The 129,191-nt window shown below is 45.5% G+C and overlaps 7 protein-coding genes and 3 non-coding genes across 19 annotated transcripts in view; 6 read left to right on the top strand and 4 right to left on the bottom strand.

The window, feature by feature from the left end:
• The window catches only part of kiaa2012 (KIAA2012 ortholog), a 28,635-nt gene extending 19,004 nt beyond the window's left edge, over positions 1–9,631 (top strand). For both annotated transcript variants that reach the window (XM_023806067.2, XM_023806068.2), the window contains 10 exons: positions 3,195–3,256; positions 4,092–4,184; positions 4,285–4,874; positions 5,492–5,657; positions 5,744–5,852; positions 5,936–6,327; positions 6,452–6,657; positions 7,210–7,382; positions 7,489–7,708; positions 8,535–9,631. In XM_023806067.2, coding sequence (XP_023661835.1) covers positions 3,195–3,256; positions 4,092–4,184; positions 4,285–4,874; positions 5,492–5,657; positions 5,744–5,852; positions 5,936–6,327; positions 6,452–6,657; positions 7,210–7,382; positions 7,489–7,708; positions 8,535–8,721 — 2,198 coding nt within the window. In that variant the 3' untranslated portion in view covers positions 8,722–9,631. The remainder of the gene's footprint in view (positions 1–3,194; positions 3,257–4,091; positions 4,185–4,284; positions 4,875–5,491; positions 5,658–5,743; positions 5,853–5,935; positions 6,328–6,451; positions 6,658–7,209; positions 7,383–7,488; positions 7,709–8,534) is intronic.
• LOC111840804 (small ubiquitin-related modifier 1) lies at positions 9,146–13,216 on the bottom strand. The gene is made up of 5 exons (XM_023806070.2): positions 13,056–13,216; positions 11,880–11,954; positions 10,763–10,840; positions 10,595–10,666; positions 9,146–10,481 (listed from the first exon to the last, which is right to left on the bottom strand). Exons 1-5 carry the CDS (start codon positions 13,065–13,067, stop codon positions 10,413–10,415), a joined length of 306 nt encoding a protein of 101 aa, XP_023661838.1. The 5' UTR covers positions 13,068–13,216; the 3' UTR covers positions 9,146–10,412.
• A 2,728-nt stretch (positions 13,217–15,944) lies between these two features.
• nop58 (NOP58 ribonucleoprotein homolog (yeast)) lies at positions 15,945–22,262 on the top strand. The gene is made up of 15 exons (XM_023806042.2): positions 15,945–16,102; positions 16,591–16,667; positions 16,935–16,987; positions 17,691–17,815; positions 18,439–18,575; positions 18,776–18,840; positions 19,001–19,135; positions 19,278–19,423; positions 19,646–19,772; positions 19,989–20,152; positions 20,271–20,405; positions 20,541–20,602; positions 20,941–21,080; positions 21,386–21,516; positions 21,914–22,262. The coding sequence occupies exons 1-15, from the start codon at positions 16,058–16,060 to the stop codon at positions 21,971–21,973; spliced, it is 1,602 nt and encodes a 533-aa protein (XP_023661810.1). The 5' UTR covers positions 15,945–16,057; the 3' UTR covers positions 21,974–22,262.
• On the top strand, positions 17,411–17,499 carry LOC111840850 (small nucleolar RNA SNORD70). Its single transcript, XR_002837527.1, has one exon. It is a non-coding gene; the product is annotated as a small nucleolar RNA SNORD70 (small nucleolar RNA).
• On the top strand, positions 19,478–19,561 carry LOC111840851 (small nucleolar RNA SNORD11B). The gene has a single exon (XR_002837528.1). It is a non-coding gene; the product is annotated as a small nucleolar RNA SNORD11B (small nucleolar RNA).
• LOC111840852 (small nucleolar RNA SNORD11B) lies at positions 19,812–19,894 on the top strand. The gene has a single exon (XR_002837529.1). It is a non-coding gene; the product is annotated as a small nucleolar RNA SNORD11B (small nucleolar RNA).
• A 619-nt stretch (positions 22,263–22,881) lies between the features above and the next one.
• carf (calcium responsive transcription factor) lies at positions 22,882–31,117 on the bottom strand. 2 transcript variants are annotated; one of them, XM_023806038.2, is made up of 15 exons: positions 31,013–31,117; positions 30,102–30,252; positions 29,707–29,886; positions 28,018–28,132; positions 27,795–27,918; positions 27,095–27,176; positions 26,751–26,940; positions 26,380–26,500; positions 26,033–26,176; positions 25,663–25,941; positions 25,402–25,564; positions 25,216–25,285; positions 25,014–25,123; positions 24,616–24,913; positions 22,882–24,148 (listed from the first exon to the last, which is right to left on the bottom strand). In XM_023806038.2, exons 2-15 carry the CDS (start codon positions 30,174–30,176, stop codon positions 24,066–24,068), a joined length of 2,034 nt encoding a protein of 677 aa, XP_023661806.2. In that variant the 5' UTR covers positions 30,177–30,252; positions 31,013–31,117; the 3' UTR covers positions 22,882–24,065. The 2 variants fall into 2 exon arrangements, with proteins under 2 accessions (XP_023661806.2, XP_023661808.2); XM_023806040.2 differs by lacking the exon at positions 31,013–31,117 and adding an exon at positions 30,502–30,931.
• Positions 31,118–34,617: 3,500 nt separating this feature from the next.
• ical1 (islet cell autoantigen 1-like) lies at positions 34,618–51,407 on the top strand. Of its 7 annotated transcripts, none has more exons than XM_023805945.2 (17): positions 34,618–34,683; positions 36,064–36,178; positions 36,492–36,601; positions 37,053–37,093; positions 37,188–37,359; positions 41,172–41,244; positions 41,546–41,669; positions 42,149–42,347; positions 42,678–42,803; positions 42,923–43,021; positions 43,169–43,254; positions 43,728–43,771; positions 44,390–44,458; positions 47,757–47,954; positions 48,712–48,987; positions 49,346–49,447; positions 49,821–51,407. In XM_023805945.2, exons 4-17 carry the CDS (start codon positions 37,077–37,079, stop codon positions 49,934–49,936), a joined length of 1,701 nt encoding a protein of 566 aa, XP_023661713.1. In that variant the 5' UTR covers positions 34,618–34,683; positions 36,064–36,178; positions 36,492–36,601; positions 37,053–37,076; the 3' UTR covers positions 49,937–51,407. The 7 variants fall into 7 exon arrangements, with proteins under 7 accessions (XP_023661713.1, XP_023661714.1, XP_023661718.1 ...); XM_023805946.2 differs by having other exon boundaries at positions 34,622–34,683; positions 36,492–36,662; XM_023805950.1 differs by lacking the exon at positions 47,757–47,954 and having other exon boundaries at positions 34,665–34,683.
• A 158-nt stretch (positions 51,408–51,565) lies between these two features.
• On the bottom strand, positions 51,566–80,069 carry LOC111840651 (protein FAM117B-like). Of its 2 annotated transcripts, XM_072714643.1 has the most exons (9): positions 79,411–80,069; positions 79,033–79,119; positions 74,249–74,418; positions 68,655–68,747; positions 66,176–66,289; positions 55,599–55,736; positions 55,252–55,498; positions 55,027–55,147; positions 51,566–54,896 (listed from the first exon to the last, which is right to left on the bottom strand). In XM_072714643.1, the coding sequence occupies exons 1-9, from the start codon at positions 79,832–79,834 to the stop codon at positions 54,611–54,613; spliced, it is 1,680 nt and encodes a 559-aa protein (XP_072570744.1). In that variant the 5' UTR covers positions 79,835–80,069; the 3' UTR covers positions 51,566–54,610. The 2 variants fall into 2 exon arrangements, with proteins under 2 accessions (XP_072570744.1, XP_072570742.1); XM_072714641.1 differs by having other exon boundaries at positions 79,033–80,069.
• A 3,564-nt stretch (positions 80,070–83,633) lies between these two features.
• Positions 83,634–128,977, bottom strand: LOC111840727 (bone morphogenetic protein receptor type-2-like). The gene is made up of 18 exons (XM_072714633.1): positions 127,616–128,977; positions 103,486–103,668; positions 103,002–103,388; positions 102,735–102,908; positions 99,649–99,831; positions 99,381–99,554; positions 98,446–98,628; positions 98,188–98,367; positions 91,362–91,469; positions 91,183–91,274; positions 90,833–91,063; positions 90,498–90,612; positions 88,827–88,987; positions 88,483–88,630; positions 88,267–88,403; positions 88,004–88,176; positions 86,559–87,913; positions 83,634–84,827 (listed from the first exon to the last, which is right to left on the bottom strand). Exons 1-18 carry the CDS (start codon positions 127,689–127,691, stop codon positions 84,544–84,546), a joined length of 4,344 nt encoding a protein of 1,447 aa, XP_072570734.1. The 5' UTR covers positions 127,692–128,977; the 3' UTR covers positions 83,634–84,543.
• Positions 128,978–129,191: the final 214 nt, after the last annotated feature.

The following is a 129,191-nucleotide window of genomic DNA, read 5'->3' as shown; positions in this document are numbered from 1 at the left end:
CCTGCTTCTACACACTGTATGTATTTTACAGCTCACTCTCTCACTCTCAGTCAGATACACACACACATACACACACACTCCTGCTTCTACACACTGTATGTATTTTACAGCTCACTCTCTCACTCTCAGTCAGATACACACACACATACACACACTCCTGCTTCCACACACTGTATGTATTTTACAGCTCACTCTCTCAGTCAGATACACACACACATACACACACTCCTGCCTGTACACACTGTATGCACATTTATACACACAATCTCTGTGCTGCTTTCTCTTGCGCCCCCCCCCCCCCCGGCTAATCCACATCTGGTTGTGTTTTGCCCTACTGAGGGACCACACCCACAGGGCGCCAGGTTGGGCCTTAAACCCGGCTTGCGCTGGTGACGGACACAGGCTGTTTTGGCAACATGAGGCCTCTCGCAGCTCTCTCTCCTTTATCCCGTCACTGCTCCGAAACCCGAGCCCCATCTACCCCCTCCACCTGGAATCTGGGCCTCTTCAAAACCTGACACTTTCTAAATAAAGGTTTCTCATGTACAGGATTATTCCGTGTTCAGCCTGTCCACCCCCCAGCCCCCTAATTCCCTGGTTCCCCAGGTTGGCAGTAAAACGCTGGATGTGTCTGAGTCACAGAACCTTCCTAACTGGTGAGCTGATGCTGCTTCAGTGAGCTTCTCCTCCATGTTCCTGCTGGACCTCCAGCGGAGAACATGGGGAAAGCACAGGGAGACTCTCTTATGTGTAGGAGTCATTTTCTGTAACGTGTGCAATATAATTGTAGGTTTTCAAAAATCTCATATTAATGAACTAAAGATCACACTCAAATCAGTTGGAGGATATTGATTCATATGTTTTATCATATTGTTTTAGGTTTTGGTTAGCCGATCCATTTATTAAATGGCCTTTTGTTTGGCCACGGACCATCTATGTCAGGTGTGGCCAAACTTATCCAGAAAGGACTGTTGTATGTGGGATTTTGCTGCAACTCCCTAATTAGATTATTAATTAGAGGACTGATTGGCTGAAGAGTCCTCACACCTGGGTTTGAACAGCTGACCTACAGGTTATCCCAAAAACCTGCATACACAGCGGCCCTTTGCGGATAAAATTGCCCACCCCGATCTATGAAGAGGAGCCAGTCAGTAAAACTGCATTTATTAAGCATAGGCCTATATATCCTTAAGAATAATAAAACACGCAAATGCTAATAATGAAACAACTTTTGGAATTCAACACTTAAAAAGGACAGTAACGAATCAGTTTATTGGGTGTGCATATGAAATTTGCTGTCAGGCCGAGCCTGATTTGATAAATATGAACAATGGGAGGCTGCATTGCACATATTTCCAGTGCTGTCGTCAGTCAGTGAGGTTGGGTTAGGGAAGAACCACAGTGCAGAACATTGCAGGAAGATTGTGAAGCTGCTTCAGATCAAAGCATTCTCTCTATGGCACCTGCTTTTTGGCTCCTGTTTTAACAAGGGGAGACTTTCTAGGTCACGGACACCATATATCTTGTTACCCACGATCTATTTCTCCCTTTTTTATGCCACGTATTGCCATGCAAAGGTATCTCGGCATGTCAAACAGAATTGGGTCAACCATCAAAACCAGGGAGTTGCTGCCCCCTGTTGGCCAGCTCTGGTACAGTTACTCTCTTTGGGAGGCTACACAGTCCACCCTACCCCCCCCCCCCCTTCCCAACATCAAAGGCTCCCTGGAAAGCAGTATGGCTCAGCAGAAAGTTAACCTGGAGAGAAAATGGAGAGGGACTAACACCCTCCTTTTGGGGAACAGTCCTGGATGGTGTTCTGGTTCAGCAACTGATCTCTCAGTGGGCTACATGAAGAAAGCACCCCCCCCCCACACTGGTAACTCTTCAGACAGGAGGGCTGCCTGTAGCTCAGAGCCTCCTTTCAGCCTCATGTGGGCTCATACGAGGTCAAAAGCAGGGTGTGATCAGATTACAGTGCGCTTCTTTTCAAGGAATGTAAGGTTTTCAAGGTGAAACAGTTTCATGTGTTGATGTCAGTAATACAGGCTACCTTCTGTCATGAGTAATTATACAAAAACTGAGAAAAGTTTAAAAAAAAAAAAGAAACATGTAGTGTAATGTATGTCACGCCAAGTCCTGTGGAGCACCAGATTTTATTGTCAATCAGCCTGCAAGCTAGTTCCAGAGGGGAAGACATGTGCAGGTTAGAGACTCCTCACAATAATTATGACATGTTGCACCTGTTTCCACAATCTGGAAATCCAAAATGATGACAGCTCTGCAAATATCAGAAACTGAACTTACATGGTGGGAAGCACACAGGTTTACTGGTAATGTACATCCTGGCTGGGTATGGACTTCCTTCAGCAGCAGAATTTAATTAGCACTGCCCCCCCCCCCACACACACACACACACAGCAGGAGGGCCCTCATATGAGTGGGGCGTCTCTCATTTTGTCACTGAATCAGAATTTAGCCAGACTTGTGTTGGCGCAAGTGAGATGTAGGGAATCACTTGACAAGGGCATTGATGGACAGGCCTGGTAATTAAGGTAGACAGCTTGGCCCAAACATGGTTCTGAAATATTTATGTTTGTGTAAAATCTGAGGGAAAGATATCTAAAATATATATGTTGATCTACATGGAATTTTGAATGCATTTTTTTGTGATGCAGAAGCCTCATCACCCTCTTTCCCTCATAACCTCAGCTTCGCATTACAGTATTAGAAAGCAGCAGCACTGGAATGCCAGTCGCCTCCTCTGCACGGCCCCATGTGGTAACTCAGCCTGCTGGGTGGGTTAAATAAACTCAGCAGGGTCACAGGTCATGGGTCACATTGGCACTTGTTCCCCCTGAATGTCTGAGAGTGGGGAGTGTGTTGAAAATTAATACAAGTACTGTTTACTTTCTTTGGCTTAAGACATTAAATAGATTTATGTTTTTCCATATGTGAAATGTACCAAGATTAATCAAGAAAAATGGCTGTTTACGCCTAGAAAATACTGAAGTGACAGTTATGAGAAATTATATTGTCAGTGCTTTTCCAAATGTTACTTCCTGGTATAGTGGTTCCAGGTACCCTTATATACACCAATGACAAAAGATTCTTTGGAAAATGTTCCAACTACACATTTAAAGAAATAAAACAGTCTGCTCCCCCTTGTGACTGCTGGCTTTTTTATATTGCAGCTGAGGCGAGGTTTATTGACACTACCCTCCGCTACACAAGCCCTCCTCACCCAAGGAATCGGGTATGTAACAGACACTTATGTCTATAGTGACATACAGGTGAAGTTATCCAGTATTGGGGAGGTTACACACAAACGTATCCCATTGCAGACAGAGGTGGAAAGTTCATGTCCAGGTAGTACAAATCCAGACCAAGATTTTGTTTCAACCAACCAGCTGAATATAAAGAGTCAAACTCACATCAGTACTCAGCTGCTTGGTTGGAACAAAACCTTGGTCTGGATTTGTACTTTCTGGGCCTGAACTTTCCACCTGTCTGTAATGGATGTCTTTTGTGAGTAACTTCCCCAACACTGGATTTCTGAAGGAGTTAACTAGGTATACGTATGTACTAACAGACCCCAGATATGTACTACCTGGTATGTACTAACGGACCCCAGGTATGTACTACGTGGTACGTACTAACGGACCCCAGATATGTACTACCTGGTACGTACTGACGGACCCCAGGTATGTACTACCTGGTACGTACTAACGGACCCCAGATATGTACTACCTGGTATGTACTAACGGACCCCAGGTATGTACTACTTGGTATGTACTGACGGACCCCAGGTATGTACTACCTGGTATGTACTGACGGACCCCAGGTATGTACTACCTGGTATGTACTAACAGACCCCAAGTATGTACTACCTGGTATGTACTAACGGACCCCAGATATGTACTACCTGGTATGTACTGACGGACCCCAGGTATGTACTACCTGGTATGTATTAACGCACCTCATTAAAAGAGCTGCTGGCCGTGCATGTCTTTGTCTATGTTGCTGTATTATTTTTTGGGATAGTATGTACTATTACACATTCCGAGGAATTATCTTTGTGTGTCTTGCAGATGATTGACAGGGAAGATGATCTTGATGTACAGCGGGAAGCTGTGAAGAGCCAGGCTGCGGAAGCTGATCGCGAGGTTGCTGTACAGGGAACGGTGAGCTACGGCTTCTCCACTTCATATTTACATTCCAGTGCAGATATGTTTCTGTGGACAGAAGACCAGTCTAAACCTGTTACCATTTCCCTCTGCCCAGGGAAAAGGGTCTGCCCACAAGATCCAAGAACAACAGAGAGTCTATGCCCAGGGTCATTCCACTGGGGAACACGGTCGGAGTACCATTCCATCCCACAGTCTTCCTGTTGATGAACAGGAGACCAATTATTTCTCTGGTCAACGAGATCCAATGAGCATTGCTGCCAGTAGTCTTCTGCCTGAGGAACAGGGGCAAAGGACCGTATCTTTAAATGGCCGACAATTTGATGAACAAAAACACAAGATCGGTATTGCTCATGGTCATCCATTTAAAGATCAGGAGCAGAAGATCATTTCTGACACACCTAATGTCACGACAGCATATATAAGAAACCAACTTTCAGGGACAGACCATTCTACAAGCTTTAATACAACCATTACTCTGTCAGTACTTCAAGTGGAGGAGGAGGGGGAGGACCTCTCTGAAGAAGGCACACAGGGGCATGGAGAACAGGGCAGCTCCTTGGTGGTATCACCAACAGAGAAGTTCCATCATATCAGCCATCCAGTATTGAAGCCAACCACCAGTAGTAGTAACTCCACAGTGGACCTTAAGAGCAGCATGAGGACTGCAGGAGCCCTGAGTGCCAGGTGAGTGCTGTCTGCTCAACCAAGCAGTGGTATAATCTGACTTTAAATGGTCCATTTCAGTGAGGGCATTAATGCTGAGCTTGAGATGGAATGGTCCTTTAGATGTCTCCTGGTTTAGGCCTTAGCAGAACAAAGACGTGTGTATTCGCTGATCCCTCACTCTTTTAGTGTCCATCTCACTTCTCCTTTCCAGAGCTTCCCTTCCTTTATTCTTCCCCACTCTTCCATCTTCATCCTTCCTCCCTATCTTTATCCTTCTCTCGTAACTCCAGAGACAGGGGTGGTCTTCATGTCTGCACCCAGGCACGGGTCACAGGAAGTAAAGCTCTGCGGAGCCTCAGATCTAATGAACATCCTGCCTAATTACCGGAGGCTCTCCACCCTCGCTCTGCCTCTGCACTCCATCTGGAGTCTGTGCTTGGTGGCTTTGATCACAGGTCCGGTTTCAGTGCCGTCCCTAGGTGTCTGTGCTACAGTCTGACCTTTGCACTCTCCTTATCATCTCTTACTGTCCGTCCACTTTCACCCGTCTCCACTCTTACCTTCACTCGACCGTGGCATCCCTCCGTCTGACACGAACCCTATACCTCTAACTTTATTTACTTTTCCTTGCTCAGGTGGACTGAAGAGCCCAAGCAAACAAACACATCTGCAGATGTAGACAAAGCAGAAATCAGGGGGCAGCAAGAGGAAACAAAATATACAAAGAGGAAACAGGAGCTTATAGAGGAAGGATTACGCAAAAGATCAGCTGCCCGGGTTCCTGTGGGTGACCAAACATCAGTGAGTGTTATTATAAAGAAACTACAATGCTCAAATCACATGGCATACACTGAATTTTATACACTGAAGTTTTCCTCATTTTCCAGAAAAAAGCAAACCTAAAAGGACAGAGGCTTCAGAAAAGTTCTAGTTCAGAAACAGGGATGGTGATGAGCCAAAGGAAAAAGATGAAAAGCCAAGAGGAGTTTGTTGTTGGTGAGTATGGTGCTCTATGTCAGAGAGGTCAGCCAGAGGCCCTCTCACCCCAGCGCCTGATCGCCTCCTTCCCGTGTCCACAGGAAAGCCACGTGAGCGCAGCGTGAAGACTGACAAAGCTGAGAGAAATCTCCATTTAAAGAAGAAACTAAAGGCCTCCACCCTGAATAAAGCAGCTAAACACAGAGACCTGGGGGCAGAAGAATGGACTGAGAGCAGAATGACACGGGACAGTGATTGTGACAGGGACTGCACAAGCGATGAAGACGAGTGCCAACTGTGTGGCTCTGTATCACACAGCTCTGTGGGAGGAGCCTCTTCAGGAACACCCAGCACAGGCAGGACTGACCAGCAGGAGACCACAGCGCCATACTGCCAAGGGGTGGCTTCTCATGATTACCTTCAGACATCTGGCGATACTGTGGTGACAGAAGACCAAGCGCAGCTTCTTAGCTGTGAGGCTAGCAGTAGCATGGTTAGCAAATAATGCAAAAATCTCTGCTATTGTGTATTTTACTACTGAAATGCTGCAGTGAAGTATGCATGTGTATGGGACTGGGAGAACTGGGATATACTCGCTGTCTTTCCATGTGTCCCAGGATGACAGCGATGGAAAACTTGCATCCTGTGTGGAGCAGCAGAGGGCAGGACCAGCCGAGCGTGCAGAACGCCGCAGAATGGAAGTGGAGAGGAAGAGAAAGGAGAAACAGGAGGAGAAGCAACGGCAGCAGGAACGAGAGGAGAGGGAGGAGCGCATGAGGCTGCAGCTGGAGATCGAGCAACAGCAGCGAGCAGAGGCATTCAAGTACTCCTCAACAAGAAGCTTCCTGTTCCTTAAGCAAGCAACAGCACCCTCAAGTGGCTATTAACTGCAACATCCTCTTAGAAATACTGCTAATCAAATCAAAGCTCATCAGTTCAACAATTCAGCATATAGCAGTAGATGCATGTAATAAAATGAGTTTCCCAACGAGGTCAATATATTAAAATAATTTACTATAGGATGCATTGCCAAGTATTACAAAATTGCCTGTTGACGTGTGTCTTCTAACATTACTATAACAGATATCTTGGAATTGGGGGTAGGAGGGTTGAAATTGAGGGAGTTTTCTGCAGATGGCTTAATTTTGCACCATTGTGTAGCAGATAAGCTGAATACAGAACAATGATGAGCAATTTAAGAAATAATAATAAGAATAATCAATTTCAGAACAAAAAATATGTGCATGTGACTGAGATAATAGATGCAAAATTGCTAGGAGCCCCTTGTTTGAAATTACAATGATAAAACGTTGTAAATAATAAATAGAGCATGTTGTGTACATACTATTCAAAGTGTGTGCCTGTGGTTTTGCAGACTTAAGCGGCTGAAAGAGCAGGAGGAGCAACAGAAGCTGGAAGAGGTTCAGAGGGAGAGGGTGAGGAGAGAGCAGGCTGATAAGGAGGCAGAAAAGAGGAGACAGGAGGAGGAAAGGCGGCAGCTCCAGCGCCTCCTGAGGATCAGGCGAGAGGAGCAGGAGCGCAGGGCAGGTATGCAAATGCTAAACCTTCAGACTTCCTACCGGGAAATAAACTAAGGAGAGCAGTAATGGGCAGCCGAGAATGGGGGGGGGGGGTCACACCTGTTTACGTGCAGTGGAGCTGGAGAGCCAGCGTGCAGTGAAAGAGGCACAGAGAGAGGAGGAGAGGAGGAAGCTGCAAGATATGGAGGAGAGTGAGCGGACGGAGTACCTGTACAGACAACTGAAAGAAGAGGAGCAAAAGCAGAAGGCAGAGGAGGAGAGGAAGAGGAAGCAGGAGGAGGAAACGCAGCAGGCTATAGAGCAGGCTAGACTGCAAGCAGAAATATTTGCCAGGTAAATCATTACACTGGGGTAAATATTAGTGCACTGGAGATGTTGCTAAAACCTGCCCTGTTTGATTAGTCACATAGGTCATGGAGCAGAGGACTGCCATGGGGCAGGACACAGAAGAGCACAGCTTAAAATAAAGGTTTCATGAAGCAAATATCTACATAAATATGGAGAGGAAGGCTGTTTAAGAAAGCCAAACCGCAAAACAGCATAAACATACAGACACAAATTATAACCCATACAGGCAGACCACGTGGAAAAGCTGCTTTCCTCACTTTCAATTTATATTTTACACATTTAGCAGGTGCTTTTGTCCAAAGTGACATACAGGTGAGGCAAATAGCACATTACACACATACGTGCCATCAAGGTGTCAACTAGGCTACATATTTAAGCAAAAATGGTCCATTTAATTAGAATAGAAGAATAGAACAGCCACTTTTATTGTCATTCAGAAATACACCGGTTAGTGCACATCAGAACGAAATTTCGTTGCATGTTTTTGCTCACCATCGGCCTGGCAGAGTGTGTAAAAAAAAAAAAAAAAAAGATTACAAATAGAAAAATAGACTACAGAGCCAGGGCTGGTGATCATGTATCCATACCCAGCCTTGGGCCTGCCTACTGCTGCCTACGGGCAAAATACCACCTTTATCCCAACTACTACAGACACTATTGCGACACAGTGTTTTAATCATCATGGTTAGCATTGTGCGGTTTTACTGCCGCATCATGAAACTCAGTGAAACGGCACTATTAACTGATGCATTTTCAGAAAGGCAGCGGCTGTGTTATCTTTCTGGGAACTCGTGTCTCTGGCCTCCCCTAGGCAGTGTGAAGCCCTCGAGAAGCAGATGCAGTTCCGGCGGGGTTTGCTGCTGGAATCCGAGGCACTGGGGCTCACTCAGGACATCTCGCGCCCCTGGGTCTACTCATACTTCACCTTGATGGACGCTCTGGGCCTCACGGCACCACCCACGGCCCCAGAGGAGCTGGCAAGGGACAGCACAGCATAAATCCTGCCCAGCCCCCTCCCCAAGTAAGATCACACCTCATTATGGTTACACAATCGTGCAAGGCTGACAAATCCAGCAACTGTCACTGATCGAAAGTGAGTACTACTGCTCTTCATAAGTCAGTGATTGGATTCAAACATTTTTGTCATCATAAAGAACATCCACAGCCACTGCATCAATCAGCGAACTGGAAAGGTTTGCCTACAAATAAATGGAAGGTGGCATATAGAGTTTAACGATTTTAAGCAAACCAATCACTTCATTTGAAATGTATATTTGCAGTATTAAAAGGATAAAAAATTTTCTCCAACCAATGCAGACTGGTTTAGATGCTCAAATTTGTTCTACCATCACTATTTTATCAGAGAGCAAACCTTTGCCAGGGGTGGGGGGGGGATGTCACTCAAAATTCCAGAGAACACCATGAGTTTCAGAACTTTTTATTTAAAAAATAAACATAAAGAAACATCATCAAGAGGTGAAAACAATCCAGAAATTCTCATAGAAATAAAAACTGAAGAATATCATGCTTCAGTCTGCAAATCTCCAGTATATCATAGCATGTTCATGGTTTAACAACAGAGAAATTCTCTTTCCTGACTTCTGGTCTTATGTGAAAGAAGCAGAAGAATGAGATGGATGAAGCCCTAAAGAAGGAGATGCAAGGAAGAACATGGTAACAAGACAGACTTTCCTGTATAATTAACACCACAAACAAATGCTTGCCAGATCCTTTTGCCGGGGAAATAATCTTTTCATACAACTGATATTTCTTTATTTTTAGGGGTGTTCCACCACGCACTCTTCAGCTGTGTACTCACTAAACCATCTGCTGCACTATTTAAAATGTGCCAGGTGGAGTACTGTCAAAATAAACAGGTTAATAAAACATACTGGTTGGAAATACTGGTTTTGCTTCAAAAATTCATATTTTTATCATCTATCCATCCATTTTCTGAAATCGCTTGTTCGATTCAGGGTCCGGGGGGTCCAGAGCCAATCCCGGAGGCTACACAAGACAGGGAACAACCAAAGGTGGGGCACCAACCCATCACTGCTATTCCCATCACATATTCCAAAATCAAATTTATTAAAACCTTTATTGTCCTATGAAGAGGGCTTTGACATCTACAGATATACTTTCGATTACACAGACAAGCATGACTTTCCATAAGAAAATGGAAATGCTATGTTTTTCTTTTTTAAGATAAGTATGTCTATTGACTTGATTGGTAAGCTTCAGAGCCTTGGGACAAGGTGGTGGCTTCTAATAATCTCCTGAAGAAATAAAATTTCAACCATATTTCACCTTTCTGGTATTAGATGGAAGGAACATATCTCCATTATTTGTACTTACTGTGGAAAGCAGATCCCTCCAAAAATGGCAGAGTGAAGAATGGAGCCTTAAGCCAATTCTGATGGCCAAGATCAACAGGCCATATTGCATTGTCACCCATTTAGTGCCCATTATCAGCAGTCAAACACTGAGGGTGAGAAGGTGTTGAGGCTTGGGGGGCAGGGGGTAGGGCAGGGCGACCCCAGCCACTACTCAATCCTCCACAACCTCCATACCTGTCCTAATTTTGGCTCACAAAAGCCCTCTGTGAAGATGTTTCTTAAAGCCTTCTATTAAGGCTAACAAAAAACAACATCATAATTAAAAATAATTAAAAAGATGAGATATAGAAAGTCTAAATGATCCAAAGTCCACCAGTCTGTTCCTGATACACTTCGATGACATCCTCATCTTCCATTCCCAGCTGATAAAAGAAGGGAGACCAGGAAGTGAAGGATAACAGAATGTATAGATAACCATATTTGGAGAACACGTCATACACAGGGATCAAAGCTGACATCCAATGATGTAACGCACCTCTTTTGGAGTGTGGTTGTCTGAGATTCTCTGTCCTTCAAAGAGAAACCTTAGGGAACTCATATGCACACCCTGGGGAGAGACAAAGCAGTAGATCACAAAAATAATCTACATTTGAATAGCCGATTCTAATTGATAAATAATCATGCATCTCTCAGTTAGAATTACCTGTCTCTGGCTGTAGGACTCCTTTAATTTCTTTAGATGCGTCGTCATTTTGACTTTAAAATGAATTTCACTGTTATCCTGAGAAAATGAAAATTACAGAATAGTACACATTGGGGATGGGCTGATCCACATTTATTCAGTTCTGGTCTGATTCCAATACACAGCTGCTAATACTGATACAGAATCTGGTTAAAAAGAGTTCTTTTTACTTTACGATTTTTTATATATATATTATATTATATGTTATAAATATTTATTTAATATTTTGGTATTCTGGTAACATACATAATGCAGTGTTCCAGCTCATTTGTACGTCTAGTTTTAAGCGTTTTGGAAGCATATGCAGTTGAATATGCAGAATATGAATATCTTCCAAGCGCTTTGCTAAATGCTTAAAATGCCCCACATTCTTCTCCCACTGGCAACACATCATTTACAGTTTGTTGCGATAGCAGCTCCTTGTGTATCACAAGCTGTAGCAAGTGTGCAAAACAGCCCAAGCTAGCAAATCCCAAATCATCCATTGCTTTTTTCCCATATTACTTCTGTTATCTCACACAATTGTGTGATTTTCCACTAAACGCTACTTCTACTTCTCAAAACCTTGCTTTTATAAAGATTGCCAATAGCTGTACTACTAGTTGTTGTTAAAAGCTTAATACACTTCCAGGTCGTCACCCTCTTATCTGATGTTTTTACGCTCCCTTGAACTGCAAAGTGTATGAACATGACATCACTGCAGGCAGAAGTCACTGCTCTCACACCCACAGAGTGGCAAAAAAACTGAGTGGCAGCGTTAGTGTTCAACTTGAATGCTGCAAAAAACATATCTAAAATGGGAAAGAGCTGTCGTTGTGCAAATCTATTTAATAAGAAATAGGAGTTATCAGTCTGTATACTGCAGAAAGCTAAAAAAGTAAGTATAGGACATGGACAGGTCACATATGCATCTAACAGGACTGCATCGGTGCTGATCCGAATACCGAATAGGAGCATCTCTAGTACACATGGTTCACTGAAAGGATTTAAACGTACAAAGCCATCTTTTCTCCTATGTTTTGTTTTCTCAGAACCTTCACTAAGGGTTTGTCCATTCATACATCCACACACCACTCACCTGTCCAATCACCTTCAGCTTTATGTACTCCCCATCCTTCTTGTCTGCAGAATCTTGGCTTGAGGGTTTTGTTTCCTGAGATAATTTTAAACCATGATATTGTACACAATAAAACAGTTAATTGTGTGTCCTCAACAAGATAGTACATTAGCAATAAACACTAACAACAAAAATTAATATGGTAAAAAGGGCATGTTTAAACTTGGGCATTTATGCTGATCTACCTCAAAAAGGCCAATAAAGCATAACTTTAGCTTGTTCTATTATTCTACTACGGGACAAATATGACAATGTTTGGCTTTGTGTACAGTGAAGATATTAAAAAAGCAAACCCTGAACACTCAAAAAACTACTTCCGATTCAGTGTTTACTTTTACCACATTCTCAAACCAGTTTTAATCTGTGCGATTGAAATAATGTGGTAATATTTCAGTTAAGAAACACTGTCGTTTTTTTTGCTGTATGGGTCAACCAACAAAATGCAACCCCCTCAAGGCTTAAGTGACGTTTTCTTTCTTAACGTTAAAGAGTCGCATCGACACACCCCCTCAAGGCTTAAGTGGGAGAACTGTGAATACATAACACAATTATATTTTATATCAAGCAAAAAAAAAAAAAAAAAAACTACTACCGTGATACTATACAAAGTACAGATTTGTGATTCACATCATGATCATACAAAACCGCTACTACTACATGATCGTACACAAAGCATGCCAGGCTGTATTTTTCAGGGTAAGTATGTAAGGGATTGAGAACTGACTGCTAGCAATTACAATCAAAACACGTAAGTCAGTAGTTTCAGATTCGTTTCTTCTGCCAGCCGATCGACAGCACAGCAGCCTGCACCACACCTCCGCAGCCAAGAGGAGAAAGTTAACGCTGTTTTTGCTTACTGGAATCTGTTTAGCTAGCTACAAAGACAACTGGCTGACTGGCTGAATAAGTGGGGGTTCAACACAGCTTTCCCCATTTATAAAAAAAATACTTTTTACAATACAGAAACGGGAACGTGGAGACATACATAATCATACTTCGTTGAGTCAATATAAAAATCATTTAGTTACGTCGCGCATTCACTGCTAACAAGCTATCAGTAACAGCCTAGCTGGCTAACCCAGTTTAACTTAACACTCATCACATTAAAATGCAATTCGACATGCAGCTCTCACTTACCGTGTCTGACATATTCTTTGTACTTACTGATAACACAATCTACAGCGCAAACTGAAAATTTAAAGACGGTACACTTCTGTTTATCTCCGATCGCCAATACAGACAGAAGGTCTGACCTGATTGGAGTCGGGGCGGGACTTCCGCCGGAAATACGTCCCCTACACGTAACGGAGCCTGGAAAGTTTCAGTTCTGTAAAACGCGTTGCGGTGAACTTCCAGTTTTAAGTTTAAGTTAGTCTTACAGAAGTGTCTGAGGTGCGATGTAGATTTATGTATGTTATCTTGTAAAAACCGAGGCAAGGGTAGGACAAGGCGGGGTGGGGGTTCGTGTGCCCCCTAAATTTAATTTAAATTATTTAATTCTCCTGATGAATAGACCCTTGTATTTAAATTATTACGAGTAAATTGTGCCCATTGGATTGGGGTATTAAAGCTTCCATATAGTCTGCACATATCATTGTTTAATATATTTCTTTAATACGCGCGTGAATATTTTAAAATATAATTAATGTTTGATGGTTTTGCATTTGGTTATTAAAATAAAATCACGGATACCGGCACGCGCGTTCCTCCTATTGCTGTGCCCTACATAATCAAAACAAAAGTATTCAGGAATTAACTAATCAGTGAAACTCGCTTGACTCATGCATATGTGACATTTAATCATATATTGACTCATATGGAGTACACGTTAAGCTATGAGAAACACATTATATGGACAGAAGTATGGGAAGACACATCTTAATCATTAAATTCAGGACTTTCATTCAGAGCCATTTCCACAGGTGTATAAAATCAAGCACCTAGTCATGCAGTCAGGTTTACAAACATTTGTGAAAGGATTGGTTGTTCTGAAGAGCTCAGTGAATTCAAATGTGGCACTGTCATACAATGCCACCTTTGCAATAAGTCAGTTTGTGATATTTCTTCCCTGCTAGACAGTCCAATGAGCTGTAAGTGGAAGCATTTAGAAACAGCAGAAACTCAGCCACAAAGGGGCAGACCACATAAAGTAAGAGTGGGGCTGCTGAATCGCATAGTGTGTAAAAGTTGTCAATACTCTGTTGACTCAATAACTGCAGAATTCCAAACTTCCTCTGGCTTTAACTCCAGCACAAAAACTGTGCACTGGAAGCTTCATGGAATGGGCTTCCATGGCCGAGCAGCTGCATGCAGGCCTCACATCACCAATGGTAATGCTAAGCATCAGATAGAGTAGTGCAAAGCACATCGCCGCTGGACCCTAGAGCAATGGAAACGTATTCTGTGCAGTGACAAACCACACTTCTCTGTCTGGGAGTCTGATGGACGAGTCTGGGTTTGGCAGATGCCAGGAGAACTTTACCTGCCTGATTGCATTGTGCCAACTGTAAAGTTTGGGAGGGATAATGGTATGGGGTTGTGTTTCAGGGGTTGGGTTAGGCCCCTTAGTTCTAATGAAGGAAGTCCCAGAGGTCTGGAGGCAGCCGTTGGTGCGCCCCCTCCGGCAACCATGGAAGCGAGCTGTTAATGAGCGGTGGGAAGCTGGGGACTGCTGGCCAAGGTGGGCTGCTGAGCAGGTGCTGGCGAGACTGGGGAGACAGGATGACTGGCGGACTCTGTGCTGCTAGCGAGAGATAGCGGTGCAGGTCCCCCTAGGCGTTGGCCTTTGGATTGCATGGCTTTGAGGGCACCTGATGCTGACTGTCAGGCTGTTTCCCCTGCTGACATTCCTGCTGCTCTTTGCAGCCTCAGCATGTTGCCGCTGCTGGTCGTGCCCCGGCTCCCTGCAGCTGATGCACTGAAACACCTCTCTGGCAGGGAAGCAGTTGGAGCCCCCTTGAGCTCCCGCCCTTCTTGGTTGCCAACGTTGTCTCAGGCGGCTGTCGGTCGGGCTGGCAGTGGAGACTTGAGGTTGGATCCAGGGCAACTGTGACTCCTCTGAGCTGGGCTCTGCTGACCAAAAGCATATGGACAGATGTAAAATACTATTTATTTGTTCAATTTGTGTATAATTGTTCAGACTGTTGTTCAGACTGCTAAGGTGAGGGACACGCCTCTGCAGCCTCAAGGGCCAGATGGAACGCTTCAGGAGAAGTTTTTATCCACAAGCAATAAGACTTCTTAACAGCAACACATAAAATGGACAACCAGAAACTGCACACACGCATACACACTCACTCTCTCTCCTCTTAATATATCTCACTCCTTTTTCACCTCAATTGTATTTTGCACACTCAGCTACCCTTGCACCGACTGTCACAGAAAGTCGTATTGCGGTCTTTGAACTTTTTTCTTATTGTTTTTTGATATTTCTCTAGTTGTACATTTAGTGTACATACACTCCTCTACTTACAAACTTTCAACTTACGAACTTTCAGACATGCGAACGAAGAGGACTGTAAGTCCAAATTGTGTTCCTTGGGCTCCCGTTTCCTGTCCGCAACATCATTTTTTTTTTCTGCACGCTAATCCGCCTAGTACGACTTCAGGCCGCTACTCCTGCCGCGCAGCAGCGTAGCGTGCGTACTCCCTGCATCCCAGTTCTTTGTGCATGCGTAGGCCTATACCCTTAAAATAATGGTGAATAACGACTTACGAACGGCCGTTCAGAACGTAACTCATTCGTAAGTAGAGGAGCGTCTGTAAATGCAAATGTGATTTATAGAAGAATAGCAAAAGGATAAAATTAAATTTTAGACGCTGCTCACTGGTGAGTCGTGCTATTTTTAGAACAGGTCCGTGGGCGACTCGTGGTCCTTGGGGGCGTCCTGGTGCCCGCGGGCACCATGTTGGTGACCCCTGCAGTAAAATAACTCTAGGCTGATTCACGTAGGATTATTTTTCGTGAAAGTGGACCTCACAAAGATGGTGGATTCCTTGCGTCTTTCGGCGCGCACGCACGTGTGACGTAAACACGCACCGACTTAGCGGCCTCGTGGAAGTTTGCGGGCATTTTTCTTCTCCAGTCAGGGCTTGGAGTAGGGTTGGAGTCCGGGGAAGGAAAATAAATATAATTGAAGATGTTGGTGCTCTTTGAGACTGCTGCGGGCTATGCTATTTTTAAAGTAAGTTATTTCCTTTTTTGTAAAGAAACCTGTGTATATAACTTGAAATAAAAAGAAATGTACTGATTAGCGGTTGTCGCTAACACATGTGGCCCACGTATTTGAACACGTGAGTTCATCCTTGACTACTTTCGAATATACTTAGTAATGCAATAGAAATTTTATCGGTGTCTAAATTTTAATAAGATATTATATGTTTTAATAACATAATAAGAGATATATAACAAAATGCGGAATGGATGTTCGAAAATGTAGGCCTTGTGGTTAGGGTAACTAATTCTGATTGAAATTACGTTATTCTGGTTTCTTGCAATAGATCGAAACTTTAGAGTTACAGATTTGATTTATGGTGCTGTAGGCTTTACAGCGATTGTGATCGTTTACTTTTTATAACCCATTGTCATTTATGCATCATGGGTTGGTAAGATGCATGTGTCGGTATCACATGGCGCGAGGGAACGAGTTCACTGAAGTATTTTCTTTTTTAGGTCTTAGATGAGCAGAAGCTGCAAGAGGTCGACAGCCTTTGGAAAGAGTTCGAAACGCCAGAGAAAGCGAATAAAATGTAATTAATTCACAACCTCTGTTATCTTTTTAAGCAAGCCTGTGATTTTGAAGTATGGAGATTGAATGTAATGACTTGCCCTGTGATAATTTCGCGATAGACCATTACGAAGATTTGGGAAAAATTTTGAAAGCATATTTTTAAAAATTCAACAATGGAACCCACATGTACTGCAGTATGTGTTTTCACATTCAAATAACTTAATGCTTCCTCTAATTTCTGTTGTTCCTTGGTTAACTGCTAACTAGTTTTGTTTTTTCTCTGCAGAGTTAAACTAAAACATTTCGAGAAGTTCCAGGACACCACAGAAGCATTAGCAGGTATCAGTCACTTTACTATCTGTCCGTATTTCTTTGCACTTTCACCACTGACGGGCAGAAGGTCATCATTGCTTTCATCATGCAGTGTAACTGATTCTGCATGGTGTTCCAGATGTGAAACTTTAAATCATCACTTTGGTTTAAAAGCTTGATCATTTGGAGTTACCTAAATGTGAAAATTACTGAAGCAAACATCCTCCCTTATAGCTGTTCTCACTTCTGTGCGTCACATTGTATTTTTACTTTCTCTGCACTTGTGTGCCGCACGTCATTCTAAAAGCAGCTCTGGTAAACTGGCCTTACGTGTGGGGTATTCACGCCTGCCAGTGGGAAAGCTGAAGATGACCGTGGGCACATTCAGTCCCAAGTGCCTGTCTGTACACCATTAATGTTGATGCTCCTCAGTGCCCCTGCCATTCCACTGGGGCTGTCATCAGTGATGTATCTCTGTGTCTGAATCAGCCATGATGTAATTCAGCAGTATTCGTCACTACCACTGAGATGACAGCCGGCCGCATGTGGAACTGCTGTGTAATATATGCAGTGGGGTTTTTCCAGTAGTATTATTGATTTATTTGTATTTAGCACACTTCATACATGACATGTAGCTCAAAGTGCTTCACATATGGGATTAAATTAAGAGCCAAAGATTGGCGATGTGCTGTTTTTCCCTGACAGTCCCCATTGCACATTTTCTCTGCAGCTGCCACAGCACTGGTGGAGGGGAAGATTGGGAAGAGCCTGAAGAAAGTCCTCAAGAAGGTTGTGGCCAAAGAGGCCCATGAGCAGCTGGCCATCCATGATGCCAAACTGGGTGGAGTCATTAAGGTTGGTGGACTTTTCTGCTGTAATTGATTTCCTCACACATTACATTGGATGTCACATCTTTGTACCTTGGTAAATGCCCGCATACAAGGGGTCTCCAACCCTGTCCTGAAGAGCTACTCTCCAGAGGTTTTCTGTCCTGCCTGGCTTCTGATGAGTGACACCTGCTCCTAGTATTTACCTATGAAAGGTGTGGCTCGTCCGAAGCCAGGTAGGATAGAAGACCTACTGGACTGTAACTCTGAGTTGAAGACTCCTGCCTTGTACTAACCGAATTATGGTGTTTACCTCTTGGAACCAGTTATTTGTCAGGATTTAAGGCACTGCAATAACTTTTAAGGCTGGGCAGTCCAACCCTGCAGAGCATAGGTGCAGCCCTAACTGAACACACCTGATACAGATAATCAGACTCTTCAGTGGCCTCTCAGAGCCAGCTATGTTGAAGCTAAGCTGGCTCCAATACTGTATTTTCAATTAGGGTTGCAGCTAAACTCTGCAGGGTGCTTGATCTCCAGGAGTAGGGAGCTACTATTTTAGGCCTGAACCATTGAGCTTTGACTGTATGTACTCACTGTACTGGCTGTCTGTTGTGATTTTTGTGTTAAGAGGCTATTCTTCCCTGATAGGAAAAGCTGAACCTGAGCTGTGTGCACAGCCCCGCTGTCGCCGAGCTCATGAGGGGCATCCGGAATCAGATGGAGGGGCTGATCACGGGGCTGCCCCCGCGCGACTTCAGCGCCATGTCCCTGGGTCTGGCGCACAGGTGCGACTCGCTCCTCTGCCGTAGCCCGAGCTGCTCTCTGTGATTAACTCTGCTGGCTGACGACTCGTGAAGATTCCCTTCAGCATTCGTCACTACCACTGAGACAGCAGCTCTCATTACTGGCATAACCTGCTAACCACTCACTGGGATTTGATTCTTCATTTACCCCCCTTTTCACTCGAACCCTGTTTCCTTCGCAGCCTCTCTCGATACAAGCTCAAGTTCAGCCCTGACAAAGTGGACACCATGATTGTGCAAGCCATCTGTAAGTACATCACACTCAAAGATGCTGTGCCCATAGTCAATGTCAGCAGTCTAAAACTGAATATGGTCTTACTGCCTGCGAACACCTCGCTGTTCTAAGACTATATGTTCAGTGTAAGTAAGTGTTCTGCTTGCATCTCCTTGCCTGCAACCCCCCTCAGCTCTTCTGGATGACCTGGACAAGGAACTGAACAACTACATTATGCGCTGTAGGGAGTGGTATGGCTGGCATTTCCCTGAGCTGGGAAAGATTGTAACTGACAACTTGGCGTACTGCAAGGCCATCCGTAAGATCGGTAAGAGCCTCATCTCGAGTCCTTTCTTGCAGTTAGTAGGAATGGTTGGCTTATGGTTCTGGTGTGATTGAGTATACATGTGCATATTCGACTTATTGCCTTCTGAATTATCTCTGGTTTGGCTCTTTGTTTTGCCACCTAGGTGACCGCACCAACGTGGCAAGTACCGACCTTTCGGACATCCTACCCGAGGAGGTGGAGGCGGAGGTCAAGCTGGCGGCAGAGATCTCCATGGGGACAGAGGTGTCGGAGCAGGACATCTGCAACATCGTGCACCTGTGTGACCAGGTGTGTGGTTTCAGGAATGGAATATCCGTTCTGTCGTGATCCCCTGATTGCGTGTGACAGTGGTGATGATGACGACTTAAGTCTCTACCCCGAAAAAGGACATGTGGGTCTTTTGTCACTACCTCATCTGAACTTCCGCTCATCAGTCCCGAGGAGCCTTCTCCGCCAGCTTAGCTGCTGTTTTCTCGTTGGTCGCAAAATTAATGGTTGGCGTCTGTGCAGGTGATCGAGATTTCAGAATACCGTGCGCAGTTGTACGACTACCTGAAGAACCGCATGATGGCCATCGCCCCCAATCTGACGGTCATGGTGGGGGAGCTGGTGGGGGCTCGGCTGATTGCGCATGCAGGTGGGTCCCCAGTAGGCAGCCGGAATATTAGAGATGTGGGACAAGCGGTGATGATAAGGACATACTGTCACAACCCCGAAACAACATGTGGGTTTTCTGTCACTACCTCATCTGAGCTTTAATCTGCTTATCTCTCATAGGCACGTCCTGTTTCGTTTTCCGGTTCTGCTTTGGATGGGTGCTGTTGATTCTAAAGCCCCCCTCTGTTGTTGGCAGGGTCTCTGTTGAACTTGGCCAAGCACCCGGCCTCCACGGTTCAGATCCTGGGGGCTGAGAAGGCCCTCTTCAGGGCACTGAAAACCAAGCGAGACACCCCGAAATATGGGCTCATTTACCACGCCTCTCTCGTGGGTCAGACCACAGCTAAGAATAAGGGCAAGGTGAGGTCCTGCTCTGCCAGGGGTTAAGGCGCTGAAGTGATTACCGAGGCTAAGACTCAGGAAGCTGGGAAGGCGAGTCGCAGTCCTGGCTTTAGCTTCAGGTGTCATCCTTCTGCAGATCTCCAGAATGCTCGCTGCCAAGGCGGCACTGGCTATCCGCTACGATGCTCTCGGGGAGGATACCAACGCGGAGATGGGTGTGGAGAACCGCGCCAAGCTGGAGGTCAGGCTGCGGCAGCTCGAGGAGAAGGGGGTACGTCTCGGTCTTCTATCACACCCACCAGCTTGCAGTGTTGTATTACATGCAGAAGATGATTGTAGTCTTATCCAGAATTATGGGTTTAAGCTCGAATCAGGGCTCCAGTGACTAACTGACCTCCTCCTCCAGATCCGACGTATCAGTGGGGCAGGAAAAGCACTGGCCAGGGCTGACAAATACCAGCACAAGAGGTGAGTTTCCATCACCATCCTGCAACTGGTAGGTTGCTCTCGCTTTACCTCCCCGAGAATGGCAAAATTGTACAGTGAGTAGGATAGAATAGTTGTGTGGTGGTAGTAGATGGCTATCATGCATTGATATTAGAATACTCTGCCTTGCAATCCTTAAAGGTTACTGTAGTTTGTCACTGCAGTGTGCCGTATTGACCGAACGGTTTTCTCCAACACTCCTGAGTGTGGCACTGTAGGGTGTCTGCATCCTCTTCATATCCCAGTGACAGTAAATTAAAGGCTGCATTACTACACTGAGCCTGTGTCCCGTGGATTCTTCACGCTGCGTTTCCCTTCAGCGACGTCAAAGTGTACGATCCCTCTGCTGACTCCACGATCCCCACGGCCTCCAAAAAGAGGCGGTTTGAGGAAGTAGAGGAGAGCGAGGAGCCAGTGGAAGTCAAACCCAAGAAGGTTAAAAAGGAATCTGTACCACAAGGTCAGCTGCACTTTCTCATTGGCTGTTTCTTTGACATTAGAGTTACTTGAGTCTTATTGCAGACTACATACAACACACAGCTGCTGACAGTCAGATTGGGATTATAAAGGATCACTTTTGCAACACTTGGGGGGGAAAAAAACTGGCCATACAAATAATGTCCGTAGAACATCAGTGATGGATTATGACCGCTGTGACTTTCAAATTTAGTCAATGTTTTTTTTTCGTCACCACTTATGAAACTAAAACAAGGCTCAAACCAGCGCTTAGCCTTTGGTGTTACTGAGATCACCTTCCTGTTACAGAAGCTGAGGCAGAAATGGAAACGGAAACTCCCAAGAAGAAAAAGAAGAAGAAGAAGGAAAAGGCAGAAGTGGTGGAGGAGCCTGAGGAAGTGGCAGAGGAAGAGGTGGAGGTCGCCCCGGCCAGTGAAGAGGTGAGTGCCCTGACGGATGTACTCTGGCTGCGGGATGCTGGCCGCCTGCATTCCCTGTGCAGTCAGCACGCTGGCCGCCTGCATTCCCTGCGCAGTCAGCACGCTGGCCGCCTGCATTCCCTGCGCAGTCAGCACGCTGGCCGCCTGCATTCCCTGCGCAGTCAGCACGCTGGCCGCCTGCATTCCCTGCGCAGTCAGCACGCTGGCCGCCTGCATTCCCTGCGCAGTCAGCACGCGGGCCGCCTGCATTCCCTGCGCAGTCAGCACGCGGGCCGCCTGCATTCCCTGCGCAGTCAGCATGCGGGCCACGCACTCCTGGGTTAACCGTAAGAATGCAGCGCTGCCATTTTAACTGTCAATTGTGCCTTGTGCTAAAAGGAGCCTCCTGGTCTTTCAGACAACAGAAAAGAAGAAAAAGAAGAAGAAAAAGAAAATCAAGGAGGAGGAAGAGGACTGAGCGAAAACTGACTTTAGTTTTTGTTTGCTATTGCACATGCCCAGATATTTCTGAGGTGAATTTTAGGACCTGAATATCTGGGTGCTGAATACAGGACGTTGGATCACCTTCTAGATCAGATAATACATAATGGTATTTGGTTTTTTGTGTTCAGTGGACCGAAAAGCATTGTGTGAATGACCTTTATGCCATGTCTTAGTGCAGGAGACCAGAGTTTGCCCCGGCGGCTCATTTCCTATTTTGGCTGCATCTTTAAATATATGTTTGAGAACTTTTTTCCCCTCCACAATGAGTCCTGATCTCTTTTGGAATGTTCTGGGGTGTTAGAGAGGCTTTAATTTCACGGTGAATGTAAACAGTGTTCAGTAAATACGGAACCTCCGTCGTTTCAGTTTGAGACTTCCAGTCTTATCTCCTCCGGGATAGGTGGATCTCCTGAGACCTGGAGTGGTCATCTGGAATTTAGTAGTTGTAGTGTACAGGCTGTCCTCCAGTTAATGTCCAGCTTACAGATAACTCATACTTACAGGATGCCATAAAGCCTAGATTATTAAACATCTGAGTGAAGTACAAAGGTTCATAAGGTACCCACACACTTTGAGTCATGAAAACATTCCATGGCTTCAACGGTTCATCAGCTGGGGATACAGTACAGCACAGTACCATATATAATCGATTTTACTGTGTTGTGTTTAGCTATAAATCTGACAGACTTGGGGAACAGATCTTGTAATTTGTAGTAATAAACTGCCCCTAAGGCTATAAATTTAAAGCTTTTTCAGTTGATGTTAGGCCAGGTAATGAGCTAGTGAACTGCTTCCAGGAGTATTTACATGGTTCCAGAATAACTCCTATTTGGATATTGTGTTGTGATGATTAGTGATATACCAAACATTAACTTAGACAGCAGCTTTTCACCAATTGATTATTAAAAAGGCTGCAGCAGTCCAAGCGAGGTGCCCGATTCCACACAGTTAATCCTTTACACCAGCGTTTCCCCGTCTGGTCCTGAGGGAGCAGAAATGTGGATCATCTGCAGGTCCTCACAGACCATGTTGGGAAACCCTGCTTTACACTATAAAGCCAGATGGGAGTTACCAGTTTACCTGTATTGTGTATCTTTGGCAGATGGGAGATGATGGTCCAGCACTAGTGCAAATCAGTAATAAGATTAGGGTTCAAACTCGCATGGGTGGCACGATCCTGGGGGGCCACGGAAGCAGAGTGGAGGACCAGCTACACACTGGGGATCATGAGCCAGGTCTTCCAGTGTCAACGTCTCACTCATTTTAGAAATTCACATTAGTCCATACTTGTTTTATAGAAAAACTACATATCAGAAAGCCACTAGCCTTTAAAGACCAAGATGGAAAGATATCCCAATACTTTTGGCCAGAGTATGACTGGCCTTTGCACCACTGTTTCCCCAACCTGGTCCTTGGGGACCCCCAAACAGTCCATGTTTTTGCCCCCTCCCAGCTCCACATTTTTGCTCCCTCCGCACTCCTGTAAAAACATGGACCGGCTGGTGGTCCCCAAGGACCGAACTGAGAAACACTGCTTGAGAAGATCCGGCGCACCCTACAAAGCTTCCAGGACCATACCAGTGTACCACTCAGCATCACACAGCTTCATGTGCCATTGACCTTTAAGTCCAAAGCTCAAACTGCAAAAATAAGATAGGTGTCCTTTGCCAGATGTTAAGTTATAAACTTGAGTTGTTTACAGTGCTGTAGATGCCAGTTAGGCAGCTGGAGGAATTTATAGTCTCTGATGGGCTGTGAAGCAACATCTTTACCAACAGAGAGGAAGAAACAACGTATGACAAACGCCACTCCATCTCTGCGATAGCTGGAGCAGAATGCAGTTGCATAGTTCATTGGTTAATCCCTCTTCTTCAGCAAGGCTGTCCGCATCATCACTGCAGACCACTGGTAGCAGTGGCCTAACATCCCGGACGTCTGGTCCTGAGAGAAGTGCCGTCTGTCGTCTCCGCCATATCGTGGGGGTGGGGCAGCCTTCCACACGCTCACTCCGCCCCCAACGCGTGTCCGACGCTGAGCCTGCAGCTCAGTCACACCGCGGCCGCTTCTCAGTCCCCAGGAGAATGTGGCGGGTAGATGCTGCTGTCTTCTGTCTCCTCCTTCACCTGAGTGTGTACCAGCTGGTGCTCCCCTGCGTAAGTGCACATGTGTGAGAATGATATTCATACCCCAAGTCAAAGTACTTATAAGCAGAGAAAGTATTTTTGATTTTCATTCGCCAGATCGGGGTTCCCAGCCCCTGGTCTGCAGACTGGTACCAGTCTGGTCCGTGGTCAGTATTACACCGGACCACAGAACACTGGGGGTGTGGTTGCCACCCGTCCCATGTACTTAGGGATCATCTTGTATTTAGAAGGAAAAAAAAGTCATAATCCACAAATTTTCGTATATGTATTTTGTACCCCACGGGCTATTTGCTGAAATACCCCCCTTAACATCCACATTTATTTCCTGCAGAATATCGTCATCGTACTTTGTTTTTACACTGTGTTCATATCTGCACACTTTATGTACCTCGTGGCTGATCAGTAAAGTATATCGTAACTTCCTCTGCCCTCCCTGTGTCACCACGTCATGGCGGAATGCACTCTGGCTTACCAACGATGACTGGCTCCACGATTTGCACTGGGATGGCCTGCGCTTCGCCCAGGAGGATCTGCTGCACCCCGGCATCGGCGCCTCCTTCCCCCAGGACGGACACGCTCATTAGCTGGCCCACGCCCAGCAGCGTGGAGGTGTCTGTCAGGGAGATACCCTCAGCGAGGGACGCGCTGGACTGCAAGAACTGGGTGGGACTGGACGGGCCCAGAAGATCAGATCCGGAGCATGGTGGTGCAGAAGGTGATTGAGCTGGATGTCCTTCACTTGGACATAAGACAGGCTGCAGCTGGATACTCTGTCAGAGCAGGAGCATCGAGGTTACTGACAAGCCGGCAAGAGCAGCTGTGATGCTGCATCTGACCGTACCCATAGACCTGGGACGGGGTCTTACTCACACGCAGCTGAGCGAAGATCTTTGGCTGCAGGGAGGTGAGGGAGCTGAACAGCTGGACAGCCTCCGAGGACAGCGTGTCACTCCCCTCCAGCACGGCAGCTTTCTGGCTCTCTGACACACACGGCGACACAGACAATGGTTCTGAGCAGTGCTGCAGGTTTCTATCACCGTTTGCTGTATTAGACTGAGCGGGGGAAGCTGACCTTCCACAGGAGCAGAGGTCAGCGTCAAGGTCACAGTCTCGGCCAGAGGGTTTTCGCTCTCTGCTGTCCACTAGAGGGCAGAGCAACAGGAGAGCTGGATCATTCAAGGTATCAACAGTTGGTAGAACTGTACTGTATCTTTTTCCTCTAGACGTCAAAACCATCCAAAGGGTTAAGTGCTCTGACCTGCGTCTCCGCGGCAGCAGCACTATGGTCAGCCCTGCTCTGCTGCAAAGCCTTCTGGGCCTCGTGTATGTGGTTTTTGATGTCATTGACCGTAGGAAAGTAGCAGAGGTTGTGCCTCTCGGGGACCTCGTCCGACTTGAACATCTCTCTCTCCACAAACTTCCTGCAGCACAGTGAAGTGAAGGGGTTGTACCAGCCAAAATGTTTGGGTCTACAGAGCTCCAGGACTCCGGGTGGTCATGAGGATGACAGATAACCGACCTGAGCTGCTTGCGGACCATGTAGACCTGGTGGTGACCCTGTGCCACCAGCTCACAGATCTTCTCCGCGACGCGGGGGTGCAGCCGTGACGGCACCTCCACCTGCTCACCGTCACCCGTCTCCTGTTCCATCCTGCCATCTGGCTCCTTTTCCTCCTCCTCCTCCTCCAGCAGCTCCTCTTTGTGAGGCAGGGGGAGCTGCAAGGGAGGTGGGGGCAGGGCCGGTGCGTCCACGTCATGGTACAGATGGGCCTTCATGGTGGGCAGCTGAACGTAATACCTGTGGGCATCCAGCACACTTTCAGGGGTGACATCGTGTGACACGTACGCCAAAGGTGACCGCCGACTCCAGAGACTCTTACGTCCTCTACCTCAGGACTCCGCCCGCTTCCCACAAGTTTTTCTTCAGGTTGAAAAAGGCTTTCTCTTGCTCTTGACGGACCACCTTCTTGTCTACCTTGGGGTCAGTGGACACCCTGTATTCCGGAAACTTCCGGACCTTTTTGATATAGATCCTACAAGAAAAAACAAAACATTATGAGAGAGATTCTGCTTATTACTAGTCTGAAGGGACTACGAGCTTTTAGACAAGTTGTTAAATGAAAATTGCAGAATACTCCAAGTAATCGAGTAACCTCTTCGTATTCAAACTAATTAAATTAATTATTAGTACAGTGAATTTTCTTCCCCGCCATACAGAGATGTGTGTGAAGTTTACCTGGCAGGACAGGTAGCCTTGTACTGATAATTCTGGCCATCCTCTGGCTCAGCCACCTTCTTGGGCTGGCACCCTTTCCTCCGCGGGCCAAACTGGCACTCCATGACGATAGCCCTGCTGCCTGGAAGGTCACACAGATGGGACACAGGCAGACCCATCCTGGCACCGCACGAAGCAGTCATACATCACTGAGCGGGACCCATGATGCGAGTCTCCAACCGTGACTCGTTCCAAGTACAGGGACTGTTCACACATAACCTGGCACTGAGTCACAAAGGTGACACCAGCCCAGTTACTGGGGACCCATGACTATGTCAATATGGCCCTAATGGCAGGCGATACCCGTCACGTCACGGCTGCCAGCGGCTCACCTGCGTTGACAAAGGGGATTCCGTCATAGGGCACGTACTGGGACTTCCACATAAGACGTGTGGCAGGTTTGGCAGGGGATGGAGACTGGCGGGTCCCAAACACACTGTGGGTCTGCTGTTTGTGCAGCATCAGCACGGCCTCCAGCTCCGCCTCGGTGCTGCAGAAACCACGGTAGGCCTCCCCGATCTTCTGCTCAAGGAAGTACCAACACAGAGGGCTGAGCACACATACCTCCCATTCATTACATGCGCTAGCGAGTGCAGACATATAACACTGTGTACATCTGAAACAGGTGTGCAATTCCCTGGCCGTGTCTGTGTAAGCAGTGCTCGCATGTGCTGACCTCACAGCCGCACAGTCTATGAGCCCAGCTTGGGGCACTGGGAGGCAGGGGCCGTACTGGGGCCATGAAGCAGTCAGGGGAGCTGGGTGAGACGGAAAAACACAGAGGGCATGAGACATGTGCCATGCCAGCGGGGCCATTCCCAGCACAACATACACCCAGTGGCCACTTTATTAGGTACACCTAGCTAATGACGGACTGAGCCTCCACCACTCTGCACACCACTGGTGGCTGCAATCCTTCCTCTTAGCTTTAATGAATCTGGCCATACTCCTCTGACCTTTCTCACTACCAAAGTGTACATGCACATGACAGTCACACCATTCTCTGTACACCGTACTCTACAGAGATCCTGAATTGTGCAAAAGAATCCCATTTAGGATGGTGAGTTCTGAGATGTGGGACCATCACGCCTGGCAACAAGAATCAGATGATCAAAACTGGATCAGTAAGTGAACTTCGTGATCCTGTCTGTGGGCTGCATGTATTCAGTTGCAGCCACATGATTTGCTGTTTGCATTAGTGTACCTAATAAACGGGCCACTGACTGCATTTAATTTGGTTAAAATTCACTCATGCATGTACTGCTTTGACTACCATCGCAGTACATGTACTGCTTTGAAGTTTGGCCAATTTTACTAGTATAAACACTGTATAATATGCCAGTGATTTTGGGAAACAAAATGAATTGTAGGCACACCTTGATTCAGTTTTGCCGGGGGCGACGGGAGATGATGTCATGGTTACACCGCAGACACCCTCGGTGACGGTCGTCACAGCGGCTGTCTGTATCTGTTCTTGAATCGGCCTCTCATTACAGGGCCCTGATATGTAACAAATGATAGGGAAACCCAAGATTTGGCCTGAACGTCTCCATCACACGAGCAAAAAGGGCACGAAAGACAAGATGAAGAGGGTGGTACCCGTTGCCTCGGCAACATCCATGGGCTGTCCTTGGGGAAGCAGCACCGGTGCCTGCTCCAGCTGGCTGGAGGGTATGACATACAACCCGCTCTCTGGCTGCCCTGTTAAGATCACCTGCATCAATGGAGACGTGGGTAAGCAAAAGGCATCGGCAGTCATTGAAGGCTGAGTTTAAAACAAGCGTCTCTCTATACCATCATACCACTACATATCAGAAATCCACTAGTCTCTAATGACCAAGATGGAAACTTCATGGACAAAAGTACTGGGACACCTGGTCATTACACTTACAGGAACTTTTCAACATCCCATTCTAAATCCATAGGCATTAATATGGAGTTGGTCCCCCCGTTGCAGCTATAACAGTTACTACTCTTCTGGGAAGGTTTTCCACAAACTTTTGGAGTGTGTGGGAATTTTTGTCCATTCACTCAGGAGAGTATTTGAGATGTCAGACACTGATGTTGGATGTGAAGGCCTGGCTCACAATCTCCATTCTAGTTCATCCCAAAGGTGTTTGATGGGGTTGAGGTCAGGGCTTTGTGCAGCCAGTCAAGTTCTTCCACACCAAACTCACCCAAACATGTCTTTGTGGACCTTGCTTTGTGTACTTAGCCACAGTCATGCTGGAATAGAAAAGGACCTTCCTCAAACTGTTCTCACGAAGTTGGAAGCACAGAATTGTCCAAACGTCTTGATATGTTGAAGCATATCACTGGAACTAAGGGGCCTAACCCAACCCCATACCATTATCCCTCCTCCACTAAACTTTACAGTTGGCACAACGTAGTCAGGCAGGTAACGTTCTTCTGGCATCTGCCAAACCCAGACTCCGCCATCAGACTGCCAGCCAGAGAAGCGATTCGTCGCTCCAAAGAACACGTTTCTACTGCTCCAGAATCCAGTGGCGGCGTGCTCTACACCACTTCATCCAACACTTGGCATTGCACTTGGAAGCCCATTCCATGAAGCTCCCGGTGCAGTTTTTGTGCTTAAGTTAATGCCAGAGGAAGTTTGGAACTCTGCAGTTATTGAGTCAACAGAGCACTGGCAACTTTTACACACTAAGTGCCTCAGCACTCGGCGACCTCACTCTTACTTTACATGCTCTGTCTCTTCATGGCTGTGTTTCTGCTGTTCCTAAACACTTCCACTTTGCAATAATACCACTTACAGTTGACCATACAGTTTATATTTGTGTGTTTCCCAAGGGAACACTGAAAAGTTTTATATAATGTCTATTTGAATTTTATCTTAACTATTTATTATAATATGATAATACAAGGCTACCCTTGGAATGAAAAGTATCAATTATCAGGAGTTGTAGTCATAATGGTGTTTTATTCTTCTTCATTGTTGTTGGGTATCTGGAGAACCAGGACAGTCTCATTATGGGTGTGCTGCTGCTTAGTCCAAATATTAAGGCTTACATACTTCAGAGATGTGCATTGTTTTAATTCTACTTACAGCTGTTTGATTTTATACACCTGTGGCAATGGGTCTGAATGAAACACCAGAATTCAATGATTCAGACGTGTGTCCCAATACATTTGTCCATACAGTGCATCTTCATAATAATCCTCACTCAATAAAACTTAAAATACTTTAAGTTTCTTCTTCATAGTCGTGAGCATAGTGCAAATATTTTTTCCATATTGAATTTCAATGTTCTGCTTCTGAAATCTCACCATGTGTTCGTACTGCAGAGGCTGCCCATTCTGATCAAAGACGATAAACTGCTCCGACTGGGTTCTCTGATCTCCACGTTTGATAAATTTCTGTTCTGGTGGGAGACTCTCGGAAACCAGCAAGGTGACAGGTAGCTTTTGGGAGTCAAGACTGGTCTGAGCAGAAATCTCACCAGCCACCTATCGTGCAACATAAAGTCAGCGCCTTAATGTTAATTTACACGTCTGCGTAGAATTTATGTTGATACGGGGTAGCCTGACACACACCCCAGAAATCTCAGTTTTTAAATATTATTATGAATGATATTTAGATTACAGTGGTTTACAGCTGCGGCTCACAGGCTACATCGTTCACTGATTATGAAGCAGAACCGATTGCGTGGACGGTGCGGTACCTGTGCAGTGTTGTGCCGGCCGGCCGTCTCCGTGTCTGGGGGATCCCGGGCTCCCATCAGCCGCTCCTCATCCATGTCCTGCACCTGACCGACAGCCTCGATGCAGCCAGTCCACACGAGCAGCGGCCACTACGCAGGAGCATTAATGAACCTAGATGCAAAAGGGAAGGAAACGTGAGGATTCCACATCACCACGGTGCTCACTGCTATATTAACAAGCAGAACATTTATAAACACCACCATGGAAAGCAAATTCACAAAAGTATAAACTCATTCTCCTTGACTAGAATTGGTCACTCGATTCGTTGTCTATTAGAAATTATTTTTAAATTAGATAAAGTGGTGTTCTTAATATTACACTTAATTCTAATGCTATGGTCAATTACCATAGAGTACTTACATTAAAACCGACATGATCGAAATCTATATCACAGATCATTTCGCATTTAATTCAGTATACGAATATAGGTAATCAAAGACACTGACGATAATATAAATACTGTATTTTAGCCAGATATGCGGGTTTTAAATATTAATGTGAATATCTGTAACGCATATAAAAGGGCGAGTTGCAATTAAAAGGGAGGAAATTGGGGTGCATTTCTCGTCCTTCACCTAATGACGATGTAAGCAAGCTAGCGATAATGAGCTAATTTGCTTTATATTATTAAATCGAGACACAAAAAAACCTCTTTAGACAACAAAACACACATTCGTAAGAACGCCATGTTGGATTTTACTATAACTTAAGGGGCAATGCTGAATGACAAAGAATAAAGACCGAGTTAAAAAATAGATGCTTTCAGCAAATTTGCCTTTCTGACCCTGTCTCTTTAAACTGCTCCCTGGGTGTAGTGCGGGAGTGGAAATAAACAGAGGAAGACTGAAAATTCAAAACGAGTCTACTCAACCTCGACTTCGCCCAGACTCCTCTCCCCGCTGCTCTTTCCCACCATAGTGAGCGCGAAGCGTAGCCCTGTCTATTACCGGAGGCCACCGAAGTATTTTGATTCTCCGAGGCCACCGTCGTTCCTCCTTGAATTAAAGGGACATGGCTACCCTTTGTCTGTAACAGCGAATGAAAGCCTTAATTAGTTTCTGTACTTCTCAATGCACACTTCTACACAATGATATGACATTCTGCCATATGTTGCTATTTAGAAAATAAGTAAAAGTTTTGTTTAAATAGAAATCCGACCTTTATATTTTTTCCCTTTAGCAGATATTGACGCGCATAGTTTAACTTGATTTAGTTGGACAAAAAATTGTTCTGATGCAGAAGTTACGTTTGTTATATTTAAGCGTGCAAGTAAAAATTTTGGCATAAAAGAATACACGTATGGGTTATTCCTGTTTTGGGCCACATATTCATGTCCTCGTGTTTAATTGACTCTTAATTCTTTTATAAAATGTAACAAATCTTTATAACAAACCTATTTTATTATGTGTTTATAGGTGTTTTATATTGCTCTAACAAAGATAAATTACTATTTTTATCTTTTTATATCTCTTTAAAGTACAAATTCTCTGGAATATGCGCTCATTTTAGCATGTCCCAAATGCAATGTATTCAACTTCCTCAGTAAATATAAACTATAAAATTATAAAAACCAATACTTTATTATTTTGATAGACTAGGGTATACTACCTTTAGAGAAAGAAACAAATCTGTTGAAACTTATTTTGTTTTCTGTAATTATATAATATATTATACGTCCCCGTATTCGTTTTCCACCCTGTGAGCCTCTAGTTTCTTGGCTCCCTAAAAAGATTACAAATCCATATAGCCATTTCCACGAAGTGACATCATTTGTTTTGGGGGGAAAATTCAACTGGAAGACTAAGGTAAGCTTTAACTGTCACTCTCTCCTGTATTTTTCTCAATTTTATATTACACACCGGTTTGAGGCACCCTTAAAGTTCCACCCTGTTAGTATATATTATAGGAAATATTTATTGGAAAAAATACTTTTTAAAACATGTTAAAAATAGCTATTTAAATGCTGATCAGCTGTAGAGTGTGTGCTAGCTAAATGTTGCTCACTCAAAGAGCTAGAGCTAAATTAGCTAGAAATATTCCACCCTGTTAGGTTCCACCCTGTTAGGCTATGTATGGGATATGCAGCCTACTGAGTAGAAATTGTACTAGAATATTTATTATTTTCATTATAATTTCACTATTTGAGTGTATTTCTTGTGTATGATAATGAATAATAATGGTATAAACAAAAAGTATTATTATTATTATTATTTTATGAGTGTATTTCTTAATTATCTATGTTACTACAGTGGTATTATTATTATTATTACTATTACTATTATTATTAGTTGTAGTAGTAGTATTGTTGTGAATCTGAATCTACTTGTTAAGAGGCCTACTCGGTTCCACCCTGTTATATTCTATTCCACCCTGTTAGGCAATGATTTAAAAAAATATTCTAATCACAACAGTAAGTGTTTGGTATATTTGTATATTGTTTTGTTAAATGAGGTACATATAATGCATCTACATATACTTTTATTTCTAATTAATAAAATTCCTCATACAAAACAACAAAATGGGGAGAAAAAATGCACAGATTCCATTATTCTGACATTGTACTCTTCATAAAATTAAAACTGTTAATGCTACAAGAATGAAACTTTTATCATAGCAAAAGGGACACATTGTATCCCAGAAAAGTTCAGTATTGTTTGACTTTTACATTATTTAAACTCTGTGATTACCATGTACATGTCCCTAACAGGGTGGAAAACGTCTAGAGAAATATATACAAAAAACATCCCATAATTATAATATTTTCAACCCCTGAGCTTGGCAAACGTGCATTCCTCATAGCTAAGTATGGTATAGTCCTGACAAAATGTTTAAACCATAAAATACAATCATTCCAATTTTCAGAAAACAGACAACCAAATATGTGGTCCAAAACAGGAATTACCCGTATAATAATTGTTTGAACTGAAATTCGGTTGTTCCATCAGCGAAAGCCGATTTTTAAAACATGTTTTTGAGCCGTTCTCGGATTCTTTAAATTAGTGTTTGTATAACATTATAACTACAATTATTCAGTTGTGAACTTAATTATTATGATCGACTCTTCATGTAATTGTTCTGGTTCTGGGTACGGAAGCTATTATGTTATCTTTAATAAATTGAAAATCTTGGGCTTATTGCTATTATATTTAAAGGGAGGTAAAAAAAAAACTAATTATAGTAAAACGGTAAAATAGTAATACATCTGTACATAGATTTTTTACTAAGTCAGACAAATCAGTCACAAAATATTGATGAAAATACAGCCACCCTTTGCCTTCAGATCATCCCCCATCTTCAGTTCGCTGAGGGATGAAGGAGATGTTGTATTCTGCAGAACTTCCCATAAATTATATTTAGATCTGGGGATTTGGCAGGCACAGCATGATGGCTGATTTTCCTAACATCTCTGCTCTGCATGTGTAGAATCTTTGTGTTCTCCCAATATCATGTCTCTGGCCACACCCCAAAGACAGCCTCTAAACTGCCCATAGTGCACGAATGTGTTTGTGCCCTGTGGACTGGGCATGGAGCTTGTTCCATGTAGCATAAGGCACAAGGCTGAGGTACGTACAACCTGGATAACTGCATGTCTTTGGGCTGCAGCGAGAAACCGATGTGACGCAGAGAAACATATAAACACACATACACGGTAGAGATGGAACTTAAACTCTCAACCTTTTTGCTCAATTGCCCCAGGGATGTTCTGACCCTACTTTCAAAACAATGTGTGTCACTTTGAATAAGAGCAATTATTGTCCCTGGTGACCCCTATGAGATGCTGCCCAAACTAACAGACATAGTGGGTTGAAAGCATCCTTTGTTCTTCTGCAAATGTGAATCTGTGCAAATACAAGAAAAGAGGTGAAAGATGAGTAACTTCTGTTGTATTTTATGAGGGTTTTTGCTCCTTATATCGGGTTGTCTTATGCATTAGCCTTGGACACTAACAGTTTCCACATAGCAGCCTTCACACAAATGACAATTGCATAAAGTTCATGACATGCAGGTTTTATTCAGACTGAATCCCAGATGTGCTGATTTAGCCCTGGGGTAATTTGCTGTACCTCTGGGGTATTGAAAACTATTCTGGTAAGTGACGGTCAATTTCTTCAATTTGGAACTACATGCGATTCCTTTTTGCTAGTACAAATTGTCCATCCATTTTCTGTACCTGCTTTCCTATTCAGGGTTATGGGGTGGGGGGGATCTGGAGCCTATGCCAGAGGCTACAGGCACAAGGCAGGGAACAACCCAGGATGGGGTGCCAACCCATCACAGGGCACAAGACAGAGAACATCCCAGGATGGGGTGCCAACCCATCACAGGGCACAAGACAGGGAACATCCCAGGATGGGGTGCCAACCCATCACAGGGCACACTCACACCTATGGGCATTTTGGTAACTCTACTTAACCTCAGCTTGTTTTTTCAGCTGTGGGGGGAAACCGGAGTACCCAGAGGAAACCTCATGACGACATGGGGAGAAGATGCAGACTCCACACACACGGAGAAATGGCAGCGGATCGAGTCCCGGTCCTAGAGGTGTGAGGCAGTGTTGCTAACCACTGCATCGCCCAAACGATGCCCAATTGGCACTAAGGGGCCTAAAGTGTGCCAAGAAAACATCCCCCACACCATTACACCACCACCACCAGCCACCACAGTGGTAACAAGGCATGATGGATCCATGTTCTCATTCTGTTTACGCCAAATTCTGACTACCATTTGAATGTCTCAACAGAAATCGAGACTCATCAGACCAGGCAAAATTTTTCCAGTCTTCAACTGTCCAATTTTGGTGAGCTCGTGCAAATTGTAGCCTCTTTTTCCTATTTGTAGTGGAGATGAGTGGTACCCGGTGGGGTCTTCTGCTGTTGTAGCCCATCCGCCTCAAGGTTGTGCGTGTTGTGGCTTCACAAATGCTTTGCTGCATACCTCGGATGTAACGAGTGGTTATTTCAGTTAAAGTTGCTCTTCTATCAGCCTGAATCAGTCGGCCCATTCTCCTCTGACCTCTAGCATCAACAAGGCATTTTCGCCCACAGGACTGCCGCATACTGGATGTTTTTCCCTTTGCACACCATTCTTTGTAAACCCTAGAAATGGTTGTGCGTGAAAATCCCAGTAACTGAACAGATTGTGAAATACTCAGACCGGCCCGTCTGGCACCAACAACCATGCCACGCTCAAAATTGCTTAAATCACCTTTCTTTCCCATTCTGACATTCAGTTTGGAGTTCAGGAGATTGTCTTGACCAGGACCACACCCCTAAATGCATTGAAGCAACTGCCATGTGATTGGTTGATTAGATAATTGCATTAATGAGAAATTGAACAGGTGTTCCTAATAATCCTTTAGGTGAGTGTACATAACCCCCCCCAAACACACACACACACATATGTAGGGTAAACATATCCTTATGGGGACCGCTCATTCATTTCAATGGGAAAAATGCTAATGCTAACTATGACAACCTTAACCCCTACCCTACCCTACCCTACCCTACCCTGCCCTAACCATAACCATAACCATAACCATAATTAACCAAACAAAATACAAGAGTTTTTGCATTTTTAGTTTTTTCATAACAGTCACCGATTTTTATAAAATAGAGTTTTCCCTTATGGAGACCAGGAAACCGGTCCCCATAAGGGAAAAAAAATGGACATTTATCACATTATGGGGACATTGTGTCCCCATAAGGATAGGTATACCTGCTCACACACACACACACACACACATTGCATATATAGGTGGCCACAGTGTACATTATGCATTTTTCTTTCTATTGCTTTACAATTTCCGTGCAACCCTTTTTCAGATGAGCAGTAATAAAGTGAAACTAAGCAATGCATCATATATGAAGATATGAAGTAACATTTGCGTGTAAAACATCTTCCTCGGCCTGCCGCCTCCTTCAGATGCTAGCTCCACGTAGCGGTGCGGATGAACGGTGACCTTGTACATCCTGGCTCTTCAATGCTCAACTCACTGAATGGGAGCTGGCTGACAGTAACCTGCGGCTTTAACAACAAGGTAATGCCTCGCCATTCAGATAAATGATTTCATTTCTAACGCGGTTAAAATGTGCCGGTTCTAGCATTAGATCTTTTTAAATCATGATAAACTGACGGCGTTTGGAGGTGACGTAAGCCCCAAACAGCGCAGTTCCTCCGGCTATCTAGCTAACACTGTCCCATTTCAATAGCCATTGTCATCACTAGCCTGCTTAGCAGCGCACAGATGACACGTCAGGCAAATTACTGCTCTAGTTTACTTGTTTGAAACAAGCTTAATTTTACCGTTATTTTTCTTTGCCCAACTCACGATTTTCTTCTTTTTGTATCAGGCGAGTGTAGGGTGATTTCGTACAACGGTCTCTCCTTCATTTAAACCTTAACGGCGGACGCATATGGTCACTTCGGACGAAGACATCCATTTTAAACAGCTGTTAAAAGGGTAGGACTTTTATCCCCGGAAAGGTGCCAAAAAGCAGTGTTTTTTGGTCGGATCGTCAGCAGTACGTAGCTGTCAGTGTGAGCTGTGTGTCTCTCGGGCATGCGGCGTTCTTTTTAAAATGTTCATCTGTTGTGACACGGTGTACCCTGTAAATTAGTGGTAACATTAAATAATAATTTGATCATCTTCCTTTATTATGAGCTTCCTGTTCAGGTCAGGAGCGCAGTGTCTCCGTTATCGACTTAAACTGGTAGTTTTATGGGGAACACTTTTTTTTACTTTAATAATAATTGCATATGTTATATAACGGCAAATAGAAAAATGTGGTGACGAATTACGTGATTTTTTATAGGAGTTTATTATAATTATTCTTAAATATCATCTCTATTAAATGTCTTGTTTATTAATGATTGAAATTGCAAGTTAGGGTTGTATTTTGTCCTCCTTACAGACCTGAAACAAGTTTACATAGAAAATGGACAGCAGTCACGGGTAGGAGTTCATGTTTAGTCGCTGAGTCTGTTGCCATTGCCGTTTTTCAGCTTCGTATCAGTTAACGCTGTTTCTGATGGCCGTCTGCTGCCAGGTTCCCCAGTGACCTCATGGCCGGCCGGGAGCTCCTGGCTGAAGACCACTCCGTGATGGCGCGCATGCAGAAGAAGTTCTGGAAGACCAAGCAGGTCCTGATCAAAGCCACCGGCAAGAAGGAGGACGAGCACGTGGTGGCGTCCGACGCCGATCTAGACTCCAAGCTGGAGGTGCGTGGCATGTCTATGTCTATGTTCGGTAGTCAGGTCCTGCTTTATCCAGCTGATCGTGTGGCTGCCTTTCCGTTTGCTGTATAGAACTGCTTTTGTGCTAGACTGGCTGTGTCAGCTTACAAAGGCGTTTTAAGTTACTGTCGCATTGCCCTGGAAAAGCCTTGTCTCATTTAACCCTCGTGTCAGTTTTTTTAGAGACTGGATGAGTTTGTACTTAAATTATGTGGGATCTCTGAACGATTATCTGATTTAACCAAATCCGTTTTATGCTTGCTTGCAGGCACACGAGGTAAACCAGCTCAGATTTTGCTGGTCCAAAACACACCTAATCTAAAGGGGTTCATAATAAAGGATGGGTCTGTACAAAGACGCATGTCTGCTGTAAAGTGATCGAAGGTTACGTGAAGGAGTTAGCTGTGTCATCCTGAGCTTACACCCGCTGTCTCTCAGGCTGGGGTCCCCCTCAGCTTGTGGGCATCCTCAGCCTCTGCTGTGGTTCCCAGTGGGCTGCTGTCCCTCAGGAACCTGACTCCTGCTTCTTCTAAGCTTCACTGGTATCCACCAGTGTTATCTTTTTGATTTTTTTCATTTAGTCTTCATTTTTATTTTCAAGTTTAATTTTAAATACAGTTCAGTTTTAGTTAGTTTGAAGTGTGGTTTTGTTAGTTCTTGTAAGATATATTTCTGTCTTTTTTATTTCAGCTTAAGTTTTAGTAATTTCATTTCTATGGACAGGCTGCAAGTTGAATGGGTCTGATCTTTAGAGGATCCTGCACGAGTATACATTGCATATCAGCATTCTCCACACATGCGGCCTAGTGATTAGGAAGCGCATTTGTAATCGAAAGATTGCTGAATCACCGACCAACAAGGTACCACTGAGGTACCCAGAGCAAGGTACCGCCCCCAAGCACTTATCCCCGGGAGGCGCTGAATTAGCCGCTCACTCGAGTCACGATTAGGGATGCACCGATACCGATATCAGGCCGATATTAACCTCACAAGCTCATACTCGTAAAAATGCCCGATACAAAGAACCGACACCACTTAATTGCAACCTTACATTAAAACTCAAACCCGCTGCATTTTTGTGGTACCCAATCAGATCTTGGCGTCTAGCGAGAGATTTGTCAACCGGAAACATCTAGGAAGGATAAAAGGAGAGAATACCGGCATTGGCGATCTGGCGAGTAAACGCGGGGGATGTCGGCAGTTTGGACGTATTTTAAGATAAGGGACAACGACAGAAGTGAAGCACACCATAAGCTCTGTTCTGCTGAAGTGTCAAGAGGAGGAAGGGACAGCGCGTTATATGACACAAGAAAAATGATCATCTAAAGACAAACCATAGTGCAGAATACACGGAGTTTGCCAATGATAGCAAAGACCTCAACAACAAACTTTAGCACAAACTCTGGAGACGCGAGTGAACGAAACAAGCGTTATTTATATCTAACATTAAACTAAAGAAGGTATTTCATGTTTGTTAGAACTAACGCTACAGGTTCCATTACCAGTATAAGTACACCTGGGTGTATGCTTTCCTCGCTCCTATAAAAAACACGAATGCTACCAAGCAGACCAGCCACAGTGCTTGCGGTCTGCCTCGTCGCGACGTTTAGTTACATTTCTGGGGGGTGCACGTCAGGCTATTGCGTAGGTCCACGGCTATGCCGTACCTTTCCAGCTGAGAACTGAGAAGACGTATATATAGACGTATATTTCAAAATGAAGACGTATATATAAATTTACTTAATTGTCATTATATGTAATATACGACAACCCCGTTATACATAATAATAATATAATGATAAAAGTAACACATGCACAAACATACACACATATATGCATGTGTTACATTTAGTTTTACAAAGTTAGCAAAGCTTTTAAGGTTCAAGTTAAGCCTTACACACAAAAGAATGACCAGTCTCTTCCACACAGTAAGGAAAAAGCCTATGGTTTTAATACTGATACTCTGTATCATCCGATATCGATATCAGGTCAGAAAAAGTGGAATTGGTGTATCCCTAGTCACGGTGTCACATTTGGGTTAAATGCAGAGGACATATTTTGTTGTTGTGCACTGTGTGCTGTGGTGTGTCAGCGATGATAGTTAATTACTTTCATATTTCATTTCATCATATACTAATGTCCTCAAAATGGACAAAACATGTTCCAGCTATTATTAATGGTAAATTACGAAAAACAAATCATTACTTTAGCTGAATTGTATAAAAAATGTAAATGGAAAGTATTTGTCATTATTTTTATTTGATTTCTGTTAGTTTCAGAAGCAAGATTTAGCTTTTGTTAAAGATGGTCTGTACTTTTATAGTTTAAAATTCTTAACTGCAAATTGCATATACCCTAGATTATCTTCAGGTGTATCCACCACTATGAATTTTAATGTCAATTTCCTGTTGAGCGTCCAGTGTTTGCGTGAATGTTACTTATTTGGATATTTTTAATTTTTTTTTTTTGTGGGAACACAGGCTGTACATAGTAATTACGATCATGGTAAATTCCTTGTTATGACAATTATTCAGAACAAATAGGAGGAAGAAAATAGATAAGCTTAAGAATAAGAAAAATGAAATAAAAAATGAAAAAAGGGAAATGGATATTAAAGGGTACTCTCCAGTTACGGCATATTATTAAGGATTTTTTGCATCTAGCATGCATTTAGTTTTGTTCTGTGAGAATTGTATTGCATGGCTGTAATTAATAGGTTCTGAGTAAGGAATCCTGCCGAAATCGAGCCTGCCTGCTTCTCCGAGGCAGATACTGTTCGAGTTAGAAAGAGAGTATTGTTATTACTCTAGAGCTCATGTGACTGCAGCTCAGAGTTAGTCTGATGTATGAAGCCCCTCCTCCAGGGTTAAACAAGAGCAGAGTAACACTTGCCTGCTGCTTTATTCCATGCAGAACATGCACATGTCTGGCTCACTCGTTTATCAGCATTGCTGTCCAGTGGCACTGTAGGTTGGGAGCACTGGTGTGATGTCATGCTGGTTAAAGTGTTACCAGCAGGAGGCGCTGCCGTGGCAGGGAGGTGTTCCTGACCACACCTCTGAGCTGACTGCGCTATAGCCGTCCTGTGTCTGCCTGAGAATGACATCGGCAGATACACCTGGGGCCTGTCTGGTGCTGCAGTAATACTTGTCATTTCATTGTTGTCTTAAGCACAGTTAAGCCAGCTGCAGTTGCATAAATTATGTTTGTGTAATGGGAGAAGTACGATGAGTAAGTGGAAGAAAATCACTGCTGAGATTGTAGAAATGCAGCTTATGCAAAAATGCAGCTCAATTGTAGAAATGCAGCTTATAGGTTACTGATTACCTGCATATTCCTAGGAAAAATGACCTAATAAATTTGTGTAGAGAATGTTATATTCTGATAACTTTAATGGTCTTTGATAATATTTACTTTGGTAAGAGTTTTAGTAGATTTTTGTCTCTTACAGTTTTCATGGTGAAATGACTCATGCAGTCCAGAAAAATGTATTTATTTATTTTTTCTGCCAGCAGATAAAAATAGGTTATTCAGCATAACATTACTTATGTGGGTTTATTCTTTGGCTCTGCTTCTTCGTAAGTGTGATGGATTGAATTATCTGGTTACCATGGCTACATGATGGGCCCTCTTCCTTTTATTGTGTGGAAATTGTGTTTAGATTGTGGCAGGCTGGGAGGGTTATTATATGAAACCTTTGCCTTAAGGGAAGGAGAGAAGAGGGTTTTTGTGTTGTCGTCATCACTGTGCAGCTACCCTGAAGAACAGGCTGACAGTGGCCTCTCTTTCCCATGTAGTTCTTCCGTTCGGTGCAGACAACATGCACGGAGCTGCTGAAGGTCATTGAAAAATACCAGCAACGAATCACAAGTGAGTGCTGCACGTCAGGCAGAAATGGGGGCACCGTAATGGGGTCCTTGGGAAGGGTGCATGTGAAATGTACAGTAGCATCCTAGATCAGTGTTTCGCAATCAAATCCTCAGGGACTCACAGACAGTCCACATCTTTGGAGGGAGCAAAAATGTGGACTATCTGGCAGTGAGCTGGGAGGGAGCAAAAACATGGACTGACTGTGGGTCCCTGGGGACTGGGTGGGGAAACATTGTCCTAGATAATGGAGGTTCTTAGCAGAATTGTTCTTGTGTCTTGTTTTTCCTTTCCCTTCTTTAAGCCCTTTCCCAGGAGGAGAATCATCTGGGACTTTTCCTGCGCTTCCAGGCTGAACACGACAAGACCAAGGCAGGCAGCATGATGGACGCCACCAGCAAGGCCTTGTGTGCCTCGGCCAAAATGAGGTAGCTCCCCTCTGTCTTACCCTCGACTGTGTTCAGCATGTGTACGGGGATGGCTTAGCCGCATGATTAATTCATGTGTGCTATTTTGGTAAGAGTATGAGTTCTGCGGGACCCAATAAACACATGGGACTAGAGTAGTGTTTCCCAATCTGGTCCTCAGGGACCCACAGACAGTACCGGGAGCTGGGAGGGAGCAAAAACGTGGACTGTCTGGTAGGGAGCCTGGAGGGAGCAAAAACGTGGACTGTCTGGTAGGGAGCCCGGAAGGAGCAAAAACGTGGACTGTCTGGCAGGGAGCCCGGAGGGAGCAAAAAATGTAGACTGGCTGTGGATTCCCAAAGACTGGATTGGGAAACATTGGACTAGAGAATTACACTAGTTTTAGCCTGCATGTGAATCATGCCTTTCCTCTGCGATAAGTGTGTTTGCCTCTCTCTTTGGAACCGGTTCAACTCAACACCCATCCCCCCTCCCCCCAGGTTGGCGCTCTACCCGCCCCTGCGCCGGATGGAGCAGGAAGTGGAGACTTTCCGGAGGCGCGCCATCACAGACAGCCTAGAGACAGTGGGCCGCATGGAGAAGGCACGCACGGAGTACCGGGGCGCCCTGCTGTGGATGAAGGATGTGTCCCAGGAGCTGGACCCTGACACGTACAAGCAGCTGGAAAAGTTTCGCAAAGTGAGGGGCCAGAAGTGTTATGAGCGCAGACTGGTTAACTGACTGACTGGCTTCCTGCCGAGTGCCAGTGGTCACAACAGCAGGGCCTGATGGCTGTTGAGTCCAAGAGCAGTGACGGCTTTTCACTGGACGTGATCCCAAGCCTTCTTTGAAACATGCACGGACCGATAAACCGGCTGTACTGTGTCGGAGCAGCAGTGCAGCGGCAGTGATATTTCTGAAACTTTCTGAAATACTGTTAGGGGTTAAAATAAGGTGTAACCATGGGGCAGTGGGACCAACTTCCATGCCGTAGCTCGCTCCCTCTGCCTCTTCCTCTGCCTTCTTCAGGTGCAAGCACAGGTGAGGAGCACCAAGGTCCAATTTGACAAGCTCAAGAACGACGTGTGCCAGAAGGTGGACATGCTAGGGGCCAGTCGCTGCAATATGCTGTCCCACTCGCTGGCCACTTACCAGGTTCGCCTCAGAATTGACTGTGTTGTCCTGCAGGGTGCAGTAGTGAGCTTCACTCAGGCATATTTTTGTTAGTATCTTATTTCATTATCAAGTCGATGTCATTTTGTTGCTGCTCCCAGACCACTCTGCTGCACTTCTGGGAGAAGACGGCTCAGATGATGATCAGCATTCAGGACGCCTTCCAGGGACACGTGCAGTACCAATTTGCCACTCTTAAGGTGCCAGCAGGGGGAGCTCTGTTTCGCATCCTTCTGCGTGAACCTGTTTATATGGTTGAGTTACTTTAGTAATGTGTATCATTTGTCCTTTTTTCTCTCTCTTGGCTTGCATTTTTGGAGTCTGATTGGGCCTTCATCTCTTGTCAGGATCTAAAGGACCCCCTTGAGCAGCTCACAGAAGGACAGATGGCGGAGAACAGGAAAGAGAGCACGATCCAGACCCACTTGGACGTGTGAGTGGTGTACATCCTCTCTGCCTGTGCACACATCCTGGCTTTAGTGCTCTCACATGCTCTCTTTCCTAAACACTCGGCATGTGGGTCTGATTCTGGCACATTCCTCATAGCGAGTTAAACATGCTTTTCCATACTCTCTACATGCACATTCTCTTTTCAAGGTTTATTGGATTCAGTTTGCATAAACACCCACGCTTGTGGATAGCTTGGAGCTTATCCCAGGAAGCACTGGACACAGCGTTGCCAGTCTACTTCAGGGCATCACATCACCGTCACACACTAAGGGCAGGTTAGAGGTGGTAATGCAGATGCCAGTGCTAAGGTGCAGTGCTGTCACTTCGTATGGGAAGTTGCAGTGTGGATCCTTTATTTGCGAATCGTGTCTTTTGGGGTCTCTCTCGCATACACTGGGTGGATGCTGCTGGCTCCTCTTCGACATATTTACTGACTCTCGTTGACTTTTTTCCTAGATTGATATCCTTGGAGGAAGAGAAGGCGGAAGACACTGAGATTGGTACGTACTGGAAAAACAAACAAGCATGGGAATAGTCTGTCAGGTCCTATAAGTGACACGAAGGATGCTGGCTGGCTTCGTGGAGGTGAGGTGAACCTTCTGTGGCCTGTAGACTGTAGTGCCCTGGTCCATATCATCTTTTCCACCGTCAGTGTCGTACGACAGCTGTTAGGGCTTTGATACTGTGAGCCCTGGATTGTGTTCCACTTGCTATAATTTGAGTGCGGACAGACTGTGAAACGTTCAGCTTGATTGGCCTTCTATGAAAGCTGCAATGTCCAGACCCGGGTGGTGGACTTAGCTCGTTATCATTGCATACCTAATCTGTCACGGATTAGTTTCTTTGCAAACAAACTGCCATTCCTGTCTGCTCCATGTAGTCAACAAATGACTGAATTGTTCTGTATTAAGCAGAGAAGTAACAACGAAGATAAACAATCTTGTCTCTGAGACCGGCATGCCTGTATGTATTGGCACTAGGACATAGGAGGGCTTACGATGTGGTTTCCTGTTTCAGGATGGTGGGAAAACAATCCCAGGCTGATCTAATTATTATTTTTCTGGAAAATAATGGGGCCTGATGGGGCCCAGCTCACATGAGTGTGGTCTGCCTTGCAGTCTCTGCCCTGAGCACTGATGGACAGACCCAGGACAGCGACGGCTCCCAGTGCGTGAGCCTCGACTCCGGTGCGTGATGAAGCAGGGATGACGCCATTTTCGCACGGTTTACTATTTAATGATTTTACGTGCACTATTTATATACGGCTAGCTGAAAGTGGTATCCAGAATTCTGGCCAGATCTATGCTTCATTCGCATCATGTTTAAAGGTCAACAGCTTAGCTAAAAATGCAGAAAAGAAAAGCAAATTAAAACACTGGCGTGTTAAAATGTAGATTTAGGAAAGGGCAGATTCCATGAAGCTTCCGTGTAGAAGTTTCTAGAATATAGGTCTTAGGCAGTGTTGGGGAAGTTGCTTACAAAAGTAATCCATTAAAGACGGAGGTAGGAAGTTCAGGTCCAGATAGTACAAATCCAGACCAAGGTTTTGTTTCAATCAACCAGTTGAGCATAAAAAATCAGTCACAGTACTCATCTGGAGTGGCTTTCTAGAAAGCGATCGATCTTGGTGAATAACGAACGACATAAGAGCGAGTGAGGTCTACATACGTTTCCAGAAACCTCTTGTTATTCCATTTCCAATTACCGAATGAACTTTAAGTAGTACGTTGTTGGCTCCTCCCCAGCCTCCACGTGAGAAAAGCAGGCTTTCGATAACAGGAACATCGATTCCATGTGTTTCAATGGTGAAATGTTATATGATTGTCACACCAGACATATGCAAATGTAAAATACACACTCCTTAGGAAAACAATGAAAACATTCCAAAGGAACCATAATTAAGACCACAAAAAATCATCCTATTTGCGGAAAATATAAAAATAGGCCCAAAATGTGATGCAAAATAAGCATCCTTATTTTAAAAAAGCACAATGGTGAGCTGCATTGGGACAACGAAGCACTTGTGCAGGCACCAGAATCACATCTGCCACATGCCCCAAGCACCCTCTACAGCAGTGTGTGTTCTTTGGTGTGCGGTGTAATACCTCTTCTCAGGCACGGTTTGGGGATTCGACACTGTAATCAGAAGGCATTAGCTAAGAGGATGCCTGCTGTCTCCCAATAACCAGCAAACTCGCCATCCTTTGCCATCTGACACTCCAAAGCTGGACCAGATATAAGCGTCGTGTGTAACTCCCAGGCCACTTGGCGACAATGTCTGTAAAATGTCCTTGATGATTGCATATCACCCGCACATTCAGGCCTAGAACCCTTTTCAACAGGTGCAAGTGGGATTGAAAGGGCTGCAAATATGAATAGGTTTGAGGGTTCCATCCACTGCACCTACAATGCCAAGTATGCCTGCAATGGCATGAAAACCATGTTTATTGTCATGCAAGGCATCCCCACCTGCTGGACATTGTATGTAGTTGTGCACACGGTGCAACAGAAATGTGATCAATGCATGCACAGTGGCGGGACACAGCAGCCTTGCTGAGGCCACGTGCATCTGGAGGTCTGCAGGAGTCCTCCAGTGGCGCAGAAGCAAAGAGCTGTCAGAAGTTGCACGGTGCACTGAAGGCAAAATTCCGGCGTGTTCCTGTTTTCAATTTATCCTGCACCAGACCGAGGAGGCTCATTATTTCACCTCAGTCCAGCCTGTTTTCCTCTGTGAATTGTGCGTTACTGCCATGGTCCAAGGGGTTCCTGACCACCCACCACTCTCTTCTTATGACTTGCGCAATTCTCTGTCATTGCTGGTCATGTGCGGTGATTCACCTTCCCAATTCAAAAGATGTGACTGAACACATAGCAAGTTTGATTGGTTAGCTCATTATGTAGCCTACCAGGGTTGTTCAGAACTTATGAATTGGATTTTGAATTGACTTGGCTACACCCTGTAAGGTGTTGAATTGGAATGACTGTAAGAAGAATTGAATTCATTTCAATTTAGTGCAATCATGCAACACATGAATAATTACATTACAGATTTACTTCCAAGATGGTAAATGTATATTTTGATCTTATATATGTACTAGTGAGTAAACTTGATATTTGTATGATTGTAAGATTTGTTTTAGCCTGTTCTAACAGTATGCATTTGGTTTATGTCAGCCCTCGAAGTCCTTTTCCATGGGCATACATTTATTGATTTTTCATATTTAACTGTTTATGTGTGTTACCATTTGTGAGGAGTCTGCAGTAGCTTTTCCTGAGAGTGTCCGTGGGTTGTCCGATGGGTAGAGTTGTTATAGGGTTACTTTTATGACTGAGGTTTCACCATGGTACCCAAAATCACAGTTAAATTATTCTATAGGTGACACTTCAAATGTAGCATTCATTTTTGAATTACAGTGACACCCTTTTCAGGCAGGTGCTCGAACAGGGGGGCTTGGCTCACGGGTACTTTTTGCTGGCGTAAATGTTCGTGATCACGTGGAGGAGGGGTGTAGGGGCGTTATTCAGTGTGTGCTGTTTAACATGCTGGGTAATTCAAATCGAAATATTAAGCTGTATTGTTAAAGCTGCACTTACGCCATGCATATGAATCTATGTGAAATCAATTCCATTTTAATTCTCTTTCCTTACATTCAAAGTCAAATTGCGATTCTGCACCGTGTGTTCAACCGTATTATGAACTGAGTTTGATTTTCAAGGTCATTCTCAATCCAATTCTGAATGCTGCACAACCCTGTTATGTACTCAAATTGCATACAGGTGTTACAACAACGAGCCCCTTTCGCACTATTTTATAGTCTACATTACAGTTTTATATTGCAGTACTAACCTCTAATTATATCATGAGCATTTTTACGTTGACCAAAAAAGATCATCATTGTGTTTTTGTCATCTATTTTAGCCAGTCTCTGTGACAGGACAGCAAACAAAAATTCAAATAAAAACGACATAGAAAATAACGAGTGTGTTGGAGCACTTGTAAATGTACGAAAGAGATAATGAACCACTTTAGTTACGAAGGGTTTCTGGAAACGCAAGCTCATGAACGATCGATCTTAAGTACGAAATAACGAACTACTTAGCGTTACTAACCTTTCTGGAAAGTCAGCCCTGGTTGGTTGAAACAAAACCTTGTTCTGGATTTGTACTTTCTGGACCTGAATTTTCCACCTCTGTCTATTATTGATTTCTTTTGTGAGTAACTTCCCCAGTACTGGTCTTAGGTAGGATATGTGCACTGGGCAATGCTTGAAAGTGGTCCAAGCAGGGCATTAATTTGAAGTTCAACGTAAGGCTTGGATGAGGTGCATTTTTAATTGACTTATAAGACTGGCTTTTCCTTATTGATCAGCAAGCCCCATGTGGTTTTGATGTGTGTGTGTGTGTGTGTGTGTGTGTGTGTGTATGTCTGTCTGCATGCCTTTCTGTGTGTACTTGGATTGTGAACCCAAGTTATCTGTGATCCAGTCCTGTATGAGCTGACTGACCTCCAAAGTGTGGTCAGTACACACGACCTCCTGCTCCCAGCGTCCCTCACACCCCACCATCTGCTGAGACAATTTCTCCTGCCCCTCTGCCCTAATGTGACGACACCGCCCCCTGTTGGTGGCAATGGTTCTGCAGCAGAGACCCCAGAGTCTGATCTCACAGCACTTCCTGAGAGTGGTAAACATGTCAACAGCTCTAAACTACCTGGGGGTGGAACCTTTTCACTTGCATCCTTTTTTTCTTTGGTTGATTTAAGCAGCTGCAAACCTTAATCCACAAAAAGTATATGTAGTAAAACTTATTTGCTTAGCTAACTGTTATTTCCCAAGAATCTGACCCATCTGCAGTTCTAGATATTTTGACTATTATTTTTCCTAAGTAACCTTCATCTCCAAACCTTAAGGCGCTTTCCCTTAATCTCTATACTGTCTGCTAGCCTAGCGAGGGCATTTCCTGGGACTCAAACATGCAACCACCTGATCCATATGTTCAGGTTCTTAACCATCTGCTGCTGCTTCCTTTATTCCCACTTGTGGTGTCCCATCATATTTTCGACATGCTCAGTTCTGCTCTCCAATGGAGGCTGGCCTTTCATGCCTAACTCATTTCCTATTGCAGTCTTTGAGGGCTTTGTAGCGTTTAAGTGTCACCGTTTAATCTTTCAGCACGTTTCTGTGACAGCTACTGTATGGTGCCCCTCTCTGCACTCACCAGGGTGTTTCTGGGATCATGACCAGTCCTTCTGTGTCTGTCAGTGTTTTGCCGGTATATCTTTCTGTCTGTGGGTTTGTCTGTTTCTCTCTGTTTTTCTTTGTGTGTTTTTCTGCACTCATCAGTGTTTTCTTGTGGTTATCTAGATGTTTTCCTCTGTCTGTCATATCCTGCATGTGCTTGTGCCTCTGGCGGCGTGTTAGACAGCCTGATCTCTCTACAGGCCCCAGAGACCTGCTCTCAGATGCTCAGCAGCAGGACCTCGACGAGGAACGGGAACGGGGGGACCTGAACTTTTTGAAGGACCTGCTGAGTCCAGGTTCCATGGGCGCTGATGAGTTCAGCCGCGAATGGCAAGATGCCTTCGGCTCTTTTGAGATGACACCCAGTCAGAGCCTGGCCACCCCCAGTAGTGCTCCAGTAGTCTCCCACTCTCAGCCCTCCAGTCCGACTGGCTTCCTGCCTTCACAGCTGCTGGATCAGAGTCTCAGTTCCACAGGTGCGTCCATAAACCACACTGCCCCCTGGGGGTGGGAGTGGCTCATTGCTTCTTGGCATGTGAAGTCTTTCTTGGGACTCTGTATGTGCATTTTAAGGCGCTTCCATTATCGATGTCCTGTGTCTGAATTGTCAAGATATACAATTATCTCTCAGTAAAGCTCACTGTTGACAGTGTCCATTCTTATCACATATAAGGCACTGAGGACTTAATAATGCCACCCATTTGTTGATTTTAATTAGTATAATAAGAGTGGGGATGAATTAAGTTTTAGGTTTGTGAACATGTTAAATATGTCTTCACAATCTGAATATTCAATGCATTCATTGACCATGGGTGTGAAATGTCATTTCCCTAGGCTGGGCGACCCCACCCATGTTCCAGGCGCCGCCTTTGCAGCCCCCGCCGGCCGCTGGCCAGGCCTCCCCTTCCGAAAGTGTCGCCAAGCCGACGGCGAATGGCAAGTCCTGTTCTGGTTTGAGAACTGATGCCCAGTCTTCTGTGTTTCTGCAAAGTGTTTGAACAAAGAGTTCAAACTGTGCCATGGCATTCTTTGTGACATATGTGTGCCCATTTTCACATTCCTGCTGATAAAGACTGGTGCCATATACTGTATATCAAGAAATAAATACAATGAAATGTAACCCTCCTGACAAAAATCACTTTAGTTTGGAAGATCAGCTCTTCAAAATCCTGAAGAATTATAGTTAAAAATTGTTACCAATGAATTACCTACTTTAATTTGAGGAAATCCATGAATCTAGTTGGGTAATATATATCTACAAAATAAAAGACCTATTTTTCATCCTCACACTCCTCTCTGCCCTCTTCAGCCCCCAAGGTCTCCGGCCGTGACATGTCAGCCTGGTTCAACCTCTTCGCCGACCTGGACCCGCTCTCGAACCCGGATGCCATTGGCCGCAGAGATGAAGACCTGATGAATGCCTGAACGTAGGAGAGCTGGGAAAGTGTGTGTCTGGACAGCCCTCTGCTTCATACGCGCACGCACACACGCACACACACACACACACAAATCCCCTACCAATACAGCCAAGACAGGCTTTCCTAGATATTATGGAGAGCTAACCCCCTTGTCTGTTGTGCCCTTCTAACCTGAGAACCTGGCCACCAGAAAAGGCCAATTATGCAGCAATCAGGTTTAATACTAAATAATCTGTGTATAGGTTTTTGCAAAACACAAAGCTTTCCATTGTGTGGCCAAGCTTTAGGTTCCACGAACGTTTGGTGTGTGTATACCTCATCTGAGTGTTGTCCTTTGTGTATGGGTGGGGTTCCCTCCTGACACAGAGTGTACCTGCACCCGTCATTTTTATGCACTAAGGTATTGGACGAATACCTGTAAAAAAAAAAGTGACATTTTAAGTGCAGGTCTTTTTCCTTGTCAGAAAGACGGCAGTTCTGCTGGAAAGGCTGATTATGCTGAGCGTGTGCTGAATATGCCATCTGATGTCCCTCCGCTTTCCTGTCCGTTTAACAAACAGCGTATCTGGGTGAAATATTTTGCGTAGCTGTTTTTCACAGGGTAGATTTAATCTGCTGATAGCAGAAAAGCATTACAGCAGGTGGACGCATTGCAAAAAAGTGACAGAGATCAGTTTTTGTGCTACACTGCACAATATTTTACAGAACGTAATGTGAGAAAGTAATGTCTACCTACTGTCATATTTAATATTAAATGTATTACCACTGGGTATCTTGTGCTGAAACTTTAAGAAGCACAGATGGCCTGGGAGAATCTTTGCAGATGTGCTGAGCTGTGAACTGGAGGTGATGCTGTGCTGTGAAATGGTCACCGTCTACATGACAGGCGAACGTCTCGGGGATTTTTCTTTCTCCAGCAGATAAATAGCTTCTGTGAGTGAGGGAGGTGTTTGACTCTTTAAACTGGCTGTAGGCACAGGCTCTCGGGAGTACAGCTCGTGTTCCTTACTGCTGATTCCTCCAACGTTTTGGTGCTGTCACTTTAAAAACTTATTAAAATAGTCACTTTTTCAAAAGGCGTAATACTTCAATTATAAGGGTTTAAAATACCTATACGGTTTAATAAAGGTATATAAATATAGAAACACTAGTTTTTACTGAGATGTAAAGGATTCATATAAATGTTCTTCAGGCAAACATGATGCCAGACCTGTTAACCTTTAATAAATCATTAACTGTGATTGAGCAGCTGAAATATTTATTGAACACCAAGGTTTTTTTTCCTTTGTTCACACACAGAAAGGAATGTATGTCGATCACAGATGCTTTAATGACTTTGTCAGACATGCCTTTTATTAATTTAAAATATATTGTTGTTTGTTAAACTTTGTAAAAAGCAAAAATAGTTCTATTTGCAACTACTCTTTGCTAACAGCTGTAATTACTCATGGAATAATAAAAATGTTCATTTCCTTTGAGCTCATTTCATCACCCTTCGCTGTCTGGATGCCAGTTTTCTGATCCTAAGTGCTCAGTGGAAATAATGGCTGACAAGGAGCAGAAACCGCAAAACTCCATTAATCAACCCAAGTGCGATCAGACTGAGGCTTTCTTTGAATGAGTGACTGGAGATGGGTCCTTTTAAACAAATTCATTTTTAATATGTTTAATATGTTTACATCATACAGGCAGCCTTGGTTTATTTACACTCGATAGCAAGGATAAATACAAAATAGCTGGGGGAAAAAAGCTTGCAGTAGTCACAAACTATAACGATACAACAACCCATCCCATTTCTCCCAAGCGCGGTCTCTATTCGCTTCTTCACGTGCTTCACAACCGAGACTAGTCATCTGTACAGAGTAACTCTACCTGCTACCAGCTTCACGCCTACGACTCTTACTCACTCTGCCCAGCGCCACCTGCTGGAGGCCAAAACAAACGACGACATGTAAATGGACGTTAAAAACAGGCTGTTTGGTTTTTTTTTTTTTGTTTCATTTTTGAGTCCCAGGGCAAGACGCTATGTGAACACAATACAGTAACTATCTACTGAGAGAGTAAGTCGTCCCGCTAATATACTGTATAGACATATACATTTGGAAGAGAAAAAAAAAGTGTTTTTTTTTTTTTTTTTTTTTTTACATTCCTGAGTCCAGAACTACATGAGCAGTTGCAGTTGAAAACTGAACAAAAACAAAAACAGGCGGCTGTTAATGATCTGTTTTTAGGATGACACTAGATCCCAGATACCGAACTTGGACGCAAAACACGAAAAAGAGTTAAATTCAAGTAACTCCTATAGTACATGATGTTCATCATGACAGTAACGTCGCAGGCAATCAGCTGCCGCAGAGAAGCACAAGGCTCTCTGCGATGCTACTTCAGGCCGAGGTGTGCGTGAGCGAGGTGTGCGTGTTTACACGTGTGTGTGAGACAGAGCGGCCTCCCGGCGAAACACCTGAGAAGCTGCGCTGTTATAAAAGTATGGATGGCGACCACAGTATCGAACTGACAAGGATGCTGCCAGCGGACGCTCGGCTCCCCCGTGCTGCTGGTGTGGCTGCTAACTACTGGAACCCGGTAACCGGAGAGCTTGAGTCCAGCAGGCGCGCATCACTCACAGTGGCAAAGTCGAACAGTCACGTAGTACGAGTCCCGTGCGTTTCCCCACCATCACCGCTACCTGTCACGCATTTGTTACACTGGTGATGACTCTGCAGCCTCTTCCTGCCCCCTCGCCTATCCCCCATCGTAAATCACAAATCATGCTACAGTGGCCATGGCCTTGCTGGGTTTTGCAGGTTTTGTCCAGAGGTGGAAAGTTCAGGTCCAGAAAGTACAAATCCAGACCAAGATCTTGATTCAACCAACCAGCTGAGTACTCTGTGACCGTGATTCTATTTTCAATCGGTTGGTTGAAACAAAATCTTGGTCTGGACTTGTACTGTCTGGACCTGAACTCTCTGCCTCTGGTTTTGCCTCCCCCCCCAATACATCTGCGTGGCCTGACTGATGCTGCGGTCTTTGCTCTATGATTAGCCCAGGATTGGGCAGAAAATAACACCACCTGACTTTAATGGGTCAAAACGGGCCAATTACTGACAGCTGAAAGTGGTTACCTGTCCAGACAGGAACTATGAAATTTACTGCATGCTTCCCCCCTCCCCCCACGGCCATGGATATTTTCTGCTAAGCCGGGTTATACGCCTGCAGCCCACTAAGGTGCCTACACAGCACTCTGGACAGGAAATTAAACTGTGGCCACTACAGGACGACAGTGCAGTGCCCACATGATTACAGGGGTACATTTTCCTCGCTTTTACAAAAAGTCACATTATTTGTCAATTAGCACGTGATACACACGGAGTCTTTACACAACACAGGCAAATTGCTGTGAAGAGGGTAACAGCATTTCTGGGGTATTCAGTGATTTAACTCCGGCCTCCGCTGCTTCCTGCGTCCTTAGTACAACACGAGGTAACATTTCAGGGCAAATACAGAGAAGGCTGCAGGCGTGGGGGGTGGGGCAGGTCTGCTCAGCGGCTTGGGCTCTTTGGCCTTTGTGAGCATCACAATGCTGCAGCTGAAAGCATGTCTGCGGTTGTTTTTAGTGACAGACTTGACAGCCTTTGCTGGCTCACACAACAGGATTTTAAATCACATGAAAGGTGTCACTTTAATGGAAAACACACCAAATAAGTGAGTGTGAAGTCTGGCACGTTTGCCAGAGTTCGTCCGCAAGGGAAAAAATAGAGCTACAATCCACAGTCAGTGGATCTTTTAACAAATACGACCTTCAGATATGAGATGGTTTACATTGTTAACTGATTCATTAAGTCAAGCTTCACTTCTGTTCTTTCACTTAACAATGACTTTCAGCTGCAAAAACACCCCCCTGTGAATGCTGCCTAGTTTTACTTAGATGTCTCGTCTGCTACTAAAAGTCAAAGCACCATTTTTCAGGATTTTTCAGCTCATGTCAGCGTGATCAACAAGGCCATTATAATCTGGGATTCTTTGGTGTTGCTGGGACAGTGAATCTTCGGCCCAGCGGGGGAACCTTTGCTATGGAGCCCTGGATTCAGCCTGCTGCTGACTGCCACTCCCCGACGGGGACATTTCTGCTCACGCTTCACACTCTATGCACACAGACGAGAGTGGTGGAGTGGTGTGATTATAAACTGGAAGGACCTTCATCAACCTGGATTTTGTCTATATCTCAATTTTCTTGGTCTAAAAGATCAACCCTAAAAAAGACACAAGCTTCTTTCTTTAGCTACTTCTAAATGCAAGAAAAAAAATAATTAAAAAAGAAATATATATATATATATATATATATATATATGCACATTTGTGTCAAAAGCCTCCACAGCAGAATGTCACTCTGTTTCTCTTTTTTACTGGCTCTCAGGTTGCCATAACGACCAAGAACGACCAATAAAGTGTCAGCTTATCCACCAGTGGTAGCCATGTCACCGCTGCTCCCTCAATCACCCCTAAAGATGGGAACCCCCCCCCCCCATAACTGTTGTCTGCTTTTTGAGCGAAAAAATAAGGCCGCATAGCAGAAGCTGTTTTCCCTTCTTCTCTGGAAGGGGGAGAGAAGGTGGTTTTCAACAGGACTGTCGAAGTAGAAAACAAAACTTAGAAGTGGACTGAAGTGGAGAGACGCAGGACTTTAGCTCTCGGGCTCCTCCAGGTGGAAGGGGAGGCAGGGCTGCGGGGCGGAGGTGCAGGTGCCTCGGGACACCCTCTGCTCCTGCTCCAGGCCAAGCTGCAAGCCTAGCGAGGGCGACAGGCTGCGCATGGCCAAGGCGCCCGAGCTCTTGAAGGTCAGCTCCTGGGTGGGCAGCAGGGGCTTGAGGATGCTGACCAGGCAGAAGGCGGAGCCGCTCTTGGGGATGAAGTTGACCTTGTTCCTGTCAGGGCACAGGAACTGTGGGATGTCTCGGGGTAACCTGGGTCTGATGGCGAGGAGAGAGAGAGTGAGAACCTCCATCCATACCTGCCAGGCGTTCATCAGCAGTGCTGTAGCCAGCATGATGAGAGCCCTGGTGAGAATGACTGGCAAGCTGTAGCCGAGGCGGCACTCACAGTGTTTCCTCAAAGGCCTTGATCCGCTCGCAGCCCTCAGGAGGCTCCCGCTTGAACATGTAGCTGTTGTTGGGTCTCGGGGAGAAGGCGTATTTGGGCAGAGGGGAGCTGCCCTCGAGGTCTGAGAAGGGGCGAGACCACGTTTTAGGAGCTGCTTCCAAAGTAACACTCACCCCAGCAGTAATCACCAGGGTGTAGCTCTGCCCACCCCCACCCCCCCCATACCTTTGTGGGTACTGGCCCGGCCGTCGCTCAGGAGGTCCACGCTGGGGCAGGGACTACGGCCTCCAGTGTCGTTGGCCATGGCAAGGAAGGCCGGCGAGATGGACTGAGAGCGGCTGCTGCTGTTACTATGGTTACCGCCTCCGCCCCCTCCTCCGCCAGAAGGGGTCTGCGTGTCAATACTGCGAGTGCTACTGCTGCGCTGCACTACGGGTGGGGGAGCGCGGTGGCCATCTGGGATGTCCTGCGGCTGAAAAGTGGTGGGGGGAGGGGGCAGGTCACACACGATCATAGTGGGTGATGATGCTGGGAGGCTGGTGGGTTTATCTGCCACGCTGCGCTGTACTCACTACGAGCTGCTCATCACGCTCGCTGGAGTCCCGGATGATGATGCGCTCGATCTCCTGGTTGAGCCCCTCCATGCTGTTCCTGAAGCGGGACCCAGTCGATTTCGGCACCGGGATCAGAAAGGTCTTCGTCACCGGCGCCTGGGACAGGAAGACGGCAAGGCAGGGTGAACTGTGACGTCATACCCAGAGAGCAAAGGGTCCGACAGATGTGAAAATCCACTCTGGATGCTGCAGTTTGCGTCTGTGACAAAGGGGCTGGACATGAAGGTTACCTGACCAGAAGAAAGGCATTAAGCAGCAGGTTAATGATTGTTCACAAATGGCTGAGAAAAGCCTCCTGTGTGAATAACACAGCTTGCAGATAACAGCAAAGACTTCTTCCAAAACAAGGACCCTCAAATAAACAGAAAACACCTAAGACCTGTTGAAGCTCCACATGCAGACCTATATCTGATTAGGTTGCATGCCCAAGGCAGGGAAGTAATCCATACAGATCACAGGACCCCCCCCAGCTGATCCCAGGTCCCAGGACACTTTATCTCCTCAAACTCCAAGCTCAGCTGCAAGAGGCAGAACTTGAAGATGCAGGGTGGGAACCAGTGCTGTGTAGTAACATACAATCTGTTTCACGTAATCTGATTACAAAAATCAAGTATTTGTAATTAGAGTAAATTGCATTTAAAATCTGATTAGTTACTTATTTAAGGATTGCCACACCAACCCTCCTTGGAACAGGTTCCCCAGCCCTGCCATAACAGACTCAGTACATGGAAAAGATGACACAATGGAAATACTGCAATTGGAAATCTAATTTTAATAAATAAATCATACAAAAGTAAACTTTTTTTGTAGTAGGGCAAAATGCTGACAGTATGGTTTGTTGCTAGGATTTTACAGTGACTGCTTCGCCGCTTGTTACAGGGAACTCGGTTAGTGTTTCTGGGCATAGGTTGTCTGATCTGAGATGGCTACCATATGATTGGTTAGAATTACATTCATCTCTCATGTGATAGTATCAAGCAATGTTTCTTTATCAACAGTGTATTGAAAATTTTCATTCTCTTATCGTTTAAATTTTAGATAAGTCGAAATATCATTGATATGGCCCAGCCCTATTGTGAAACCAGTAACACCAGTTAGCTCAGGTGACTGTATGAAGTAAACTAATTGTAATCAGGTTACATTACATATTTCAAGTAATCCAAAGGGCTACTGATTACATAATTAGTCTTGTAATTTGGAATCTGTACCAAATTACTTTCCTGAAGTAATCACCCAACAGTGGTGTGAGCCCCCCAGTCAGACATCATCAGGTAAAAATGGTAAACATGATCACCTGACTGCACCTGGCGACCATCACAACTTATCCAGTGACAAACGAAAATGCCCTCTTCGCGTTGCATGTGTGGAACTGACACTGATATAAAATGTATACACACATACACTTTGGGCGAATATTTTGATCTGCTGGGATCCAATTACAATGAAGGATCCATCTGGAGGAGCTCGAGGTGTCTGTCTCGCCTTCTGAATAACAGGCCAATTCATGAGGTTCATATGAACAAAGGTTGTGCTATAACACACAAACTAGACTCACCGAGCGAAATGGGACGTTTTTTATGAAAAACCAGTGTGGCCTGGCGAGAGAGGATATCCTGAACTCAGCTCATTGTTTACACGGGCTTCAGGCAGTGCACAGGTCCGTCCCGCGGGCCCTGGCCTCACATTTACACAGCACAGAGCGGAGCTCTTCATCGTACAAAGAAACTGAAAGCCTTTGATTGTGCTGATCAAATCTAAGAGGAGCTGAAGGCTGAACATGTATCATCCTGCCTTGGCAGCTTCTGCAGAGCCAGCAGAACTGCAAAAAACACCTGCGTACTCTGACCTTCATGCCGCATAAACAATGGTGGCGCAAAGGGTTCGAACTTTAAGCTTAGAGATGTGCGTTATATCGGTTAATGTATCGGTATTGAAATTGGTTTAACGTATCAGTCTGGGCCGATATTGCTGCCCGATATTTAAACTCCAGTACTGAAAGTCAGCAGCACCTGAGCTAAAGACCTAACTACTAAAATAATAAAGATAATGACATTAGACGATCAGCCGTTTTCCATAGATGAGGATGAGGGATTTTGTTACCTCATTCACCACTTAGAAGCAGGGTTGCCACTTTGAAATCTGAAGAAATAAGGAATTGTTATTTACTGTCCTGTATTTTTTAACAAGCACATGTACGTGTATTCGGCTTTAAAGGCGTATATGACAATATAAAAAACGACAGGAAAGCCAGAGCACAAAGAAGACGACTTTTACGTTGAATATTGTTAAGCTGAAATATGGACACGCAAGCAAAAAAAAAGGGATTCAATAATGCATTTAATATACTTGGGATACAAAAATATTAACTTTTATTTCAATATAGGTTGCACCGGTGCTTGTGGTCAACCAGTCAGCAAAGTTTATCACTATAAGCCCCACCCTGGTAGTTCTTGGTCGAATAGAAAGAACCTACTCTAGAGTAGAGACTAAAAAAAAGGTCCAGGAACTACTTACGAGGAACTAGTCGGCCCAAGTTCCTGCAATGAATAATTGACAGAAGTTCCTGTATGGCATTCAGTTACTGTCAAAACCCTCGTACATAAAAACCACATGTGCATAGGCCCTAGCGAGCAGAAAACCCATCCTCTCTACGCGCTCGCGTCTGCACAACACTCGCTCGCTTGACAGGTTGAGTTTTGAGACTTTGGAGGCAGGAACAGTGGCTGATTTCACCACTTTGTTGATTGATTACTTTGAATCCTTTGATTGGCTGTTTGCTTTGGAAGAAGAAGATGATCACTGACCAGTCAATGAGAGAACAGCCAGTTTCACACTCTCATGATGTCAGAGCAAAGAAGTCTTACACTAAGTCAACATCTTTCAGAAATCCTATTTTAATATTTTATTATTGCACGTTCGAGGTGGTAATCGGAATAATACATATATGATTCGGAATGTAATTCTTTTGTGATTTGGCCCATGGATTCAAGTGTGAAACACACTGTCGAACCAGGGCAGGACTGCCAGCTTTGACGTGATGCTCTACTGGCTTGGAAGGCCGAACCGAACTTGGAGAAGAACAGAGGAAGCGTTCAGGTTCCAACAGCCTTTCAATATTTACAGGGGGGGAAATGCAAACCAACTCACAGACACAAAAAATCCCAGATTAACACCCATAATCAAGATTTAAAATGGAAAATACAGGCAGTATTTTCTCAGATCAGCACTGCGGCGTAATGATGTTCCAGTAGGAGCTTCTGTACACAAAGCCCCACAGTCTCTTGCTGACTTTCACACCATGAGCAGATGCAGGGGGCGGCATAAGGAACGGTCCGAAAGCTGGCAGCCCGCGGGGGGGTTGGGCTCCCAGACACACAGGCAACGGCACCATGTCCGTATGGACGAGAAACCCACCTGGGCCGCAGACGCGACAGCCATGTGCCCCCCCGGTGAAACAAGCAGAGATTTCCACTCTTTTTGCCAACTCCAACTAAGCCAACATACTAGGAAGTCAGTGCAGTGAGATGATGTAACGTGTTATTCTGATGAAGTACAATCACAGTATAGTGGTCGGGGAAACGCTCGCTGGTTACCAGACGAGGGCTGGGATTGAAACGCAGATTCCTGTGGAGCCACCCAGCCCCTCCCTGACACTGTTTTAATACAGCCAGGGCAATTTGTGCATTTGTTCTGTCCCCCAGCTGCACGCGAGACACTTAATATGCAGGGAATGCTTCAGTACCTTCAGACAGTCCTGGCAGTGTGTCTGCAGCGAATTCAGGCTTAGAAGTGGCTGTTTGTACTTGTTGACAAAATTTATCAAAAGCACCATCACACTTTTGTTAAAAGGCAGATTATTTAAAATCACTCCTCTAAAGACAATTTCCCCATGGGGATCAATAAAGTATCAATTAAATTAACTTTGAAAAGAGATCCTTTCCTAACACATGGAAGGATTCATATTCCTCTTGTAAGCTCATCCCTGGCATGTGCCACAGAGAGCTGAGAGATTGTCTGTTTCATTTGGAGCACACTCCAAAGCCAAAGGTGCGCGCGCGTACACACACACACACACAGACACACACACACACACACACACACACAGACACACAGACAGACACACACAGACACACACAGACACACACACACAGACACACACACAGACACACACGCACACACACACAGACACACGCACACACACGCACACACACACACGCACACACACGCACACACACAGACACACACAGAAACACACAGACACACACAGAAACACACAGACACACACAGACACACACAGACACAGACACACACACACGCACACACAGACACACACACACACGCACACACACAGAAACACAGACACACACACACACACAGACACACACACACACACACACGCACAAATACACACACATACACACATGCACACACACAGAAACACACAGACACACACACACAGACACACACACACACACAGACACACACACACACACACACACAGACACACACACACGCACACACACAGAAACACACAGACACACACACACAGACACACAGACACACACACAGACACACACAAACACACACACAGACACACACACACACACACAGACACACACACAGACACAGACACACACACAGACACAGACACACACACACACAGACACACACACACACACACAGACACACACACACAGACACACACATACACCCCAGTCTTAGCCATGGCCTCCCTCTCACCCCCCCACTCCACAGAGGTCACGCTGTGCTCTTTCACACACTTGTTTTACATCAGTGTCATCCACCCACCGGGAAGGGGGCGAAGGGGGAGGGACACAAAGCCCGCCTGGGCTGCACAGGGGCAGGTGTGGAGCCTCCCTGCACATGCCTAGATACACAGAGACAGGCAGCAGGGAAGCCCACACTGCCTCCGCAGGCTGGGGATTATGAATTAACCCTCTGGCCTCACCCAACATGGCGCCACCATCCTGGCCGGTGAACCCCCCCACCCAGCCGCACGCTAGTGGCACCTTAACGGTTAATGGCGCAGGGTGCAGCCAGCGGGGGTCCCGCAGCTGCGTCCCATTAGCGCCAACGCTAACTGGAAACTGACCTGAGGGGTGAGAGGGGCAAGAATCCACCAAATTACAGCCCAATGGCAGGAAATGCACGTACAAAAAAAAATGACCGGCACCACAGCCAACCAGTGGCCGTCTCTTAGAAAAACACCTACTGCCGCTACAAAGTCTCAGACGGGGTAAAGAGGGGCCACACCACTGCAAAGACTCAGGTGGAGTAAGAAGAGGCCACACCACTGCAAAGACTCAGGTGGAGTAAGAAGAGGCCACACCACTGCAAAGACTCAGGTGGAGTAAGAAGAGGCCACACCACAGCAAAGACTCAGGTGGGGTAAGAAGAGGCCACACCACATAAAAGACTCAGGTGGGGTAAGAGGGGGCCACACCACAGCTAAGACTAAGGTGGGGTAAAAGGGGGCCACACCACATAAAAGACTCAGGAGAAGTAAGAAGAGGCCACACCACAGCAAAGACTCAGGTGGGGTAAGAGGGGGCCACACCACATAAAAGACTCAGGTAGAGTAAGAAGAGGCCACACCACTGCAAAGACTCAGGTGGAGTAAGAAGAGGCCACACCACTGCAAAGACTCAGGTGGAGTAAGAAGAGGCCACACCACAGCAAAGACTCAGGTGGGGTAAGAAGAGGCCACACCACATAAAAGACTCAGGTGGGGTAAGAGGGGGCCACACCACAGCTAAGACTAAGGTGGGGTAAAAGGGGGCCACACCACATAAAAGACTCAGGAGAAGTAAGAAGAGGCCACACCACAGCAAAGACTCAGGTGGGGTAAGAGGGGCCACACCACATAAAAGACTCAGGTGGGGTAAGAAGAGGCCACACCACATAAAAGACTCAGGTAGAGTAAGAAGAGGCCACACCACAGCAAAGACTCACGTGGGGTAATAGGGGGGTCACACCACATAAAAGACTCAGGTGGGGTAAGAAGAGGCCACACCACAGCAAAGACTCACGTGGGGTAAAAAGACTCACATGGGGTAAGAGGGGGCCACACCACATAAAAGACTCAGGTAGAGTAAGAAGAGGCCACACCACAGCAAAGACTCACGTGGGGTAAAAAGACTCACATGGGGTAAGAGGGGGGGCCACACCACATAAAAGACTCAGGTAGAGTAAGAAGAGGCCACATCACATAAAAGACTCAGGCGGGGTAAGAGGGGCCACACCACAGCAAAGACTCAGGTGGGGTAAGAAGAGGCCACACCACAGCAACGACTCATGTGGGGTAAGAGGGGACACACCACAGCAAAGACTCAGGTGGGGTAAGAAGAGGCCACACCACAGCAAAGACTCAGGTGGGGTAAGAAGAGGCCACACCACAGCAAAGACTCAGGTGGGGTAAGAGGGGGCCACACCACATAAAAGACTCAGGAGAAGTAAGAAGAGGCTACACCACAGCAAAGACTCACGTGGGGTAAGAGGGGGCCACACCACATAAAAGACTCAGGAGAAGTAAGAAGAGGCCACACCACAGCAAAGACTCATGTGGGGTAAGAGGGGGGTAAGAAGAGGCCACACCACAGCAAAGACTCATGTGGGGTAAGAGGGGCCACACCACATAAAAGACTCAGGTGGGGTAAGAAGAGGCCACACCACATAAAAGACTCAGGTAGAGTAAGAAGAGGCCACACCACAGCAAAGACTCACGTGGGGTAATAGGGGGGTCACACCACATAAAAGACTCAGGTGGGGTAAGAAGAGGCCACACCACAGCAAAGACTCACGTGGGGTAAAAAGACTCACATGGGGTAAGAGGGGGCCACACCACATAAAAGACTCAGGTAGAGTAAGAAGAGGCCACACCACAGCAAAGACTCACGTGGGGTAAAAAGACTCACATGGGGTAAGAGGGGGGGCCACACCACATAAAAGACTCAGGTAGAGTAAGAAGAGGCCACATCACATAAAAGACTCAGGCGGGGTAAGAGGGGCCACACCACAGCAAAGACTCAGGTGGGGTAAGAAGAGGCCACACCACAGCAAAGACTCATGTGGGGTAAGAGGGGACACACCACAGCAAAGACTCAGGTGGGGTAAGAAGAGGCCACACCACAGCAAAGACTCAGGTGGGGTAAGAAGAGGCCACACCACAGCAAAGACTCAGGTGGGGTAATAGGGGGGCCACACCACATAAAAGACTCAGGTGGGGTAAGAAGAGGTCACACCACAGCAAAGATTCACGTGGGGTAAGAAGAGGCCACACCACAGCTAAGACTCAGGTGGGGTAAGAAGAGGCCACACCACAGCAAAGACTCATGTGGGGTAAGAGGGGGGGCCACACCACATAAAAGACTCAGGTGGGGTAAGAGGGGCCACACCACAGCAAAGACTCATGTGGGGTAAGAAGAGGCCACACCACATAAAAGACTCAGGTGGGGCAAGAGGGGGCCACACCACAGCAAAGACTCACATGGGGTAAGAAGAGGCCACACCACAGCAAAGACTCATGTGGGGTAAGAAGAGACCACACCACAGCAAAGACTCACGTGGGGTAAAAAGACTCACATGGGGTAAGAGGGGGCCACACCACATAAAAGACTCAGGTAGAGTAAGAAGAGGCCACACCACAGCAAAGACTCACGTGGGGTAAAAAGACTCACATGGGGTAAGAGGGGGGGCCACACCACATAAAAGACTCAGGTAGAGTAAGAAGAGGCCACATCACATAAAAGACTCAGGCGGGGTAAGAGGGGCCACACCACAGCAAAGACTCAGGTGGGGTAAGAAGAGGCCACACCACAGCAAAGACTCATGTGGGGTAAGAGGGGACACACCACAGCAAAGACTCAGGTGGGGTAAGAAGAGGCCACACCACAGCAAAGACTCACGTGGGGTAAGAAGAGGCCACACCACATAAAAGACTCAGGTGGGGTAAGAAGAGGCTACACCACAGCAAAGACTCACGTGGGGTAAGAGGGGACACACCACAGCTAAGACTCAGGTGGGGTAAGAGGGGGGCCACATCACATAAAAGACTCAGGCGGGGTAAGAGGGGCCACACCACAGCAAAGACTCAGGTGGGGTAAGAAGAGGCCACACCACAGCAAAGACTCATGTGGGGTAAGAGGGGACACACCACAGCAAAGACTCAGGTGGGGTAAGAAGAGGCCACACCACAGCAAAGACTCACGTGGGGTAAGAAGAGGCCACACCACAGCAAAGACTCACGTGGGGTAATAGGGGGGCCACACCACATAAAAGACTCAGGTGGGGTAAGAAGAGGCTACACCACAGCAAAGACTCACGTGGGGTAAGAAGAGGCCACACCACAGCAAAGACTCATGTGGGGTAAGAAGAGACCACACCACAGCAAAGACTCACGTGGGGTAAAAAGACTCACATGGGGTAAGAGGGGGCCACACCACATAAAAGACTCAGGTAGAGTAAGAAGAGGCCACACCACAGCAAAGACTCACGTGGGGTAAAAAGACTCACATGGGGTAAGAGGGGGGGCCACACCACATAAAAGACTCAGGTAGAGTAAGAAGAGGCCACATCACATAAAAGACTCAGGCGGGGTAAGAGGGGCCACACCACAGCAAAGACTCAGGTGGGGTAAGAAGAGGCCACACCACAGCAAAGACTCATGTGGGGTAAGAGGGGACACACCACAGCAAAGACTCAGGTGGGGTAAGAAGAGGCCACACCACAGCAAAGACTCACGTGGGGTAAGAAGAGGCCACACCACATAAAAGACTCAGGTGGGGTAAGAAGAGGCTACACCACAGCAAAGACTCACGTGGGGTAAGAGGGGACACACCACAGCTAAGACTCAGGTGGGGTAAGAGGGGGGCCACATCACATAAAAGACTCAGGCGGGGTAAGAGGGGCCACACCACAGCAAAGACTCAGGTGGGGTAAGAAGAGGCCACACCACAGCAAAGACTCATGTGGGGTAAGAGGGGACACACCACAGCAAAGACTCAGGTGGGGTAAGAAGAGGCCACACCACAGCAAAGACTCACGTGGGGTAAGAAGAGGCCACACCACAGCAAAGACTCACGTGGGGTAATAGGGGGGCCACACCACATAAAAGACTCAGGTGGGGTAAGAAGAGGCTACACCACAGCAAAGACTCACGTGGGGTAAGAAGAGGCCACACCACAGCTAAGACTCAGGTGGGGTAAGAAGAGGCCACACCACATAAAAGACTCAGGTGGGGTAATAGGGGGGCCACACCACAGCAAAGACTCACGTGGGGTAAGAAGAGGCCACACCACAGCAAAGATTCACGTGGGGTAAGAAGAGGCCACACCACAGCTAAGACTCAGGTGGGGTAAGAAGAGGCCACACCACATAAAAGACTCAGGTGGGGTAAGAAGAGGCCACACCACATAAAAGACTCAGGTGGGGCAAGAGGGGGCCACACCACAGCAAAGACTCAGGTGGGGTAAGAAGAGGCCACACCACAGCAAAGACTCATGTGGGGTAAGAGGGGGGGCCACACCACATAAAAGACTCAGGTGGGGTAAGAGGGGCCACATCACATAAAAGACTCAGGTGGGGCAAGAGGGGGCCACACCACAGCAAAGACTCATGTGGGGTAAGAGGGGCCACACCACATAAAAGACTCAGGTGGGGTAAGAAGAGGCCACACCACAGCAAAGACTCAGGTGGGGTAAGAGGGGCCACACCACATAAAAGACTCAGGTGGGGTAAGAAGAGGCCACACCGCAGCAAAGACTCACGTGGGGTCAGAGGGGGGGGGGGGCACACCACATAAAAGACTCAGGTGGGGTAAGAGGGGCCACACCACATAAAAGACTCAGGTGGGGTAAGAGGGGCCACACCACAGCAAAGACTCAGGTGGGGTAAGAGGGGCCACACCACAGCAAAGACTCAGGTGGGGTAAGAGGGGCCACACCACATAAAAGACTCAGGTGGGGTAAGAGGGGCCACACCACATAAAAGACTCAGGTGGGGTAAGAGGGGACCACACTGCAGTACCAGTAAGTTAGCAGTGTACTCATATAGATAGCTAACAAAACAGAGCCATGGGGTGCTTTTGAATATGTAAATAATATTTTTTTTTAGCAAGGTATCGGGGGATTCAGTGACCCAGAAATGATGAAAATCACCTATAATGATGAATTACAGAGACCTAAAGTTACCACAAAAGACATTTTCTACAGTGATAAAGCTAAACAAACAGCAAATCAGGTTGAACCGAGGAAAAGTGCAAACGTACTATTGAGAGCACATTTGTAAAAGCAGGTTAGACTGATAAAAGGTGATATGCCTGTATACTTAGCTGAAGGTCATGACCTCTGACAGCACCGTCTTGCTGCGTGTGCTTGTGTTCCACTATGACAGCTTCCTGACAGACCTCATGTGACCACGCAATGCCACACCCTCACAATATACTGTGAGCTCATCAGCGCACGCACACATACACACACACACACACACACACACACGCACAAGGTGCACACACTCACCTGTGACTGGCTGATCACCACATGGTTGCCGTTGAAGGCGGACTTGCGCTCCTTGTCGCGGTGCCGCCGGCTGTTGTGTTTGCTGCGCTGCAGCTGCTGCCGCAGCTTAGCGATCTGGTGGGGGGGCAGAGCGACAGCAATGGAGAGATATGATCGCATGGCACATTCACACACACATACTCCTACCTGTGGAAAATGGTATAAGCTCAGGGCCTCTCTGCACCGTCTGTAATCAAACAGCAACCGTTCAGCAGTAACGTGATAGAACATTCCAGTGTGACGACTACTTTTCACTCCCGGTGAGATTCTCCTCTGATTTGCACTGGAGACCACGCCTTATTGATGGTATCAAGCTCTCACAGGCCATAGGTATGTCAGGGATACAGTTATGATCTGTGGATAGTACTGGAATATCAGGGTACAGTTACCTTATTCTTAATACAGTCGTGTTCAGTTTTACACATATATATACACAAGCCTTTGTGCACAACTGCTATGTCGAGTTGGGTTGCAAATATGAGCAAGCAAGGGCAGCAAATGTGTAACGAACACCTCCCGGAAGTATTTGTTGTTGTCCTCGTTCAAACCCAGCAGGCGTGTGAGTCAGGCAAAGCCCCACACACATTCGCTTTGGTTTGGTGTTTACAATGGGACTGGACACCTTCATGGTTCATATTAACAAAGACGAGGAACAGGACTTGAAACAACTTGCATAAAGATGTGAAGAGGTTTGTGTATGTTTACAGCCCAGACCCAGTGCCTAGATCACACTGCCTGCTGGAAACCACTCCACTCACATAGAACAACTTATACATTTAGTTTGTGTGTCTAACCAGTGCTGAGATTTTCACTTTTTCTTATTTGTTTAAAATTAAAATGGTAAACAGTAAATTTTATGTTGTTATTTTATCTATATAGCATTATAACAGTATTTCGTACACTTTTCTCAGTTTTCTGAGTTAATATATTGGAAAGTTCAACATGTATAATTTATACATAATAACTTATAATTATGAAGCATCATCAGCACACACATTTTTGTAAGTTTATAACTGGGAGTCGATCTGTGAAACTGTGACTATGGAATGCTCCGGAATACTCCAGAGGTCTCCCATGCCTGGTGACGCCTGCCCCTCCGACCGCTTGCTCTGCGGCCAGCGAATGCGCTGTGCTTCAGAGGAAAGACACTTTCATATGTGACTATCATCGCCGTGACCCCTGAGGCAGCATGGCAGCGGAAAGGGCGGAGCAGTCAGACGGGAGGTCACATGGGCGGAGCAGTCAGACGGGAGGTCACATGGGCGGAGCAGTCAGACGGAAGGTCACATGGGCGGAACAGTCAGACGGAAGGTCACATGGGCGGAGCAGTCAGACGGAAGGTCACATGGGCGGAGCAGTCAGACGGAAGGTCACATGGGCGGAGCTGTCAGACGGAAGGTCACATGGGCGGAACAGTCAGACGGAAGGTCACATGGGCGGAGCAGTCAGACGGGAGGTCACATGGGCGGAACAGTCAGACGGGAGGTCACATGGGCGGAGCAGTCAGACGGGAGGTCACATGGGCGGAGCATTCAGACGGGAGGTCACATGGGCGGAGCAGTCAGACGGAAGGTCACATGGGCGGAGCAGTCAGACGGAAGGTCACATGGGCGGAGCAGTCAGACGGAAGGTCACATGGGCGGAGCTGTCAGACGGAAGGTCACATGGGCGGAACAGTCAGACGGAAGGTCACATGGGCGGAGCAGTCAGACGGAAGGTCACATGGGCGGAACAGTCAGACGGGAGGTCACATGGGCGGAGCAGTCAGACGGGAGGTCACATGGGCGGAGCATTCAGACGGGAAGTCACATGGGCGGAGCAGTCAGACGGGAGGTCACATGGGCGGAGCAGTCAGACGGAAGGTCACATGGGCGGAGCAGTCAGACGGGAGGTCACATGGGCGGAGCTGTCAGACGGAAGGTCACATGGGCGGAACAGTCAGACGGAAGGTCACATGGGCGGAACAGTCAGACGGAAGGTCACATGGGCGGAACAGTCAGACGGAAGGTCACATGGGCGGAGCTGTCAGACGGAAGGTCACATGGGCGGAACAGTCAGACGGAAAAGGTCACATGGGCGGAGCAGTCAGACGGAAGGTCACATGGGCGGAACAGTCAGACGGAAGGTCACATGGGCTGAGCAGTCAGATGGAAGGTCACATGTCGGTCAGAAACAGTTAGAGACGGCAAAGTGCTGGAGAAGCATGAATGGGAGCAAAAAACAAGAGGAGACGAGGTGGCAGAGGGGAGACTATCCGGAGACTATCCGGAGACTATCCGGCAGACAAACGGAGGACATGCATGGGGAGGGGGAGCAGATGCAGATTAATATGGTAATGATATGGGGTGACCCGGCCGGGGTAGGCAGCAGGGGCACCGCTTTAACCCTTACTGAATGGAACAAAGGGGGGGGGGCAGACGAGGCCACAAGTGTCCCTGACCTCCTTAAGCTGGTCGGTGCTCCCCCAGGAGGCCGAGCGCTTGTGGGAGCTCCTCCTCTTCTCCGAACACTCATCTGCCCAGGCTTTGGGGGTCTGCAGAGACGGGGGGGGGGGTGGGGGGTGGAGCCGGGTCAGACATGGCAGGGGCCCGCAGCGTCTGACAAACCCACAACCATCATTTGAAAAGACTCAGGCCAAGCGGTTTATAGATGACGCTAAGCCCTGTGGTTTTAGGGCGGGCTCAGGCATGAAGGCCCCCCAAGGGGCAAGGGGGGTGGCCTGCAAAGCATCATCATCTGTAGCATGTCGACAAGGTGGTCCTCTGTCTCCCAGACACAGCTAGGGGGTGTTGCTCAACCTCAATCTCTCTCTCTCTCTCTCTCTCTCTCTCTCTCTCACACACACACACACACACATACGCACACAGAGTCATGCAATCATATCTTTTTGGGGACCGCTCATTCATTTCTATGGGAAAAATGCTAATGCTAACTATGACAACCTTAACCCCTATCCAGCCCTAACCATAAGTAACCAAAGAAAATACAAGAGTTTTTGAATTTTTAGTTTTATCATTGGAGTCATGGAAACTGGTCCCCATAAGGTAAAAACACACACACACACACACTGACACAGACACAGAGACACACACACACACTAAGATCATCCTGAGAAAAAGCAGACTGAGGAGATGGGGGGAGGAGGTGTACAAAACATCACTGTCAAGTTCAATACAAAGGGCGCCCCATAAGAAACGGGACTGGGTGAGTGACGGGGGAGATACTGAGGGTCCCGAATCAGAGCAACAATTAAAAAGAAAAAAGGCAAAATAAAAGCCTCAGATAGAACAGAAGAGTCAGCTAACCGGGCACTGACGGCGTCACGGGATATCTGACTATCAGCGCCTAATTAAGCATTTTAGGCTAAATTAAGTGTGACATGAATGTAGTGTTGGTGACTTTTGAAACTCTTCAGTCTGTGCTCATGCACATGTTTTGAGTGACTCCTGGCCTGAACATGTCTGCTAACTGTAAAAGCTGGAATGGAAAAAGTAAACGGACAATCTGCCAGCTTCTGCATGACCAAAGTGTTTGCGGCTCGCCCACAAATCTCTGTGAAGCTTACGGCGGCGTTTGTAAAGCGTTTATGGAGCATGGGACAGCGCTGCGGCTGCCAGACACCTTCTCACCAGCAACGTCTCCCGTCCCCTCTAAGCAAGGAGGCCAGCTGAGGTGCACGGTCTCTCAGTGGTACCAGTACCTCATGGTACACAGTCATGGTTCATCGACTGTAGCGATGTGTCAGGGCTTGATGGGGGGGGGGGGGGGGGTTAAACCATCTTACTTTCTACTTGGGAAACAGACTTTTAAAAAGTCAAAATTCTGTCTTAATACACTAATTCAATCAAGTTCCTTAAAACTGGGCAGTTAAGGAAGGATCAAAAATATGTGAAATGTGAAGATGAGTGTCCCCAACCTTCACATCAGCCCTCCCCACTTCGTTTAGTGCATTCATCAGAGGGCAAGATAAAATCAGTAAATAACACAGACTGAAAGAGGGGACGGTCTGGCTGTGTCACACAGCACACAGGCTGAGAGAGGGGACGGTCCGGCTGTGTCACACAGCACACAGGCTGAGAGAGGGGACGGTCCGGCTGTGTCACACAGCACACAGGCTGAGAGAGGGGACGGTCCGGCTGTGTCACACAGCACACAGGCTGAGAGAGGGGACGGTCCGGCTGTGTCACACAGCACACAGGCTGGGAGAGGGGACGGTCCGGCTGTGTCACACAGCACACAGGCTGAGAGAGGGGACGATCCGGCTGTGTCACAGCACACAGGCTGAGAGAGGGGACGGCCCGGCTGTGTCACACAGTACACAGGCGGAGAGAGGGGACGGTCCGGCTGTGTCACAGCACACAGGCTGAGAGAGGGGACGGTCCGGCTGTGTCACAGTACACAGACTGAGAGAGGGGATGGTCCGCCTGTGTCACAGCTCACAGACAGAGAGGGGACGGCCCGGCTGTGTCACAGCACACAGGCTGAGAGAGGGGACGGTCCGGCTGTGTCACAGCTCACAGACTGAGAGAGGGGACGGCCCGGCTGTGTCACAGCACACAGGCTGATAGAGGGTACGGTCCGGCTGTGTCACAGCACACAGACTGAGAGAGGGGACGGTCCGGCTGTGTCACAGCACACAGGCTGAGAGAGGGGACGGTCCGGCTGTGTCACAGCACACAGACTCTGCTGGAATATTCCTCCAGCTGCTGCCAGCCTGGCTGTAGCACAATAACATGGAGGTAAATTTCAGAGAAACTTCTGCTGAAGTGCCATAAAAGACATAGTATTGACCCCATGGTTCACCAGACACAGCTACTTTTTCTATACACCCAGACACTCTGCCTCTGACATACATACATAGGTGCACGCACACACCCACACAGGGAATAACACTAAAAACAGCATGCAGTAAATTTACAAGCCAGCCACATACCAACAACTTACTTTAATCATTCTTAAGTTATTTGGCAGAAAATGGGCTCCAAATTGCCCCCCTCCCTATAAAAACTAATGACCATCCAGAAAGTCTGTGAACACACCCATATGACTTTATTCTGAAACATTCCTACGGCAGCCGGTAGCTTCCTGTGGAGGTGCGTGCATGACTCTCAGCACACCTGCCCGTGAAGAGAGGAGAGAAGAGGAGAGGAAACGAGAGGGGTGGAGAGGCCAGGAAAAGAGAGGAGAGGGGAGGAGAGGCCAGGAAAAGAGAGGAGAGGAGAGGGGAGGAGAGGCCAGGAAAAGAGAGGAGAGGAGAGGGGAGGAGAGGCCAGGAAAAAAGAGGAGAGGCCAGGAAAAAAGAGGAGAGGCCAAGAAAGGAGAGGAGAGCAGAGGAAAGGAGAGGGGTGGAGAGGCCAGGAAAAGAGAGGAGAGTGAGAAAGGGGCTGCCCCCCCCAAAGCAGCCAGCTGCAGTGCATCACTCCCTAAAACAGCCCCTGACATCCTTAACACTGCAATTACTCCCCTGCACTGTGTAGTCAGTTTGCTTGATGATATTTACAACACCGTAGACTTTTCGAGCAGTTAAATGTGAGCTGCCCTGCATTTACTTAATGTGATTACACTGTACCCTGATGCACCTCACCATCATTACATCTGTACTGCTATGTATTAACTTAAGATAATTACAATTCCACCACTGACTATTTTGCAAAAAAATTGTATTTGTACCGTGGTGTATTTAATTCACACAGGGTTTAAAGCAAGAATCCCAAACACTGCAAATATTTCCTGCAAATAAATGATTCGAAAAAATACTAATAATCAAAGTTACTATAACATCTGTAATGTATAATGTCATCTTACCAGCATTTTTATGACACTTTGGCAGAGGCCTGAAAACAATCACCATGACACTGGAGCGCGCGCGCACACACACACACACACACACACACACACACACACACACAGACTTAGACACAAAGATGTGGGGGGGTCAAACACAAATAGAATCGGCTGTTGCAGGGTCTCGCTACTTCGACCTGGGGGGGCACCGCGGTCTGGTCCTGTCACAATCGCTGCATTTACAGGACCCGGCTCCCACCTAAATGAAACTTCTGCGCCACAGCATCAAGACCCAAGTGGCACGCTGACTGCAAGCCGTGGGGGTGGTGCGGAGGACACGGTCATTGTGAACTTGACCTAGTTAAAAACAAATGCAAAAAGCTACACAAACAACGACCTGTGGCGGTGCCACACTGCGCGTCTGTAATGCAGAGCCTGCCAGTGTCTGAATGACGTCGCCGGGCGGCGCGATGGCCCGGCGCGTCTGTAATGCAGAGCCTGCCAGTGTCTGAAGGACGTCGCCGGGCGGCGCGATGGCCCGGCGCGTCTGTAATGCAGAGCCTGCCAGTGTCTGAAGGACGTCGCCGGGCGGCGCGATGGCCCGGCGCGTCTGTAATGCAGAGCCTGCCAGTGTCTGAAGGACGTCGCCGGGCGGCGCGATGGCTGGGCTCAGGAAGCAGACGCTGGATTTCCTTATACTCTTACAGACAGTATGATGGGCTCTGTGTATAATCCCTCTTTTATAAACACCCCCCACCCTCTTCCTCTGCTTTGTTCCTTCTAAGACACGGACGTGAACAAAAGGCCAAGAATTTCTCCCGAGTGGAGCCATTATTCGGACCTGGGCCTCAGCGCCGTGCGCAATAAACGCGAAAGCCTGTTTTAGCCCGACAACTGCCAGCTGCAAATTCACTTAAGACTCTCAAAACGCGCAAGTGTCAAAAAAAAAGTTCAGATTTGAGTTTGTTGGGGGGGGGGGGGATTTACATGACAAAAAAACGGCCCCTTCTCATTAGAAAGTATCGCAGCTGCAACCAGCACAGAGATCTGCAGAATACTGAGAGCATTCAAGTCATCAAGTGGACCACACTTCAATGGATCTTTATAAAAACTGATCTCTTCTCTCTCTCACTGTGTCAGCAAGGCCCTTGCAGGCTTGCATGTATGGCATGCATACATGCATGCCTGCACATGTGCACACAACACACACAGAGACACACACAGACACAAAACTACTTAGGTGTCTCCTTAACGAGATACATCGTTTTAATGCCCTAAAAGTCTCCCCTGTGCATTGAAATGCATGTACTATGCTGTGTTTTTTCAGCTTTTCCCTTGATCAGCTCACACGGGGAAGAGCCCCCCCCAACTTGAGACTATTACCCCCGCAGATGGAAATCTGCTTGTTCTGGGTCATTTAAACAAAGGCCGTCTGCCAAGGAAATGTATTTTTGTGATGATTATGTTGATTTTTTCCTCCCTTTTACAGGCTACTGACAGAGCAGAGAATCCCCAACTCAGGCTAAGGACCAGAGAGCCCAGGACTGCAAATGGCAGTTAAAATAAACTGAGGATGCCCCATACACAACTGCAAATAAATACACAAGATCATAAAAACAAAAAACCCTGAATCTGAAAACCTACATTTGGCCTTAAGTGTTACACGTTACACAAACACACACTATTAAGGCACAAGACTGTAAAACCAAAGGAGTGATAGGAGCAGTTCTAAAAAATGGGGACAAACACAAAAAACAAAGCAGCTTTAAAGTTATAAGCTACTACTTTAGGGTAGAAGTAAAAAAGGTGATTCATCAGAAATGTACTCATATTGTTGCTGTGTCACAAACATCTTTAATTTAATGCAGAGAATGAACAGAAATACTACTTGTGGGGTGATATCAAAAATAAAAATAATAAAAAAAAACACACACTTTTGCAAACAACTCTTACACAGATTACCGGAAACAGCCGTAATTTAACTCGGGATATTGTCCTGAATTGTTCTAAATGGCAGATTCAGCAGGAAAGAGTTTCTGGTGGCTTCAGTCGAATTAATACAAACCAGTTGAAAACAACAAGCCTGTTCAGAGGCGATGGTATGTTAACGGTATGACGAGGAGTCACTCGCATGCCACAGCACCCCCTGAGAGGCATGGCCGTGGGTGGGCATAGCCAGTGAGGGGCATAGCCAGTGAAGGGCATGGGCAGTGAGGGGGTGTGGTTTGTGTGGACATGGCCAGGATTTACCTGAGTGGCCTTGTCCCGCATGCAGGGTGCACACTGGATGCTGCTGTCGTCCCGAGGCCAGTGCCCCGCCAGGTAAGAACCAGTGAGTGTATCCAGCGAGGAGGTGCGGCGGAGCCCACTGCCCACGGGGCAGGCCGGTGCAGGAGCCGCGGGAGGCTGTTTGGCCCTCTCTGCAAGGGGTGGGGGGGTAAGAAAGAGACCATTGAGAAAAAGAGGGAGGTAAATGGCAGGAACTGGGATGGGGAAGAGCATTACACAGTGGAAAAAAAAGGCAAAGGAAATTAATAACAGAACAGAGAGTAAGTACAAGCACGCATGGCAGCCAAACCAAGGTCGCTCATTTCCATATACTTAGCTACACACAAAAAAATCCTAAATGCTGACATTTCATTGGCTTCCACTGGATCCAGCGTTGATGCCAACAATCCCGACGTCCAATAAACCGTTTCTTCCACAAATCACTGGAGCCCCAGATTAAACCCCCTCCTAATCTCTGCCTGTAGTTCGGCAGTCAAACAATCCTTTTAAATGAATCTAACCCTTATTAATGCATGGTCAGCGGCAGCATGGCCAGGCCTGTGTTTGTTCAGCCTGCACTGGTTTACCCACAGGTCCTACCACCCTCCCACCTCCTCCATTTTGGCTCCCTCTGTCTCCACCCTCCATTCTGTCTGTTCCCCTAAATTCTCCATGTCACCAGGGGACAAAAGACCCTGTTTCATTTTCCTTCCATGCAAGGCACATGGTGCAATGCTTTTACACCTGGTAATTTTTTTAAATAAATGATTCTCAATTCTCAGTTAAAGCTGTCAGCAAATTAAATACACCAAAGCATGTCTTTCTTGGTGAGTCTGAATGCCCAAACTCCCATCTTTGCCTGTTTTCCTGTCTGACCCCATTCGCATCTACATACCACCACGGCTCCCTTGTAAATGTCCCTGAACAGATTTTTAAAGACAGCTGCTAGAGGCTAAACCAAACACCGACTTTACACAAAGCTGCCAAAATACCATCAAAACCCCTGTTTTCCATTAAAGTGATTTTGTGGTTTACGGTTGCATCCAACTTCTGATTTATTTTATGAACAAGAGAGAATATAAAATGAAAAGCAGAAATAAAACTTCTAAGGCAGGTCTTCTTAAATTTCTGAGTTCAGTCTTCACGGTTTCCCAGACAGAGAGGATTAATGCAACCTCTTCTTCATGTCATACTGTTTGTATTTGTTTGCTTCTAAGAAATCTTATGCCTCAAGTGACTCTGTGCATGCACTCCGCCTCCAAGGTGCCCTGCATTCTGCTCATGTACACCAGCTTCAATGCATTACCGCATCTTATACTAAGGACAGCAGACGGACATGGGGCCCAATTTGAATGGCCCCCAGTCTGCCCCTCTGCCCTTAGCCCTTAAGACGGGTGCTCAACTGAAAGAATGCACAGCAGGTGGAGTAGTGATTAAGGACATTAATTCACAAATCAAAGCTCCTGGTTTAAATCATAAGAGGGTCCCATAATAAGGCAAGGCACTAAACTCCAACCAATCCCGTATCGCATCTAGATACATGGGCCCAATAGCGTCATGAATTACATCACCCCAAAGTGAATATGCAGCAGTATCACTGCACATGATACACCGCACTAAGAAGTAGCTGCTCTTAGCAGAAATGCCTTTCCCATGTGTACAGTGAGAGACTGGTAGGAAAACACATGCACTTGCAATTTATATCAATCCACATTTCTATATGCATGTAACAAATGTCTATGGACTATTTGCTCATTCAGATTTCATATGACAAACTTAACAGTTGGATGTATACAATCCTCAATGTAGACTCCTGTGCGTGCCCTAAACAGCTCTCGTACTCGTACACACACACACACACACACACACACACACACACACACACACACACACGCGCGCGCGCGCGCTGTTGCACTGGCTTTCACAGCAGGACTGCAGGAAACAATGCAATGCAGAAGAAAAGGGAAGCAGGCTTGTCCCCATGTCATTTTGCCAAAGGGAGGATTGTTGTTCAGTTTAGCATCCATCGCTACCAGCGTGTCCCAGTGTTATCCTTTCTAATCCTGAAGACAATGGGGGAAAAAAATCTTCTAATGAATTCTCGGTAACGTTCAAGCGAATGCCTGAGAGCGGAGTTTGTCCTTTCTACAGCTGGCATTAACACCTAAATATGCCACTCTAAAGAGCGACCTGGAGTCTATTCTGCAGACTGGAGAGGGAATATTTCGCAATGCATCACCCCTGTGAAATTTAGAGGCAGAAAGTTACCTTTGATCAACCAACTACTGACAAGTATATGGAGAATTCTCAACAGCATCACACAAAATAAAAAGTTTCTGGTTGCCGTAAATGTAATATAACAGAACAGGCAGCCATTTTCACCAGATTGCAGACATCTGTTTGATTTACATTCTATACCACTATTACATGTAAAATATATATGATCATGAAGGAGGGAGGATTTTGCATCAGATAAAAATATTACAGGGTTTCCCAACCCGGTCTTCATGGACCCAAAGTCGGTCCATGTTTTTGCTCCCTCCAAGCTCCCTGTCAGACTGGGAGGGAGCAAAAACTTAGACTGTCGGTGGGTCCCTGAGGACCGGATTGGGAAACACAGATATTCTATTAAGCCAGCATGCCACTATAGATGGGGTCTGCAGTAAGGCCCTCTTGGGACCGCCTGATCTGCATTCTGAAACTCTACGGTGCTTTGAATGAAAGCACCTGCCAAACAAACGAATGCAATATAAATGTAAATATTTCTATAAATATTTCTATTTCTTAAATAAATGCCAGATAGAGGGTGGACAGCATTCGTAGAATAAAAACCCATGGAAATACTTTGTGTAGGAGGAATCGATAGTCCAAGTCAGACATGGAATCAAATAGCAACTGTTTACATCAGGAGTCTGCCGGTACCAGAGTGTTTACTAACCCACCTGAATGTCACAAACTCAGCTTCCAGGGAAGATCCCCCTTACAGCACAGTCTCACACGTAAACCACTGATCTGCGCCAGATGCCTTTGCAAAACTGCCGTTCTACTGCAAACATTTGACCTTTTGTACTCTGCCAGCCTTTGAAAGCTCGTTACTAGACCGTTAACCTACAGCCGTGCCTCAGACAGACTATTACAGTCATTCCTGCAATAGTGAGGCTCACACTTTGCCCCAGCCTGCTCTTCCACCACCGTTAACCTGACCCAGCAGAGCCCCAATTGCATAAACTTGTATTATTCTCTTCTCAGATTGAATCCATCAAGGTAAAGAATGTATTATCAGCACTATTTGTTTTTCGACCCTGAATTTACAACCTGTGTACAAGCCACTGAGCCTTATGTCAGTGTGTAAGAGCGAAACCTTGCCCAAGTCAAGCAGGTTGCTGAGGTGACCTGCAATGCTAGCTGTCCACCTGTGTATTGTAGCACTTTTCACATGAACTCATCTATTCATTATCATACTGAAGCAATTCAATGAATTTCAACTTTAATCACTTTCCATATAGGGTGCAGAAGGGCACTATGTGGGCACAAATGTAGCCACAAATGTTTGCCATTATAACACCCTCCCCATACACAAATACACTCACTTAGCCTATATTTTAATAATAAATACTTTAAATATATCATGAAAATGGGTTGAATACATCACCATGACCCTCCCTGAACGTATGATAACAGAAGAAAAGGGACCGAGTAAGGAGGATTACAGGAGTGGGTCTGTTGTTTACACCATATGCAGCAGGCGCAGACGAGAGCTTTATCGGCTCCCAGGAATACCCAATACTCCGTTAATGCGTTTGCAAACATGGACGTTACACGCGAAGATTGCGAAGGCAGCACCGGGGTGCTTTTTTACACCCGGTGGTAACAGCTCTCCGCCAAGGAGGGGCAACGGAGATGGAGCCATTCTGGGCAAGGTGTCCTCTGACTACACAAACACTTAGCCCATCCACCATTCATTCACTTCCTCCTCCATCTTTCACCTCCATCGCCTTGCTTGGCTTTTATCACTGGTCACGTTTTGATCGTAGATTTCTTATCCGTCATTCCACTGGTCAGTAATCGGACAAACGGCTCTTTGTATATGGACCATAATAAAAGCGAGCAGCGATACTGATATGGTTTTTGCCTGCTCCTGGTGAACTCCCTGCCCCTCCCCCCACACTGTACCACAGCAGATGGGAGCTGTTCTGCTCCATGCTGCCAGCAAAGGCTTTTGTGAGAGAACCGCATCTTGTAATGGCATCGACGACTAAGACATTACAACATTAATCTCAACCATTACGATTACTGGAAATGCAAATGACTGTTAAAAATAATAATAACCAAAACAAACAACAACAAAAAAACAAAACAAAAAAAGGAAACCGGTCCGAACACTGGCTCATTGCAGCAGACATCTTCAGTTATTACAATTAATAAAAGCTCTGAATCGATACACAATAAAACGGTGCGTGATTGATCGCGCTTCTAACATTGCGACTGGCCTAATACAATCGTGCAAAAGGCAAAATAAAATCCGAAAACGCTCAAAAAGGTGTATCAAAACAACATAAGCATAACACAATTTAGGCTCGATTCCCCCAAATGCTCTATGTGCGAGTTGTTTATCTCCTTGCACGCTATGCATCCGCACCACTGGCTTCACCATGGCTAAATCGGTGCATTGATTATGGCGCCGGCATGCAAAGAGCGCATATAAAACCCTTCTGCTGCATGATTGTAACTATACTATTTACGATTGATTTTCTCATAGATCATACCTTTGCAGATTGGGGAAATGAGGCTTCGTCTGCCTGGTGATTGCCTGTCGTGTTCTGGCAAGTACTGCAGTCTTCCTCGGGTGCTACCTGAGGATGATGATGAGGAGGACAGGGATGGTGAAGATGATGAATGCGTTGATTGCAATAAGGTTATCGACACCGGGATGTAGAGCAGACAGCACAGCTGCTCGACGGGGAAAGAAGAAGGGGTGCCTCCGGGTATGAAAAATGGGGACGAGGTGCTGATGCTGCCGTAGGTGTGGACGTTTTGCGACGAATGAGCAGCGAATTGCTGCGGCGGTGCGGCTGCTGCAAGTGACGACTGCGCCTTAAGTGTTGCGACCGTGTCTTGCGTGGAAAGCCGGAGCAAGGGGCTACCTCTGGGTGACGGTGACGAAGATGACGATGAAGATGTCACAGTCTGCGTGGCAACGGCGAAAGCAAGGCTGCCGATGGTGGAGATGGAGAGCGCAGAATGAATGGGAGCGTCGGGGATCGCACGAGCTGGGCTGCAAGCGCGTGACGTGGACGCGCGCGTGCACTTCGCGTCGCCTTCACTGTTATTGATGTTGCTGCTGCGAGTGGGGCTGCCAGAAGCACCACGTAGAGACTTCGTTATCAGGGAAGGATGTGATTCAGGGTTCAGGTGAAACGGAACGACAGCTTTCATAGGCAGCAGCCGACTAACCGAGCCCACTCTTGGATCGATAGTTAAACCACCGGCGCCTGCTCCACTGGTTGCACTACACGACGTAACGTTGTTCGTGGTCGGCGACCTTTTCCTTCGAACTCTCTGAAACATTTTATTCTGAATTTTATTCCAGCAAAGCCATTGTCGTTTAAAAATAAATACAAGATGTCTTTATTTACCAAGCCATTTTGCAAATCCTTTGTATCGATTGCTATTAGTTTATCCTGTTTTGCTGATATTTAATTTGTCAACTCCCACCAGTTTCCCTTTTTGATGACACACCAGCAGCCTCCACACACAAATACCTCTGGTAGACTAGTACTGAATTACTTGGAGTACGCTATGAAACATGCCAACACAGCGTTGACTCTAAGCCTGCATTCGTTTCATTGGTTAATCCTAGACCTATGTCAACTTCTCATTGGTCAATTCACACTTTCTGGCTTCTTAAAGGCGCATATATCCAAATTTGGGGTGTTTTTCATGCGTCTACAATGAAATATTTTCTATGTTTGTTATTGGGTTTGTTTATGCGAGACAAACACCAAGCTGCATATTTTTTTTTACATTTATAATTCTGCATAAACCTCGGGGACCCACCAAACTGCTTAATTCTTTTCAAGAAATAATGTCAAGAAATACCCCGAAATTGATTCCCAAACGCAATTAGTCAAAAACTTTAATTCACTAATCAATTCTACATCAATAGACATGAAAAATGGCTTTGATTCCAGTTTATATTTCATTGGCATCTTGCCAAAGAATTAAAGTGGATTGCAAGTCTTGGTCTTATGTTTACAACATACGTAGCAGATGACGAGGGGAGAATGCAGGACCTCCTTATATTTGGTTGCTAAAGCATTTTCAACGATGGAGGTGTAAATAATACGGAAAGTTTGTGTATACGGCGATGTTTTACCGACAGAGTAGTTTTAATCTGTACGGTAATGCTAGTCAGCTCAGCGCAGGAAACAAATGTGTACATCCGTTTAAATCACGTTTTTACTGAGTAGTTCTTAGAACTATACTACTAATATTGCTGATCACTAATTATGACATACATACGTTCCAATTCTACAAATGGCTAGGTAATCGAAAACACGTTAAATCAGATACAATATTATATAATTCATTGTTACACAATCTGTCTCAAATACGTTAGCAGTTTTATCGTTGAGATCCTTTTTGTAAAATATCGCTCTTACGTGATTACTGAATTTCATAGACAATAGTACAGAATACTGTTTGCCTTGGACCATGTGTCTTCACTACTACTTTGTTTTCCTAAACAAGTCGCTAATGTAAGTAACACCACCATCTCGTGGTCAAACAACCAAACATACATCCATTCATGTTCCATGAATTATGTCCTATGCAGGGTGGCGGGGATCCTACGTCTAAACAGAAAAATCATTTCGTGTCGGTCACCATATTCGCGGTTTATTTGGATACCGAAAAATTCCCAGAATCATTATAGGGGAAACACTGATCAACGTAGCCCGATGAATATAGTTAATCGCCAATTTAGTGAATTAGAAATTGAGTAGTTTTCATTGTTGACACATCACAGCACACAACAACGAGAAATTGGTTCTTTGTATTTAGCCCCTATGTGACATAACAGGGGGACAGCTAATTCAGCACCGAGAGAGCAGTGCTTGCGGGTGGTACCTTGCTGGTCAGGGATTCAAAGCAGCAATCTTTTATATTACAAATACACTTCCCTAACTATTAAGCCATCACAACTGCAAAACTCAGCGAAGTACTTGTTTATCAGCAATGGCTGTAATCAGGTATCGTTAATACATCTTAGTTCTTTCTCAGCAACACCTGCAATTTATTTGAATTTTCAGCTTCATCAAACAGCGAATCATAGCTTGGCTTCGGTTACCTTCATTAATGAAAACGACATCTGAAATGTTTTTTTTAGGTTTTTGCAAGGTATATCACGTATAAACCTTTAAACTTTACTCAATCGCTACCTGCCTTACTCATTTTACATTTTAAGTAAAAAAAACACGCATATAAACCATCTATATAAACATGACTCTCGTTAAATAGTCATTTTTATAAGCAAAATTATAAAAACGACCAGCAGTTCTCGTGATGTCCCACTGTAGTTATGTAGTTTAATCTCTAACAAATTTGTGTCATTTGGTATTTAACGATAATATAAAAGCTCTTTTTAAAAGACCATTGCACCATTGTCACATTCTCGTGTAACTGGCTGTTCTTAAGGTCCATTTCTTTCACCAACACAGTTATTTCAGCGATGGCTCATTTTATTTCTTTGAAATTTAAAAATCAGGACATAAGACCTTCTGTTATTATACATTTACTTCAGTTGACACACAGCCACTTTTATACAAATAAAATATTAATTTATATTAGTGTATTAGCAGTTCTTTCTATAAAGTTCTTCTTTATTTAAAATAGCATATTTTCCTTTCCATCCATCTTACCGTTGTTTGTCTAATAGAAGGTCACTGGAATTTTTCCCTTAAAAAGCATGAAGTAATGTCATACAGAAGATTTTCAGGCAGAACTTTCATAAAAGCAATATGATGCTGCTGTACTTACTGGTCCCAAAACAATCTTCAAAGTCTCCGAAAGGGTGTCTGAGTAGGACAGAACATATTAGGCATTATATACAAGCCTATTTATATAAAGTGATGAACCTATATTACACAAATACAGTCATGAGGTTTGTGCACTAATAAATGGGCAAAAAAGAAGGGTCAGAAACTAAACATTTCATGTCTGGGGGCAACAGATAACCTGGTCCATTAACTGAGTAAAGTCCTTTCCTCTTGTGCAAAGTGTACACAGGTCATAATTATCTACCTGGTATGATTAATAGAATGGTTAATTGTACTTGGAGGAGATGAACTAAGATTTTAAACTACAGGCCAGTTACATACAGAATATGTTGTCATTTGCAATTCTGTGATTATGCAACAGGGGGCATTATCTATCATTTGTGTAGTAAAATTTAGATTAAAAACAGAAATGGTAATATTTATGAAAGAAACTAGAGCCTCTATAAAACCTTGACATGAACACATCACGCAGTTTTATATTTTCAGTGTCAAAGGTGAAACCAAAACAATAAGCAGCGACTGCTCATTCCACTTAAATGTTAAAAAAAAAAAGATTTGTGAAAAAGTAAAAAGGGAAATGGCATAATTGTACAGCACAAGAAAAATCGTACACATTACGGAAACAACATTACAAAACATCCCTGCATTTTTGGTGCTCTGAGAATTGTTATTGACTGAAGTGAACCAACAGCACAGAGACCATCTTGGACTGGGACCATTCCAACAAATCACATCTGCCTTGCTGGTTTTCCAAAATGTCACATGAGGGGGAGAAGTTGTAAGAATTAAATTAATAACAGATTTGAACCTCACTCCATAGCATGCATTGCTTTTAAAAGAAAAAAAAAACTTCAGAAACACTGAAGCTTTAGAATTATACAGGCAGAAGAGATTAAAAGTGAGAAGAGTTTGCTGTGTTATCTATGAGCATATGGAATTCAAAGGCAAGTAAGTCAACATAGCTATCCACATACTGTAAAATGAAATAACGACGGATTACAGAAAAGCAACCGTAGCTGAATCCGGTCCTGTATCCACCCGCGTGTCATGTGACTTTGTTAACATCCACCCGCGTGTCATGTGACTTTGTTAACATCCACCCGCGTGTCATGTGACTTTGTTAACATCCACCCGCGTGTCATGTGACTTTGTTAACATGCTCCATCCTCTACCAGCAGTTCATTGGTCTGTAACAGAAGGGTTGCGGCTTCCATGCACCCAAATGGACATTTGCTTACAGCATAAATACAATGTCAGGCTCTGACAGCGCAAGGCACCAAGGTTCCAGCACAGAAAACAAGGACGCTGAGAAGTTTCCATACCGATCATCTATTGAATTGAACGGCTGAATTGGATTGTAAAGACAGATTGCAAAAGAAACTGCTTATTGTGTAACAGAACCTTCATCTAGGTTTCAATAGTGCTTTAAAGCCATTTTTAAAGACAGGACTGCTTTCATTTATCCAATTGAACAAACACATATTACTATCCAGGATTTTTTTATCCCTTGGATTTTGACCCTTTTTTAGTGAGCAAACAAGGTGTTCTACCCATGAGGGGGAGTGGATGAAAACATACAGGGCTGCAAAGGGGCATAAGTGCATTACTCACAATGACAAAAATACAGGGAAAAATACAGAGCATTGTTAAATACCAGCACCTTAAAGCTTAAGTGCATTGCACATGATTACATATGATACATAATGAAGGACAACAGCAGGAACAAATATATGTATGTACATTGCATAAAATATTTATGGGCACAACCTTGTCGACCACTTTAAAAAAAAAAAAAAAAATGGACAAACATCAATTTACATGAGTACATGAGCAGTCCATGGATTGTGTGTGTGTATATATATATATATATATATATATATATATATATATATATATATAAATTATATTTTAAGACCACTATTTTTCAGTATTTTGCATGCTTACAAGGCAAAGACAAAATGTGATTAAGCTTCTTACAATGTGCAAAAAATTAGAAATACAGATACATATACTGAAAATAACACATCCAATACTACTGCATAGAAGGGTACTTTTTAAAGCAATTTCTTTACATTTTTAAAGTTGAATAGTGAAAATCCCAAACTAAGCCCTCATTTTATCTGGGTTCTTTTGTGGAATTCTCCTCAAATAGTAGGACAATAAAACGTGGTGTGAATAAAACTGCTCCTGTTACATCTGTCCTTTGCTGAAGGTCATGATTTACAAGTAGGTGATGTTGTGGGGCTCAGAGGTCAGGGTGGGGGCAGAGGTACCTGCTCCCTGTGGCACAAGAGCGGTGCTGAGTTTGGGCCGGCCTCCGGTTGACCGTGGCTGGCTCTCTCTAAAGGACATGCTCCTGTGGTTGTTGTTGACCTCGGCATCCAGGCTGCCGGTGGAGATGACCCAGGTGGAGGGGCGCCAGCCCTTCAGAGAGTAAGGAGTCTTCACTCGTCTCTTAATCTTCTCACCAGATCCTGCCTTTTCATCCTGCAAGGTTCCTTCACCTACAGAAAGAAATATACAAATATATGGGAACATGATTCTGGTTTTACAGGACTGAGCAGTGAATTATTTTATGTATTTTAATCACAAAAACATAATCTGTATATAGGGTGTCTATATAAGAGTTGTAGATTTTAGACTGGTATTGGATTTTTTTGTGTATTCATACTGCTGTACAAGTTTAGGACATAAGTATTTAAAAGAATCATTTAAAACGAATATAAATGACGATCCAGATTTAAGAATTTTCACTTTATACGCACGCACATGTTACTATTCATATCTTTGTGGGAAAAACCCTAACCTTAACAATGACAACCCTTACCTAGCCTTAACCACAGCCATAAATGTCCCCACAATGTCACATATACATTCAGCCCCCCCCCCCCCCACCCAACCATCACACACGTGTATATTATACACACCGACGTACATAAACATTCTGCCCACTTTTTCGGGGCTTTAATTTTATTAAGCTCAAATCACATGCATCTGCCTGAAGATTGATTAATCATTTGAGTTGTTTTACACGTTTCATCCTCTCTCTCTCTGGCTTTTTGTTGCCTTCATTCAGCTTGCCTCTTTCAGGTTCTCTGCGCCTTGTTTCTCCCTGCTTTTAACAAATCTGAAGACATCCTTCTCATGAGTGTCACCCGCCACTAAGCAGAGGCACCCTCGTCATTTCCTATGTATCGCAGACACCAGGCACTGTGGAACGTTCTCCAGATGCTTATCAGAGCTCTGGAATTTCCTTCCTCGTCCACAGCAAAGTCGGACAAACAGAGCTCAGTGAGCTAAGCCATTATCACTGTGGTGTTACAGCAGTCACTAAATCAGACCATTTCTTGGCTTATCAAGCTCATTGCTTTAAGAAGCAGGACTGACCAATGACACTGTTTCCTGCAAATTTTCATCTTGAAATAAGCAACCATACGCCATCTGGCCAAACGTATGTGCACACCTCACCGTCACAGTTATATGTGCTAGCTGAACATCCCCTTCCTTGGGCACTAACATGGAGTTGGGGCAGCGTGAGGCTCAGTGGGCTAAGCCTGAGTGCCTGTAATCAGAAAGTTGCTGGTTCAAACCCAGCCTCCGCACGTCTGCGGGTCCTTGAGCGTGGCCCTTAGCCCTCAGCTCCCTGGGCGCTGTTATGGGTGGCTGCCCTTTGTGTACAACTTACTCTACAAAGCACAAGTTGAGGGAGGAATAAAGAATTTCCCCATGGGGACAATAAAGTATTGATTATTATGAGTTGGTCCCCCTGTTGCTGCTATAACAGCCGTCACTCTTCTGGCAATGCTTTCCACAAGAGCATTAGTGAGGACAGGCACTGATATCAGACGAGAAGGCATGGTGTGCAGTCTGCATTCCAATTCATCACAAAGGCCCATTTTTACGTGCCACACGCTTCAGCACTCTGTGGTCCCTCTCTGCCAAGCCGTGTAGCCTACCTCTCCATAGCCGAGCTGTGGATGTACCTAGTCGATTCCACTTTTCAATAACAGAAATAACAGCCGGTCAGGGCAGACCTAACAATGATTGTCTGGCTGTGTGTGTGATTGCATGCACTTGTTAGCAATGGTCGTGGCTCAAACAACTGAACTTAAAGGGGGTGTCCATATACTTTTGGCCAGGTAGTGCATCTTGTCTCAGGACAGCACATCGTTGCTGCTTGATAACGAGAGAACGGGACACACATTATGAACAGAGGGAAAAGCAAATACACAAACCAAAGGCAGATGAGCATCCCAGGGTGGTAACAGACAGGTCCAGGGAGTTGGGCCGTTCTGGTCTCCTGGGTTTGGGAGGTCGCAGTACAGGCTTTTCTTGGGATTCTGTGGGTGCTGGAGTAGGGTCTGGGAGAGGAACGGAGGCATGGGCTTCAGCTTGTGGGGCTGCAGGAGCCTCCTCAGTGGGACAGGACCTTCCGCTACCCACGTCGTCCTGGCCATTGCCGTTGCTGTTGTTGTTGTTGGTGTTGGGGCGACTGGCGTGCTGCCGCTCTCTGGCAGCGGGCTGCTCCCCCCTCAGCAGGGGCTCGTGCTCATCAGGGCTGCAGTTGATGTTGAGGCGGTTGTCCTCGCCACTGAGCTGGGTCTGCAGCAGTGGGGCAGTCCCATCCACCTGGGGACCAGCTGGGTTCACGTTGCCGTACTGAGTGCCCCTGGAAGACGACAGGCCCGCGTATCCATTCCCTGTCCCCCGACTTCCCTGCCCGTGGTTGGTGACCATGACCAGGTGCGGCTCAGCACCACTGCTGGTGTTTATCTTGGCCACACCTGTCTCCACTTGCTTCAGGTTGGACTTGCCGAGTTTGCTAAACCTGAGGCGCAAGGAGGAGTCCTTGGCTGGGTTTTTGGTGTTGAGCGGCAGGCTGCTGGGTCGTTTAGGCAGATTCTGCTGCTTAGGCAAGGGAAACACAGCTGCAGGGGGGTCACAGGCTATGCCGGCGGGTACTGCTGGGTCAGCCTGTACCAGTCCTCCAGTCCCATTGGCCCCTGAGACCTCAGCAGCCAGCTTAATGAGAGGGTACAGCAAATTGGAGCTGCCAGAGCTGAGTGGGTCTGGAGCACTGAATTGCTTTTGAGAGTGCTCCATCAGGTTCTCGTCAGAACTCTCTTTCAGGTTCTTGTCCACTTCCTTAGGATCTAGCTTAGTTGTCTCTAGGTCCTCCTCTGTCAGCTGCAGACAAACAGGCATCCCATTGGCTGGTCCATTATCAGGGCAGTCTGACTCAGAAATGGTTGCCATGGTTGTGCCAGACATCAAACCAGTGGTAGTAGCAGTGGTAGTGGTGGTAGTGGAGGTGGTTGAGGTGGTGGACAGGCTGGGTCCACCAGTCTCTGGGCTCGGCAGCCGGGCCTGGGCTTGTTGACGCTCGTAATTGATGGAGTTCCGGTTCTTCTCTCCTCCACCAGACATCCCATTGCTGATGCTGCCCAGTCCATTAACAGAGCAGGTGCCTGAATTTGAGAGGTCACTTGGTAGGTTCTTCACCATGGTTTCATGGTCCTCAATGTATGAGGAGGTTGAGAAGTCAGGATAAGGCCCCATCTTTGCAACCCTGCGACTGTGGGACAAGTTTCTGTAAAGAGATGGTATGTCAGAAACATGGAATACCACTGAGCAGCATTAACCATGAACATTAATAATATCCATATTCAGTCTGGGCTACCTCTCGTTCTGCACAGCAGTGCTCATGGGGTTGACAGTGGGACTGACAGACTTGTTACGGTCCCATATAACGAGAAGCTCCGCCATACGCTCCTCGGCGCACTGGGCAGTGAGCCTCGCTTCTGCATCCTGGTCCCAGCAGTCCTCGACGGTCTCCTTTAGGGAGCGCACGGCCTAAAAGGGGAATCACACATGCACCACCATAAGAAAGCACGCAGTAATTATGGGGGCTGGGATCGGAGTACAAAATCTTTGAATCCTCACTAGACTGTTCTCTTTCCAGGCTTCAGGGAACTTGGGCCTCTGCTTCTCCCTGGACACCAGCACCTGCATGTCCTCAAAGGAAGGGTGGTTCCCTGCCTCTGCCTGGAAGGCCATCTGATAGTCTGGCACAGCTTCTCCTGGAATGGGAGTGGTCCAGTTAACTGTAACTGAAGGGGACACTACTCAGGTGCCAGAAAAAGAGGCCTCGGGGATCACCTGGAAAGAGGTCGACGCAACGCATGAAGATCTCCCAGTAGATGAGCCCAAGAGCATACATGTCCACTTGTTTGAGGGCAGATTCACAGTCCCGCAGATTCACTGCACCTTCTAACACCTCGGGGGCCATGTAGCGGATCGTGCCCACCTAGGGGACAGGAGTTAAGAGAGGTTTCAAAGTAAATGAGTGAGTCTCAACCCGGAGTCCTCCGAGATATCACAAAAGAAGCATGTTGCCTTCTGAAAAATGGTTTAAAGCTCCTTCCAGACATTAACATACAAGCCAAAATATGCAAAATGCACAAGAACACAGAGGATGGATGCTAGGTGCGGACTGGACCCACCTCACTGATGGCGGCGTTCTCTTCTTCCCCGGGCCGCGTCAGCCTGTTTCCCGTGAGCTTCATGGACAGGCCAAAGTCACTGATCACACAGGTGCCATCATTCTTCACCAGGACATTGCGGCTATTCAGGTCCCGATGGGACACTGCCGGCTTGTAGGTGTCTGATACAAACGGACAGGAAAGAAAAGACCAGCATTACCCCCACAGAATCTGCCGTTTCACAACCAGACACCTACTCAGTGAAGAATCAGCTCTGATATTACATTATGAAAACCCAATGGTCTCCCACCATAGTAAAACTGCATTCTGTCACTGAATGCTGGTAGCAGTAAAAGATTGCCTAATTTGAGGCATATTTTCATCTAGGTCGTGTAGAAATGGTGGAAAATGTTTAAATGGATATAGTGAAGCCGACTGAGAAAAATTACTGCCATGTTTCCTTCAGAGCAGCAACAGTAGCTCAAAATCCACTAGATGGCACCACAACAAATACAAGTTACAGCTGTCAGCTAATCATCATCTCATGTGTTGGTTTTAGAATGAAAAATAGAAGATTAAATATATGAAAAAAGTCCAGATTTGTGGCTTGTCAGACCTAGAGGTCATGCTTTCAGAGAAACATTGAAAAGGTATTGCATGCATCCAATTCGCTCACCACTGTTGGGATTTTTAGCATGAAGGATCATCTTGAAATAACCAATTTACGTGTTAAAGCATTCAGACTGGCCCTATACTGGCTTTACAAATGAAAGAAAAAAAATCACATTTAATTGCCAACAGATGATACTTATATTACTATTATTACTATATTACTAGTTACTCAGCAATTATAAGACAAGTAAATGCTATAAATAATAATATTAAGAGATTGACATATATGTAACCTGTTATTGCACTTTCAGAGTTAAATCAATGGAAAGAGCTCAGGCTGTGACCTACTCAGAAATGGAAAACAACAACATGATCACTCAAGTAATCCTTCATCCAGGTCACAGAACGTCAGCGATGGATCCCTTAGTGTTCTCCCCACAGTATTCGGACACTAAGTGATGACGCTTCTCATGAAAGAATGGTGTCACATCCTTCCAGCATGAGTCAAAGGCCACTGAGGCAGTGGGCCCCCCCCATTAAGACACTTAATTTTGCCATTTCCTTTATTTTGACAGTTACCTTACAATGACATTTGCTACTTATCAGCATGGTGCAGCTGGGATATCCAACAGAGTATTAATTTCATTCCTTTTCTCATGCTCTGTGCCTCATATGCATTTCCAGAGTAAATTCCTGTCTTAGAAACACAGATATCATGACAGGAGCCTGATAACCTTTAGCTACCGCTGACAGGGATCTTATATTTAGATTTCATCTTCACATGAGGCTGTGTAGAGACTTTTCCGGTGTCACCATCGGTGTCATTCGGGCTTCCGCATCTCCTCAGGTCTAAGCTGCCCTTTTCCTGCTGTTTTTGTGTCCCAGGTCTGACGTGACCAAGTCCACTGGTGAGTTAAATGGAAGGAAATGTTGATGTTTTGGTTGTGACAACATCAGGGAAGATGCTTCCCTGTGGCATTTGGGATGGAGTCGAGCAAGGTCAAGGTGTAACTATGTGTGTGTGTGTGTGTGTGTGTGTACACAGTGGGGTGATGCAGTGCCACACACACGCCCCCGCACCTCCTGGCATGAGCTCTGTGTGCAGGTAGGCCAGCCCTCGGGTTACAGAGTGGGCCAGGCGGCAGCAGCTGACCCAGTCCCCAGTGTGCAGACTCAGGTACTGGCTCAGGGACCCCTGGGAAGGAAGGGAGGGGAAAGAGACAGTATTAGAATGACTCCAGCACTACTCACACTGACATAGCATTCAGTCACTATGTAAGTCTGCGCAGTTTTCCAGCACTACTCACACTGAGATAGCTTTCAGTCACTATCCACGCAAGCGTGGTGCTCCAGCACTACTCACACTGACAGCATTCGGTCACTATCCAATTGAGAGCAGTACTCCATCGACTCACATGTGGGTAGTACTCCATCACCAGGAAGTACTCCATGCGTCCGTCGGCTGTCATGCGCTCATCCCCAATGATAAAGCGCGCTATGTTGTCATGCTCCTGACTGAGCACTCTGTAGATGGCACGCTCGTTCACAAAATTCTGTCTGTTGGTGTAGTTGAAGACCTTGACCGCCACGGGGCGCTCGTCCAGGGACCCCTTGTACACAGAGCCATAACGTCCACGGCCAATCAGCTATAACACAGAAAATGTAGGCTCATCAGAAACTCAGGGAGTGGTATGGACAGGATTAGATTGAGGATGAGATGAGTAAGTATGTCAGTAAGGAATGTGGACACGCATGTGTCTGTCACCTCCAAAAGCTTCAGGCTGTCCAGGTCAAGTGAAGGCTCAGAGGCGGCTGCCTCCATCTTGTCCAGGTTGTGGAGGCCCTGTTTGCGACTTCCTGGTAACAACATTTTAGATGCAGGGGTAAGTGCTTAGGACAGAGAATGAGTCATGAATAACCCCTTTTGGAAACCATCAGGCTCACCGGTCAAAACACGGAAGCCGAGGATGATGGCAACAATGAGGACCGCTACCAAGGAAACGGCTGCCAAGGCAATGACAATGGCCTCCTCCCGGTATAGTGGCTGTGGGTCTGAAGAACAGGATCAGAAGAACAACAGAAGATACATGAAATATGTCCACCCATAAAACTGCCATTTAAGTGCACATGGCACGGAGGAGGAAGGTTGCAGATTATACAATCAACAGAAAAGGACCGCTAATACACAGCCTGCGGCTCATCTTATACATTCTTTATTTATAGCCAGCTTTACTACACCCATTCATCAAGTAGCTTAGTCTAGCCATTACACTGAAGTCTACGCCTGTCCTCCAGGGCAAAACACATCCTGCTTTTTTTGGCCCCCTCCTGAGTCTGGCATAACTTCCACAACATAGAATCCATTTTGAGTCCATATTCCAACTGATCAAATATCAGCTGTACCAATTCAGCATAGAGACTCTTTGGAAATGGACAAGATGGAATAGAGGATGATTTAGCACTCATTACAGGCATTTCAGTCTAACTGGATTAAAATGGATCCCCATCAGGGAAATCCAGGTTCTTATCCAACCATTAGAATGCAATTTTAAGTCATCCCTTAATGTGCAACAAATCACAATTCATTAGTGTGAGTGAAAGAGGAGGGTCTGGGTCTGCCTGCCATAGCCTCGGAATCGGGACACGGAGCCAAGTACCATACAGATCTGCGTGCATCATAAAGCACGTCAAAAAAGAGAGGGGGGAGGTATTTCAACAGTAATTTGACAGTAAGCAGAGAGTCAGCATTCCACCAGCATCTGAAGGTCACTGAGCAGCTCCGTGTACGCTCACGTTCACACGTACAGTCACACAGACACATACACACGCAGATCTGCACCACAATCACAAGTGTACCAACACAGAACGGCTCAGGATATTTAGCTACATGCATATATGCAGAATGGGCCAGAATGATTGCCGCCCCCCCACCCCCCCAAAGCCTCCCACCTCCTTCCTTCTGCCTTAATCTACGCAGATCACTCCATCATCCATCAAAGCCTTCCACAGCGTTTTCAGGTGTGTGAGTGACCCTACAGCCTTCTTCCAGAAGCAACCCGATTTCTGCCAATAATATTAATATACTGTACTAGCCAGGGGCGCCGTAAGGGGAAGGAAAGTGACAGGGGCCCTAAAAAATTAGGAAAATAACTGGATTGGTTTGGACTGGGGGGCCTAATATGATATGCTTTCATGGGGCCCATAATCTTTAGTGACGCCCCTGATACTAGCAATTCAAAGCCACGGAAAGTGCCTGGTATCAGCTGCGAGACAGGAAGGTGAGGCAGGAAGGTGAGGCAGACAAGAGGAAGCCAGGTACAGCCACATCTCAAAGAGTTTTTATCACCGAAAGCAAAAGCACAGCTGTGTTTGAGATGGAGGGGATGCCATCAGAAAGAAGGGACAGAATACAGTGTGCACGCACACACACACGCACACACGCACGCACAAGCACACACGCGCACACACACATACACACACGCACACACACACACACACGCACAAACACAGACAGACAGAGACAGACAGAGACAGACACACACCCACACACAGACACACCCATGATCTGCATCACTGGCACATCCTACTGCTTAAGGACACCACGTTGAAAATGGGCTGCTGATATTTCATGAGAAAATATAGGCGTGACTGTAAAGTCAGACACTTGCAGACACTTCCAGTAAGTTCTGGCGGGACAGTCGTTAGCGAGCAGCAGTCAGCAAGCATGCCAGACGAATTAGTCACCCACCCCCAGGGCCGTCCCTCCCCAACGGAGACTCACTTCATTACTCTTAATAAAAATAACGTGGGTTTACTTTCTGCCTATAAGTATATTAGAAATTATGTTGTTAACAGAATACCGTATAATTTTAATCCTTTATTTAAGGAGCAGCCAACTGGATAACGATGTACTTGCTTGGCTGAAAACCACAAATTTTTTACAGTGGATTTTGCCCAAAACTGTAATAGGTGCAATACAGGTCAGAGACCCTTTCCCATGCCAGCAAGAGCACACGGGAGCTGTAGAATCTTAAATGTATTTACATACAGCCAGGTACAGTGGGCTTTCCCAGCACCATTCTGGTTAAATGGCATGTGTTCATCCTGCAGTAGGTGTCAGTGCTCGATCCCCACGATGCCTTATTAGCAGTGCGAGGCAGAACATTCAGGAACGCGAAGCAGATCGCATTCCCCAGGTGGGCCAGAGAGCCGGTCCGTGTGTCTTTCTGTAGCTGGGCCTCCCTCAGTGCCAGTGAGGCACCCATCACTTTGCTAGGGACAGAGAGGCCTCAGGTTGCGCAAGGTCTCATCTGACGTCAAAAGATTTGTACATCAAGTTCAAGTCTAAAGGTCTGTACTGGGAAAGGGGAAAGGCATTCGGGACGATCAGCAGCACTTCCTCTTGGCTAGCAAGGTACAGCCTCAACAAGTGTCGCCACATTTCCCAATATTTAGCAATTTTTGGAAGATCACCATTACTTGGGAGCCCTGCTATACCTAGAGGATCGTAAGTATGACTCGAACAGCGACATCACTAAGCGGTCATCAGTTCTTCCATTTGAAAGACTAGACACCAAAGCATAGGCATATTCAAAGCAGTTCGATACATGTAAAGTGCCATTTGAAATCCCCACTGTGGTGTGTGGGAGGCTGGTACTGTATTAGCTAACTAGTATGACTGAGCAACTGACATTAACTTGTGAGCCTGATTCTATTGTCTACTATCCAAGCACAGTGCAGATGATACATGTTGAACTGCTGAGGAATATTTATCCATCCATCCATTTTGCATACTGCACATGGCAGGAAACACAGGACAAGGCCAGCAGAAATTCAGATGATTGTAGTTTTGTATTGGATAATCAAAGATAAAAATGACGACAGCTTCTGATGACAGATCACATCCAGTCATCTATCTGCTTATGCAGTGCAAAATATCCAGTTGGCCAGACTGCATGCTTGTGGACCATGGGATGAAACTGGAGTACCCACAGGAAACCCTCAGAAACATGGGGTGAATGTGCAACCTCCACACGTGCATGCACACAAAGGCCGGGAGTCGAATTTAAACGTCCACATCTGCAGACGCAAAGCTAAGGCTACTAACGAATTCAATCTCCATGCCAACTGCTAGAAAAATACTGTATACAGCAACTGAAAACCATGCTTCAAAACTTGGAGAAATACAACAATTGCTGGAGTAAAGTCCTACAGAATTTAATCCAGACTGCACACTGCCTACATGCTGGTACATGCAATAAGGAAGTGTGGATGAAGCAGTAATGACTGAGCAAGCCTGCTGTCAGCTGGGAACCCCAAACATCACAGCCTTTCAGATTACAGACTTCCACATAAATCACTATTATTACATAATGACCTCCTAACTCCTAATACATAGTGTGTAGTGTTATTGTGGTGAGGTGGAAAAAGATTAAACGTTTTAACTAATGGTACAACTGTGCCAGCCAATGCAAGAAATGCTGGATATTTTCAGAGACACTGCCGTGTTCTATGTTGGCGGCCCTAGCTGTACTTTTCCCACTAGCTAAATGTGTCCTGGCCCACCCTGTCGGGAGGCGCTCTGGCTCTGAGCATCCTGCCCTCCCCATCCTGCCCTCCCCATCCTGCCAGCGATGATGGTAAATATAAACCGCCAGCTTTTTCAATGGCCAGTGACGTGCTCTTTGTTTATCACTTCCTAAAATGATACTCTGCAGACTGCAATTACAGCCCACTGTCACGGCAAAGCACCCGATCACACACACACACACACGCAGGCACCCAAGTGCACGCACACACACACACACGCGCGTGGACGCGCACACACACACACACACACACACACACACACACACACACACACACACACACACTCCCCGGCCCTACCCATAACCATAAGTAACCAAAAATACAAGACTTTCGGCATTCTTAGTTATTCGATTGCATTCATAGATCTTTGTGGGGACCTGAAAAATGGCCCCCACAATGTAAAAAAAAAAAAAAAACAAACAGGTTTTTATTACATCGTGGGGGACATTTTGGAGACACACACACATGCACGCACACACAAACACACACAACCCATATGCAGCCGACTTCTCTTCATTAGCACTGGAACCCTGACCAATCGTCGCTAAAGCAAACCTGAGTTCCTGACCCGCCCCCCCCCCCACCCCCACCCCACAGCCCGTATGCTCTGGCTGCTAGAAACTGGCAGAGATGTTACTGACAAATGGAATAGTGATGTAATACCTTCTCTCTTTGGAGATGAATCAGAAGAGGGATGCTTTTCCATTCAGCTCTTCACACACACACACACACACACACACACACACACACACACACACACACACACACACACACACACACACACACACACACTGCTCAGTAATGCACGGAGAGAATCTTTCGCTTTGGCAACACAATAACTATGTTCTTTGGAAGCATGCAGGGTACCAGAAGAAACGCAATCATGAAGGCAATCACTCATTTTTGCAGAAGCACCTCATCAGCACTACGGTCTGGTCCATCCCTTTATCCCTTACGCTAGCTCAGCTAACCCCTTAGTTACACACCCCAGGGCCCTATGGGCGCATGTCTGTGTCAATGTGCTTTTATGAGCCTTGTGTGAAGGTCAGATCCTCAGGGACAAATTATTAGAGAGAGACTTGCAACAGCGTGTGCACTGAGACGGAGGTGGCACACACAGTCTGGCACCCAGACGTGCACTCCTGCCCGCACACTCATGCCCTGCACGGGGATCCTCTGCACTCTCTCTGCTTGCCAGTTATTTAGAGACGTGGCATTTTCTTGCCTATTCATACATATCGATATTCTACCAGAACTATTTCACTTAAATAGCCTGCAAGCCATTCCTGTGGCTTTAACAGACAGCGCTCCGGTTTACAGGAATGTCTGTGACCATGGGGCTAACCGTCTGCCGTCATGCTTAAAACAGTGGGAATGCACCATGTAAATAGAGAAGCTGCATACATTATTATTTTAACCAGCATTATACATCAGCCCCCATTGCGGTCCAGTGAAAAGCTGATGTTATTTCAATGGCTGCAATTGCAATGTGCCGTCACCTCGAGTAGGAGTTAATTGTTATTATAGAATAACCAGTGAGAAGCAACTGGCAGAGCTCAACAGTGAGAGAGAGCTAAGAAAGGCAGGTGAAAGGCAAAGGTGCTTTAGGGACACTGGCTAGGGGGTGTGGATTCTGCCTGGCAACTAACACTGCATAGCCAGTAATTGGACAACAAACTCTTAAAGCTACACTCCACCACCAGCTTCCACAGCTGACAGGGAGGTGGGCAGCACACAGAAGCATGTGAGCAAACATCTCCAGTCTGTTTTCCATTTATTAAGGCTCACTGGAATGCTGCTAATTATCAGTAGCAACATGGATGAATCCAAACACCTTTAACATTAGCCTGGAATTTCTGGTCCCCTACAAAATCAATACATTGATTGAGGCTTTTTAAAAGGACAGGAATGGGGATAAAGAAAGAGTGCCAAGGCTATCTGCCTACTGTTCACCATTCCTGTCCCCAGCCCACTCACTCATGCAGTTATCACCACCCTTGGCTTCACAGTTTCTTTTCTATAGATTTGGAGGACAGGAGGAACAACAGATACCTGGGTTGAGGTTGGGAGGTCAGCCATCACCATGCTCTTACAGCGACCTCTGTCCATGGCATACAACCCTGCCTACCTGTAAACCCCTTCCTTTGTCTACATCTCTCTCACTCTCTCTCACTCTCTCTCTCTCACTCTCTCTCTCTCACTCTCTCTCTCTCACTCTCTCTCTCTCACTCTCGAACACACACACACAGATTTGTACTTATATTTCTGTGGGGACTCTTCATTCATTTCTATTCGGAAAACCCCTACCCAGTCCTAATGTTAACTATAAGTAAAAGAAAATATCAGACTTTATGGCATTTTTACTTTTTTGATTTCAGTCACAGATCTTTGTGGGGACCTGAAAAATGGTTCCCACAATGTAAAAAAAAAACAGGTTTTTATTACATTGTGGGGGACATTTGGCCCCCACAATGTAATAAAAACCTAATCCCCACACACACACACAAACTTCTTTCCCACTGTTACCATTAAAAGGCCTCCCCAAAGGGCCAGCCCCTAAACCTAACAGCTCAAACCATGCATGCCACTTCTCTGTGGCAAAGCCCTCGAATTCCCTACAGGGGAGTCCATTTCAGTGATTCAGCGAATCTCATGAACAAAAGGAGCATTTCCTGAGGATCCCTGCACTCAGAGCCCCTGCTCCAAGAGGATTAGCAATCTTGCACTTACTTCCCAACATACATACAACTTTGGGGAGGACAGCATTCAGAATAGAGGCAGAGAGGCAGCTTTGATGAGGCTAGCAGGGAAGAGGCAGCTTTAAAGTGGGCGCTTCATAACACACAATGATAAAATAGCTATCGGATTTAAGGGAACACACAATGCAAGGTAACTTCAGCTTACAAGCCAGAAAAATATTCTACAAGGAGAAAGACAAATTTGCAGCTTTAATTCAACTGTTTAAAAGATTACTTTTGAATTAAAGATCCGGTGTAGGCAGGTGTATCTGTGTCCAAAATGCCTGCGGAGGTGCCTTCAGCGTGAGCCACCCTGCTCACCAACTCCTGTATAATCTCTCATGTCTTCTCCCCATTAGTTCCTCAACCTTCACTCCCTGATTCAATCTGCATCAGTCACTCCATCCCTCACTCTTTTTACAATCATTCCCTCCATCACTTACATAGAGGCTGGGTGCTGGTGGGCCCAAAGAGAGGGAAGTCCTCTGTGAAGTTGAGGTTGCACATATTGGAGCTGCAGCAGCAGAAGCGGTACGTGCCGTTCTGGATCAGCAGGGGCGTTGTTGTAACCACGCAGCGGTCATCATGGCAATCCTGCTGGTCACTAACGTGAGCCCAGCAACCTAAAGAGAGATGGCGAGAGGTGAGAGCGGGCCCCCTTGCAGGTGCTGGGCAGGTCATGTGACCACAAGTGAGCGGACCTTGCTTGACCAGCCGGATGCCTCCGTCATGCGCTTTCTCCCAGAGGCCGTAGCAGCGGCTCTCCTGGACACAGCGCACCGTGGTGTTCTCCCGCAAGACGTGGCCCACGCCGTCCACATGCTGCTCGTCCAGCTGCTGCTGGTGGTCGTAGAAGGCACACTCACGCTCCTCATTCGGAGCGGCTGCGCAGACAGGGACACTGTCATTCCATCCATCCCTGCTTCCAACTATTCATATAGAATTGTAAAGTTTGGAGGAGGAGGAATAATGGTATGAGGTTGTATTTCAGGGGTTGGGCTAGGCCGCTTCAGCATTTGGGACAGTTCTCTGCTTCCAACTTTGCGGGAACAGTTTGGGAAAGGCCCTTTTCTGTTCCAGCATGACTTTGTCCCGGTGCACAAAGCAAGGTCCATAAAGACATGTTTGGGTGAGTTTGGTGTGGAAGAACTTGACTGGCTGCACAGGGCCCTGACCCTCAACCCCATCAAACACCTTTGGGATGAACTAGAATGGAGATTGCGAGCCAGGCCTTCACATCCAACATCAGTGTCTGACATCTCAAATACTCTCCTGAATGAATGGACAAAAATTCCTACACACTCCAAAAGCTTGTGGAAAACCTTCCCAGAAGAGTGACAGCTGTTACTCCTGCAAAGGGAGGGGGGGGGGTGTCGGAATGCCTATGGATTTAGAATGAGACGTCATAAAGGTTCCTGTGGGTGTTATGGTTGGTGTCGAAACACTTATACTGCATATAGTGTATTTCAAATACAAGTACTACTAGATTCAGCTCTACATTCAGCACGAATGATTCCAGTAGTATAAATGTTTATTATCGGAATAATTACTCCATACCATTTCTCCATTACAGTATCACTCCAACATTTTATCACTGTAAGACTGTGACCTTCAGTCTCATTTATTTTTTACTCACGGATCAGCTGGGTGTTGACAGCGGCAGGCTGGGAGAGGTCTGTAAAATTCAGGTTGCACATACTGGTGCTGCAGCAGCAAAACAGCATGCCACTGTTTATCTTTGAAGATGCTGCTGTAACCATGCAACGGTCGCCATGGCACTTCTGCTGATTATTGATGGGAGTCCAGCAACCTGGGAGAAGACAGGAAGGAGTTGAAGTGCTTTTCGCTAAGAGGCTGCAGGATGAACCCTGCTGGGCAGGTCATGTGACCACAAGTGAGCGGACCTTGCTTGACCAGCCGGATGCCTCCGTCATGCGATTTCTCCCAGAGGCCGTAGCAGCGGCTCTCCTGGACGCAGCGCACCGTGGTGTTCTCCCCCGAGACGCGGCCCACGCCGTCCACATGCTGCTCGTCCAGCTGCTGCTGGTGGTCGTAGAAGGCACACTCACGCTCCTCATTCGGAGCGGCTGCGCAGACAGGGACACTGTCATTCCATCCATCCCTGCTTCCAACTATTCATATAGAATTACTCAGATCAAAAGCATCTGGCATGTGTTTCATAATAGTGAAACTTGCCCATATGTTGCCAATATCATTAAACATCCTGTATTTGGAAATCTTGCACATTATGCACCGCACGCGCTTCCAGAACACCTTCAGTAAATGGAGCCTCTAGCACAACTACAAAGTCACTGAAGGTTGCTGAGTCAGTAACCCAAGACTCCTCTGACATTCTCTGCCAACTTCAGGGTATTTAGCTCCTGATCGGCAATCCTCTACCCCATAAGCTCATCAGGGTATCAGTGCCAAATATCAAACAACAATAGATGTCCTTGAATAGAAAAACCACCATTTTGCAACAAAATTGCTTAATGAACAGCAACCCACAGAGTGATATTTTATTACAAAAATAGCTTGTGTGTTGCTAAGTATTAATTATAATTTAAGCACAGAGATTTGGATCCAGGGGAACTGTGTAACAAATATTCCTTCCACCATTAATATCTATTGTGATTCTTATTTCTAACACAATCAGTGTAATCATTAACATTGTAACTAAAGTATATTTAGTAATGAGGAAGCAGATCAAGTTTTTTTTTATATATATATATATATATATATATATATATATATATATATATATATATATATATATATATATATATATATATTAGGGCTGTCAAAATTAACGGGTTAACGCGGATTAATCCATCATCATGATTTATCTGATTAAAATTTTTTAATGCAATTAACCCACCTGCTGTGCAGAATGACTCAAAATCCCTGAAATGTCTCTGTCAACCCATTTCGGGCAGTTTTGGTGCGTTCCATTTGCCCTGGGAACTCGTATTCCGAGTCGGATTCCGAGTTTTGAAGCCGGAAGTAACAATATGCGCGCTCCCGTTTCTCGGAGATCCGAGAAATATCTCGGAGCAGCACAGAGGATCCTGAGTTCAGAATCTGAGATGGCTGCGCCTTTTATCAACAGTAGGGAAAGTTGTAGTTTTATACTGTTTAAGCACTACTTCTCATTTGTGGCTCATTAAATCGGTCGCACACGCTATACTGTCCAACTTATCTGTGGACGTGTTTGCTATGGAGTTTTATACGTAAAGCACCGCGCGTAATGTGTTAACTGATATTGCTAACAATATGGCAATTAACCGGGCTAGAATTGGATTTCATGATTAGTCGGATTATTTATCCGATTTACGGTAGTTCGGGCTAATTGTAAGTGAACGAAGATAAAGACCATTTAAACTGAGGTACCTTAAATACAACAAGTTGTCCGGCTAAGCAAAAAATCTTGCTTTTTGATATGGGTCCATGGTATTGCACTTGTGTGGCAGATGGAATGCAGCCGACTCGTGTTCAAGATGTTCAATACACGTTAAGTGCATATATATTCCCTTTTTTCTTGAGTCTGTTTGCTCATGCAAAATGAAATCTGATTCATATAGATTTAAAATGAATGATATTTAATCGTGATTAATCTAAATTAATCCACAGCAACCCTGTGATTAATCTGATTAAGAATTTTAATCGTTTGACAGCACTTTATATATATATATGGACATAAGTATTAGGAGACACCCCTTAATCATTGAATTCAGGTGTTTCATTCAGCTCTATTGGCACAGGTGTATAAAATCAATCATCTAGCCATGCTGTCAGGTTTACAAAGATCTGTGAAAGAATGGGTCATTCTGAGGAGCTCAGTGAATTTAAGTGTGGTACTGTTATAGGATGTCACCTTTGCAATAAATTAGTTTGTGAAATTTCTTCCCTGCTATACATTCCACAAACATGCAGACCAAATAATGTGACAGAGCAGGGTTGCAGAGTGCTAACAGGCAAAAGTCACCAACACTCTGTTGACTCAATGACTGTAGAGTTCCAAACTTCCTCTGGCATTAACTCCAGCACAAAAACTGTGCACCGGGAGCTTCATGGAATGGGCTTCCATGGCCGAGCAGCTGCATGCAGGTCTCACATCACCAAGCGCAATGCCAAACGTTGGATGGAGGGGGATAAAGCACACTGCCACTGGGCTCTGGAGCAGTGGAAAAGTGACAAATCACACTTTTCTATCTGGCAGTCTGATGGATGAATCTGGGTTTGGCAGATGCCAGGAGAACTTTTCCTGTCTGACTACATTGTGCCAACTGTAGAGTTTGGTGGAGGAGGGATAATGGTATGAGGTTGTATTTCAGGGGTTGGGCTAGGCCGCTTCAGCATACAAAGACATTTTGGACAGTTCTCTGCTTCCAAATTTGTGGAAACAGTTTGGGAAAGGCCCTTTTCTGTTCCAGCATGACTTTGTCCCGGTGCATAAAGCAAGGTCCATAAAGACATGTTTGGGTGAGTTTGGTGTGGAAGAACTTGACTGGCTGCACAGGGCCCTGACCCTCAACCCCATCAAACACCTTTGGGATTAACTAGAATGGAGATTGCGAGCCAGGCCTTCACATCCAACATCAGTGTCTGACATCTCAAATACTCTCCTGAATGAATGGACAAAAGAAAAAGGTTTTGTGGAAAACCTTCCCAGAAGAGTGACAGCTGTTACTCCTGCAAAGGGGGGGGGGGGGGGGGGGGGGGTTGTGTCGGAATGCCTATGGATTTAGAATGAGACGTCATAAAGGTTCCTGTGGGTGTTATGGTTGGTGTCGAAACACTTATACTGCATATAGTGTATTTCAAATACAAGTACTACTAGATTCAGCTCTACATTCAGCACGAATGATTCCAGTAGTATAAATGTTTATTATCGGAATAATTACTCCATACCATTTCTCCATTACAGTATCACTCCAACATTTTATCACTGTAAGACTGTGACCTTCAGTCTCATTTATTTTTTACTCACAGATCAGCTGGGTGTTGACAGCGGCAGGCTGGGAGAGGTCTGTAAAATTCAGGTTGCACATACTGGTGCTGCAGCAGCAAAACAGCATGCCACTGTTTATCTTTGAAGATGCTGCTGTAACCATGCAACGGTCGCCATGGCACTTCTGCTGATTATTGATGGGAGTCCAGCAACCTGGGAGAAGACAGGAAGGAGTTGAAGTGCTTTTCGCTAAGAGGCTGCAGGATGAACCCTGCTGGGCAGGTCATGTGACCACAGATGGGGTACCTTGCTCGACCAGCTGGATGTCCCCCTGCTGGCCCTTCTGCCACATGCCGTAGCAGCTTTTGCCGTACGGGCAGTGGATTGTGGTGTTCTCCTGTGAGACATGCCCCACCCAGTCTGGCTTCGGCTGCTGGTTGTAGAAGGCACACTGCAGCTCATCCCTCTCAGCAGCCTGGGAAAGAGGGCCCCCCTTCGTCACTCCTCCTGCTCCTTCCTCCACCCACTCATCTCCATCTGGGGCAGACGTGGCGAAGTCCTCCGTGAAGTTCAGGTTGCACATATTAGAGCTGCAGCAGCAGAAGCGGTAGGTGCCGTTCTGGATCTGCGTGGTTGAGATCACACAGCGGTTCTCGTGGCACTCCTGCTGGTCACCAAAGTTAGTCCAGCAGCCTGTTAGGAGATGATTGAGAGGGAGTTCAGGTGCTGCCCCACACAGGTGGAAGGGTGAGCCCTGCAGAGCAGGAATTGTGACCACAGACAGCTATACCTTGCTTGACCAGCGAGACTTCCCCGTTGCTGGTCTTCTCCCACATGCCGTAGCAGTGGCTGCCGTGGGCACAGTGGACGGTGGCATTCCTCTGTGAAGCGTGGCCCTCGCCAACCATATGCTGCTCGCCTGGCTTCTGCAGGTGGTCGTAGAAGGCACAAACTCGATCCTCGGCCTCCGCAGCTGAGGAAGGTGGGAAGAGAAGCACTGAGCGTGTGCTCATCAAGGGACACACAGTCCCCCCCATCCAGCAGCCAGAGCGTCGTCCTCCATCAGGCCCAAAGAGAAATGCTACAAACAGAGATCCACCTCCTGCCATTATACACCCTGCAACTAAATTAAGGCTCCACAGCTGTTCCCAAAACCTGCTTAATATGACAAGATCTCAATGTCAAGGCTGAAATTCATAGTCTATATTCATGGCAATGGCAAGTAACCTTTCACTACCCCAAGTTCCAAAAAAGGCAGCAGACTCTGAAACTTTATGGCAGACCATAAAATATACTTAAAATGTCACGACTGAAAACTTGAAAACATCTCCCCTTCACATGTTTATCGCGCCATAAATCTCTGCGTGTATATTTTGGCTGTACCATCTTGTTTTGATATTGCTTCCAGCCTAGATCAAATCTCTCACCTGAGAATTCAGACAGCCTGAGAAATGCTGCGTGATGTGCAACGTAGCCCCAGACTCTCTCTTGCTCTATCTGAGAAGTTTAGTGGGCACCCTCCGGCTTGGGGGCCCTTCAGCATACTCCATACCAGCACTCTGCTCTCCAGCCATGAGGAGTAGGCATATCAATCAGGGGAACCCGAAAGCATTTCATGTCCTACATCAATAGCCAGAATCGTCCACCTCCATGTCTACGCCCACCAATGCCCCAACCCTGTTCTGTTGTGATCACAAACACATGCTTTCCCATCTTTGGGGGCTGGTTTCTCCATTCCTCTGGAAATATCTTCAAGCCATCATGTTTAATGATGTGACTGAAGGCAGGCTGATGGAATGGAAACAGCTCTGGGTGCTATAGGAAAACACCATAAATACTTTCACAACCTCTCGAAAATATGAAATCAGGTGTAGATCTTCATCCGCATAATGTTTCCGTGAAACAGTAATAAGATCCATTTTATTACTAGCAGAGTCCTCTAGTTAAATGAGAACAAGATTACATCCCTCATGCTGAGACACACCTGCGAAGCAGCGCTAGATAAGCAGTAGGAATCAGATGCCCTGATTCGATCTGAATCCGATTCACAAGTTAACGATTCAATTCAATCCGATTTGATTTGATTCTGATTCAATACAAATTTGATAGGAATGAGATATGAAACACTATTTAGTGGCTTTCCATATTTGGAGACGATTAAAAAGCTCTAAATGGATCACAAATTTAGAAATGCAGTGTCACTGGAAACATTGTGAGAACATCTCTATTCTAGGGCATTTTGATGTTCATGATATCCATTTGCAGCGGTTACTCCTGTCATTATACATTTTATTTGATGTATGTATTTATTTTAGCTGCTTTAGCTGCTCATCTTTGTACAGCACTTGAGTGAAACACTGGAATGTTTTAAAAAATTTGCTTAATGAATTTTTCTTTAAGAAAAATGTATTTAAGTAAAATTTTAAAATAGGCACATCTAAAAAACTCATATGCCATGTTTCAGGAGGACTTAAATATATGTGCCAAAACATAAATTAGACTTTATAATGTTTTGAATGACGATAAGGTCCACCTGCATGCTCTGGCAGAAGGGTTGGAACCAGCACATCTGGGTGATGTCTTGTTAAATGATTATATAGTTTGTCATATTAAGTAAATAACACCTTAACCCTAAATAACGTACAAATGTTAATATTGCATAATGGCTGCCAGGCAAAATATGCCTTCCTCTTCATTTACATATATAGCAAACCACCTACCTCTGAGAATATGCAGACATTGGTGTATTATAGCGACAATTCTGCCTCAGGGAGATGAAATGATTGGAAAAAACAAGATTTTGTTAGAGTGTTGTTTACAAACTCGGCACTTAAAAAGCACACGCAAAAATACCGATACTTTACCATGTTTGGGTCGCTAGCGCCAGGCACTTATTTGGCATATGAATGACCGTAAAACAATTTTAAGCTATGTTACCATAAATTTGGTAGCAAATTATTAGATGAAAAGTACGTGATATGTACTGGGAACAGCACCCACACTGCATCATATGACCCCAGGAGAGCAGTAAAAATGACGTCCGAGTTGCTAATGAATATGTATGGGCCCAAAGGTTAAATATGCAAATATAAATGAATACAATTTACTCAAATTTACTTTACTGTTCCGGTGTCGGAATCCTATTGATTGAAACATCAGACTGTTTAGCTGTAGGCATTGTAAACGTGTTTAAGGTAGCTACTAGCTAATGTTATTCGTATGCTGACATCAGGGCAAGTGAGGTGCAGTGTTGCTTCGATTGCCTGAGCAGCAGAGGGAAAATATTTCAACTGACAGCTCAGGCATTTAAGTGGCAGCGAAATCTTCATTGCAATACTTTCTGGTACAACCCTATGTTTACTGATTGTGGAAATTAACCTAGAAAACTGAAAAAATGCATATCAGCCAAAAGATTGATCCATAAATTTTACAAATTTAAAAAAAATGATGAATAAAAAAACCATCTTTGCACACCCTTACTTATTGAGTTATTACATTCAAAAGGTGAATTGTTTGCTGCCATTAAGCAGCACAGTATCAGTTTTGGTTAGATTTGTCTCAAAATAAAGTCAGTTCCAGGCCTTTACTTACATAAAGCTGTGCCATTCAAAAAAGACCTGACAAATACTTTTTGAGTTATCACGCTAATGGCATGAGTGACTGTGGCTACCCTTTTCTTTGTTACCACTATGCGGTACTACTTTGATGTTGGTATGATTTGTCTCAATTTGACCATCTTATAGCATTTCAGCAATACAATGTCTTTTGAATTTCTGCACTAACCAAAGAAGTGTCTGCAGTAGCGACAGTGCCCCAGTCTCAAAACCACATGTACATAACATAAATAATAAGATCTCCAAGACATGAACATACTAATCAGGTACAAAACAATACTGGTGCCAGAGATTTCTTGTTCCTTCCTGGCTGTATCTAAACATTCCTGTTGAACAGGGGCATCGCAACCAAAGAGTGCATTGTGGAAGCTTAGACGTGCTAAGTGTTCACCTGCTTCTATTCCTGATCCCTACCCAAGGTCACGTACATGAGAACAGCTGCAGGAAAGAATGGAACTTTTCATCGATTTTGTTTTCATTTAGACCTGTAATACATGCCACCCATATTGGAATACTTGTCCCAATATAAAAATGGTGCACTTTAATGATTGTAAAAAAAGAAAGTTGGGGGCCAGGGCACTGCTTTATGCTGGCGGGAAATTAATAATTCAGAGCCCCAGGTTGCTCATCTTAAAATGTGAGCAGATTCACTGTGTATCGGATTGTTCTAAAACCATTTAAAATGAGGAGACGGAACATCTAGCCCTCGGCCGCTATCTGTCTGAGGAATAAACAGACAGTCAGAGCCTGTTACTGCACATACCTGCTGGTCAAAGATGGAACTTTATTGTATTTATTTATTTTATTTTATTTTTTTTTTTGAGTGTTTGCCTGTTCAAGAGGCCACAACGTTACCCTTATTCTATCATTAACAGACATTTGGTTTCAATTCAATATTCTGTACTGTGACTTGGTGGAAGACCTCAACCCCAGAACCCATGTGTTCATGTGCCTGGCAGATGGATCTAAACCAATCTCCCTAAGGCTTCACTGTAATTAAGGTCACTTAAAGCAACCTACCCACTTGGCTCTGCTGCCGAGTCCCGTGGTAGGACCTAGTGCATCATATGACAGTCTAATCACATTCCCATTGGTCCACAAGTTCCAAATATTACAGCTGTCAGAGGTGTGCTGCCTTTGTGCAGGAAAACAAGTTATGCCAATAACCATAGTCAGCACTGCCAGTATGCAGAGGGAGTCACATTATGCGCCATAGACATAAAAATGCAGACGGCTGCAGCTGCAACACCGTGGGTGTCAGAACTGCGTAACCTCACATGTGAACATCGAAGTGGGCACAAGATGCGCAGAGGTGAGGCAGCTTGTTTTTTCACATGGAACAAAGGCAGAAACAGACAGCAGCTCACGGGAGCAGCAGCTGCAGGGCCAGCCAGAGCACAGCCCCCCCCCCCCCCCCCAGCTCCACCCGCCGAAAAGCTGTAATTAAGGAGCGTCTCTTAATAGCTGCCATTTTCTTTAATTCATTTTACGACAGAATACCTCGATTTTGGAAGGAAAGTAAGCATTTCTAAGTGTGTGTAACTGCTCTTCTACGCCAGCCGAAAGAGAGCGTGTTGGAGAAAGGATGGGGAAAAACAGACAAGTAGCAACTGAGCTTGGCATGCCTGCCCACCATCCTCCCTAAAATCTGGCGGAGTGGGGAATCGGCAGCGCAGTGATGGCGGTCTGCTGGTGGTGTAGCTGACACAGAGCATGGTCGAGCTCGGTTGGTGAGCTCGTTGAGCTGCTAATGACTCAGTTTGACTGGTTCCGCGACCGGCACGCCCGAGACCTGAGCCCCGTTGATGGTCAGAGGGGGTTGAGAAGATCGTGAGGTGGAGACTGGCCAGCAAATGAGAGAGAGAGAAACAGAATCCGCTAGTTAAATGAGAACAAGATTACATCCCTCATGCTGAGACACACCTGCGAAGCGGCGCTATATACGCAGTAGGAAGCTAGATGGGTGGATACTATGACTCAGGGAATTTTTCAGGGCCTCATTGTCTTAAAAAAAACCAGAATATAAGACCATACTGCACAAACAAGCAAGCACATACTTCATGAAGCTATGCTAAGTGGCGTTTCACATTTGTAATTAGCACACGGCCCCTGAAAGCAAGCATATATGCAGCACTAAATTTGGAAAAAAAACGCATACAGTAGTAGTGAAACATCAAATCTTGTATTCAGACATTTGTGCTGCTGGCCTAATTACTACCACAAGCCAGATTTTTCACAGAAAAATAGACAGGTTAGTAATATATAAATATTAACCTAAGTTAGAGACAATATTTCTGTTCCAACTGTTTCTAACACATTCAACTCAACTGCTTGTTTACATTTCAATACAGTTTTATCTATATATTTTGACGCAATATATTTCCGTCCTGGAATGGTACCTGTAACCCTCTACTGCCAATTCCCATTGCGGGCTCTACACGGAGCACATTTCTGCCTGCTTAGATGTCACAGAGCTTCCACAGTGACAGTGTATATCCAGCACATTACTGTCACACTCAGCACGGCACAGAGTGCACATTAATTCCGAGCGCTCTGGCAGGTTTCTGAAGAGATGCTCACGTGACCTGCCATTCATTACATCTCCAAGGCAACAAGCCACATGGTAGGACATCCATCCTGCTCTGTGTCAGATACTTGTACGCTCACTAAAGAAGACTTGGCAGACAGGAGAAACAGCACAACAGGTAACATGACATCTGCATAATACACTAAGTACTATTATGAAGTGATACAGTAACAGAGTTGCTGCAACAAATTACACAGTATATATTAGGATCAGAACTCCTCACACCTGAGCTAAAATCCTCGCAGAAACCAGGAAACAAAGTCAGCCATTATCTCCAAGTGCGCCAGGAGCAAACAAGCCCAGACAATGGGGTCTGTTTTTTTTCCCTACACAAGAAATGTATAGAAATGCAAGTATCACGTGATGCGCCAGTGCAATTAGAATTTAGTGATCAGTGGTCATTATTGACACACCACAGCACACAACAATTAAATGTGTCCTCTGTATTTAACCCATATGTGACAATGTGACATAGCAGGGGGCGGTACCTTGATCAGAGTACCTCACTGGTCGGGGATTCGAACCTGCAACCTTTTAATTACAAGTGTGTTTCCCTAACCATTAAGCCACCACTGCGTATGGCAGCATATGAGGATTTCTACAGGACAGAAACGAAGCGATGGTGACAGGACCGGCAAATTTAATCAAGATTCACAAACAGCACCTTCTAGGAAGAGAGTAATTGACTATAATTATGACTCCTGTTGGGGGAGGGTGGGTCCGAAGAATTAGGATGAACTAAAATCCCACTTGATTACTTTGCAGCAGCCCTTGGTTAAATTAACATCTGAGCACTGGGCCAACTCAGATCCGATATTCCATTCTCATTCAGATCATGGGGTTTGTGAGGCTGCACTTCAAAGCTCGAGAGAGTCTCCTTTCCGCAGGGTGTTAGGAGCGTCGAGAGGCATTAGGCGGAGGTCTCGCTTTCCAGACGGCCCATGTTTAAAGGACGAGATGAGCACAACGATCCACGCCCAGGGTTAACCCTTCTCATCGGTGCTCCCCACAGCAGCCTCTGTCCATTAGTGCGCTCTAGTTCAGTGGTCATTCTTTTCAATTGCCAACCATTTTAGCCAAACGCTTCAATGCTCAACAGATAATGCAAGCTTCTAGCAATCTACTACCTTATCTAGTACTGGGCATGGTGAGTCTGGAGCCAATCCCAAGGAGAAGAGGGTGTGAAACGGAGGGAATGCGTGATAAGATATCATTACGTAACAGGGCATATACACTATGGGCACACGCACTATGGGCAATTTATAGACACAGATTCCCTGGACTCCAAGAAGAAAGCAGAGCTTCAGAAGCAAATGTGCACAAACATAGGGGAGAACGCACTCGCACCCAGAGCCGGGGGCCGGCAGCAAAGCCACCACCCTGCAGGCATAAAGTCACAGCCCTCCCCACTCAAACAGACAACATGGTTTTAAAATTTTGAAAACTGTGATGCCAATAAGCACTCATTTACTGAATAGCTGCAAAAATTCACAGGTCAAAGTTTAGCTATTCCGTATACAAAATGCGCTGGTGCCGTACTGGAGAAAATGTCTTTTCATTGGGTGACTTTAGGGGTGGGGAATATTGCTAAAGTGTTATGTCACCAATCATTTTGTGCTGTGGGTGGGACATTGCTCAAGACCAGATTGATGACTACAGAGGAGGTTGCATCAGAACCAAAGTAACTCATTCTTAAATGCATATATTTTATTATTAATTTTGAAAAATGATGACACAGATTATAGTAAAAACTCTGAATATCGGATCGGCCAGGCCTACTTTTGATCTTACCATGGGATGACAGACCAAACTTGGGCTGGGCGATATCACATCGATATAATATCGCGCATGTGCAATTATCACCAGGGCATCAGACGGGCAAAACAATTGCCAGACGTCAGCTTTTCGGTACTATATGGTTTATTTACGCCCACAATTTAAGCAGATTAGTAGTGTGCCTAAAATAGTAATGAGACATGACGCACAAAATTTAGGAAAGAAATACCAAATTGATATTGATTGTTTAATAAATGAGTTTGATTTTAAAATGCAAAAAGTACTGCCACATCACTGATTTTACACATCCTCTTTTAATAGACGTCGAGGCTGCTGAGCTGTTCCTTTCTTCACCGCCACCACCAAAACAATATGATGTGGGGTGCTCTGCTTACCAAATTTAGTAAACAAAAAGATACGCAACTTTATACAGACCACCAACTTTTGGGTGTCACAAAACGCAACTCATTAATATTTTAGTCATACTACTAATCAGTATTGGGGAGTAGCCAAGTGAATTTTTTTTTTTTAAATAGTGATGTAGTGTGGCAAAATGCTTCATCGTTAAAAAAATACTATGGGTCATCGACTTACGACATATGCAACTAAATGCAACTACAGTGGTGACTGCGATTCACGAACGCTGTCATCTACGAACATTTTGGTTCGCGACTAAAAATTTTGTGGGAAAAAATGCATTAAAAAAATGCGTACAAAATTTGGTTGATGAACAGATTCCTCAACCAGATTTCTTCTTTTATACTAGGTGCCCCACGTGCAATTGTAAATAGAAGGACCACAACAGGCACCCAACGAGCACCAAACCCAAATACACAGACGGGAAACACAAGGTTATCAGACGCCAAACTGCAAGATACACACACGGTGGAAGATTTACATACGCTAAATACACGCGAGGATCGGACCGGGTACACACAAGTCACGGGCAAACACACGCGTGACAATAGGGAAATGCAACCATTAACATTAACAACAATGTAACTTTTCTTCCTGGGGGGGCGTGAACAATAACAAGGGCTTAACAGTGTAGCCAACTTAGCGACTTTGTCGCTATATTTAGCGAGTTTTTAGACCTCTCTGGTGACTCGTTTTCAAAAAAAAGCGACTAGCGACAAATCTAGCGACTTTTTCTAGTGTTATTGGAGACTTTTGGAGACTCTGACGTGGAAGCACCGAGCAGCGGGTGCTGCCGTGGGCTCCTCTCCCGTCCCAAAGCATTCACAGGTGGACAGTCCTCGCACAGCAGCCCCGTCCAGCTGCAGTCAGAGCAGGAGATGTTCACCCTTCCGCATCCAGAGTGTCTCTTTGGGGTCACTTTTGCCGGTCCCAAGCCCGGATATAGGAGGAGGGTTGGAATTGTGATATAAAAAAACAAGAATCGACAGAAGAAAGTTCATTTGTAGTCCTAAACGTATTTAGGGTGTTTTTAACCACCTTTTGTCTCTCCCACGACATTATTCCTATCTCCTACAGCGTCCATTATAATTACATGCATTATTACATTATGCAAATTAGGCGATGGCGTCCTTTAGCGACTTTTGGGTCAACCAATAGCGACTTTCCTTGCTGAGGAGTTGGCAACAGTGGGGCTTAATAAAGAGCGTGATTTCCCCGACAAGCAATCTCCATGTCTCTCTCTGCGCCCGCGATGCCACGGTCCGCCCGTGCCCACACTATATTGTGTTTTTCTTTAAAGTTTTTAACTATAAAATCCAGAAAATTAATTTAAAATTATTATTTGTTAATATTTGTGAACGAATTAATCGAGTTTCAATGCTTTCTTATGGAAAAAATTGCTTTGGTTCGCATACAAATTGGTTTGCGACCACGTTCCTGGAACGGATTGTGTTGGTGAACCGCAGGCACCACTGTAATACGACTAACTTGGCAGGGACACATCCCTGTTGTCCATAGACTCCATAGCAAAGCCACGCCCTTGCTACATTGAGATCCCCGGATACAGATAATTGACAAGGAAATGAGCTAGATAGTGTTGAAATGTTACTCATGCTAAAACTTCTTTGTTTCACATAAGCCTATTTTTGTTGTAGTGTAGTTGCACCCTCCGAACACGCAGACATCGCATTATAATTATGTGTTAAGCATTTCAATAACAGCGCATTCATTGCAAGTGCTATTTGCCTCAATTGTACATTGCGTTGGACAAAAACGTTTGATAAATAAAATTAAATGTAAATGTAAATATTGTACTGTATGACAATCTCTTGCTTGAACTCAGACACTTATAATGGATACAATTACAAATTGACATCACATTGCCGATCTCTAGGTCATTTGATTTTTTTTAACATTAAATCATTTACATTTTCTGTGAATTACCGTCACAATGCCTCATCCTGTTACATAAGGTATGTTAGCATAACTATATTTTAGCTTTCCTGATTGAAGAATTGCGTTATGTAATGCACCACTTTGGCGCTATACACCACCACAGGGAAAGTGCCAATACCCAGGTGAGTTAAGGTACTTAAGTGCTTCTGCAAACATGTATAAGTAGGTAAACCTGAATATTGCTTTGCATAAAAGCGTTATCTGAGCAGCTGGAAGTTAATGTGAAATCATTTATGTCTGCTAGAAACAGGGTCGGACCCTCTGTTTTGTTTTCATAAAACATTCCCACATCCCGACACACTGTCAACCATCCGTGACAAGACCACACTGGTCCTCACCTCCCACAATTCCCAGCTGTAGCTCTTCTAACGGAAGAGCAGCATCATGTTGTGCACCAATCCTACGGGTTCGTAAACCTGGCGTCGGCTGGCACTGCACTCGGTGACTCAGCAAGCGCAGAGCAACAGGCGCTGCTCACACTGCCTGCTGGCTCCAGTGCACAGCCGAGCCGAAGCCCTGGCGGAGAAGATGACATGCAACCCCTCATCCATTTCATGCATAGCAGCCTGTGGGATGAGTCTTGCTCCAGTAGTGCTCCTTGCCTCAAAGCCCCTCACATTTTCCCTACTCAAAACGCACATTCAATATTGCACAGCTGAGACTGACACATGCATGCGACTGAAATGGCCCAAATTCTGTCTTGCGAGAATGAATCACAGCTCAGCCTGGTGGATCATCTCAGAAGCCACTTATTCTCCATTGAGTCCCTACGCCCCTGCAGAGGAAAATCCCACTTCAGACACGCACATAATCCTGGTCTCCATTCTTGCCATGAAACAGCAGAGAAGGGGGGGAAGGAGAGAGAGAGAGAGAGATGGGAGTATGAAGAGCCTTAGGTCTGCCTAAGGGAGCCTCTGCTTTATAGAGATGAGAAAACAAGCAGGGTACAGGAAAGAAAGAATCCCCCTTCATCAAACTTCAAAGAACGCCTAATTTGGAGGAGCTGCCCTTTACAAACTGGCCCCGCGCTGATCTCCGCTCCCGAGTTGGGCTCTCCTGTCACTCTGGAGCGATGACATCAGCCTGGGCTTCCTATGGTGCCCCATTCGCCTTGCCGTCTGAACAAGAGAGGCGGTGAGGAGTGGCGGAGTGGGGAGTCGGGCATTCAGAGTGGAACCATAAAAGACAGGACCTGAGCAGAACTGCACCGGCACACGGGGGTGGCCAGGGGGTGCAGGCCGCTGATCAGTTCCGCCCAATAACTCAGAGGACTGTCCCTGGACCTGACAAAAAAAAAAAAAAACCACCAAGCTCTAAAGAAAAACTCTTTATCACGTCTGAAAAGCCTAGACAGGAGTCCTTTGTCAGCTCTCCTCTGTGTACTGTACCTGCTGATATGTGGACTGGATTACAGAAGGACACTTACAAACACTCCCATTGAGGTCTCAGAGATATTCTATTATGCAGGAGTTATCGATCCCAATTCAGCAAGAGATTTTTTCATATACAGTATATGAATGAATAAGGATGCATGATCATGTGACAAACTCCCCACTCGCAGTCATGTGATCATCTCACATCTTATGGCTAACCCCCCCCCCCCCCCCCTTCGCACTTTGGCCCTCTCTGCATGATTAATGAGCCATGCCAGAGGCAGATACCCCCTCTTGGGCAAACAGAGCAGTGGAGATCTTTTCCAGGACACGGCGAGGTGGCGCCATGGCAATGGAGTGGTGCCGGATAAACTGAGAAATGAAAAAGAGCCCCATTCCTGCGCTTTGTAACCGGAGCCTGAATGCGAAGTGGCCACACATCACCGTGGCCCCATGGACAGGCATGGGCTGCCACCCTCTCAGCTCCGCAGATGCGGCTTTATTCTGCAAACTCATGCATTATACATTCCAAGACGTTCCTTTTCTTCAGCACGCCTACCAAAGCAGCCTTTCATGTTCTCCTGTTCAACAAAGGTAACAGGCAGTACAGTGACATTTCCTTAAAGGGATTAGGTTCTGCAAAGCACTTACGTTCCACCTCATAAAGGAATTCTTTAGCTCCATCCCCTCTCCCTCTCTCGCTCACTTTCCCTCTCTCTGTCACTCACTCTCCCCGCTCCTAGTTTTTCGCTCTCCCAGTTCCCAAATACGAGTTGCATGGCTCCCACCCGCCATCTTCCAGGGATACCCATTGGGAGAAGCCCATGTAAAGCTGTTGGCGTGCGTCATGCATCCCAAAAATATATATTAATATAAATGGACGGGGGGGTGGGGGGTACTTGTTTGGCTGAACAGACCTCTGCAACTGCAGAGCAAAAGCTATAGATGACAATGTCAAACTTCTTGGCCAGACAGCACCAACTCAGCTGAAGCACAAGGAAGCACAGGGAAGGACGAGTGCCTCAGCAGATCAGGACCCTACGCCCGTGATCAGAAGGTGACCAGTTCAAATCCCGGGGCTGCCGGAGGCATTTCACCATTAGGACCTCGTTCCCCAGGGAATCTCTGTATCTCACTTTGCCAAATAAATACATTAAATGAGAGGTTGTGCGCATGTGATGAAAGGGCAGCCCAGAGCAGGAGAGTGGGCAGGGAAGCTGTGCTGACATACACGCCCCCCCAGGAAGAAAAGTTACATGCAGCATGAGCATGATCAAAACAACTCATCAGGCATTTTTAAACACACATAGGCCCTTTCAAATTTAACAAGCTGTAATACATCATATATGCTGGCATTAAATGTACAAAATGCACATTAGCAGTGCATGTAGAACTGGGGACACAGAGATATATTAAACAGTATGCTCTCTGGCCAGAGAATGAAATTCCTGCAAAGAAAAGCTACCATTGCTACACAGCTCAGCCTTTGAATTTCTTTTCTTCCCATAATAAGCTAAAGGAAGCCAGCATGTATAGCAACACTTTCTCTCAGCTCAAATATGCAGATGTAACATTACTAATACACACTTCCCAAAAGCAGTAAACTGTAAACCCATGTGGCATTAACGCAGCATCCATAAATAATATGTAATTTGCAAAATGGCTGACAGAATGCGTATACACAGAGGACTTGCTCGAAAGTGAACGTTCAATTAAATTACATTTATATCCAGAGTAAAAATGTGCTTGCTTTTGAGTCAGATATTACACAGGTTGGTTCTTACTAGTTCAGCATCAGATTCCCCCGGTGAAATGGTTAGTATGGAGTATGTGAGCAGTAAGCTGTTTTCAGCAATTATTCATTAAAAACGGCCCCTTTCAACAAACAGATTTATGTGGATGTTGTTTCTGTTGCCTATTGTTGTAAAGTGCTACAAAAAAAAACAGCTCGACTATTTTAAGGACCATCTAAGAATAAAGAGCCACTTCCCACCCACAGGCAAAAACAAACATGCATTATCGTACATGAGTCAGAACAATAAAATGCCATTTCTTACTCAAAAAAAAAAAAAGATATGTTTAACCCCGAAGGAGCTGCTGAAATTTAAATTCAAAGAACTGATCAAATTTGGGAAAAGCGACAACTTAGACTTTTGGTAAATACAACTGAAATAGAACAGAACATAAAAAAAGACATTGCAGTTGAAGTTTACGCACTGGACACCTAATCCGGGATCACATGACCATGATTGTGCACTGGGTGGGGGAAATAATTGGCCTTTCCCGATCTGGAGAGCATCATCAACGGAACAATACACATGCCTTTGGACCAATCCAAGTCTGAACTTTAGGGGGGGGGGTTCAAATGCCCCTGGATGTTTTACACTAGTGTATGTTGTTCAGATGTTTCCCGAATACACAAAGAAAGAACTACTGCTTTTATAATGTCAACAAAAAGCTAAACTATGATGTGAGGGAGGAGCACACACCCACAGAGGCATCTTACTAACAGGTAGATGGTGCTGGCTGCAGTAAATAGGTAGTCCAGCTTGTGAACAGCCTACTCGTACATAAAGCGAATAATATGGCTGAAACTAAATATACACAGCATGCAGTGAGGGTCAAAGGGTTCAGTTACTTTGCGGCTAAGCATCAGAATGGCTAAGATTATAGACATGGTATTTTTGTTGGTGCCAGAATCTCAGACACAACCACTTTCCTGTGATTTTCACATACTGAGGGAGTCTAGGGTTTAGAGAGAGTAGTAGTGTAATAGATATAGAGAGGGGAAAAAAACAAAAAACAAAAAAAACAGTGCTTAGGATGTCGAAGGAGAAGGGCCAGACTCAAGCTAACAGGAAGGCCACTGGAACAAAAATAACAGCCCAGTGCAATAGCGGTGCATAGAAAGGCTTCACCAATTCGTAAAATGGTTCTGGAAACAACAGGGCGCTATGTAGGGGTGGGTGAGTGTATATTGAGATGTCAACGGGAACAGATCGCTATATAGGTGGATATAAATTATTGACGGCTGTGGGAAAGGTGCAGAGAGGGGGCGCAGAGAGGGGCCGCAGAGGCACCGTCTAAGCGAGTGCTGCTGGAGCCCTTGAGCCCAGACTTGTTTACAGGCATGAGGCTCGGAGTTTTACAGATTACAGATGCCAAATGTGCCGAGGGCTGGCAGGAGGCTAACGGCCGTGCCTGGCAGGGAAAGGGCCCCCTCGCTAGCGCTGCCCCCGGCTCCACGCCACTGCCGTCTGAGAGGAGGCTCACATGCAGGCATGAGAAAAGGCTTCATGTACCTACAAGCAAATTCCTTAACACTATTTAGTATTGTTGTGGAATTACAGACTGGCCCCCGCCTCTCTATGCGGATACCAAAACACCACCGCATTCATCCGCTTCTAATCCCATCGGCCTGCGATCGCAGAAGAAGCGGCGAGCTTAGAAAATCAGCGCTGTGTCAGCTGGCAGTAAAGCCGCTGCTGGAGCCGCTCCGGTGTGCAGCCAACCCAAACGTGCGCGAATACCCGCAGCCGCAAAGCAGGGGAACATGGTAAATGGTACCTTATTTACCATTCTGTCATTCAGAGCCAATAAATCATTCATCAGCGTATTTCCAAACGCAGCCAGCCAATCACGTTTTTGTGGCAACTTGGTGCCAAATCAAGGTAAACTGAGAAATTACAAATATGGCACATGCTACAAGCCAAACACAGTATAAAAAGATATTCTCCATTTAAAGCAGTGTTTCCCCTACCATTATATTAGGGGGGCGCCCCCCCCCCCCCCCACAACGGCACCTCCTGCCCCCCCTTAATTTTATTTAAATTTTATTTTCTATAAAAAATAGCGCCAGATCACAACAGAAGTCATTTAAGGTTACCTTTCCTATAGAACAGGTCTATACATGGTCCTTTTATTAAACAGACTAAATAGCCTCATGTTATTCATCTTATTTATACAGGTCGCACGTTTACAAGTCTCCTCTGCTCTCTGTATCGCGCATGACGGAGTGCCGCCCCGATGCATGCTCACAGACACGGTCGCTCACAGACACGGTCGCTCACAGACACGGTCGCTCACAGACACGGTCGCTCACAGACACGGTCGTGCACACACAGGTGAGCACACTCCCACCAGCGGACAGAGAGCACGCGACGGAGAATATGTCACGTCAACCACCTGAAAAGCATAGAAAAATATCTATATTTTATCTATTATCTATATTTTATATATAAAATAAATGTTCTGATGTTTAGTTTAGTTGTTATATTGACTGCTGTCATTAAAAGAAACACATGAACACCATGAATCCTGTCGGTGCCCCCCCCCCCCCCCAAAGCTGTAACCCTAGGGGAAATACTGTAAAGGATACTTATGAATAACGTAAATCTACTCAGACAGGACCTGATATGCCCTTCATGCCGGTCATGAAGAGAGCTTGTCATTCATTACGTTACATTTCAATAAGACATTTCTGTTCAGCTCCTTAATCAAAGCCCACGTAGTAAGCAGAACTGAATTTTTACTGCTTTTAATCATTGGAGGCGATTTAAGCATGACTGTTCCATTTTCCAGAGTATTCTGATGTTTCATCCATGTTCCTTAAGCACTTATTTGGGAGGATCCCTGTAACCCTGTGCTCAGGAAGTGCAGGCTAAGGACTATTTAGTGCCACCAATTCAACTAACTGCATGTTCTTGGACTGCAAGAAGAGCCTAGAGTTCCCAGGGGAAACATACTGAGCCAGAGGAAGGATTCAGAACTGCAGCCCTGGAGGTATGAGGGTACAGCAGCACTAACCACTAAGCCACCATACCAGCCCTGAAATTTAAAAATGAAATTTACTGCAGTTCCCTACTAATTCTAATTCTCAGTTTACGCTTTATTGCAGCAAAATTAACAGCTCAACAATCACAAAATGATCCCTAAATGCTGTCAACTACCGACTGTGCATTTGTGCCAAAACAGATTATTAATTCTGAAAACAAGTTTAGTTTGGCAGCAATTCCTCCTATTTACATGCAGCCAAATTAACAACTGAAGAATCCCTCAGACTCTGGTCGCTCTGGGTGTGGCCAACAGACCCTCCGCCAGAGACCTCATCCAATCAGTGAGAGGTAGCTCTGGAAGAGGAAAAAAAAACAGCCTCTTCTTAATCCAGTTGAGGTGTTTTCCTTTTTTTATCACGAAGAGGTCAAGTTGCAGCGCAGCTCCCAGACAGGCTGGCGTGTCAGGCAAGAGCGAGCTTGCCCCTCCTCCCCCACCCCCGCCCCCGCCCCCGCCCCTGCCACCAGGCCTGCGTGGGCAGAACGGCCTCTGCCGGCCGCTCCGAATGTCAGCCCAGCACGTGGCCGGCTGCCAGTTATCTTGTCCCTCACTCCCGGCCAGAAACTGCCTCGCGTAGGTCTCTGGTCCAAAGGTTCCTCGAAAAAGCCCGTCTGCCACAGGGCTGATGCAGCACGGGCACTTTCATGTTATTTTTGAACACACTGAGTAGAAGCAGAGCTTATTAGCGTTTTGGGGTATGTGGTTTTGCTTTTTATCCCCGAGCCATACTCCGCCTGCATTATATCAAGCTGATATTAAAGTACGCTTCAGTCAAACGGCTACATTCAACCACCGTTTAACGAGACCGGGACAAACCTAATGACCACAGAGAATCAGAGCGAATTATGTGCTGAAAAACCAACCAAATAATGCACATTCTTCGAATGCTAGATGGACAGAGAATGGCTGATTTTCATCCGCCGTCAAATGAAGCTTGATTTCACACGTTTCGGTCCCATTATCTGCTTCAGTCGTCTTTGCGCATCCCAGCTACCGGGCCTCACCAGCTGATCTCATCCAGGCAGTTTGTCGCTAGATAAACAGACTACAAAGGAGTAAAGGAAGAACTTTACATTCAGATCCAATCTGCCCAGGTCCAGCATGGGGGAGCAGTGCTGCCTCAAGAATGTCCCAGCACCACCCTTTCCTTCCCGACCCCCATCCCCTCCTCCTCCTATGCCGTCTCGTCAGCTTTCCTCTCTGGAGTCACGGACTCGCATTGTTTAGTCTAAACCCCGCAGCTCCACCTCCCACAAGACACGCACAAGAGGCGCGCAAGCAGGCACGCACACACACACATGCACACACATGCACACACACACAGACACACCTTTTGTGAGTGCAGAGCACACGCGGCTACAGGGCCCCTGTCTGCACCCCAACCATGAGTCCCAGCGCCGGGGGGGTCCGGCTGTTCACGTGTGTGAAGTCCCTGGGGCCATGTCCCTCCCTCTAACTCCCTCCCATCGGCAGAAATCATTTCAGAGATAAGCATGAAAATTACAGGAGACACACTGGCACAATGGGGTTTAATGGGAACATAACGGACGCTGGAATGCTAAGGACATCGTGATTAGTGGCGAGTTCCTGAATCCAGGACACAATGTCAATTATGTGGAATGTACTGTAAACATTTGGAGCTAATTGCAGTTTAGATAATTGCAGTTTTCTACATGATTTATTTCAGGAAAAGTTGTCCCCCCCCTCTTGGTTAGTGCCTAGCTTTGAATGCTCCAGGCGGGTTCGCTCTAAAGCTCATTATCTCAGAGACGGGCTCTGGCGTGGTACCATCTACTGCTTATGGAAAACCAAAGAACGACACAAACGCTTTACCCTGCTCCTGTCATCTGAATACAAGGTAGTCAAGAGAGGCACAAAGGTACTGCCTTTAAAAATAAAAAATCCATACACCACCCCCTGTGACAACGTATCAGGAACTTATCTGGGCCGAACTGACTCACATTATATACATCTCTACAAGAAAACAAAAGGAAAAGTGTAATTCCTTTGAATGCTCATTTATTACCTCTGACACTTGGCCATGCATTTAAACTCGACACTAAATAACAAAATACTTGAGACAAGCTGGGACCGTTACAGGAACAGGTGCGGGGCAGAGGTGACACAAATGCTTAATGATTCAAGTTCACCACAGAGAAGCTCCCCAAAGAGCAACAGACCATGTTACCTCATCAGATACATCGTCCACGATGGAGACCTTTCGCCACCTTCTGCGAACGGAGCTTTTGGCAGATTTAAGATTAACTCCTAAACGGCTCAGCGGCCTGAAATCCCCATGTCCATCTGTGCGTTTCCATGCTCAGGAACTCCCCCATTACTTTGTATGGGGCTTCTCAAAGCTAAGCTATATGGTCAACAAATATGCAAACACACACTGCAGTAATCTCTCCTGTCACAGGAGCAGCGCCACCCCACCATCTCCTACCTGCAGACTGGCTGGAAATCCACTCACTGAGCCAATAACGTGGAAACACTTCATCCTGTGTTTTTAAGGTGGTATGTCTTGTTGGCTAGCTAGGGCCGTGATATACTGTACTTCACGCGAGGTGATGCATACACAACGTAAGCAGTGTACTGACTGTAGTTGCACACGTAGTTTACATCTATCTGTAGGATTAAAGGTCATGTCCACAAGGGGACAGTGCGAGAAAACCATCTTGGTCGACTCCTTCCTTTCTGCTCTCACTTGTTTTGTTTGTTGTGACATGAAATGATGGTTGCCAATTTCACTGTAGAATTCACTGTATTCTAACCACTGCTCCACATCATACGTCCTACTGCCACATATCACTTTAATACTCCATGTTGAATGTTACATAGATATATCGTAGTAGTTATTTTGTAATTGAGCTGCAGGACACTGGAAATATCAATTTCTGCAATAAGTATTGCAGAATTTAGAGAAAAAAATAGTTTCAAATAAGTCAATTTCCCAGAAACACGTTCACTCATGAGTGATTGAAATCGCAAGGATGTAAATGGTTAGGAATGGCATGTAAAGCACATGTAGAGCTCGTGCAAAAGTAGCGGTGGTAAAATTTAAACTAATGTTAAGATTAAGATTAATCTTAATGTTAAACATATACTAGATAATCATGAAAATGAGTGGTCGTTACAATTGCACCGCTTGCCAAGTTTTGTTTCCTATAAAAGTATGGTCTAGAGAAATGTAAACCCCACGCTCACGGCAAATTTTATAACCAAGATTTATAAATAGGCCTACCAAAACTGTATAGAAGAATAACGTTGCTTATGAAAGCAGACAAGTCAGAATTTCTGGTTAGTTTCATTGTACTTCGTACACGATACTGCTTTCTTAAACGGCATTAAATTTTGAAGATGCTGGACACAGAGTGACACAATAGCGCTCGCAAAATTCTCTCTCGCCTCTGAAAATATACAGTTCAGCCATTCATTCTTTAAAAATAATTTAAAAAAAGGTGTTACTTTAATACTAAGAACCGTATATAAGCACATAGTTCCGTGACAAAAGGAGACCGTACTCCCACCCCAATTTTTGGTGGTACCACATCTCGCGTACGTGTCACGTTAACTCAGCCCCAAGACTCCCAAAGATTACTCCCAGTCTTTTGTCATCCACCCCCACTCACCTCAACCCCCAACTTCCTTTCCGGAAAGAAATAACAATCACTTTCTCGTTAATGATACTGTTTTCAGTTCAGCTTCATGTTATAATTTTACCATATCCATTTTAAGTACTCTGAGAAAGATTCTGACTGTACTCTCCTCAGGTATTACATGCCATCGACTCCTAGCGACGATAAAGATGACCGATCCTCCATCTTCACAAACTTTTGATGAACCAGCAAAGTACGGTGACACACCTGGTAAGAGCAGCGGCACAGCTGGGTGCTGCGAGCGAAACAGTGGGAATTGGCTTTAAATTGAGAGTTAAAACAAGAAGCACCTACTGGCTTAGAACTCCATACCTTAAAAAAACCAATGAGATCCATCTGTATGCAGATTGATAAATGTGTCAGATCATTCAGCTCATACACATGGGAAACCGCTAAGCCATACAGACCGTGAGGCACAGCCTCCACATATAAATAAAGGGGAACTGATAGCCATGCCATGCGGTATATTCATGGGTCTCCAGCAGACATGCCTGGGCAGAAGTGAGTAGACATGCGTGACCACTGAGGGGAAGGGGGGGGGTCATCCCCCTTTGCTTTTGTAAACACGGGAGTTATCTTATCATGGAAGGCTGCGCACAAGGTTGGCCAAATCTACAGTCTACTGTCCAACGACTTCCAACTGTAGCTGAGAGAAACTCCCGTTCAGCTACTGACACCAGTACAGACATACGACTGCTTTTTAAATTAATACCGTTTCCTGCTGGATTTCACAGACGACATCCAACTGCCTGTAGAGGCCCAATTAAATTAATAGAAAGTGAATATAGAATCAGTTGGCACAAACACACATAAACCAAAACCATAATAAACGTTACAAACCTCTGTTGCTTACCTACAAGGCACATTTTACTCGAAAGTGTCAGTTTAGGGACATTAAAAAAAAATATTGACAAGTGAAATTACTCCAAACAGTGGGCAAAACTGACACTGTTCATTCTGCTACATAAACATTCAAAATAAACATATGCCACTTTAAAAACTACAGGCTCTTTCTATACATATGCAGGAGTGTATATATACACATGTACATACTACACTTTCTGAGTCATGCTATTAATAAGCATCTACCATTACACCTGGTGCTTCCAACCACTAAACACTGTACTATGCACCTTATTATTTTACTATTTTATTTTACCATTTACTACTTAAGTAAGAGATATTTTACTTTAGTGTGCAAGCTTTGAGAAGGCACTGAGTCCAATTTCATTACAGGTAATGATGTCCCATTGTTATCTGTATATGACAAACTTGAGGTTACCAGTTACATGATGAGCAGCAAAAACAGTTGTGAGACACAAAGTTTGTATACATTACAAGTATTTTGAATGGATCTACACCAAGGTCTCCCAAACGCTATCACACACAACTGGCTGTTTTTCCCTTCTTAAGATGTAGTTTAAGGCTTTGGACCATGCTCCACTGTAAAGCAGAAATGCTACCCTACATTCCCTAGCAATTTATACGTTCAGGGGTGCCTAGACTAACATTTAGCATAGTTTAGCCAACAGGGTGCAATTTAGGTAAATTATATGTTCTGTACATTGTAGTAGTAAATCAAAGTGAAGTATATGACAATTATCCACATTTTTTGCTGTTTAGTTTAATAAGTCACCAGGTAGTGACCAGACAGTCAACATATTACCAAACAGGACCCACTAGTACTGTCTGAATAGTTATCACAGGATTTCCTCTGAATATACTTAATCCCGCCAAAGTCATCTAAACTGCTTGTAGATTCTAAGATTTATGTTTTTCGTTGCACTTATTTGTCAGTGTTGCAAAGCTTTTACCTCCAGGGTTTGAAAGCGGTTATGCCAGAAACAATAAGGGTTCCTGAATGCTGGAAACTAAAATGGACCTTACAAAAAAGCTAGACAGATTCATTGAATCCATCATAATTGCTGGCGACTCATTTGTCAAAGTGGAGACAGTGCATCTTATCTCGCGGAAATGACAGCAGCAGAGCGAGACGCCTACTCCCGTGGCTCGCCGGCAAGAATACTCCAGTGACACATTCAGGGTCTAGATCGCAGTCTTAAGCTGCAGCTGAGGAGCTGCTCATGGCGGCTTCTAGGGCTGAATGATTTATCGATTTCAAACCGAAATCGCAATTTCAAACATCGTGATTAGCAAATCGCAAAGGCTGCAAATTAGGATATGCATTACACAGCACGTCTGGCCCAAGGTTTAAAACTGTTGTGAGAATAGTTTTACAAATTCATCCTCCTTGAACTACCACCAATCAGAAGTGCTGTGCTCCTCGCGTGCCAGTCATGCTCACCAATCAGAAGTGACCCAAGGCAACTGCAGACACGCCCATAAAAAACAAACACGTGAAACCCAAGGGAAACATTACATTCGCAGTGTGAAAAAAATGATTCTGCTGCTGAGCTATAAGCTATAAATTACCTACCTGTTTCATGGTCAGAGATTGTTTACAGAAAGGGCATATTATTTATGGATTGATTAATATGACAGAATTCCATGGTTGTGTAAAATAGGTTTGCAGGACTGACAACTTTGGTCAGCTGGCTGGCATGACATTTTCAATTTGAGACAAGTCTGTGCCCACATTTACATGTATGCGACAGTTTCATTACCTTGTAAATAGTCTGTCGGGTTTGCAACACTTTTGATGTAGCTAATTTTAAGTTATTAAAGGAATAATACTGATTTGCCGTAAGATTTCTTGCGTAAGCATGAGAGTCTTAAAGCATGAGTGTCACGCCAGATGTGTGAGAGTAGACAACCCTGGATTTCCGTACTTGTAATTTAGTTTTGAAAACCCATGCAGTTAAGTGTGTGTTTACAAAAAAAAAGGTCTGCACACTTTTGTTTTCAAAATCACAGATTTGCAACTTTACATTTATAAGCCGCGTTACAACTACGAATCGGCATTACAAGTGACCACCCTTGTATTTAGATTTCTTCCTGTCCTGAAGTTTTGTGAATGGAGCAGCATTTTGATAGTCAAGCAAATCCAGCCAATAATACCCAAAAGAAAATTCAAAAATCACGATTAGATATTTTCCCTAAAAGGTTCAGCCCTAGCGGCTGCTAATATAAAAAGCACTCTGTTCTCCTGGGGCAGATGGGAGCCTAGCGGTCGTCCCAGCATGTGGTCCAGCTACATCCTCCTGCCCTGCCAGTCCTTTGCAGAGGATGAAAGAGAAGCTTTGCATTGGGCAACGTCATTCAACACCTGTCATCAAGGTTGCTCTCTCTCTTTATGAGAAACCTGGCCTCATTCATCCCAATGGCAGGAAAGCAGCAGGCGTCACCGATGCTACTGCTGTGTTTAGAATTCAGTCGGAGATCTACCAGCTTGCACTGGTCCTTACACATCTGATTGACCAGACTAGCTACAGAGCCGGCTGGCAGATAGAACCATACATTTCCCGGGCTGATGAAGCCAGCAAGGCACGAGAAATAGGCAACTCACTATTGCCAAAGATTCAGTACACATCCCACACCGATCTACATGTGCCACTTGCTGTTGAACCTTTGGCCTACACAATATTGTGGTACAACTGATATATTCCCAGAATAAAAGCAGCTTAACTAGAAAGGAGTCTTGTGTGTATGACTGTCGGACTTTCAGAAACATCAGGCAAATCTCATGGGGTTGGATTCCCTAAATGAGACATAGGAAGAAAGCTATCCACCACAAACATGTCATTTCTATCACCAGTGGCCTACTCATCACACAGGAGGGGGTGCTCTGGCCCAGTCCAGGAAATAAGGGGAGCAATTGTGAGATTGCCCATGTCAACCCCTTAAGAGCTCACGGCTACGTGAATCTGAGTCATGCTATTAGTAAGCATCCACCATTACAGGTAAGGTGTGTGAACAAAGGTATGACCCTTTGAGAAGGTATTTAAGCAGCTGCATACTAGTCCTTCATCCATCGTAAAAAAAAAGTACGATGGATTCATACTCAAAAACAGCATACATTTACTTAATGTTACATCCACATCGTCTAGTTTTATTCTCCCTATACCTACTGAGCACAAATAAACTGAGGAATTTAAAAGGTTTTTTTTTCCCCTAATCATCAGTGGCTCTCTTGGGTTTATAGCTGCATTTATAGCATCCTTATTAGGGCGATCTGTGTACATTTCACATTCCTATACAAAAGCGATTGGCTGCAGGGTTATGCTGTAGGTATCAGGTAGAACCCGGAGAGATGCATGATGTATGACGGCGTGCCCTTGCAGCAAAACGCACTGAATTTATTATACCCCCACCCCCCACACACCTATACCAAAAGAGCAATTACTAGGATTAAGTTTAGTGAATATAGAAGGTGAACATTAATTTTGCTGCTACACATAACGGTATAATCACCATAAAAAAAGAAATATACCAACCCCATACTAAAAAGTAAAAACCATTACAAATTAATACGCAAATAATTATATTTTTTAATACGCAGCTATTAATTAATACGCAGCTATTCATTTCGTCAAAGTATTATGTCAGTGACATTAACGTTACCGTTATAATAATTCTGACTGAAAACACAGACTGTTCACCTTTGCCGAGCAGCTCATACGAATCGCAAAACAGCCCGTACTGTTAATTATTCGCATTAACGCCTTTGTGAAGGAAACGGGGCTCCGGACGAAGCGCTTTTTGTACGGCTTCCTCCCGTGTAATTTCATAAATGTCCGATACTCACCAGCGGCCGGAGGCGGCGGCGGCGGCGCGGCGCAGAGCCCCAGCAGCAGCAGCCACACTCGCCCGGTAACTGCCATTACGGCGTCTTCTCTCCGGCTCCTCCGCTCAGAAACTTTTCCTTTTCTCGCCCTTTTCCCCCCAGCCGTTGGTCTCCCTCATCGGCTGAGTGTGTCCGAATAAACGACGGGGGAAGAAAGATGATTCATACCGCTTCGCTTAGAAAGAGCCAGTTTCATTTATTTTGCTGAGGTTGCCGTTTAGACCGGCGTCCGTTTTCAATTTAAACGGCTCTTTGCGGCTCTTCAGCTTGTAATGTCGACGTTTTGATATTTTTCCTTCAGTAGCAACACTCTAACAACGAAAAAAAGCAATTGTCAAAGCGTTATGAAATGCAATAATGTAAAGGTTGCTGATACTCTCCGTCCGCCCAGACTAATAACTTACAGTACAATTCGCTGTATTCCGATAGAATGTAACGTTTTTTTTTCTTGTGGCTTTCGAGTAAACTAGCGTAGCTCTTATTTTAGTATATAAATAGCAAATACACAAGCTGGCTGGCTGAATGTTTGAATTTAGCGTTGAGAAGTCTTTCCGCGGAAAAGCTTGACGGAATGAATACGAAAGCATAGATTTGACACCAATCCAAAGGGCCTTTAATTATGTTTTGGGGGGAAAAACTCCAGCGATCTTCCAACAACCAACGAAAGCTCATTAATCCGTCATGGAAATGTCTTGATCCTTAAGGTGGATATGCGTTTATTCGTTTGAAATCCTAGTTTCTTTAAGAAATTATTTCTTGAGCAAGGTAGTGACTGCGATCATCAGCAGAAGCATTCCCCTCCTTTCACACTCCCATATTACCACCAAAAACTACTGTAGACTTTTCTTTCCCAGTGTTTCCTATATCATCGATGTTCTTGAAAGATTACGGAGTCCCATCGCTGTATGATGCAAAAGAGACATTAACGCCGGTTTTTTTTAAAAATCACAAAGCAAGAGGACGCGGCATTTACGAAAGTGCCAGCTTGGCTGCAAGACGGACAGGAATCACAGGCTATGTATAGAAATGTTAGCCAGTGCTGCTAACTTGCGCCTCAAAAACTGGGCAAATCATTTGGCCTAATGGTTACTCTTTCAGTCTTCATCGCAGCCAGAATGTATCAAATGATCCGGTTAGGTTTGTCAGGAGGTTCAAAAAAAGACGGGAGAACGTGGAAATCATTGTTATCCTGCGCCGTTACTCTTCAGAAAAGCTGGCGATAGTCGTAACACAGCTTCCCGGGGAGATCGCCTCCGAGCGTTTGGCCAGGAGCTCGTCTTTAGGTTTCGGCTGTGAAAATTGATGGGAGGGGGAGCCTAGTGTCAATTCACTCCTCTTTTCTAACGCCGATGGCTGCTACAGAGCGCCCCCTAACCGAAGACCCGCGCCAGCGCGGTCTGACGGGTATGTTTCTCCCCTACACTGAACACTTTTAAGTTTACTGAGCACGTTTGGATTTTTATAACAGTCTAACAATTAAGAGTGTTTCCATTCACGATTTCGCACATCAACGGTGTATCGGTTCTGTATCTCATTA

The sequence above is a fragment of the Paramormyrops kingsleyae genome, chromosome 1 (assembly GCF_048594095.1).
Source record: "Paramormyrops kingsleyae isolate MSU_618 chromosome 1, PKINGS_0.4, whole genome shotgun sequence".
NCBI lineage: Eukaryota > Metazoa > Chordata > Actinopteri > Osteoglossiformes > Mormyridae > Paramormyrops > Paramormyrops kingsleyae.
Note: the sequence above shows the minus strand (reverse complement) of the source record. Positions and strands in the feature narration are given on the sequence as shown.

Bases quoted from the DNA above. Each gene is read 5' to 3' on its own strand.
- LOC111840804 (XM_023806070.2), bottom strand. The intron at 10,841-11,879 runs GTGAGTGGTGTG...TCATTTTCTCAG, and splicing joins AGCTGAAGGTGATTGGACAG to GATAACAGTGAAATTCATTT. The intron at 10,667-10,762 runs GTAATTCTAACT...GTCTCTCCCCAG, and splicing joins AGTCCTACAGCCAGAGACAG to GGTGTGCATATGAGTTCCCT.
- nop58 (XM_023806042.2), top strand. From the start codon at position 16,058: ATGTTGGTGCTCTTTGAGACTGCTGCGGGCTATGCTATTTTTAAA. The intron at 18,576-18,775 runs GTGCGACTCGCT...TTTCCTTCGCAG, and splicing joins TCCCTGGGTCTGGCGCACAG to CCTCTCTCGATACAAGCTCA. The intron at 21,081-21,385 runs GTCAGCTGCACT...TTCCTGTTACAG, and splicing joins AAAGGAATCTGTACCACAAG to AAGCTGAGGCAGAAATGGAA.
- carf (XM_023806038.2), bottom strand. From the start codon at position 30,176: ATGGATGAGGAGCGGCTGATGGGAGCCCGGGATCCCCCAGACACGGAG. The intron at 26,941-27,094 runs GTCAGCACATGC...TTCCTTGAGCAG, and splicing joins ATAGACTGTGCGGCTGTGAG to AAGATCGGGGAGGCCTACCG. The intron at 26,501-26,750 runs GTGAGCCGCTGG...GTGACCTTCCAG, and splicing joins AATCCCCTTTGTCAACGCAG to GCAGCAGGGCTATCGTCATG.
- ical1 (XM_023805945.2), top strand. The intron at 43,772-44,389 runs GTACGTACTGGA...TCTGCCTTGCAG, and splicing joins GGCGGAAGACACTGAGATTG to TCTCTGCCCTGAGCACTGAT. The intron at 48,988-49,345 runs GTGCGTCCATAA...TCATTTCCCTAG, and splicing joins TCAGAGTCTCAGTTCCACAG to GCTGGGCGACCCCACCCATG.
- LOC111840651 (XM_072714641.1), bottom strand. From the start codon at position 79,834: ATGTTTCAGAGAGTTCGAAGGAAAAGGTCGCCGACCACGAACAACGTT. The intron at 74,419-79,032 runs GTATGATCTATG...CACCCCTTGCAG, and splicing joins CATTTCCCCAATCTGCAAAG to AGAGGGCCAAACAGCCTCCC. The intron at 55,499-55,598 runs GTGAGTACAGCG...ACCACTTTTCAG, and splicing joins AGCGTGATGAGCAGCTCGTA to CCGCAGGACATCCCAGATGG.
- LOC111840727 (XM_072714633.1), bottom strand. From the start codon at position 127,691: ATGGCAGTTACCGGGCGAGTGTGGCTGCTGCTGCTGGGGCTCTGCGCC. The intron at 102,909-103,001 runs GTACCCCATCTG...GTCTTCTCCCAG, and splicing joins CATCCAGCTGGTCGAGCAAG to GTTGCTGGACTCCCATCAAT. The intron at 98,629-99,380 runs GTGAGTAAAAAA...CTGTCTGCGCAG, and splicing joins TGTCAACACCCAGCTGATCC to CCGCTCCGAATGAGGAGCGT.